Here is a 116,712-nt window from a genome sequence, read left to right on the forward strand (position 1 = left end):
TCCCTGTCCTTCTGGAACTGGGGAGCCCAGAACTGGACCCAGTGCTCCAGATGGGGCCTCCCCAGGGCAGAGCAGAGGGGCAGGATGACCTCCCTCCACCTGCAGCCACATTTTTTAAGGTACCTCAGGAGACCATTGGCCACAAGGACACATTGCTGGTCCATGGGCAACTTCTTGTCCACCAGGACTCCCAGGTCCCTCTCTGCAGAGCTGCTCTCCAGCAGGTCAGCCCCAACCTGTTCTGGTGCATAACCTGCACCAGATGCTGTTCCAGAGACATGGGAACCACATGACAGCAGGTTTTGGGGTGCGTCACATCTTTGTGTTCCAAGTAATCAATGGTTTAGCCCATCCTGCTCCCCAGGATGCTTGAAGTGGGAAGGTGCAAGCACAGAGACAAGAGAAACCGGTGCCACCGTGCCTCGTCCAGGCTCTGTGGGGCTGAATCGTCCGCAGCTGTAACGCACAAAGTGGTGAGAAGGTCCCGTAAGTTCCCACACTGAGCACCAACCCCCTCAAAGGGGGGCTCAGAGCTTCTCAGAAGAGAGGAGGGCTACCAGGAGAGCCCAACAGAAGTAAAGGAAAAGGAAATACAAGCGATGTGGTCAGGAGGAGGTAATAAATATGTCTATTCATGGAGAACAATGCAGCAGTGCAATGTTTTATTGAAAAAAAAATAATAATCATCTCACTTGATACCTCAGAAGACCGCATCGCAACGTTGGTGGGCCACAACATGGGAGAGCTGTATTGGGGAGCCCAGCACAGTGCCGGGTGCCCCCCCAGAGAGCCCTCCCCTCGCGCCCCTGGGGTCTCCTGGCTGCTAACGACTTCTGGTGAGGAGAGGAGAGTTTGCCCAGGTGGGCTTAATGCCCTGCTTCCTACCACAGCATGGCTGGCTCAGTCTGGCTTGTGTCTCCTGGTCACCTCCCAGCTCCCTGGGGACAGCGGTTTCCTCAAGCACAGGACTTGCTGTTAACCTGCTTTATTTTCCTTTTTTTTTTTTTTTAAAAGAACCCCACCCCACATTTTTGCCCTTTTGAAGAGTCCAACGTACGATTATAGTGCAAGAGGGCTTGGTACAAGTGAGCATTACCAGCATGCCGTGGGGGGACAGTCCTCCCCTACAAACACATCATCGTAGGATTAAAAGAACATCGTATCTCCAGAGAGAAGCGGCAGTGGGTCACTGAGAAACAGCTTTCAAACCAACCCACTTAAAAACAAGGTCAGGAAAGTTTCTAAACAATCAAATACATTCACTTTAAAAAAAAAAACAAAAAACAAACAAACAAACAAACAAAAAACCAAACAAAAAAACCAACAAAAAAATTAAGAACAGAAACTGTTGAGATGGCCCCTTCCCCCCCCCCGCCCTCCCTCACCCTGCAAACACTTACATATGCTGCAACTACAAGCTGCTCCGTGACCGGAGGCAGCGAGGAATGACCAAACACGGCAGGAGATGCAGAAGGAATCGAGTTCTGGTGACAGGCACTTAGTGGGGCTTAGGAGGGCAGCAACAGAAGTGTCTCGAGGCCTGGCTCCACCTGCAGCGGGCAGACCGGCTCCCCGGGGAGCGCCTGTGCCCCTTCACCCCCCTCCCAAGACACCAAACCATGGTTTCCTACAGCGGAGAGGGGAACGCCTGTACCAGAGACACCGGGCTTCTGGGGGCCACAGGCAGCGGAGGAGTTCAGAAAGAGAAGGGTGGAAGGCAGCCACGGTCCCCGTCTTTCCTCTGGCAGGAGGGGACAAGAGGGCGAAGGTCCCCTTCCTGCCCCGGCCCACAGCACAGCTCGAGGGAAGCGCTTTGCAGGAGGAGAAGGGGGGTGCATGCGTTTCCCAGTGGGCGTGCGAGCGAAGAGCTCCGTGCCTCCCAGCCGCACTTGTCGGGATAAGGCATGGAGAGAACGCAGTGGAGAATGGCCAAGAGCCGCCCTACGGGGATCCTGGTGAGGAGGCGAGGCTTCTCCGCGCTGGCACCACACCACTCTGCCTGCTCTGGGGACACACAAAGAACAAGCCCGGCAGCTCCCTGCCCAGGATGATCTCCTGCCTCCTCTGCCCAGCCAGGGGAACCGAACCCCTTGTGAGTGCTGCTCCACCAACTCCAAGCTACGCAGACCGTCATTAAAAGAATAAAAGACAACACGATCCAGTCTGTCCCTTTCCTCCCTTCATGGGGAACGTGGGGCAAGCCAGGCCCAAGTTTATGACAAGCAAAGTCCCTCAAGTGAACAGTCCCAGCCTGGTCGGGTGTCACACGTGGAAAGACAAAGTACAAGGAACCTATTCACAACCTCCCCAAAAGCTGATCGAGTTCTCCCAGAGCCCTGCCACGTCTGTGGTGACCCCCAGGCAGCCTCAGCCTCCTTTGAGTCTGGAAATGCTCCAGCAGGATGCAAGTTTTTTGTTGTGTTTTTTTTTTTTTATCTTTAACATATGTGCAAAGCGCCCCAAGCCCTTTGCTAGTTACTGGTTTGGCTCAAAAGCGGTGCGTGAGAACCGTGGCTTCTCCTGCAGCGTGTGAGGGCGTCCCACGTGTCCCAGACCCACACTCGCAGAGAGGAGGTGAAGGCTATTCCAGTCAAACCTATCTGACCTTCATCTGGAAATGAAATCAGTGTTAAGGCAGTGAAGTATCCTCTCCCCTGCTGGGGAAGGTTTGCTCCTGCTAACGCTTTCTTGCAGAAGGTTCACAACCACCCCACTGGAGGGATCGGAGAAGGCTGCCCAGTTGCCCACACCAAGAAACACCTACACTTTGGGAAACGGCTGCCTCCCTGTCGCCTTAATCCAGATCTACCTCTTCAACCAGCAGAACTCCTCCAGCTCCGCAAAGCTGACACCGCTCCCTCCTGCCAACGCTGGGCCACAGCCTCGCGTCTCCTGGCTGGCTGGGTCAGTCACGGTGTAGGAAACCATGGTAGGGACATTCACCGGCAGCAAGAAAGGGTGATTGGAAATTCAAGTATGCTTTCCTCAGCGCGTGGCCCAAGGCAGGCGTTGGGAACCCCAGACTGGCACGAGGGTGGTGGGGATGTCGTGGACATCCCCACTGGAGGGCATTCTCTGCACCCCACCGTCTTCCCAGCTGAATGTCTGTCCGCACTGGTGCCGCCTGGCCAGGCAGAGATCCACAGATACAATGTGCATCTGTAAATGCTAAAAAAAATAAAAAGTGCAACGACGTCAGCTTCTTTAAAACAATCCACATTGCTCTGTTACCATCAGAGGAGCGAGGTGTCAAGGGAGCCGGAAAAAAAAACCCTAACTGGAACAGTAGATTGCAAATTTCTCACAGCTTGCACATTACAGTGTAACTGTTCCCAAGGAGCCAAAAAGGGAACCTGTCTGGTACTGCTGCAGCAGCCAGGCCCTTCTCCCAGGCAACTCTCCTGCCCGCACCACATCCTCCTGCCCTCTCCACAGCCAATCCAGCCTACAGGTATTTCTTCACTTAATTAAGGAGGGAGGAGGACGGAGGAGCAGAGAGCACAGGGGAGGTGGGGGGGAAGAAAGTGAGCAGGAACTAAGCACAGTCCTCAGGTTTGCGTGAAGGATGCCTTCGCCGTAAACAAGGGGAAGGAGGGTCAGCCAGCCAGCCCCCCTCCCGGGGCGACCAAGACCTGAGCCAGCCACAGTCCTGGTCCCAAAAGGAGCTTCAGGCTTGGAGTGAACAAGGGAGACCATTCAGCAGATCCACCCCAGAGTGGTTTGTTTTGGAACGTTTTCTTCTCTTTTTGGTTTAAAATGTCACTTTTTGTTTTGTTTTGTTTTGTTTTTTTCTTTCTTTCTCTCTTCCTCCTATGCCTCCTCCTCCTCCCCCCTAAAGAGAAGCCCCTTCCAGTGAGACAGGGCAGGAGCTGCAGGCGAGGTGGTTCCTGCAAGGCCCAGGAGGCACCGGTCACTTGTGACGCTGAGCTGTCTTCTTCCGTTTCCTCTTAAAGAAGCAGCAGCACCTGGGGCACAAAGGACAAGGCAAGTTAGTCCCATGGCTGGCACCCTGGGAAGGTCCCCGGCCACCCTGGGCTCCCCTCTGCTCAGCTGCATGCAACAGCACCTCTGCGCGCCCGGCCCATGGCCGGACAGACCTGCCGTCCCGTGGGACAGTCAGCAAGGCCGGCGGATGCGGGTGGATGGCCAACACCACCAGTTGGGACTGGTAGACCAGCAAAGGCAAGTTAGGTCCACGACAGGGGGGGAACCCACCGCCCAAAGGCTGTGGGTGACAGTAGGGCATGGCCCCTGAGCACCGGGAGCTGGGCTGTCTCCCTTCCGAGGCTCGACTGGGGCAGGAACACAAGGAGCAATCTGGGAAAGCGGGAAAACAAGGATCCAGAAGCTCTGCTCCCTCTGTCCGAACCCCGGAGGGAGCGGATGGGGACGGCAAGCCCTGGCGGCAATTCCCAGCTACAGGACACATGGTTTTCACCACCATTCACTAAAAAGACAAGTTCCAAAGAGATCTCAGCTCAGGCACCAGGTTTCTTTACTGAACCTTTCACAGTAACCAGAGCTTCCACCCTGGATAAATCATTTAGTGCCGATGCCCCCTGCTTCTTCCCCCATCCGATGCGAGGGAGGTGCAGAGCGCCCGGGGATCAGGGGAAGCCAGAAGGATGGATAGTGGAGGCTGAGGTGGGGAGAAAAAAGCCCCTTGCAGCTGAACCGTGCAGAGCGGTGGTTTCACTTGTGGGATACACTGAAAGCAGTCGCCCAGGTTTTATAGTCCTGATGGCTCCCTACAGAACTGCTTGGCGTTTCAGGTGTATCTACCTTTCTATCCTCAGCCCACTGCCAGGAACCCTCTGCACAGAAGAAAGGTGTTTGTTCTGTGTGAGTTCTGCACCTGAGCTACGAGTCTTTCTCCTTCTGCCATTACAGCCATCTCCAGAGAAGCCCAGGTGATGCCAAAAGACGACTGTTTCAGGCTGGTGGAAGAGCTGCCTGGCTGAGCAGCCAGAGCTGATGTAAGCAAAGACCATTTTTTCCTAACAAGCATCTTTTACCAGCAGCCAGACAAAAAGCACTCAAAAACACTGAAACAACTTCTCGGAGTTATTTTCCGTGGGGTCCTTTGTGGCTGTGAAATCTCGGCATTACACTTCTGTCCTCTCAGAGCTGGTGGAACAGATTTGCTCTCACTTGCGCCCCAGAAGGTGCTTGCCCCCAGATGCACGAGCCTTACTACGGGGAGCAAAAGCAATGGGTGACCACCACCCCCCCGTGAGCCAAGCCTGCCAGCACAGATCATCTGCTGGGGAGACTGAAACCCCTGCCAACATGGAAAGCTCAAACAGCCACAGCAAGAGGAGGGCCACCTCCCACCACACGTTCCTCTGGCCTGTGTGGACTAACGGCCAGGGGAAGTTCAATGTCCATGATTTGTCTTTAAGTTCCTAAACAGGCCCCGTGTGGAGGTGAGCTGAGAGAAAACGCAAAGCACTTGTCCTTGCAGGAACACGGGCTTGGAGCGACCTGTGACAACTCCATCACTACCCACCTGCAGCATGCAGCCTGAAGCACCACCCAACCCCGGCTCCTCCGCACTATCAGCCCCCCTGACCCCACCACTGGTCTTGCCTTTCATTGTCCCGGGCCATCTGCCACCCTCTCCTGTTTTAACCTGTCACAGCATTTCTCTGCCACAGCAGCCACCTTCCTTCATGACTTGGGCAATGGTGAGTTGAGGGGGGGACGTTATGGGGAGAGAGGATGGAAAATGCAGGAGTTATGATTTCGCATGCGGTGGGTAAGGGAAGAAGGAGGCTGAGCAGCACTCGTTTCCTTGGGCACCAAATGAAGGGAGCTGACTGACTTCTGGCTGTTTTTCCTTGTGACTGTCTTTTTAGGCTGTTACTCAGGGAAGGGTTCAGGAAAGTCCTGGCAGTTCAGACAGGCAGAGGCAAAACACCAAAATAAAAGAATAAGGCAGGCTGACAGTTACAGAACGTGATCTCTCTGCATGCAGACAATGCCCAAGAGAACAGCCCCAGACTACGACATACAGAGAAGCCAGAGATGCCAGAGGTATTGGAGGCGATGCCTATGGAGAGCAGGGCAGAGGCGGTCAGTCTCCCATCCAACAAGGACATTCCTCGCAGCACACGGGCTTTGTCACCTCGCTCCATAGCGATTCCCACCCATCGGCCCTCCCTGGGACCTACAAACTCCTCATCCCAGACTCCTCATCCCAGACTCCTCATCTGCGACTCCGCTTGGTTCTCCGCTTACTGGGTATGTGGATTCCCCAAGGGGCAAGGGAGGAAGGGCACCCTCTATGGGACACCTTGAGACGGGGACACTACAGCTGAGGCTTCAAAACCCTGATAAGACCGTACATGTGCCTGAGCTGGGCTTGGAGCGATGCTCATCCCAACCCCTCTGCCCCTTGCCTCCTGCAGTTCACCTGCACCTTTGTCTGGCAGCCGCAGGGTTTTTGGAAAGGAGCCATCTCCCATCCACCCTTTCCAAGCAGGGGCTCTGCCACTAATGAGGATTCCATGGCCATGTCTTTCCATCCTCTCTAGCGATACAGGCCAGTGCTTCTTCAGAGGAAACTCTCCGAGGAAGCGACTGGCCCCCTCCCCTCGATACCCAGCGTGGAGTTTTCCCTTTGTAACCATCTGCGTGAGGAATTCCTGCAAGACGCTCGGCAAGCCTGGTCCCGACTCTGCCCAACTCCATCAGACATCATCTGCTCACGGACGTAACACTTTGGGGGAGATGGTAAGCCAAATAGGAAAGGATTAAAATCCATCTTTTGCATCCACCAGTTCAGAGATCAGCCAAATTGCTTGGCCTAATGTGGCCGCTGAGCCATATCCCACACCCTCCCCAATATTGCCTGCGGTCCTCAGCACGGTCCTAAAATTAAAACAGCTCTGGGTTGGCTTTGACTTTGTGCCTTTCTAGGGTTTGGTCGGTTTGATTTTGCCAACCCCAGTCTAGTCTGGTCCGCTCCCCCTTGCATGTGGACTGGAGAGAGGGACTCACCACAAGTTGAGCATTTTCAGGCAGCTACAGAGAGTGTAGAGAAAAAACACAGAAAGGAAGAAAGAGCAATTAGTTCACAGAGGTGGGATGAAAGCATGTCACTGCAGCCATGCAAACATGCAGTGCAGACTGGCAGACACACACCATGCCTGCCCGCCGCCCGCCCCCAGCCCTCATACCACCTCTGCCCTTGCCATGGCATCGCTGAGAACTACCACCTTCTCCAGGGTCTGGAGGCCTCTGACATACACTCCCTATTTTCCATGAAGGCCCCGTGAGGTTCTTATCTGTGGGTGGGTTCAGAAAGGGGCTCAGGGCCACCAGGAGAGGAATCTACTCTTGTTCCCTGCAGCTCCAGTGGCAGAAGGGCCACATCATGGAACTACACCCGGGACCTGCCCTTCAGTGAAACCCACAGCTGGGATCAGGAGGTTTATTATCTCCAGCGTACCCTGAAGCAGAAGCATTTTCACAGCTCCTCTGCCTGCCGGGAGTGCCAGGGAAAGACCTTTCTGCATCTCGTCTCGAAACACAGAGCCCCACCTCCAGCTCCTTCTAGCTCTTTCTGGCCCATTTTACTGCAGAGCAGAATCCAACAGTCCTTTGCCCTCCATGTGTATCTGAGGGGATTTATGATCGCAGATGCAAGGGAAGATGAAGCCAGCCCTCCCCATGGCAGGAGGAACCAAGCAGACTAAACTTGGGAATTACAAGATACCACTGTCAAGCAAAGCAGCCTGTGCTCTGCTTCCCAGCACCTCCAGAACCCATGTGGGGCCACACAAACAAGGGCTGGAGGGTGACAGAACAGTTCCACATGTCACGAGACATGGCTTGGGCAGGATGGCCCTTGCACGCTCCCTTTCACCTGTCCTGACACCTCTCCTGTACACGGGTCCAGGCTCTGGACCCTGGCCTCGCTGAACAAGGCACTGCACAAACAGGCTGAAGGTGCTCCCATCTTAAAAGCTGCCTCTTCCTTGCATTCGGCCGTTGTATTGAGGACTGTTAAGGGTGGCAATTTGCCCCGTCCCTCCTAGGAGCAACTCCAAGCCACATGCCCAGGCAGGGACCCACTTCAATCTGAACACAACAGAGCCTGTGACACCAAACTGGTGGCCTCTGCAGGCCACACTACCCATATCTAAGAGGAGCATTGCCCAATCCACAGGTTGCACTTCAAGATCTCCCCCACCTCACCGTACTTGATGAGGAGCCTGTACCAAACCCAAGGCTTGTTCCTTTGGCGGGGAGCAGAAAGTGTTGCTCGGGTACATGGCTGCCAGGATCACGCCCAGGCAGCCACCAGCAAACCAGACCACGCACAGGTGCTTCCCGAGGGACAGAGGAACAGACAGCAGAAGACCTTCATGACAACCAGCACTGGCTTCAGACTGACCTTTTCCATCAACACCCCCTTTCTCACACCTTCCAGTTTTTGTCTTCACCCTCCCACAAGCCATTCCTAACAGAGGTCTCGAGACAAACAACGTGGGACAAGCGACACCAGTGTCATCCAGTCAAATTATAACCAGACAGTTGGGCAACGTCACAGCATCAACCAGTTCCAAGGCAGCCCAGGGGTCATTTACCCCTTACACGAGGAGTGTCAGGGTTACACTGTGACCTGCTCGGGTCCTGCTCTAGTTCAGAGGCAGCGAGAAGGTCCCATGTTGAGGATCATGCAAAAGGTGACGTGATGGTGCCAGATGCAGCACGTGTGCAAAGAAGGCCAAAATAGTCAAAGCAGCAACTTTGTACATCAGTTCTCACTCGTGACCACAAACTGCAGAGGAGAGGTCAGCTCGGAGGGAGCATGCTCTTCCCCACAAGCAGGCGGGCTGCTTCTGGTTTCTCTCACTCAGCTTCTGTTGGGCTGGACCAAGAGAATTCACAGAGAGAACTACCTGCAAGAGGCCCTGCAAGGACCATTCTGGACACCTGGCATCCACTTCTTGCAGCCAGAGATAAAGTGTTAAGTTTCAGAGCAACGATCTCCTCACTGAGCTGTGCTCAAGCTACTCCTACTCTCTCAGCACGAGAGTACAGTGTGTTCTCCTTTTGGAACAGGGGACACTCACCGGGATTCCTGAAATCAATTCGCATTATTCCGGTACTTCTGCAACTTTCTGTCTTGCAATACATGCTCTGAGTAAGAGTTATGTTCTCCAGCCACGACAAGTGTAATAAAGAAGCAGCAGCAGCAGCAGCACTGAAGGCACCATGCACAAAAGCAGCAATATGCAAGGAAAAGGGCATGGGACACGAGCATGGAGTACTTCACCACGGGTAAACATCCCCACTTGTTTCCCAGGAGGAGGATTAATGACCACACCAGTGGAAAGCCTGTTTGTAAAGAAAACGTACTTTGCTTCCTCCACCACCTCCACCTCCGCCTGCGCTGTTATTGGCGCGTTGGAGTGTGCCCCCGTCGGGTCATCCACGTTCAGCTCTCCGTTGGTCGAGCTGACCACCTGGAACACAAATGAACGCCCTGTTAATGATCACCCCATTAATGACTGCCCTCCTGCACATGATGTGGCTCCACCTGCCTGGACAAGGGATGCCGTGGGAATGGGAAATCTACGGAATAACTTCTGTTTGCTCCTGTCTCTTTGCAGCACCTCAGCAGGCTGTCAGATTCCCTGGATGCCTTAGAATCATGTGCCTTGTTTGGAGAAACCAGCTGGCTCATCCCCAGGAGAACAGCAGGCAGGGGACTGCTCCTGTGTTCGCTAATTCACACTCCTGTGCCCAGCACAAATCCTGTGTCCTTAGGAGGATATGTCACTTTGGGAGGCGCAGCCTCTAGTGTGAAGATTAACTGACAACCCTATAAACACACACAAACTGAACTATGTTGATTGTTTTCTCCTGACACTTTTACAGGGGAGTGACTCAGAGCCTGCCGCTGCCGTGGGAAGAAGTCACTCCAGAGCCCCCAGAATCTCACACCTTACACAGCCAGCTTCTGGAATGACACCCAAAAGCTCTCATCTCTTTTTGCTTCAAAGCTGACATTATGGCTCACTTGAGCATCTCCATTATAAGGATGACCATCCAGATCCCTAGCTGCTCGGCATTTGCCAGGAGAGTGCATAATTTCCTGGATAATTCATCGTTGCTCTATTGCCTCAACAAACGCCAAAGCAGACGAAGTCCGGCCGGCCCCTCTGGGCTCTGTCTGGAAGGCAGGACAGGCTCCTGTGAGCGCCTGGAGCTGCTCCTGGCTCCTGAGCTGTACCCACACATGGCTCTCCTCCTGCTCCACCTCTTTGCCTTGCTACAAGGTAAAAGGAGGCATCTCCCAAAAGGGTCAGGGTGCTACCCAGTATTCCTGGTGGCTCTGGATGAGCTAATCACCAGAGGTGAAGGGAAGGAAGCCGTTGAAGCAGATGTCCCCTCACTATTAAATGCATCTATCCACGTTTGCTGTTCCTGCAGATCAAGTCCCATGGCTGGTATCTGCCAAGACAGGTCAGGACTCTGCTCACGTGGTTTTCAGGGCTCTCCTCGAGTGACAACCCCTTGGGTTCTCTTCACACCCACCTTCCCAGGCTCATCACCCTGTGGCCCACTCAGGTTCTCCAGACCCTCACACTTCCCACACAACTCTGCAAAATGCTAGCACTTAATCGTGCTATTCCCAGTGATCTTCCCACACTTTCTCCAGCTGCTTGTTAAATTTCATTTTACAAAAGGCTTTGATTTTCCTCCTCTTTTTTAACTTGCTGCCACTTCATTTTCATGCAGTAAATTCAACCGTTGCCTTAAAGGAAACGGCCACTCAAAGCTACTGACCTCCCAAGGGCCCAGCATGAGCTGAGGCATCTGCTGAGAGACACTTTAAGGAGCTGCAGCCCAGCAGCCGTGCAAAACACAACATTTCCTCTTTTTTGCTGCAGGTAAGCAGAATTTTAATGCTTATAGTGGCACATACAGGTCTGTAAACTGCTCAGGTAGGCAACCCTCCCAGGCAAATCCAGACCAGGACTGCTCTGGCAGAGCGTTGTTTGTGGGGAGACACAGCTCATGCTGGCTCTGCACAAGGGAACTATGCCCCTTACATAACAAAAAATATGAATAAAAGCACCTACTCTGTACTGAGAGCTGAATTCATAGAATGGTTTGGGTTGGACAGGACCTTTATAGATCATCTAAGTCCAACCCTCTGCCATGGGCAGGGACATCTTTCACTAGATCAGGGTGCTCAAAGCCCCATCCAACCTGGCCTTGAGCACGTCTCCAGTTTACTGTCTGCTTGTGTCTGAGATCAGAGCTAAAGAGACATTAGTTCCTCCTTATCTTTAATTTTCTCTGCTACTCAGTAAAATATCTTTAAATGAAAAAAGGAACGTGGCTAATCAAGCCAAAAAATCATTGTATCCAACTAAATATCAGGAATAAGTAAAAATTTCAACCTAATCTGCATTTCACCCAGGGGCACCCTGTGCCTCCCGTCTCAGCTCGGCTCTGTCCCACTCCAGGCACTAATCCCTGTTTCTCCAGAGCCAATTTCCAAAGTCTGACATCATTGCCCTCTCTCGCAGGGAAACCTCTGCCCAAGAGTTCACCTCACCAGCAGTATGGGACAGTTGTTTGCTTGAATGACTCTTCCATCTTCTCTCCAGCACATGCAGCCACCTCACTGCGGCAGGAACTCCCCTAGTGAGCTCGCGTGACAACCGGAGGCACCTCTATCCCAGAGAAGCGGCTGTGCCGCCCACTCGCACCACCCATCACCTGTGCGTTTCTCTGGCCTGACACCCCCAGATTTCCATGAAGCAGCAGGAATTTGACCAGAAACCCACCTATGAAGCTTGAACTGGAACAGCTCAACTATTTTCCTAATGTTTATGGGGTTTATATGCAACAGACCTTATTTGAGCTGCCTCTTACTACTTAAGAGCATCCCCAAGGTGGGGACAGAGGGGTGCTTTATAGTCCAGACCTGCTAATTTACACTCCTTTCTGTGTTCAGTTTGACAAATCTGAGTTCAAAATAGCTCTCAGAGGAAAAGCTTTGTTGAAGCGGTCACAGCCATGACATTGGCCATCACAGCTTGGGTCCCACAAAACTGTGACTTGAGCGTTATGGACAGGACAGGACCAAACCAGCCTGTGAAAATGCTCTCCTGACCGTGGTGTTACTGCAATCTGAGGAGAATTCAGGGGATTTAACACCGATTCTCGCATCAAGGCTGTATGCGTCATGAGGAGGAGGTACCTGTACGGATCCTCCGTGCCGATCGGCAGCCAGATGAGATGTCAGGTACGAGGTATTCGTCTGCCGGCTTGGCTGGATCTCCCAGTCCCCTCGGCGATCTGATGATGCCTGCTCAGGAGTTCAGAAGCATGAGAGAAACAGAAGAGAGGGCAAAAGGTGAATAAGGGGAGGAAATAAAAGGGTGTTTGTTAGTGAGTTAGTTTCTTTGCAAAAAGCAAGGCATTTAAACTTCTAGCTGGGCTAAAATGTCTCTTTACCAAGTGCACCTCACACTTTACTTCAGCGGTGTCTGTAGCAATCCACTGCGCGAGTGGATTTCTTCTCCTCCAGCTGCTAAATGGAGAGAAAGCTCATGTCTGTCCAGGAAGTTATTTCTTTACACAGCTTCATTTTCATGGGTTTCAGCATAGAAATAAACACACTGACAGCACGTTCAACAACGCCTGTCAGGTCACACACACCAGAGCACTTGGCATGGCAGCAAGATCGGATACACAAGCTCAACCTCTCTAAAATACTTATTTTTTAACTCAAATTTGCAACATAAAACAAAGCCACATTTTATTTCACCAAAAGCCAGTTCCACACACTGATTCACCTGTAGGGTGCAGAAGGTGAAACATCCACCACACCTGCTTGACTGGAGAGAGGCTTGGTGGCTTTTTGGTGTTCTGCAGAAAAGTAGATAAGAAACTTTTGCTAACAGCTTCTTCTTTATCCCCCACAGATGCAAACTTTTGGCAATTAAATTATTAGCATTTGATTTGTTTCATTAGAAGAACCACTTTGCACTTGCATATGAAGCTCTTTACAGGTCACCCACATCCAGCATTCACCCGAGACTCAGGCGGACCTCGGTGCCCCTAAACCCAACCCACCACCTGGAGGAACACTTCCTAAGGCTGGGAAGCGCAGGACAAACAGGTAGGTCTGTGTTGGCCTCAGGATGGAGTCAAGCCTGAAGTGACCGACATTTAAAAGGTGTCTCCCTGGACACCACATAAAAAAAAAAAGCAAATGTTTCAAAGCCAAAGCACATATTTTCAAGAAGAGGGGGCAGAGCAGCAGAGTCCCCCCCGTGCACATGCAGCTGGCAGGAGGGATGCTGAACAGACACACCATGGACCTGGCCAGGAAACAAGAGGCTCAAGCCAATAAACACCAGATTCTCAGCAGTGAAGCTGAAGGAGCTAATCAAAGGGCGGTGCCTGGGCCCGGCTCTTCCCCAGCACTACTTTGTGTTACTCCCTGCAGCCACCGATGATGAGTCCAAGCCCTGGTCTCAGCAAGAGAGAGGACACTGGGCTCAGTGTCACTGTAAAAAAATGAAAAAAGAAAAGAAAAAGACCGCAAGCAGCTCCACACAGGAGAAAGACTCAGAAACTTTTGAATAAACTTCAACACTAACTAGTAAATTGTCACTCAATTACAGCAGGAGCACGTGCAAAAAGCAGGAGAATAAAAAAAGGACTCCTGGCATTTCCTAAAACATTCGCTGTCGTTCCCTTTGCACGGGACCTCTGACTCCCTCCCGGAGTGACCCACGGTGCTGCCCCTCCTTCCAAGCAGGCACCAAATCCAGCTCACAGCCAGTATTTCCCTGGAGGTGGTCTTGTCCAGGCTTGTCCTAGTAAATCTTCTTATTACAAGTTCTTCCCATCAGCCTGAAACGCTGCTTACGCTTTCTGCAGTTGATGACATTCTAGGGAGAAGCACTTCCCTTGGAATATTTTTTTAATGGCTGCAAGTCACAAGATTATCAACGACCAGAGAATTTAATTGTAGGTTTTAAACGCTAGTAGAAGACAGATCTTGAGTGTGCTTCCTCCAAAGCACTATGCCATCAGGTGGCTTGGCCAGCCCAGGCGATGCAGCAGTACCAGGAGAAGGACCCTCCTGCCCAGGAGCCTGGAAGCAGTTTCTAGGAAAGGCTCTAGTAGCCACAAGAGCCAGATTTTTCTCTTTTAGCTCCACAGCCAGGTACGTGATAAACTGCTTTTGAAGTAGGCTTGAGCTGAGCCACCCAAAACGCAACCCAAGTGGTGACACCGAGGAAGTGATGCCTGAGAAATCTGAAAGCATCAAGTTCCCTTTAAGACTCATCACCTTCCCACCAACTACCACATTGCAAGGGAAGACAGAGGGGACAGGGCTCACCCATCTTTGATAGACAGTAAGTATCTTCACTTCTAGAGGAAAAGGCTGCAAAAAGATCGCTCTCATCAGTGTCTTTACCAGGAATCAAATATATATAAAAAAGAACCTACAGTTATTATACCCAGGAAACAAAAATAAGGCAATTAAATCTGGAGATCAAGGCAGTCACTTGACCCAAACCCATGCCTCCAATTCACTGCTCTAGACCTTTATTTTTTCTATTTTTTCCTTCAGAGAAATTATTTGCTCAGCACTTAAAAGGAACACCTCTTGGTAGAGATCTGTTTATGTTTTGGTGAGCAGAAACTGATTTTCCCTGCATATGGGGAATATTAAATAATTCAGCATCCTAAGTAATGGTTAGGTAAAAAAAAAAAAAAAAAGACAACAGCTGCCATGCAAGACAGCATCAGGACTACCTGAGAGGCTCAGAACAACAAGGACTGAAGGCCACCTGCACAATATTTTGGGAATAGGACAGATTTCTTTGGGCTTTGTGCTATAACTTGTGAACTAACATGCTCGAAAATGAAGCCAGGCACCATTGTCCATTAAAGGAAACAAGATGCCTCACACGCACACAGCGTGAAGGTCTGTTGTCAGAGTGGACAGCTAGAGACTGCCACCCCAAAAAGGGGGGTTAATGCATTAATCAGGCAATATATTAAAGCAGATTGTTTCAGTAGTGCTCACAAACCAGCCCACACTAATCAGCATGCATAAATACAGCTCTGCACGCGGGCTTCAAACCACACAGCTCCCTACAAGCAACGCTCTAACAAGGGAGTTTCATCCTGATTGCAGCCGGTGGCTTTGGATGGATTCTAGTCTACGTTAGTGGCTCCTCCCTTCAGAGCCCAGACGTGTGGAAGAAGGAAAGCTGAGCCCAGACAGGTTGTTACGTCTCACACTCGGTTCTGCGCCCAGGAACCCCAGGGGCAGAGCCGCAGACGAGGAGCTAGAATGGTACGTGGTGGTTAGAGGAGCAGAGTGAGCCCTGGGCCACTCACTGGTGAGTACAAGCACCAACAGCTCTAGCCAGGAGCCAGCAGGTGGAGATCTACTGAACTTCTCATCGTTCTGTTCATACAGAAAATCCAAACCCTCAACACCAACAAAATATTACAACCAGAAAAGAAAAAATGGGGAAATTCAGAAACTGGCAGTTCATCCAGACCGTAAGGCCCAGCCTCCCTGAGGGTCCCTGCCCTGGTGGTCCTTCATGCTCTGCAACCCCCCTGCTGTGACCTGGGCACCCTGAGAGGGATATATTGTGTGCCCATGGGACGTTCACATCCCTGCGGCAGCCACACGGTCCATCATGGGAAGAGGGCACCTGGAAGTGGCCTGCCATTGCTGGTCCACTCCACAGTCCATGTGCTACAAGTAAAAGCACCCAAAAGAACCCTGTTGACGAGGGTAGGTCAGGTACTCTGACCCCTGGGTCACAACAGTATTTCACCAATGTGTCCCTTTGTCAAAATTCTGTTCAAATCCTAATCTCTAGATGATGCAGGAATTGTGCTTGCCATGACCAAGGTGAGAATCAGCCCTGGCCACCTCTGACGGTGCAGCCTTTCTGCTTCTCCAGACCCAGAGGAATTCAGAGAGGAGCCAAACGCTGCTGAAGTGGCTGTGAGCAACCCACCTGATTGCGAAGGGCCTGCTGTGATGGTCGGTCCCTGTGGACGTGGCTGTCTCTTGTTATCGCTGACGTCCCGGAATCGACGTGAACAGATCCCACCGGAGTAGGCTGGAAAACAAGGTGCTCGTTAGGAGGGAGCCAATGGTGAAAATGCCTCTCTCTCTTAACACACACATGCACAAACCTAACGTGTCAGGCCGGCTCCTGTCAGGCAGAAGCAGGAAAACATCAACACACCGCCCAAAGGTACTGAAAATAACCAAGGAAAATTACAGCCAGGGCTATAAAATCCCTGTGATTTGATGCTGGACACCAGCACCAAACACCTTGTATAAAAAATAATTAAAAAGATATAGTTAGGTATCTGTCTCAGTGTCAGATCACACCTAATGTGTCTCACATAAGACTATTACAACTGAAAATACACAGACTTGTTTTCCTCATCTCATCGTCCTGCCACTTTCAGAAATCATGCTCGCATAGAAACAGGACGTGTTAAAATTAAAGCTTCATCTGCTCTCTTCTCACCAAAGTCATAATCCCTGCTCACAACATCAAAATCTCCATAGCAACCACTGCAGTTGTCAGCAATAGCACACTTGTCTTACAAGGGGCTTTTTATCAATTGCCTTTGTAATTAAACAAAAATGAGGAGAAAACTCATGATTCACAAAGGGAGTGATTTCTTATGAAGCTGAACTGTTTTGGGCACAGTAAACACTGGTAATGCTAAATATAGTTGGGATGGTAAATCACTGGCAACGGTACCAAGTTTAGCACTGAAGGCATTTGGTCTGGCACCGGTGACAGTTCATTTACAGGTGGCTTTGCCATAGCCGGTGAGTGGCCGTTAGCAAGAAGGCCACCAGCAGAAGGACACAAAGCCCATGCGACAGACTGTTCCACAGACACGAATCTGACAGGCAGCCAGTGGAAGAGCTTTAGACTTTTCTATCAGATTTCCCCATGACACATCTTTTGGCCAAGGTCTTCTTGAGTATAAATGGCTTTTGACAACAGAAACAACACAACGAGGTAATGATTATGGTCCATCTGGTGTCGTGAAACTGCTCAATGGAGCTTGGTTACTCCCACATTTCCTTGCCGTGTTCTATAAAGAGCTGGTTCAGCCACTGGAGTAGGGTAAGCCTCAACATCTTTTCAGCTCAGAACTGGTTTGCTGTTACCATCCACTGAGCATCCATCAGAGCCCTGCCTACATCTCCTGTACTTCTCAATGAGAACTTGACCATTATAGCGGTCTTCCACCACTCAGTACTGAGGTAGCAAGTATGTTCTCCTGCTTTAAGATTAATGTCTTTAGATATTGGTGTCAAATCCTGTGCTAACCTAGAAGAAATGAAGTCTAGTCATATCCACTACCCCAAGGGGGAAAATCAGGTTTCTCTGCCCCACTGGGACAAGCCCAAAGAAGTGGGAAGGGGCCTTCTGCCGCTTAGGGAAACCTCAAGGCACTGTAAGAACCCCCTGAATGCAATGTCAGGACATCTCACTACGTTGAGCCCATGTTAGCTAGAGAGCAGAAGTGAATTATTTGATCCTGAGCACACTGGCATTAATTTGGGTTATCAGGAATAAAGAGGCAGGTGGTGGGGAGCAGCCCCTGGAAGGCAAAGCACTGCATTTTGCAGGGACAGAATCACAGAATCACAGAATCACCTAGGTTGGAAGGGACCTTTTAAGATCATCTAGTCCAACCGATTAAACAAACAAAAAAACCCACCAAACCCAACAAAAAAACCAAACAAAAAAACACACACAAAACACCACCCAACACTAATCCATATCCCTGAGCACCATGTCAACTCCTCTCTTGAATACCTCCAGGGATGGTGCCTCAACCACTTTCCTGGGCAGCCCATTCCAATGTCTGGCAACCCTTTCAGTAAAGAAATATTTCCTAATATCTAACCTGAACCTCCCCTGGCGTAACTTGAAGCCATTACCCCTTGTCCTATCATCTGTAACTTGGGAGAAGAGACCGACCCCCGCCTCTCTACAGCCTCCTTTCAGGTACTTGTAGAGAGCGATAAGGTCTCCCCTCAGTCTCCTCTTCCCCAGACTGAACAACTCCAGCTCCCTCAGCCTCTCCTCGTATGACTTATTCTCCAGACCCCTCACCAGCTTCGTTGCCCTTCTCTGGACCTGCTCCAGCACCTCAATGTCCTTCTTGTGGTAGGGGGCCCAAAACTGGACACAGTACTCGAGGTGGGGTCTCACCAGTGCCGAGTACAGGGGGACAATCACTTCTCGGGTCCTACTCACCACGCTATTCCTGATACAGGCCAGGATGCTGTTGGCCTTTTTGGCCACCTGGGCACACTGCTGGCTCATGTTCAGCCGACAGTCGACCAACACCCCCAGGTCCTTTTCTGCCAGGCAGCTCTCCAGCCACTCTGCCCCAAGCCTGTAGCGCTGCCTGGGGTTGTTGTGACCCAAGTGCAGGACCCGGCACTTGGCCTTGTTGAACCTCATCCCGTTGGTCTCAGCCCATCCATCCAGCCTGCCCAGATCCCTCTGCAAAGCCTCTCTACCCTCCAGCAGATCAACACTGCCACCCAACTTAGTGTCATCTGCAAATTTGCTGAGGGTGCATTCAATCCCCTCGTCCAGATCATTGATAAAGATGTTGAAGAGAACCGGCCCCAGTACCGAGCCCTGTGGGACACCACTCGTGACTGGTCGCCAACTGGACTTCACTCCATTCACCACAACTCTCTGGGCCCGGCCCTCCAGCCAGTTTTTAACCCAGCGGAGAGTATACCCATCTAAGCCATGGGCAGCCAGTTTCTCCAGGAGGATACTGTGGGAGACTGTATCAAAGGCCTTGCTAAAGTCCAGGTAAACAACATCCACAGCCTTTCCTTCATCCAGCAAGTGAGTCACTTTGTCATAGAAGGAGATCAAGTTTGTCAAGCAGGACCTGCCCCTCATGAACCCGTGCTGGCTGGGCCTGATCACCTGGGCATCCTTCATGCGTTGCATAATGGCACTCAGGATAATCTGTTCCATCACCTTCCCAGGCACCGAGGTCAGACTGACAGGCCTGTAGTTCCCCGGATCATCCTTCCGACCCTTCTTGTGGATGGGCGTCACATTTGCTAGACGCCAGTCAGCTGGGACCTCCCCAGTTTGCCACGACTGTTGGTAGATGATGGAGAGTGGCTCTGCAAGCACTTCTGACAGCTCCCTCAGAACCCTCGGGTGAATCCTATCTGGGCCCATAGACTTGTTTATGTCGAGGTTTTGGAGCAAGTCCCTCACCATCTCCCTTAGAATTATGGGGGCTTCATCCCGTTCCCCGCCCCTGTCTGCTGGTTCAGGGGTCTGGGCACTTGGGGGACACCCTACTCCACTGCTAAAGACTGAGGCAAAGAAGGCATTCAGTACCTCAGCCTTCTCCTCATCCTTTGTCACTATGTTACCTTCCATATCGAGGAGAGAGTGGAGGTTCTCCCGAGTCCTCCTCTTGCTATTAATATATTTATAGAAATTCTTTTTATTGTTTTTAACATCCAGGGCCAGGTTAAGTTCTAGTTGAGCTTTGGCCTTTCTAATCTTTTCCCTGCATAACTTTACTACACCTTTGTAATCTTCCTGAGTCGCCTGTCCTTTTTTCCAAAGGACATAAACTTTCCTTTTTTCCCTGAGCTGTGACCTTATCTCTTTGACAACTCACAATGGGCCTGCCGACCCAGTCATAGGCGTAGTCAAAGGTGTAGCCTTTCTTTTCAAACAGCTCTGTGAAGATGGTTCGTAAATAATCGTAGTCTGGTCTCTCGAAGAAGTCCAGTCGCCGAACATAACGGAGGTACGTGGCCATCTCCTCTGTGGGAAAAGGGGAGAAAAGCAGCAGCGTCAGTTCTGCTCATGTGGGAGCTCCATCACTTAGAAACCTCTCAGATCCAACACACACACTGGAAATACGCTTTTCAATTAGCTCCAATGAGGCTTCCCCATGGCACAGGGCTCACAGCTGGTGCCAAAGTTGGAGGGAGGGCCAGACTCCCAGTGCCACGGGTTGTCCAAACTCTGCTCAGTTCAGCTGAGCCATGTGGACTGAGAGAAACTGACGATGTCCAACAAGTCTTCACCCTCGGTGACCTACCCAGTGGTCTTTTATTGCTAGGTGAATCTCACCCAGCTTTCCAGAGCCTTCCTGCCCCGACCAAAGTCTAATAATAGTCTGCTTTTATTCTGAATCTTCTGAATAAGTTGTTATAAACCAAGGTCTGTGTTTTAGCATTGAGCATCGGCCTGTGAGAGAATTGTCTGGGCTGCCGGTGCTACCTCTGGCTTTTCCTATCAAAGTAGTGTTTTTTAGTAATAGTCCACCTGGCAAATCAATTCAAACACTTCCCAAGCAAAGCTGGAAGTCCCACCTCTGCTCCAGAAAGCTGCTGCTCCACCTCAAATCTGAGCTCCACAGCTAGTTTGATTCTATACATTTGTATAAAACCAAACACTTAACCACATTGTACAATAACTGCCAACTCGCTGAACCTGCCAACAGGATGCCCACGTGTCTGTCTGCTGACACAGACCTTTAAACAGCCACAGCAATTTCAGCTGGGGAGGGAAAGCCAGAGATGCTGGTGGGCACCCCATGGCACCCTGGAGCTCCAGCAGCAGCCGGGGTCTGGCTGCCCAGAGCGCTCTGCTGCCAGTGTCACTGCATCAGTCACAGCCTTCAATATTCCAAACAAGGCTTCCGAGGGGAGGCTACAACATTAATTTACCTGCACACACAGAACACTGTTTGGCGTTAAGCTAATTAATCAATTAATTGTACAAATGATACACCAGCATGGTCAACCTTTAGATGACAAAAGTAAGAACAGCATCGCTTAGCAATACTTAACTCTGTGGCTTGCAGCTTGAACGTCACATTGAGGTAAAAGAGCAAAAAGAAGGAGAAGAAAGCAAATTCCCTCTTCCTGCCAGTACCTCTGGAAGGTGGAGGACAATACGTGCCAGGCGAGCAAGGAAGAGAAATAAGTTCTCTCATATCCCTCCAGCCTAGACCTGCAGGTCTGACCGAGCTCTGGGGAAGAAGCATTGAGGAAAGAGTTGAGAACACCCAATCTGAAGCTGTTCTGCTTGGAACTAGGTGCATTTTGGATGCAAAAATCTGGGGAACTAGCATGACCTGAGTGAACAATGATCCCCTTCCAGGCTTGCTGCCCCTTATGCTGGGACAGAGCCATGCGACACAACAGCTCCTACAGGAATGGGACTAATTGTGGGGACCTAGGTGCTCTCCCTGGTGTCAGGATCTCCACTTCCTAGAAAAAATACCAAAACCACTCTGTGAAGGCCACAGAATACCTGGGGAGGACTTTAACTTCGTACTCGGCTCTCTGAGCTCCGAGGTAGGCTTTTGTTTAACTGGAGAATAGGTGTTGGGCTTAGCTAGAAGCACACTTTGAATAACGCTCTCCTTAGAATGGTTGTCAGAAGGTGGAATTCAATGACAGACACATCATCTTCTAAGCCTCCCACCTAAAATCTTAACACCTTGTAAAACCTTCCATTTGGAAAAGAACTAACTTGGTAGATCCAACATGGTCACTTGGGAGAGGGAAAATAAGGAACTAACAAGGCTTTCTTTTGGAAGGAAGGCAAGAAGTAAAGCAGGAACACAAGGCACTTGAGCCCTGTGCAGCCTCCTTGATGAGAAGAGTTATGGTCATTTTAACCTACAGCCACAAGCTCTCAGGCCCCACTAATCTGTAGCGGCAGCTCCAGTTGTCTCCCAACTTGAGGAACAACATACTGGATAAACATTATCCAAACACTTTCTGCCAGAGGAGCTCAGAACCACCATATTTAACGAGGTATGTCCAATTGCACTCAAATGGTCCCATCGGGGCTTTACCTGGAAAGTTCTCACAGAGAACTTCAACTGGAGTGTTTCTCTTTGTGTCCCCAATCTTCTGATACCTCTCTTTTAAGGTGTCAGCCTGTAGCGCACAAAGACAAAACAGTTGTGGAGAGAGAGTTCAACCATGTGATAAACGACATGCTGTATGGGAAGAAAAACAAGGTATTTAACACCGATTCTGGGTGGTATCAGAAGACGTTACTTGTAACTGAACTGCATCCTAGACTACACTCATGGGAATCCTGTCTTACCCCGTTGGAATTCTCCCTACACATTTTACATGCTATTGGCAAAGAATATCCAAGGACATCAAAACACCTTCAGTACTCGTAAGGAAGGGCACTTGTTCGTGTCCGAGGCTAATTTCTTACCAGTCCTGAGGACCGTGCAGGGGAGCTTTCATGGGCAAGAAAATAAAGCTGCATAAACTATGACTGCACGTCAGTCCTCAGCTTAGAGCCATTGGCAACCCCAACACCTTCATAAAGAACTGTAAAAGCGGATAAATCGCAACGGCAATTTGGGCACGTCGGGTTTTTACCGTGTATAATAGAATGCCACCACACAGATAAGGAGTTTACATCAGTCACACTCCTCCCAAATTCCACACTACCTCTCCTTTCACCCCCAAAGTGTCTGCCACTCAGGCAGCACTGATTAAACAGCTGGTCATAAAAAGAAATGAAACGATTCTCAGTTAGATTTCCCACCTAAATACCTCTTGAGGCAGAGAACTCTGCTCCAGTCGGCACCCTAAGAAGGGGTTTTATTGCCTCCTTTTCAAAATACGCCAATTAGACCTGCCAGTAGCATAATTAGCACAGTAAGATGTTCTCTCAAGACAACAGAGACCGAAAGTGTACGCTGAGGAAATGCAGCAGAGTGAAGATGCCAAGTTCTAGATGAAGCTGAAGAGTCTGTGTTTGTTCTGGAGCTGAAAAAATATAGGACTTCAAGAAGCAGCCAACTATTTTTTATCAAGCCCAGCACTGAACTGAGGAAATTTTGTAGAGACTTGTCTAAACCTGGAATTGTTTTTGAACAATTTACAGGATTAATTTAAAGCAGATGAGTACAAATAAGCCAGAAACAAAATACATAGTGGAATAACACACACTTACAGAGGTGTGAACTTAAAGCTGGAGAGATTATGATTTCTTTCAGAATCACTTTCATGCCTGAAAAACCCTTTTTTTGCTTTTATGAGTCGTTGCCAACATTTTGGCACACGTCTGATAAGGCTAAGCTGAGACTAACTCTGGATAAATGGTGACAAAGCAGCTTAAGGAGGTCTATCACTCAATCCACTGCCCCTGCCCGCGGCAGCACTCTGCTCACGAGCCCAAAAGCTCCTCTCCTTTTCCCAACAGCACTAACAGCAGTTATTGTCTTCATTCATAAACCTTCTCCTAACCTGATCAAATTATATCCCTTCACTCACTGCAATTCCAAAGCTGAACACAGCAGCATCATCATCAGGAAATGGATGGAGGAAAGAAGATGCAGCTACTGACAGCTTCAGGGCCAGCAGGTAACTCACTGCAGTTAACCCAGCTGAGGGCTGCTGCCGCAGCTGCTGGAGCCCGGTTGCTCGCAGCCCTCCATTGTACAAGACATTTCATAAACTTCTAAGCACTGAGTGTCCGGAGTCTCTGGAGGGAAGCCAAGCTCAACACTTCTGCCAGAAAACCGTTCTTTCAAGCTGAAGTCCATCTGCACGTCTGAAACCATCAAACTGCTCCCGTTACAAACATGTTTCTCAGACGCAGCTGGGGGACCGTGTGCCGTAACGGGAACTTCATAAACAACCTCTGTGTTTCAGTCGTGCTCCAGCTCGGGGCTCTCTCCTCGCTGTCCCTGTCCCTGCCCCTCATCCGCCTCCGCTGCATCCTCTCTCCAGACTGGTACCAATTCAGCTAGGTTAATGGTAACTCGAAGTGACACGTAACATATTTCTATCTTAAACTGTTTCCTGTAGGTGAAGCTATGGCCTCGTCGTCAGACTTCAAGGACACAAAGGAGACAACAGCGTTTCTGGCTGGATTTTGCAAACGTTTCCCCACCAGATTCTTGTTTGGACAGAGACCAAAGTTTCAAAGGGCAAAACCTAAAACTCAAACCTACCTTCAATCCTTGCCAGGGCAGACTGCCTCGGAGGAAATACATAAACATATGGCCCAGGGCTTCCAAGTCATCTCGACGACTTTGCTCTAAAACAGAAGAGAGGACAAATTATTGCCGCAGCTGCAGGAACGGGTCTGAGATCTGATCAGCAGCTGCACCTATGTCTGAGATAAAGGTATCACAGGGAAGTTCACTTGCTGTCGGTAACTCGGACCTTGTGCAAAAATACCTAGAACCCGTTACAAAACCCCATAAAATACGTAAAGATCAGCTAGGAGGCATGAGGTAACACAGGAACTGTCAGACATACTGTCCAGCCTGAGGTAGAACAGATAAGAGGTGGAGGTGTTAATTTGAGAGGAATAAAGCCATTCCCTAGGATTACTCTGGGCTGCCAGTGCTGATGGTGCAACTGCCATGTGGTGCTATCCACATTATTTCCTCTGAATTATACAGGAAGAGGCGGGGGACGCTTGCGATCAGCTGCGGGGAACTACCACGTTGAGGAGTGTCAGCCCTTTCCCAATCTCTTCTGCAGATCATCACATCAGAGCAGACCAAAAATAGCTCCTTCCAGCACCGCTTTTGCTTGTGAAACACTTGCTGCTGTTGCCATGCAGATGTTATGATCATAACTGAGGCGGGGAGAAGTGGGGCCTGAAGCCAAAGGAAAAAGCATCCTTAAAATAATCAACCAAAACGTATCAAAAAATCCCAAGGGAGGATACAAGACGGAACAACAAATCCGGAGCGCACAGCATGGGACCGCCGCCGTGCCATCACACAGACGTGGGTTCCCCAGGCTCACAGACCGATTTGATGCCACCTCCCCTCCTCCAAACTCCCCCCTGCCCCGGCAGGCAGGTGACGTGCTCCGCAGCAGCGATCCCAAGCGGATGGAGTCACGGAGCCCACAGGCCCCGACAAATGGTGTGAGCTGTGCCTGGTGCTGCAGCATCTGCACGGGGAGACGGGGAGATAGCGGCAGCGCTTTGCACAGCACGACTTCTTCTTCACGAGCAGCAGCAAATTTAACCCTCGAAAGATGCTGGGGGTGAGAACGCTCAGCAGAAGGGAACTGAGATGACAGTTCCTGTAGGTTACCCTGATACAGCGGTAAAAAGGGGGAAAAAAAAGATGATGTCCTGGGTAATAAATACAATATAGATGAACTTCTCAGGAAGATGGTTGAGTGCACTCATCTTCCACAAAAACTGCAATCAGACTCCATTAGTTTGCTCGGTCCTGAAATGTGAAGGGACTGACTCCACCTGGGTTGGCCTCACCAGCAAAGCATCACCCCATGAAACACCCCTGGGCAGAGACAGAGACAGCCCCTTGCAGGGCTGGTAGCCAACCTTCTCCTCCTCAAACACACCCCCTAGAACTGATCCTTCCCCTGCTTGAGCCACGGCCTGAGCTGCAAAACCCGCAGGGAAAAGGGTCCTACAGAAGGCACATGGTGCACTTCAAACACAAGCGGATCTTACTTTCCGAATCCTGCCACAGAGCACATCCCTGGCACTGGCGGTTCCTGAGCCTGCTCCCACCGTGGCTTCCCGTTCCCCCATCCCCTCCTGACTCTTCACCAAGTTTTCCAAAATTAGAAGTTGGGCTCATCCCTCCTGATCCCCAAAGCCAGCAACCTCTCCAGTGATGCCCTGATCTCAGAGCTGGGACGCTACTCAAAGACCACCCAAACATTTAATAAGTTCTTTTGCCTTTCAGCCACAGAAATGTAATCTTCTGGTACGAAAGCAGGCAGTGAGGCGAGGAGATGAAAGCCAGGTTTAAAAGTAGTTAAATCATTCATTTTCTCCAGCCAATTATTAGGTTAGGGAACATCCAACTCTGCCACCTGAATCCGTAGCTGTGCTATAAAAATCTATTTGGTCATCATTTAGTGTGGCAATTACTACCTGCCTACTTGCCTTTTATCAGCACAGGGTTGCTACCAGCTATATAACTCCTAATAAACACTGTAATTACAAGGCTTCCAACATTTCTGTGACTTCAGCTGTCTCAATTCCTTAAAACAGGGTGGGAGGGGAAAGCCTCACAACTGTAAACGGCATCACAGCACTAAACGGCTCACAAATAGCTCAAAGGGCACAAAAGAGCCACCACTGGAGCTCTACAGGACATGGCACGGCGAGCTCCCACCAACCACACAGACCTTTGCCAAGATGAGTGTTGATGGACATGTATCTCGCCGTTCCAGTTAAGCTCTTGTGTTCCCTGTAAGGTATGTGTTTTTTGGTTTCGGGGTCAATGTACTCCTTCGCCAATCCAAAGTCTATGATGTGAATGACGTGCTCTTTCTTATTGCCTTGCCGGCCAATAAGGAAGTTTTCTGGCTTGACATCTCGGTAGATGAGGTTCTTCGAATGCACGTACTCCATCCGAGATATCTGCAAAAAGATGAGGCAGAAGTTAGGTGCAAGCAGACTGGCTACCGTGCTCCCAGCTAACGAGGCAGCGAGATTTCGTCGGCCCATCCCCGAGCGTCTCCTTGGAGCTACCTCAGCATTCAGCTACTCTACGAGAAACGCAACGACAGTCGGAGCGAACCGAGGCAGAAGTTACCAACAGAGCTGGGTTGTGTCCTCCGATGCAGAGCTGGAAGAGGAACTTGCCATCCCCTCCTTTCCCTGGCTCCCGCACTGTGCTCCCTGACTTTATTCCTATAGAAATCGCAAGGGCTGTTTCTGAAATGTTACCACCAGGACCCAGCTCTTGGAAGGATTCCCCTGGGAATTGCAGCAGCCTTTTTGTATTGATTTTAAACACACTAAACTGGTTACCAAGAGCTCCTCCCTTGGCCACAGCCTTTCCTTGTTGCTCTGTGTCTTACCGCCTTCCTCCCTCGACCCATATGGTGTCTTAGACACGCCAGATTCCTCATGGAGGAGGATTTTTGGGCAGGCAGAAGCCTCATGATCCTCAACACTGACTAAAAAGAATAATTAATCTCATTGGTTGTCAACTAGGAATAGCTGGAATGTTTTTCAGCTTTTGACTAACACTGTTCTGGCAGAGTGACTGGCAGGGAAGGTAAAAGGGCAGGAACCCCACTTCCAGGGCAATGGGGGGCCGTTTCCCCTCTAACAACACACCTTATTCAGATGTTTATCCTTATGGTGCTTTTGAAATGAAATATATTGCAGGTGAAGTTCCAATAGGCTGTCGAGCAGTTCTCCTTTGTGTTCCTAACTTATTAAGTGATTCCAATTGGAAATCATTCCCAATTTCATTTCATTTATTAACTTTTCATTTTTTAAGGTTTTAAATGAAAACATGTGAATTCCCACTTGTGGCTGTATTGGTCCATGACTGCACAGCAGCTTTTTAAAGGGGGATGTTTCTTTGGAAAGGCCACCTACCCATCTGCATTCCGACCCGTGACACCATCACAAAGCTCTCGCAAACTCCAAATTTTGCACTAATGAGCGTCAGTCCACAGAGGTCACTGCCGCACCGCTGCGGTGGACCTCACGGCGTGATGCTGTCTGAACTGGGGAACATCTAAGGCGAGAGCCACCAGCCGCTCACCCCCAGGGAGCTCCCTGAGGGGAGTCACTGGTTCCCAAGCGGTTCTGGTTTGTTACTGGGAGGGTGGCTCCTCACCTCCGGCATGCGGCAGGCTGGAGCGTAGGCTGCTGCAGATCACCAAAACCAGCTTGGTGACCAAACCCCATGTCAGCCCTTCCAACCATTCCCCTTGCCTCAACCACGAGGGCCAATAGACCCCAACTGCTCTGTGGTTTCTCGCTCTGAATCCAGACACATCCTCACTGGCAAACCCAGATCTCTCTTTTCTTTACAGATCTTGGATCCACACCTTGCTGAAAGCTCCACGCGCGTGGGAGCTCCATCCTGCTCCCAGAGGTCTATCAGAGATCTTATTGTAAGGAAAATCTGCTGTGTTTCCACCTCTCGGAAAGAAGTAACAGGCAGGAGGGGGCAGCGCTCCTTATAAAATAAAAAATGCTGTACGGGGAGGGCAGGGGACAGGAAAAAATCGACTGCAGGTGGATCAGTCTTAAAAAATAGGACTTTCTCAAAGGCTCTTCAAAGAAGGTAACAGCACGTGCTGCTGGTCCCCCCCTCTCTAAGTAGCAATTTACTTCGATGTGCTGAGAAAATGGGTTTCACGGCTACCAGCCATTATTTCTAATCAATTATAGGGTGATGCAGAACAGAGCAGATGCTCGGGACTTCAGCCATTCTTCACGCTTTGAATCATTGACAGGACACAGCAGCAGGCTGGGAGACAAAAAGGTAAGTCGGGAGGCAATTCAAATTAAGATGCAACCCTTAAAAGTGGAACAAAGCCTTTCCTCGCCTCTCCATACATAACAAGCTTTCAAACAGAGCCCGACTGGCTCAGTTGATTTGTCCCTGCCACCAGAGAAGCTCAGTTGTTGAAATGGCCAACAGCAATTGCACTGCCCAAAAAAAGCGTTTTTTTTTTGTTCCTTAAAACCCCATAGCAAGTCGCATAGGCCAGATGAACAGATGCGCTCCAGCAGCACTTGGAGATACCCATTTACCTGCTTTTTTGCTTCCACTACACACACAGAGAGACCTTTGGTTCTGTCATATTCCTTCTTCTTTACTTCCACCTGCCTGGATGCTTCGTGACGTGCTGCTGGAGAGCTGTGCGCAGCCAACAATGGCTAAAAGATGCTCTCTCCAAGTCAGAAAGACGTTTCCCAGAATAGCCTCCATGCTTTATTGACCCTGACAAGACCCTCACCCTGCTTGTGGCTGCTACTGATGGGGAGCTGGTGATTATCTGCCCTGCATCACCCTTCCAGGCTTGCTGCCTGCGGAGAAACGAGTGGTGCCAGTGTGACCTCGGCCTGGCTCAGGCCCACAGCAGAGCTGAACAAGAGGAGACGCAGAGTTCCCTCTGCAGAAACGTGCTGGATGCAGAGATACGATGCCCACTCCTTTGTGTTTGAACTCCAGGCTCTAATCCCTGTGCATTAATTCTTCTATGGACAGAGAAACCAATGCAAAGAGCTGGGACTAACTATTGGAATTGCTTTGACACTGGAAAAACTGACTGAAGCAGCGTTAACATCTACTCTGTTATTTTAATGGTAATAAGAACAGACTATGGCATTTTATCACAGGGCACAGGAACACCAGGGGTGGATGGGAGACTCTGCTTGTGAATCAAAGCAGGATTTCCACAGCCACGGCCGGCCGAGTCCATCTCCTGAGCCATAAATCTCCATTTCAGATGTGGGAGAAGCCCCAAGGGGGGCAGAGCATCTCCTGGCACACAGCAGGACCCCTGCGCTGCAGCTGAGAAACGAGAGGATATTTGTGACATTTAATCAGATGCCAAAGAAACCCATGCTTTTATTTTCCTTTCTCCTGCCAAGGAAGTAAGCGCAATGAACCCTCTTTCCCTCAAAACGTAACTCTTGAGGATCTGATCTCACCGGTAATCTCATCTCTGGACCCTCCTGATAAATTTGTGCCCTTCTTACACAAACTGAACATAAATCAGATCAGCAGAGATAAACATTTCTTCCTTTTTAAAGGCTGTTTTGGTATCTGTGCTGGTTTTAGCTGGGGTAAAGTTAGTTTTCTTCACAGCAGCTGGTATGGGGCTGTGTTTTGGATTTGTGCTGGAAACACTGTTGATAACAGGGATGTTTGAGTTATTGCTGAGCGGCGCTTACACAGAGTCAAGGTCTTTTCTGCTCCTCACCCCACACCGACAGTGAGGGCTGGGGGGGCGCAAGGAGCTGGGAGGGGACACAGTGGGGACAGCTGACCCCAGTGACCAAAGGGATATTCTCTGCCATACGACGTCGTGCTCAGTGTATAAAGCTGGGGAAGAAGAAGGAAGCGGGGGATGTTCAGAGTGATGGTGTTTTTCTTCCCAAGTCACCGTTACATGTGATGGAGCCCGGCTTTCCTGGGGATGTTGAACACCTGCCTGTGATGGAAAGCAGGGAATGAATTCCTTATTTTGCTTTGCTTGTGTGCGCGGCCTTTACTCATTAAACTGTCTTTATCTAACCCATGAGTTCACTCATTTTTATTCTTCCAGTTGTCTCCCCCATCCCACCAGGGTGAAGTGAGCGAGCGGCTGCTTGATCCTACTTGCTGGCTGGGGTTGAACCCCGACAGTGCCTCTTACACAGGATGATTTTGATGGTCATCAGTCAAAAACCTTTTCACCATGACTTGGTCCACATCTCAGCCAGAAGAACTTGCACAGTGCCTGGCTCAACAGACCTTGTCTCTGACAGCAAGCACTTAAAGCAAGGGTGAAAATAACCTTTACTCCCAACAAAACTGAGCTGCCAGAGAGCATCGCACATGTGGGACCTGGCTAAGAGGGAAAAATTGAAGAAAAAGCCTTCTCCCCCAACCCAAACACCGAGTCAGTTCTGCAAAGCCCTGAGATGACGTCCAGTTTATGGGCTTTAGGGACTGACATTACTGAACACGTTTTTAATTGCCGAGCTTTGCTTCGTTCGGGAACGTTGGACACTCTATCTATTGAGCTGCACATGGAGGATGGAGGAAGCAGTTCCAGTTCGATGCTCTGAGCACAGCAGCATGAAGCATCGGAGATGCACAAGGAATATCAGAGCTGGAAAACCTCCACTGGGGAAGGAAAACAGAGGACTCCTTCAACGCAGGTTTTCCCTGAGAGGTACCAAACAGCGCATTAGACTAAGAGCGTTTCTGATTTAACCCAAGCTCTGAACAGAACACACGCTGACCAGAAGTACATGCAAGCCTGGTGACAAACCTGAGGGCTGTGTGGGTCACCCCCTGCCAAGGCAGACCTTCCTACTGGGTCATCTCATCTAAAAAGACTCCAAAACAGGGTTCTCCTTCTTCTTGAAGACTCATTATTGCCCAGCCTCTCTCTCCCTCAGCCAGGACAGTCTTCTTGATGTAAAACCGTACTTAGATTCTCCCATAAACACAAGCAACACTCCTTAAAACAATGACGATATATTTGTTTCTCCTTCCTAGAGGGCTTTTCTTTCTTCTAACATCGATAGAGTTAAAGGATCCACCCCAGTCCTGGGATGCTGCTACCTGTCAAGCTAAGTAAGACCAGCCAATCTTACCAGCACGTAAGGTTAAAAAACATCTTTCAGGGATGCCTCTGGTTAAAAATTGACCACTGGACACAAAAAAAGGAGACCAGGTGCCACCACACCACATTTGAAGTTCCTGCCTAGTTTTAGCATGCGGCACAGGTGTAGGTGTGCTGGAGATCTGCTGCAGCGACGCTCAGGCTCAAGGAGGGAGAGAGGGGAGAAGGGAGCTAAATGGGACCTTGAAAGAAAAGGGACCACACAAACAGCAGAGGAGGGACTGGATGCTCCTAAAGACATGGGGATCATCACAGGAAGGGAGAAAGATCTACAGAACAAAAGGGGGGACACTTGACATCCCCCTGCTGCCAGTGTTGCTGCTCCAATGCAAAACCATGCACAGCAGCGCTCTCCTTCCTCCCTCTCCAGAGGGGATGGAGCCCAAGGCTGCAGAGGCAACGCAAAGGTGACTCCCATCATTGGGGTCACCTCCTGGGAGCTCCCCAAGCCCCACGCTGCAGAGGGGCCTCCCAGAAGACTAGCACTGCTTTACCTTTGGGTGGTCTTCCTGGGCTAAAAAACTCAATAATTTTACATTTTGGTGAGAACCAAATCGGAGCAGTAGTTTTCTGCAATGTGCTGAGTTGTCCCTCACTCCCTACATCAGGGCAGGGTGCTCCTCCACTGTCTGGGTGGCACCGGGCCATTCACAGTTTTTTGGAAGACTCCCTGGATATTGGGCTTCATTCCCAGGCGTGTCAAGCATCAGAGGAGAGAAACGCTGCTCGTGCAATGCACTGGCTTCTGGCAGTGAAGTCTTATGTCTCCTCAGGCCTGGGGTGAGAATCACAGCAGCTTAAGCAGGCCTGGCGGCTCAAAAGCAGGAGCAAAACATAACTTATGGAGGTGAATCCACTGAATTTGACAGTTCAACTTTCCCATGTCTCTCACATTGGAGTGTGACACAGTGACTACAATGATTTAGTGTAGGAACTAAGATAAATCCAAGACCATTTCCCCCAAAGCCCTGTGACTGGAGTGAACAGTCTTCACTGCAGTCCAGCTGTAAAACACGTCTCCGAGGGCCAGGTGAGCCCTTCTCCCAGGAAACCTGCCTGGGAAGGGGATGGGGCACACCAGAAGATGCTAAATCTGTCTCCTTAAACGCATAAGCTCCAAGCTGGTAACTCATGTAATCTTCCTGAGAAGACTGGAAAGGTCTTAAAACATCTCCCCATGGCAAAAGGAGCAGCACTGCCTGCTCCTTTTGGGGAACATCAACTCCTCCATTTGCAATTGCTTTTGGTGTCCCCCTACATCACCCAAAGCATCTGTTTTTCAAACTGGTACCAGCGTCTAGATGAGCTGGCAGGCCAGCTGAGGTCACAACATCAGCAGATGATGCCAGTGAAGACCATTCAAGTATGGAGCTAATCTGCAGCCCTCGGGCTTGGCAAAAGCAGAGGGAACCTGTTGTGACAATCTTGATTTCCCCAGCAGTCTCACCGGAATAAATTCCCATCTTTACATTTTACATCTTTACAACCAAAAGGTCACATAAGCTATACCCAAGGCTTTGCCATCTGTTGCCACTTGATTTAATTAAAAACTACTATAAATTGGTTTTCCACCAACGAAGGAACACTCAAAGCCAACAAAACTAGACTGCTCAGTGGTAGGAGGACAACTTCATGAACCCAACGCCAGGTAGGTGCTGTCCAAACTTCTGCACCTGGGACCTCAGTTTTCCATTTGCGATTCCGCTGGGGCAAAGCAGTTTATTGAGAAAGGATTGTGTTCCCTACTCCCTTACCACCTTCTCTTTATTTCAACTCTGCTATCCACAGATCCATTAACGTGAACAGACAGTCCCACCTCTGCTGAGTCACTTAGGCACCTGCAGACCATGGGCTGAAAAACAGCAAGCCGAATGGAAAGGGTAACTGACTGGCCCTACCCACTCGTGGAAGCTCACTCATCGCATTTAGTATGTTCAGTTTTCACATCGTCCACTTTTAATCCGAACACAAATCCAAGCTACCACTCTCAGCTTAGTTTCCTCTTGTTTTCAGGCAAATAAGGGGCTCTGTGATGCTGCTCATACATCTACCAGTTTCCAGCTGTTAGTCATTTAAACCCATTGGCCAGTTTTGACCAAATTTGACCAAGGAAGAGACCCTGAGTGCTGGTACTTTGGCTACGGAGAGCTCAGCTCCCATCACTCTGAGAGGTTTCAGTCTATGAACAGCCTGGTAGCACCAAACCAGTCAAACTGGTAGGAGCGTGGGAGGGTGTTGTGCTCCCTGTGTCCTGGGGAGTGGGTAAGAAATGAGATGTTCTGGGGATGTCCAAGCAGAGGGAGGGAGCCGGGGTAGATACTGGGGCAGGAGCGTGTAGGGGACATAGGACACAAGTCCATAGGAATCCAGCTTCACTGGTTCTGCTATGCAAGGAGCAAGTTTGCTCATAAGCATAATTTGACCTCCCCTTCATAAGCAACAGTTTTTCTCAAACCCAAGAAGTTTTCTTTATAAGAAAGATGGAGAGAGACTTTTTACCCAGGCCTGTAGGGACAGGACATGGGGCAACGTTCTTAAACTGAAAGAGGGCAGGTTTCGATTGGACATAAGGAAAAGTTCTTTACGATGAGGGTGGTGAGACACTGGAACAGGTTGCCCAGAGAAGAAGAGGATCATTGGAAGTGTTTAAGGCCAAGGCCTTTGAGCAACCTGGTCTAGTGAAAGATGTCCCTGCCCATGGCAGGGGGGTTGGTCTAGATCTTTGAAGGTCCCTTCTAACCCAAACCGTTCTGTGATTCTATGATGGAAGGAGATTCCCTCCAACCAACAGACATTCCCAAACCTTGCACCAACCCTTCCTTCAGCTATCCCAGTGCTGACAGAAACACGAGTTGGCATCGTGGGGGCTGCGGACAGAGCCCTGCCCGCCGTTACTCACCAGCTGGATGGCTATCATTAATACCGTCTTCAAAGTGAACGTCCTATCACAGAGGTCAAATAAATCTTCCAAGCTAGGACCAAGCAGCTCTAGTACCATGGCGTTGTACTTTCCACATGGTCCGAAGTAATACACCTGGGGAAGCCCTTCCGCTGGAAAAATATGAAAAGAATTGAAATCAGTCAGCGGGACGTTAATATTCTTCTTTCTGAGTGTAAATCTTTCACTGGGCAGAGGCTTTATTTTTACCTCTCGAGTGTCCCGTCTGTTTGATGGTGCCCAGCAAGCAAATAAGTTTCAGCACACACCGTGCATGAACCCAAGGCCAAATCAGTGAAGGCTTTGCTCAGCTACACCCTCGGATAGACAAATGGATTTCAAAGCCATCACACGACCACATGAAAGCATCGAGCTTTGGCAGCATAAATGCTTGGACTTCATGTAAGGAGATGCAGAGTCCCCTCCATTGCACTACACACCAGGCAGAGCACAACCCCAGCTGCGGGCTGGCACCCGGCTGAGCAGCTTGGAAGATGTGACAGCCCTTGCAGAAAATGAGGCATGTCCGAAAAAGGGCTGCTTTTTCAACCAAGATAATATGTAGTCATCGTTTTCCAGCACACCCTTACACAAAGTTTACTGTTATTACGCTTACAAGAAAAGGGGAAAAAAATAAGTTTTCCTATAAAATAGAGCAAAGATTTAAGTTTTGACCCATCACCACATAAAAATAAGGATTCGCAGTCATTAAGCATACGTGCAGAGCGTTTTGTGAAGTCATACGCAAATCTCTTGACACCCGACTGGCAGGAGTCAGAGCATCCCCTTCCCACCCAACAGCTCAGCAATGGGTTTCTCAACGAGAGCAGGCAATATTTATACTCAGCCGACAGTGGCTTTTTGCGTGGATCAGCTTTCTGAAAGGCACCAGAAAAGGCAAAAAACAGCCTTGGTGTCTGAAGCTGTGCAGCGCTCCTTGAACTACCTTTTAGTCTGAAAGAACAGTCAGACCAGCCCATTCAGGGAGGAATTCAGTGCAGGGCTAACTGCAAATTTTTCTAATCAGCATCTAGCACAGGCGCTCAGTGTCCCAGCGTCACTATCAAGCTGCATAACACTCTTTTTATTATAATATATTTCCAGTCTACATGCCATAAGCAGTTCCAAAACAGAATGGAAGGGTTTTTTTTTTTTGTTTGTTTTGAAATACAGGGTTTTGTCCTATGTCAAAACAACATCTTTGCTTCAACACACAAAGACAGGACACCCTGCCATTCAGTGTAAAGGCTCAGCACGGGGAGCCTGCTACCTACCCAGCCTTTTTTACAAAGTCATACAGAGCACCATGAATTATACTGCATGGGACCTCAAAGGATAGGGATTGTAAATTTTACAGCATGTTTTAAGTAAACACACACACGCACCTATATTTACATAAGAGATCCGTATTAAAAACAGCAAAGCCCCTCACTGATTATCAGCCACCAGAATTAAACTGCTTGTGTAAGTGGCCAGTGCTGTGCCTGCTCCACGGCGTGCTCAGGTAGCTCAGCCCAGCACGAGTCAAGGTGGTAAAATAGAGAAACACAAAGGCTGGAGTGTGTCAGTCACACAATAACTTGGGAGTCCTACTACAGATCTAGGGAAGCATCGTTAATCTGCCCAATGGCACCCATCAATTTGCCAGCACTAAAGTAAACGCAGTGCTGAGACTACTACAGCTTAAATATTACAGAACTTATGCTCCCATGTATTACTCAAAAAGAACAAAATGCAGCTTGACAAAGATTACCATAGGATGGTTTTAATCTCATTAACTCACATGCTTGGGGAATCGTATTAGGTATCAGTCATCGGGACGCATTAATGAGATATTACAGAGTATTGCAGGAATTCCCAGTTGAACCGGAGTTTTACGTTTACCCAACCTGGTCTTGGGAGGCTGCTGCTCCAAACAGGGCTTCATGTCTTACGAAGCATTAACAGCAATTAAGTCCTCTCAGAAAACAGGACGCTTCAAAGCTTCGACTTCAGAAAGTCGAACAATGATGGGATGTGACCCAGGAAGCTCTAAAACATTTCCAAATGTCCCCAAAGCCAACATGAATGATAATTCAACGCTATCAGCTTAGTGCTGAAGGCTGGAATAACTGCAATAACTCGTGAAGTAACTCATGGTGAGCCACTGAGTTTTCAGTAAAATCTGATGAGGACTTACCCACGTTACCTCTAATACCAAGATCATCATCTCTACTTTTTAAAGAATAATAGAGAATAATGGAACAGAGTAACAGAATATTCCATGGAAAGTTTAAAACTGAGACCATTATAAATTCAAGACACATATACACAGTCGAGTACTTCTACCACAATTTCTACATCAGGAAAACAGTCTTGAAAAGGGCAAATCAGGAAGGAAACCACTTGGATTAGGAGTGTGCTAATTAAGGAATACAGGAGAGTACAATTGCAGAAAGGCTCTTAAGGAAGGTGAAGAATCCCATTCCCAGAGCAAGGGGAAAGGAGTACATTTACAGCCTTACTTGGTAAAGAGAGCGCATTGCAATTAAAATTAAATTCCTACTGGACATAAGAATCAGGAAGATAAATCGCCGCAAGACTCAAACGACGGGAATTTCATGTAGGAAAGGAAGAAAGCCAACTATTCAGTGCTCTCTGGGGTCCCAACCCCTTGGGTTGGCTTTACCCGCTCAAAGCCTCGCCAGCCCAGAGCACCCCGTGACCTGCAGTGCCATTCCCAGCTTTACACCTCTGGAAGGCTCTGCGCTGGCTGGGAGCTCCGCAAGGTGAAGCTGTAGCAAAGAACATTAAAAAAAGGCACCCTAAGTGCCAGCCTACAGAAGCCATTCTTAGTCTCAGGCATATTTTTAGGATTCGATTTTTCTCTGAGGGTTTTCAGCAGCAATGCTCCCAGCTCTGCAGTCAAGAGCCTTACCTCTTGGCTTTGCTAGAATAAAAGCGCTGCAACGGATATCTCATTTTCAGACCCAGGCTGCATCACTCACCCATCCTAGACCCAAAGAATCATCACTGACAAGCCCTTCAGAACCTCCCAGCCCAAGCCTGGTTACTGAAACAAAGTTATGAGGGATGCAGGGTAACGCACCCTCAGCTCGCTCAAACACAACTCAACATTCAGCGTCATTTTAGGAAGGGGCGAAGCTGGAAAGAGAACCTGTAGGCTTGATGCAAATATTAAGGCTTGATGCCTGCAGGATCTGGATGATTTCAGGGTGCTTCTCTGCAAACTTGAGCTACAGGCACCTCTGGACCCATTCTTCTTATGAACAGGAAAAAGGGGCAGCCTAAGAAAATCTGCATAAAATTTTATTTAATCACAGCCCATCCACATAATTCAGGATGCAGCTTGGCTCTATTTCAGCAACAAGCAACGTCTCCTGGTCCTACTGAGTGAGTCCATTGCCACAGTGAACCACAGGAGCTTCACAAATATCCCCAGCAGATCTGTAAATGCTTAAGAAGGACATTGCCAACAAAAGAGATTGATTGAGGAAAAATTATCTTTTGTTCAGGCAGTTGAATTTGAGGTTTTTAATGGTGAGCGATTGTGTCAGCAGAGGACTGGAAAGGTCAAACGAAGCCACGGTGCTGTGAAGCGTCTGTCCTAGATGAGCAGTTCTGGATTCAGAGAGTGCAGGATGAAGAGCCATGGTCAGTGCAGAGGTCTCCTCGTGAGGATCCAAAGCTACAACTCACCACTTGAAATCAAACCATGATCAGTTTAACGAAGTAACATCTAAACAAGGAATTTCTCCACGGCATTAAACACAACCAACGTATTAAGGCATGAAAATCCGGGCATGGCACTGGCAGGTTCTCCTTGGGAGAAAAAGCAGCCTGTTATAGTGGAGGCTGCTGCAAGCAGAAATCATCTGAATTTGCTTAACGGCTTCAGTCCCGCTGCTGGGCGATTTGGCTCGGCTGCACGTAAAAGGCCCCCACGCCACCCTTGCTCTCCTGGAAAGTTTATCACCCTAATAAACACAGACTGATCACTGCACTGGAATCCACAGGCAAATTCTGCTTTTTCAGCAGTGCGATGTCTTGGAAAAAAATTCAAGCTGAGCACAGCGAAAACCCAGTGCAGCGTTTCGGAGATGAAAGCATCGCGGCTGGAACAAGAGCAAATGCAGACATCAAAGCTGGAAACTCAGACGCTGCTTCCACTGCACTCCTCTGCAGCCACACGGCTCTGGCCTCGGCTCTCCTGAGACGTTGAAACTCTCACTGCTCCTGTGGGATGCCACCAACAAGGACTGTCCCATCCTCACTCCACCCTCACCCATCCCACCACCTCCCTGTGCTCACACGGCTGAGCAATAAGTTGGATCAACCCAAAAAAAGCTTGGTGTTTGCTTGAGCTTGAAAGCAAGAATGGGAACAGTAACAAAGAGCAGGACCACGGCTCCCGGGGAGAGCTTCATCTGAGGTGGATTAACACCAGGGAACTACACCTCTCAGCAAATTTCCATCTCGAGGTCAGGCATTCTGGCTGATCCAAGCAGTGCTGTCTTGCTGCCACATGCTTCATGGCACGACTAGCCGCCCTAATAACCCATCAGACTCCCAGCACACCCCAACAAGCCACGTTAGTCCAGGCATCAGATGTACAAGTTGTACAGACAGTCCAAAGCCATTTCCAGGACTGGTTCTGAGCTGGCGACTGGCAGAGAGATGCTCATCAAAAGTTATGCCCAAGAGAAATCTGATTTTGCAACACCTGCCTCACGTGAAAGGTGCGGAAAGCAGAAACCTTCTGCTGCAGCAGAGAATATCTACTGATGCTCCATGTATGAGCATCATGAGAGGTTATGAATAAACCTCGTGCAACAGCAAGTGACCCAAAATACACCCAAGGAGAGATGAGGCAGCAAGTGCAGGAAGCTACATCAGGGAAGGCGCAAAAGTCGAGTTCCTGTACATCAAATCGCCTGGAGACAACCACGACTTGTGAAAACCAAACGATACTGGTAGCTTCTGAATCACCAGTATTTTTTGCTCCCATGGGAAATTGGTTTCCGCTGCCCTTAGATGTGGTGGGGCCAAACGAAGAGGAGCTGACATCTTCAATGTCAAGAAGAATCACAGAAGAATTTCATAACCTCTCTTCATGCAGGCATCAAAGCTCAGCTTGGCCGCAGAGGGGAGACACTCCTGAGGAACCCCAAATTAGATACCTGCAGGCAGAGGTCGGGGGCAGCGATCCAGTGTCAAGCAAAGGGCTGAAGGCGGACGCGGGAATGATCTCTGTGGGAGCAGCAAGGACTACTCTTCACAGAAATGGATGCAGAGACACGACAGCAGCATTCGTGCATACAAAGTTCTGCACGATTTTAAAGCAGCACTGATGAATGGGACGTAGATTGTCACCAAATTCTCATTCACAGCAGAAAGTTTATTTTTACAAATCACAGAACACAAAATTACACGATAAACAGCATAAATAGCAACTGCGGGAGAGCTGAACATCTATAGCTAAAATTAAACATGTTCCAAACAAATTAAACAAATTGCTTTAGAGTAGTCAACCCATTTAAGCTGATTACACTAATGAGGATCTACCCTTCTCTTAATTTTCAAATCGGAATAACATCCTGGCTGAAACAGAAGCTTTGCCATCAGCATTGACTGGGCCAAGATCTCATCTTTTAACCTCTTAAAACACGCCCCGTGAGAGTGGGTTTAAATCCACCCAAACACCTCGGTTAACGGGTTATGTTTATGAGCTGGAATTACAAAGTCTCGTTCTGACCTTCAGGTTTCTGAATAATCTGCTTCAAAAATAGAAAGACGGGAGAAAAGTTAAGATAGGCTTGTTACTTGGAATGAAGTTAGCCGGAAGGTCTTTCAAATATTTGATTTGTTTCAGAGACGTCTTATTTCAAAGCAGGACTGCAAAAGCTTGTCTGTACAGCCCTTCACCTTCAACTGTAACCAGAGGAGTTCGGGGAAGGATAGAGATTTTTGGTGATTGAGAATATTTTCTCCTGTTTGTTTTAAGAGAACACCCCGCAGTTGAGATGCAAAGGAAAAAGAGCAGAAAATGCAATTTCTGGCTCCAGCACCAACTGGCAGGTAGAAAAGTGGGTGATGACACAGGGTCTGCCACAATCTTCCCATCACTCCAAGACTTTATAAACCTCAGACTCTGGCATCAGATGAGGGAAACAACCTAAAAATAGTAAGCTGATCCAACACATGTGCAAAAACATCAATGTACAGAAGTGGGACTTGAGCACCATTGTGACTTGGTGGTGACTGCAGTCAGCGGGTGGGCAGGCACTGCAGCAGCTCCCTTCCCACCGCGCTGGTGGAGATCAGAGATGACCAACCTGCTTGGGAATCACAAGTGTTTTCAGCCCACCTTGAGGCTGTAAAGCTCCTGGATATTTTCCTTCTCTCCTGAGCTTTGATACTGTGGTTTCAGAGCCCACGATTTACCCTTAGGTCTCTCTCATTCAACTGAATAGGGTGAAGAGCAACTGGACCTGTCCAGAGCATCTTGGCAGCTTCCAACCCTCTCCTGCCGCCTTCCCCACAGTGCTGCTGGGAGGCATCTGGATCATCCTTGGCTTTGGCTCCTCTGGGAGAAGGGGCCCTCAGCAGAGCATGGCTTAGCACAAACCAGTCTCAGCTGCTCCTCTCCTTGCCCAAAGGCCAGCAAGGAAGGTGGCAGAGTCAGCAAGGTGCCCAGCAGCCACCTCCTCAAACCTCAGCTGGCTGTTGTGCTGTCTCTCTCTGCGCCCAGCCCCATTTATTCCACATCTCTCGTCTGTAACTGCTCACCCTATTCCAGATGGCATCTCAGCAGCCCTTTCACAGCGTCATTATGAGCTCCGCCTACTCACGCTCCCCCTGAACATCCTCCTGCTCCGTTTGCTCCAACTGCTGCCAGACACTCGGCTCTCCGCTGCCAGCCCTTCACATCTTTTTCCTGCTTCGGCTGGTCAGTGAATCATCTCCCTTCTAGCAAATGCTGAGTGCTCCAGCACGGCTGCTGAGCTTAAGGGCTTTCCGTTTAGGCTGGTCAGCGGGCGAGAAGGGTGCAGATCTGCTGCTGAGAGAGAGGAGAGGCAGGACAAGGCGCTTCTCCTGCCCTTGGACGTGCAAGAGACAGAGCTCAAACACTCTCTGAACCCAAGAGGTACTTGGAAACAAAGCAAGGGAGAAGGTCACAAGCTGGATCAATACTTTATCCCCTGATGGCCGCAGAGCAAGCCCAGCTTTAATGGAAAGAGCTGACACTCGGCACAATAGCTGTGTACAAGCCACGAGCAGACAGAGCTACTCTCATCTCCAACGCGTTCGCTGCCAGACAGACTCCAAGACTCCAGCTTCACTCTAGAAACCCCACATAATTTAAGCATCTTCTCAGGATACGCAGGATGCACTGAATCCCTGCTGTGTTTTGAGTAGCTTGTTAGTATTTGAAACCACAAAAAAAAAGGTACGGGAAAAGGAACAGAAGAAAAACAGACATGGGAAGGACAGAAGGAAGAACATATTTGTTCTTGCTGCTGGTAAAAATCCAAACGATTTGATTTTTACGTCAGTTGCAGAAAAACAATTTTCACAATCATTGTGTTATTAATTGTGGGGTAGCATTTCATTTTGCTTGAGTTGTACAAGCTGGTTCCCTGATAGCGTGGCTTGACTCTATTAAACACTCCTCACAGACACAGAGAAAGAAGCAGTTCTAGAGAGGGTACCGAGAGAATGTTCACATTTGTATTCATAAAAATAAAGGAAGATTGGGAGGAGAATCAGCTCTCGCTGGAAAGGCTGAGCTGCAAGAAGGCTTCCATAATCTAGGAAATTTACCCAGAAACATCCATTTGCAGGCAGGTTTTTAGCTGTAGGAAGTAAACTACAGTCAAGTGAAATTGTTTCAATTCTTGACAAATACAAAAGAATAAAGTTCAACACAATAAATTGCTCTTTTGGCAAGTTTCAGGAGATGGAATTCAAATTTCTAGGGCTCAGGGGAAATGACTGCACTCAAATCTCCGTATTACCTCTGGGTTTGTATCGATATGCCCTTTCCAACAATTTCTTGTTCCAGTGAGGATGGCAGCTGGCACATACAACAACGCCTTAAGAGAAGGTTTTAGAAGAGTTACTTTAAACTCCCCCAAAAAGTTCTAGCTTAACTTCTAGCTTAATTATCTACCTTTTCCCACACACCTGTGATAGAAGGACAAGGGTGGAAGAAAATACCAAAAGGTTTTATTTCACGTAATTATTCCTGCTTTGCTTCCCGGGTTTCTCTGGGCACTCAGCAGAGGCCGTGTTTTTGCTGAACAGCGTGAGAAGATGCGGTGCTGCAGCTTTTGAACTTCTTGCGGGTGAGGTGAGGGGTTACAGCAGCCTACTGAAGGCAACGGGATCTGCCCACAAAGCTCTTGTGTAACTAAAATACAGTCATGGCATCAAACAGCTCCCCAGGCTGCTTTTCTACCTCCAAGCTCAGCTCAGGGTGTGAAGGCACACATCGCTCCATGCATCAGCTCCAGGCTGTTCAACCAGCCAGGCCGTTATCGTTTGAGAAACCCGTAACAATTTATTGTCGCCCTGTCCATGACCCCTCCCCACCCTAGAGGGGGAATCAGGGAAAACAAAGAAACACAAGGGCTGAAACGCAAATAGATCCAATAAGACAAGACCAAACAATTAACAATAACACTAAAGGACCAGTACTGATCCCGACAGCAATATAAAATGTACAAGGACTATCCCCATCCCATCCCATCCCATCCCATCCCGCCATGCACTCCCTGCAGGGACAGCCAATGTGGGACCCTGCGAGCGCTGCGGCTTTGGGAGGAAGGGAAGGGCTCAGGGCTCCAGCACCGGGGCAAGGAGTTCTCAGGATCCCAGCCATCAAGGGAGAGAGAGAGAAAAAGAGAGAACTCCTCAGCAAACTTTCTAATTTATGTTGAATGGGCCGTTCATGGTATGAAATAACCCTGTTGGCAGCTTGGGGCAAGTGCCTGGGTCTCGCTCCTCCTCGTCCCCGCACCTGGGGAGCTCAAAAACACCCAAGACCTTGAAATCCACACACCAGAGCTGGCTGTAAAGTAAATATTTTCATGAATTCAGACACTAGAGTCTTCTAAAAGTGCAGTTTTCCCAGGCATTAGAAGTTAGTCCTGTGTCACTCAATCCAGGATGCTATCGGCAGCCTCCACAGCTGGGATGGTGGCTCCTGCGGGATGCATCCAGCAAGAAAGTCAGGTGAGCTTTGCCACTTGGTGCAAAGCCGAATCCCACCTGTGATGGCTAACTCAGTTCTGTGAGTTAATACTGAAGAGAAATTGTTTCCCGCTCAGTTTTCCTTGGCTGTGCAGTTTTTGCACTGGGTCAGCTGTCCCCGCTGAAAGGGAACCAAGGAGCAGGTTTTGGCTGCTTCATCCTAACCAGGTAACAGAGAAGTAGAGATGATTATGGGTACGATGCTCTGCAATTGCATCTTTTTTTCTTTGAGTACAAGTTATGCACATTAATTACATTACAGGTACCATCGACAGGAAGCTTAAGAAAAATCAACAAGTTAACTTCTCAGGTGCACGGGAGCGCTTGGCAGCGCACACATATCACTCCAGAAGCACTGCCAAGGAAGAGGCTACTTCTTGGCAGATGAGAAACGCTAAGAAAGCAGCAATAATTATGAAGACTTCTGCTGAATCACTCCTCTGCTGTCCAGAGAAACATTTGGATCTGATCACACCACGTCCCAGGTGGCCCCTGCCCTTCATCAGCTCATCTCCACTGGAGACGTAAGGCAAAATGGGCACGTACAGGAGGGATTTGTCATTGCCCAACGGCATTTGGGTCCTGGGTGACAATTCTAACTGGTCCCATTTAGCTGGTGAAGCAGACAACGGTATCAGCATCTGCTTTGGGTGCTCAGGAGTAAGGTGATGCTCAGCCACGCTCAGGCAGCTGAAGCTGGCCAGCCTGTGGTGGGACAATGCAGCTGGCATTTCTGCCAACACAACCAGATGTGCCATCCCCCAGCTGTGCCGAGACCTCCTTGCAAAGCCATGGGCACAGCTTGTCCCCAAACCACTCAGGCTGGTCCTACTGGGAGGGCAGCTGGAGAGCAGGAACGCCTCGTGCTGCCATCAAAGCTGCTTTGGCATCAGTGCGGGACCCAACAGAGGAAGATTGAAATGCCATGAGATGGCCATTTGCTCCTGCAACAGCATCAAACTAGTAAGTGATGGATGCTGAGAATCAAACACATGTAAACCCTCCACAAGTCAAGAAATTGGCATTCATCGGTCCCCTAACTATTGTAATTTTTGAGGGAAAAAGGGATTTTTGCCCAGAGAAGCTGTGACTATCCCATCCCTGGAGGGGTTCAAGGGCAGGCTGGATGGGGCTTTGAGCAACCTGGTCTGGTGGGAGGTGTCCCTGCCCAGGGCAGGGGGGGTTGGAACTCGATGATCATTAAGTTCCCTTCCAACCCAAACCATTCTATGATTCTATGATTTTTCAGATGAGTAGGAAAGTGTTACCCACACGGTCCTTCCAGCCTGATGGAAAACCTCCCACTCTGATCACAGGAGAACCTCCTGGGAGGTTCAGAAACAAAACAGAAGTTCAGAGGTGCTGAATAAGATACGACCTCCAGATACCATCTCTTCCTTTTACCTTAAGATGGCCAAGTACGAGCAGGTAGGAACGGAGTTTTGAAGGAAAAACTGCCACTTTCAGACTGAAAAATTATTACATAACTCCAAGTCTCCACCCAGGGCAGAGCTTGCTGAAAGTTCTTCTGGCACAGCTGGATCCATGACAGATTCAGGGGCAGAGTCTATGGCTTATCTTTCAGAGATGGGAGGAGGTTTTTGAATAGCAGGCAGGGCAGGGCTCGGGAATGCAAACTCCACATAACAGCCGGTGCGGGGGGCGGGCAGCCCTGCGCCCCAGAACTTCAGCTGCATCAAACCTCCCTGGCACAGCTCAAACGCCTCCCTCTTTAAGGTGAAGAGCACCTTAAAAACCTTCAGCACACACAGGGTGCTTCGGGAGCACGAACACATGAAAGGCATCCCACTAAACCAGGCACCTGCCTTCCAAAAGTGAACCGGCTTTGTGTGAATCGAGGCCATACTCAACACCTGACACATCAGCCCTCCAGAAAATTAATCGGCTCTAGAAATAGCTCTAGATCTCAACTAGTTTCTAAGAGCAGCGTCCCGACAGCTTGAAAAATGTTCATAGAAGGGCTAGGAAAGGGGGACAGGCAGAACAGCAAGGCCAACCAGCTGCTACATCCTTATTGTGGTCCTAATTGCCAAACTGGGTTTTCCATTCAACATCAATATAAATTCCAATGTTTATCTTCAAAACATCGAGTATCTTCATCTCCTCACTCAAACGGCGGAGGCACAAAAAGACCCAAGCACAACCCGGACTGCTGGCGAGGCATGAGGTGTCTCAGCTCGGGGTTTGCTGGAAACCACCAGAAGGAGCACGGAGACCTTCATGATTAAATGGCCTGTCCCTGCTCCATACAGCAGCTGGGTCACGGGCACGTCACGCAGCAGACATTGCCATCTATAAGCAGAGCCCATCGAGGCACCTGGGGTGACTCCGATGAGTCTGACGGCTACAGATTTACCACCAGCATTGCGAGGCATGTTGGGCTTCAAGGAACAGCGTCTGCAGGAAAGGCATTTTTCAGCTTCCCAGCATCCTGCCGTCCCTCTCCGTGTGCTGCCCAGCGTCACTGGGTTTTGATTTGTGATGACTGCAATGAACACCGGGAGAGCGAGAGAAGCAAGAGGACTTTTCAAAATATGAAAAGGAAACTGCCCTAATCTCATATTCAAATATTAATGGCCTCGCTTTAAAAGCGTCTGATACCTTCCAATTGACAAAGCCTAAATTTAGCCCAAGGAAGTAAAAACTTCTGATGTTAAAAGAGATGCTGAAATGTGCATATTCAGGAAGCTCTTCCTAACAGGGAACTGCCACATTAAAAAAAAAAAAAAGAAAAGGTATTTTTAGATAGTAAAATATTACTCCCCAGAGATCATCAGCAAAGGCAGCTTTGAAAGCAGGCAGGCTTTAACGGGGTGTGTTACAGTAATACACTACATTTTATTTTGCAATTCAAAAGCTCCGGAGTTCAGAGATCCCTCAAGTTCAAAAGTTCGTGGGACTACCCTGACTTTATAACGAAGCTGCTGACTCCCCCCTCTTTAAGGGTACAGCTGAGTGTGAGGCACCTCCATGTGTTGTACTTTCTGTTTAAAAAGGCCATTTTCAGACGAATGAGAACACATCTCCTCTCTGAGGCATTGCAAACCTATCGCCAATAGCACGTTGCTTGGCAAGACTTGAGAACGAAGGGAGAAGAGTTTTTCCTCACGGTTAGAAAATTAACCCAACAGCTTAAAATGAGCGCTGGGGTCTGTTGCAGGGATCTGAAGTAGGGAAATGATTAAACGTGAGATGTGACTCAAAGGCAAAAAGCTGCTTTCCATGCTAATAGATGTCAAGTTTTTATCATCTTGCAGAGATAAGTCACTTATTAAATACTTAGAGTAACCGAACACTTACATTCTAAAATATTTCCAAGTATTTCAAAGGAGGCTGCAGTGCTCCTCCGGATTGTTGTAGTGTGACAGCTATGAATGAGCCTTTCCCTGCAGTGAAGGAGGACACAAATGTTCTTCTGGCGGTGGCCACGTGTCGCTCCACGCCAGCACCAGCCCACGTTGGGGTGCAGAGGGGCAGTCCCCACCCCACGGCTCTCTCCTGCCCCAGACCAGCACCCGAGCGCGGGGTGATCTTTTTCTGCCGGCTCCGCTCCCGGCCACAGCAGCGTCTGCATCGAGGTGGCAAATACGAGTGGGAATTGTGAAGATTAAAGCGACCGCAGCAACAGCTAATGCGTATGTTCACGCTCCTTAATTAAACAGGGGTGTAGACGTCTTGCATTAACCCTCACTTATGTGGCCTCGAGTCACTCCAGCTCCCCTGGGGAAAAGTGTTGGGCGCAGGGAGTTCCCCGTGAAATACCTGGTACTGGCACCATGCTCCACCATGGGGACTTGTTTACACCTATCCGTACAACGAGTCTTACCGAAATGACCCCTACCTAATTGCTACATGAATGACAGCGTTGTGCAACCAGCACGGAAAGAATTTCTTTATAAAGGACACCGGTATGTACAAAGTGTTCAGCAGGTCATGAGTAAAGCAGGAGCAACACGGGATGGGAACAACGTGCTCGACGCAGGCAATCCCGAAAAGCCAACTTAATAGGCAATATGGAGTAGCAGACAGCTCAGCTACATTGAAAAATACATATGCAAATATTGACTACACTATGTAAAAGGCTCAGTTATTTATACCACCTTCATTTTCCTTGGTCCTACTTCCTGACAAGTAAACAGACTGCTCCGCTCCAGCGCGTTGTGCAACAGAAAGAGGTCCAAAAGTAAACACAGACTCCATACTTCATTGGAGGTGAGCTTGTTTACAGAGCAAGAATTAGAACAAAACCACAGAATCTGTCGATATTCTATATGTAAGGACATATCCCTCCCTGACTCAGTATATTCTGCTCGAACGCTGTGACTCATCCATTGCGTGGGCTGGGGAGAGCAGAGAACTTCGCAGTTTCCTGGGATTCTCTGGCATATCCGTCTCCTCTCCTGCTTTCCACCGCGGCACCATAGAGGCTCATTACGTTTGACACCCAGTTGCCAATGTCACCTGCCCATCCCGGGGACGCGCGCTGGCTCCAGAGCGATTGCACGAAACTCAGGGCATGTTGACACTGGACGGCTATGAATCACATGTGCCAAGGTGGGACCGCGGAGGAGCAGGGGACGTGTGACTCATCTGCCAGCTGACATAAAAATAAGCTACTACTGAATCAAAAATGCATGACTTCTTCACACTCTGCACACAGGCAGAAGCTGTCACTATGCGGGAACTCGATCATCAGCTCGGCACAGCCAAGAGAAACCTGGAAATAAGCAATACTCCATTTTAGCTTCCAAAGGCAGAGCCTTCGTGGAAGGCACCACGTATGGCGTTAAGGACCACAGGGGAGAGATGGCAGAGATGCTTTGAAATCTAGTAACAAAAAAACTGGTCACTGCTGGAAAGTCAATACTTCCCAGGACCATGGTGAATTATTTATTTGCGCGGAAGCACAAGATTAAAGAGCAGTTTCCTGATTGTGTGGAGATGTTTTTCAGCCACGGTCATGTCCTGAGAGAGAGGAACTGGGCTCAGAGTGACACAGTAATGGTCACGCAGCAGTGGGCTCCCTGTCCTCCAGAAAAGGCTTAGAGTTTGAGGGACAAACGTACTTTGGGGAAAAAAAAATTAGTTAAAGCTTTGCAAGTATACGTCAATGCAGAAGACGTTTGCCTCTAATTCTCAGCCAAGCAAGGCTTGCAGAAAGAGAGAAGCATTTTTTCCCCCTCCAACCAGCACAGCTGGAGAGAAGAAAGCTTTCGGACAAAGCTCATCTTAAAGCCGCAGCATTTGGCTTCCATTTCTTTCATGGATCTGTGAGCTCCACTGGATGTGACAGCAGCTGGATGAAGAGAGGCAACACCTCTATGGCTGATGCACCAGGCAGGTGCCCGCAGCATCCACACGTCCTCCTGCAGCACATCAAGTGATTTGGAGTGGCTCCATGGGCTCTGCTGCCACATCCGGGAGACAGGGCAGCCCAGCGACCTGGCTGCAGATGGCTTTGCCCCCCTCCTCTTCCCTGGAACCCAACAGCTTTCTGGAAGTGTTCATGAACAGCATCTTCAGCATCCCTTTGGCAAAGGGATGTTAAACGCTCCAAGACGAGAGACATGCTGATGGTGCTGAGTAAGGATATAGAGGCTCCTACAGCAGGAAACAGAGTGGTGTCTTAAGTTTAAAAGGCTTTGCCAATAGAAACCACATTTGAATTGTTTTCTACTAGAGCTGAGAGCAGTAGGATCCACCTTTCACACCTGCACTCAACCCCCATTGCCACCCCGCAGCCCCACCAGAGCAGTCACTCAAGAGGAGAGGCCAGAATCTCCATGTCCAACTCAAACCAGCTGGGAGGAAACACCAGAGTTTGCAAAAGGACCTGTAGCAGCCGCGGCAGCCAAAAATCCAAACGATGGGACGGGTGGAGATAAAAGCATGGCCACGTATTCCTGTATGTCCACGTTACGCACAGGAAAAGAGCAGCTCAGGCCAAAGAGCAAGAAACAGAGACGGGGAAATAATGGCTCTGCTCACAGATAAAAAGACAATTTTCCAATAAAAACTTTGGAAGAGATGTTTCCCTGTGCAGTCTGTAGGAGAGTTTAACTGGAAGGAAAGGTGAGAATGTGGAATCAGCCTTAAAACAAAAAGGCCATTCCTGCCAGAAGTCCTCAAAGCAGGTCAATAAGCAAAAAGAGCCCACCAGACAAAGCCAAGGCTAAGACCTTAGTGGTGGCCCAACGTGCCTGGCAGGGCTCCTGCAAGCTGTGCGATGGGCTTTATTCACCCCAAACCAAGCAGGAGAGTCCTGGGATGCTGCTGGTTGGTCCTGGTATGCTACCCAGGAAACACAACCATCCCAAGAGCTTGGAGCTGGGTCTGTTTGACTGTGGTCAAACTCAGTTTTACTCTGCCCACACCAGCTTCCCCACCCCAAAATTTAGGGGGAATACTCAAACATCAGCCAGTGGTGGGAATGGAGCTCCTCCATGCATCATCCTGCAAGCTGTAGGGCCTGATTATTCAACATTTTTTATGAATGACAAGAAGCCAAGCCTTTACTCCACAAACTTCAGGTACAGGGGACAAATGACATGCTTAAGTGACTGATCCAACACTGGAAACATGCTGGAGACTTGAACTTGGCAGCCCTAGAAGATGTAAAACATCCAGTCAAGTTGGATGGGGGAGCTCCTCCTGTCCCCAGGGCATGGAAGCACAGATTTTAGTAGCTGTAGGAGGCCTCAGAGCAAGGGGAAGCACAGGAGTCAAGGAACCAGTCTTGAGGAGGAAGGGAACACTTGGAACAGCCAGTCCTCAAAGAGGGTCATAGAGCAAGAGCCTAATTTTGGGGAATACTCAAATTCCACCTGGACTTCTTCTGGATAGCTGTTCTGCTCATGTTCATACACAGGTAGCTACTATCTAGCAAGAAGAAAATTTAGGACTGATGTACACAGATCGTGCCACCACCAGAAAAGTGAGATCCTGGGAACAGCCCAGGCCAGGATGAATCTTCTCGGACAGGACAGCCATGCCTGCTCACGTGGACTTCACAACAAAGAGCAACCATGAAACAGGTCAGTACGACACCAGCACCTTACAGGTTTGATGACAGAGTAACACAACTAGTTTGCAAAGAGATTGTTAAAACCACTCCAATTATCTTGGTCAGCAAATGGAGCATAGCCCAGACCACCTAAAACCTGAAGGAATTCTCGTCCTTCCCTGAGACACCCTGTGGTCTGACCATCAGGTCTTTGACTCTGTGCCTGCGCTTCGCTTTTTTTGGTTTGGCTGGCTACATTAAGGTAAAGCAGTCATACGCTATTTTAGGTTATTAAATATTTAATTCCACAGTGAGGCAGAAGAACCCAGCAGATGGTCACTGTGCAGCAGGCCCTTCCCTCTTCTTTTGAGGGGGTAAAAAAGTTCAAGGAAGAAACAGGAAAACCCATTTCTATGAGGAAATGCCCCCATTTAGAGGGGCAAGGTAGGAAATTACAGGGGAGCTATTAGTTTCTCACATGACAGGGAGGCATTGGAACATCAGAGGTTGCATCAATTCCTGCAGAAGCGCATCAGAGACGCTTGTTTGTTGGTTCAATCTCAATTAGCTCCTTTTGAATCCATTTGATATATCCACCGGTATTGAGCTACTCTGAGAAGCACCAAAGAGCTACGTTCATATTAAGATATACCAGAGCAAAAGTTTGATAAAGGTATCTAATCTAGTGTGAAATATGTCTTTAGATGTACAAGACACAAGAAATCCAGTTTTCTCCTCAGCTAATCCAAGCTGACGAGTGATCTTCAGCCAAATCATGTGGCAGACAAAGAAGCTGGTGCTGATGGGAGGTAACATGCGACTTCGGTGCCTCGTCAGAAAGTCTTTCACCATGGGTGCCAATGGAGCACGTGGCACAGGATGCCACAGCGGAGCTGCAAAAGGAAGAGGCAGCCATTGCACAACTGTGCTGCTTCCTCCATTCATGCGGAAACATCTCACACAGAAGCTCATCCCAGGAATTAACTTCTGAGAGAGCCCCAGAGTATCCTGCTATTTGCTACTCCGTTTAACTATATCAAGGAAAGCACAAAAACTAGACTGAATACCTTAAAAAAAAAAAAAAAAAAAAGACTAATTTCACTAGTTTTTGATGATAGCAGCAAGTGAAGCAGGTAACCAATACTGACATACCTCCTTCAGGCACTCAACTGTAGAATTGTTCGAAAATTCTGGGGCAAAAGCCCCCCAAAAATATTTTGTGCAATATACTGCAGGACCAGGCTCCAGAGCCAGCGTTACAGAGCAAGTTGCAAGTTTCTCTCCAAAAGCAGCACTTGTCCTACCAGCGTGATTGAGCACTTCATACCTCCTAAACACCACTGGTTGGGCTTCTGCAGGGGTTTTGAGGCACAAAACCTTTATGCTCCTTAGTTTGGAGGCTGCACTTCTCGATTTGGTATGTTGCAAGTCATGACCAAGTCTTCTGCGGTCTTTAGCATCTAAGACCATCCCCTTGGAAAGTTGATGGCCACAAAACACTTCCCTCCAGGCTAGTCCCAACTTCATGTGGACACATCCAGTCATGCACTAGAGATGAATTACCTTTTTTGACACACACAAAGCCATCCTGCAAGATGGTTCCTACTTGATCCATGGCCAAGGAGGTTGGCCCCTTCCAACCTAAGTTTTTCCTATGACTAGTATCCAAGAGTAATACACTTTAAAAATGTTTATTCTGAATATCCAGAAAAAAGGAAATTACCATCAAAATTATTCTCATTAGGAAAAAAACCTGTTTTTCTCCAAATGCTGCAGGTGATGATAATTTTGACATCTCCGAGATGCTGCTCACCGAGACCATCTGGTTGTACACGCAGCTGAATGCAGCAGTTGCACTAACAAGAGGACCATGCTGCTACTGCGGCGTTACAGCAATGCTTTTACTAGTCTCACTTTTTAGGCGAACGGTGGGAGGTTCGCAGTCAGCCACGTTATTTGGCAAGATTAATTGGCTAATTTATTGAACAGTATGTCACATGTAACACTACTGTTGTTCTCCTCTGAGTCATATGCACCATGGGTTTGGACACTCCCAGTCTTCATTTGGCAAGTCTACGATAATTTCAAGTATCCAGTCCTGCTTACTGGAAGTTCACGGCTGTCTGTTGGAGCAGCTGAAGTTTTTAAGCAAGGACCATTAAGGGGAGCCTGGAATTATCAACAGCACTGAGAACAGACCCATCTATTTCCCCAAAGCAGCCACATATTTAGCACCAATCTGTTTGTACAGACAGACGGTCTTCCCCTAAGTCTCAGCGTGGCACGCACACACCAAGTTAAGGCTCCCTGGTCCTGGCAGTCTGACTCCACCAAAATTTATTTCGTTCAGCTTCCAAGTTTTGTGGTGAGACCAGAGATGTGGGTCACATCCTCCACCTGGGCTCCTGGCCTATTTCCAGTTGTTTTAGCGAAACTCTAGCACAAGAGCTTCTAATGGCATTCAACAGATTAGCAGGGCTGGGTTTGCAATGCCTGTGGGACCACACAGAAGGAGAAATAAAAGTCGTGTTGTTCATGAGGCTTCTCAACAGTCTCTTGACAAATACCAGCAGAAAGGCTTGGGATGACAGTCAGTGTCACTCCCCCCATGATGGAAGAAAGAGAGATCTTGAAGGCAAGATCTCCACGTCTGACAGCAGCACACTCAGAAATACTTCGTTAGCATGCACAGCATCAGACAGGGCAGAAATGCCCTGCGGGGGTGAGTAAGTGTTGAAGGGTGAAAAGTTTAGAGTCATTAGGAACAGGAGAAAACCCATTAAAAATACTTAATCTAAGCAAAATAAAGCCAGGCTTCCAACATTTGATCGGTTTTAAAGTTCCTCAATCACACCTTTAAAGAGTGGTAGGAAGCCAAATGGAGTTGAAGAGCAGATTGGGATTCATTCATGTGTCATGAGACACATGTGCAATCATCAACAGGACTCAAGTAGGGAGAAGCGTATCACGTATTCTGTGATCCTACATTGGATTTATTTACTACACGGGCTTCAGCAGAAATGCCCAAAGTCTCAAAAGCACAAGTAACTGGAGTTAAGTGACAACATTAACCTATCAGGAGCTTTGCACGTGGTACTAGATGCTACCGCTAGAATACAAAACACATAGAAAAGAGCACTTTATTTCAGCAGACTGTTAAAAAGTACTGTTAAAAAAAAATAACAACAATATTTTAGTTTTTCCAATAGTGAGAACTTACCTGGTTCCCACATCCCAGGTTTTGCATCCTATAAGGAGCAAAGAAGCCACAAAATGCAGAGTGCAACCGCACCCAATCTCCAGAGGATGTGCTACACAAAATTATGGAAGCCAATTCGAAAAATTAACTGGAACAAGCAGAAAGGAAAAACACAAGACTGCTCAGGCACTGTATATTATGAGCTCAGAGCAAACATATATTTCATTCTGTTCAGCTTAGTATTTTGGTAATATGAGAGCGCATCCTCTGCCAGTGGAAGCTAGGTCCATCCAGGGAAAACAGAAAAAGTAAAAACAGAAGGAAGTGTAAAAAAAATTTACAGTAATGTAGGAAACTTGCCAAAGCCCATGGTTGATGTATGACCAAGGCACAGTAGGAACAGAGAAGGTTTTGCTTCAGAGAGATTTTCTTGTGCAGTGGGCAGTCAAGGCTGTGGAAATCCTTGGCATGGGGAACAGCACACGCTAAAAGTCTATGTAAGTTCTAAAAGCAGCCATAAATTCAGGGAAGAAAAGTCCAAACACTATTGAACACAAGTTCAAGCTCTATATTAGGGAAATCAGAGAGCTTGCCAAAAAAAATACAAAAAATTTAAAACCCCCACCTTTGGCTTATCCTGTTATATTCTTCTCATATTTGCTGTAGACTGTGGTCACACAGAGCACACTGAGCCCATGGGCTTTCGGACACTCTTATGAATTAGCAAATATCAATGAAAACAGTATCTCAGGCTTTTATTACAAAAGCTCTACGCTTTTTTTCACAATTTCCTAGATTTTAAGATGTTACATCACCTTTTTGAAGTCTGCCATTCTACACACAAATAACATTCCATCCATTGACGGTTCCTGTGTTGTATAAACACACTTACACGGGTATTTCCCATAGCAGCCAATCCTCACTTATGCAATACCAGCTTACTAATGAGAGTTTCTAGCTCCAAATAATTATCCTGTATCATTATGATGTTATTCTGACCAAATCCCTTCCAAAAACTCACGTGGGACTAAGAGTTTGTCCAGATCAGTAAGTTCAAGTCAGAGTTACACAACAAATATGGCGGCAACATTTGATTTAACAAAGAAATCACACACTTTCCATGAGCTTAGGGTAGGCTTACTTACCCACACTTCCAAGTTGTTTATAAAACCTGTATTCTAAATGAAGCTGTGGTGCACGGGATTTTATTGGTTCCTGAAACAGAATAATAATAATAAAAAAAAGTTGGTTAAAATCTGCTTTACTGGAAAAAAAGTTATATCCTATACTTGAAGTTTTGTGAACGTACATAATACTTCAAGTTTCAAGATAAGACACCCTGGGCTGGAGGTCTAACACCAGACTTCACTATCAGCCATCATTTAAATCAGCAGAGAACAAAAAGCAGTAAGACTTGCAACGTGCACTCTAGAGGAGAAATAACTTCCTCCTTTAAACACAGATGGCAGTGAAATTCAAGGTTCATTCAACAAAGCTCCTGGTCCTTGAAGAACGACCCTGGACATCGGCAGGAGGAAAGCCAAAGCTGCAAAAGATCAAGTCCCAAGTTCACTTTGCGGACTGTGGTTGCCCACAGTATTTTTGCTGGTTGCCAGTCTATGTTTTTGGAAAACGTTGAGTCATATATCTGCGTTTTAAGTCAGACCACAGTTGTATAAACCTACAATCTTGCTTGCAGCAAGCACTTCAGTGCAGCCAGAGATCTGGGAGAAGCACAGGAAGAAGTCTCCCTTCTTCAGTAGCAGGTGTCAGTCAAACATCTCAAAGCACTCAAGAATATTCTATTTTTATACACAAAATAAAAAAGAAAAATGGATGTCTGCAATGCACCCAAAATATTACGTTTCTCAACTGTTACTCATCTGCACTTTATGCACAAAACTTAATGCCTATGATCCACAAAAGCATTAACAGGGCAAGATTACAAAGCTTCTAAAAACAGAAAGTTAACATGGAGAGGAATAAGAGACGAGAATTACATTTTCAATAAACTGTGCGCTTGGGGTAGGCAGGAACATGGATGCACCAACTGCCCAGACATCTTTGAAATGGAAGTTAATATTGGCCTCAGTTTTTGTTTGGATGTTGCTTATTTCCCTGCTTTTGAGAAAAGAAATGTGCTATGCTCAAAACTATGTATAATCCATAGCATGGTACCAAAATTAGTCTGAATTTCAAAGACCTGCTAAATAATTCTCTATTTGGAAGATAACTCATCGTCTAGAAGTTTGCCTATAAAGGAGCTCCCTAAGAGCAACACAAAAAAAAAAGTCGCTGCGTGTTTCACATCAGGTCCTTTGAGTTACAGCAAGAGCATCCAAAGGAGGTTGAACACAGCCAAGATTTGAGCCAACGTCCTCCATCCGGTGGAGTGACTCCTGTGCCTGCACAGGAGGACACGAAGGCTTTTGCTGATCCACTCATCTTGTTTCACCTCTGGTCTGTACGGTGACCAATGTCCACACTTGGCATGAACTCCCCGTTAAAGACTTCTTTTTAAGTCAGAAGAATGATTTTTGTACAGGAATTCTGGGAATTCAACTTCCAGCCAAGCTGGTCATCACCAGCCCACATCATCCCCTCCGTTTGCCAGCAAGGGGAAAAAATACTCCTGGTTCCTTCTCCATCTTCTGGTATTTAAAAGCTTCAGAAGTCAAATATGACCAACTACTTAGAAAACTATGGGGAAAAATATTCGGAAGGCAAAACTGAATCTGGATAAAAATAGAAGGACTAATGTATCAGGATGTGAGGCTGCTCATGACAAAACTGCTGGAGCCAGAGCTCTGGACACTTGCCAGAGTTGTGGCAGCTTCCGAGAAGATCATACCAGAACAGATGGTTGTTCTGTAGGCCAAGGGCTTAAGGATAGTGAGATGTTGCGTTTGTAGCAAAAATAACTGAATTGCTACTGCCTGACGCACAAAATCCCCAGCTCAAACCAACAGGTATCACCATCAGACGAGAGGGTACCTGTGTGTGACATGGGCTGGTTTCACGCAGGGAAGAAACTCCTACAATGTGCAACTGCACATTAAAAACCCTTAGAAGATTAAACCAGTAAATATGGCTGAGGCATTTCAGAAGACAAACTCCCCCGTGAACTAGATGTCCTTAACCAAATAACGTCCAGCTGAAGAGCAGGACAAAGAGCCGTACAGTGACAACACACAAGTCAGAAGACAGGCAGTATTTTTCACTGCCAGCAACTTTCCAAGATGCTGCACAATCCTCACCCCCAAAGAGAAACCATGAGACATTAGCACTGAATTTCACAGCACTTTCTGATCAGCTCTTTGGCATCCATCACACAACTCTCTAATTTTCCAGCTTTAACATCGTGCATGAATAGCTGAGACAGCAGGGTTGCAGTTGCAGAAGATGATCTCACACAGCCAGAAGGACTTGGAGCAGAGTTTCCACTTGGTCCAATGATGCAGATAAAAGAAAATGTTGCCTTCAAGTACATTGAATGCAGCCACCCTATCACTAGTTCACAAATTATTGGAAGGATGAAGAAAATTAGAGTTAAGTACACATATAAGAGAAACATACTTGCTGCTGAGGTGGTTGAGTAATTCTTACTCCTGGGGAATATGGTCTGAGATCAGGAGATCAAGAAAACCCCATCTCTTCTACTGTTCCCTCATTAATTTCTCAGAAACAGAGCAGGTACGTGAATGCCTGGATGGCCACCACATGGGAAGGAGCAGAGATTTTTAAGCATGAATCACAACAGAGCAAATAAAACTGGAGTCTGCTGCAGAGTAAGTGCTTTAACACTCAGATATTTTTTTGGGGGGGGGAGGGGAGAAAGAAAGCACGCTATTAGAAAAAGTAGGTAAGATTAAGGTAGCAATACAGGTCGCACCATTCAGCTCTGCCCTATGGCTGTTGAAAGGTCTCAGGTTACTGGGAGGTGTCACTGCAAGCACTGTTTTGAGAGAAACAAGCATCCTTTGGACTAACACAGCTGTGTTTTTCCTGTATTATTACTTCCTTGTGTCTTCCAATGCTATAACTTTGTGGGATTATCTTTGAAAGCAAATTAGAAGCATTATTAATTCAATAAAGCACCTTGTCAGTGTACACAGCACATTTTACACTGTCAAATCTGCCTAGCAAGCACCAGTCCTCCTTCCCAATGGGGATCCATATCAAGGACATCCTAAGCTCCACTGCAGGCATTTATTTATTTATTTTAGGGAATATCTTCTGGCAAATGCCAGCAGGCTTGTAAACAAGTCCCTCCTGCAAAGCCCTAATTATTTTTCATCTACGATGCATCGTTTAAGGAGAACACTAGAGATATAAGATCTGTGGCACTTGAACATGATCAGAATTAACGCACCAAGTCCGTCGTGATCTTCTGCAATCTGAGCGACTCCTGCCATTTCACCAGACATCGGTTGGACAAACAGGCGCGTTTGCTGCTAATATCAAATTTGCGTTACAACTTTAACTTCAGATTCTGGGGTTTGGCTCTGTGATTAAAGAGCTTAGGGATGAGAAAAGAGCACATCAGCTGGAGACATCCAATTTGAAAACCCCAAGAGACTAATGAAAGCCTTAGTTCACAGATGAGAAAAGTTAAGGCATTAACACAAACTCCTGGGATATGACTTTGGAGATTTGGCAGAGCCATGAGTTAGAGAGCTTCTCAGTCCCTAGACTCCTACTTCAAACCACTGCTGACCACAGCATCTTCATGCCCTGAAGAAGTCTTCAGAAGAAGGCTTTTTACCTGGACCACTCGCGGGGGCAGGTATAAGAAACATGGAATCTGTCTCTGCATGTACCTGGGGAGGGCTACACTGACTGCTGGGCAGAAAATAACCCGACAACTGGTACTGAGGCTTCTAATGCTGGGAGAGAAGAGAGCTGGGAACAAAACCGCTCACGCAAATTCTGAGGTTTGCTACTGTTGGGCTTGGGATTTTTAAGGCAGCTCCTGCAATGCTTTGGTGAGCCAGTTTGATTCATTTTTACCATCCTATGAACATAAAAGGAGAAAATAATTCTGAAGATGCTGTGGCGATATATCCTCGGCCACCCAAGACTGACCTTCGCTGAATTGGATCTTGTTTTGCCTGTTGCATCTGCAGTCTCCCAGCATCGTACCAGTCTGAATTGTGCTATTTTCTCCCAAGGGAATTTTAACCATTGAAACACCCCCGTTCCTGCCTCTCTCTCCAACAGCATGGAGGAGCAGGCTGCACAGTGCCAAACCCTCTGACGACAGCCCAGCCAGAGGGAGGTGAGGGGCTGGAGAATCGATGGAGTGTGGAACAGAAAGGCTTGACCCAGGGATAGCGAAGAGGTGGCAAACCCGCAATCAGTGCTGCTCACTGGGACCTAGCAGCCAGCATGGAAAGAGGAACAAGGCTCTCACCGGTAAAAGACAGCTACAGACCATTTAGGCACCAAAAATGTTCAGCGGGTGGAAGCATGTATTCTTTCCTCATTTTTAGCGTTCTCAATTATTTATCTTAGTTTAAGTAAGTGATTCCGGCTGAGGGTGAGAGCAGCATTAAGCCCAAAGTGAGAAAGTTGCTTTTTATCTGAGTTTTTAAGGTTAAATACAAGCCATTTAAGAACACTTGAAGCTTTTACTTACCAGTTTAATCGCTACATATTCATTGGTGTAGAGATTTTTACCTGTAAGGGAAAAAGAAAAGTCTTTCAGTTCTACATTCAACACTTGCAGATAGAGACAATGCAGAAGACCATCGCTGATGGCAAAGAGCTGTTTCTTCTCAATTCCCTGCTCAAGGTCATACCTTTAACAAAGTGTAAGCCTCAAAATAATAAGCTGCAGCAGTTCACCAGGGCAGGCAAATGCTATCTTCCATTCAGCATAAGGTAACCACGTTTTACGGTAGCACATAATGTTCCATGCAAGTGTCTGAAAAGGTATCCCAGACACGTTAGGGTTTATTATCCACATTGTGCCAAAAAAGTCCGGGGAACAAAAAAACGAGGAGTCAGAGCATCATTTCTTTCAGACATGTCTTGGATCTGCTGGACACTGAACATTTTATCCTATAATCTACAGGGAACTTCACGGGCTTCATCATGCTACATATCAAAATGACTGCTGCAAGGAGGCATATTAAAATAACCTTTGTACCAACACAGCGCTTTTATTTCTTCCTCTCTGACCAGGCAGGCAGTGTGTATAAAATGCCTTCCACATGCCAGCCACACAAAGGCAATCCTTGAAATCTAATAAGGCTAATAACTCTCAGTTGCAGTGTGGTATCAGTGATGTTAAAAAAATACACTGCAAGAACAAAACCCATTCTTGGGACCCCAAAACATGGAGCAGAGCCTGGTCTGATACTAGCCCTGGCAAGTGCAAAGAGCAAGAGCCCAGTGCGAGTAGGACCAGGCGAGCATGCAGGCAGCTGCCAGCATAGTGCAGATTGATGACTTTGAGCCAGAGCTGGCACCTGCATGTGCTACAGCTGGAGGTGAATTTTTCCTCCAGGAACCTGTGTTTGAATTGAGCCCTTGGCCTCCCTAGCCACGCGTGGCGGAGACGCACAGCTACATGTGTCACAAAGCATCTCTCTGTGTGTTCTGAAGCCGCCAGTTACCGTATCACTCAATGTCCTCCAGTTCCTCTGCCAGGTAATTTGAGCAATCGCTCCCTGTTCAGCTTCTCCAGGCTGCTCACAACTGACAGCAAACTCTCCTGGCAGAGATATCACCGGGGAAGGGGCTCAGGCACTCCTTGTACCTCATCTGTGCCATCAGCCTGATATCTCCGCTACCTTTCTGACCTCCTCTATTTCCACCGCATCCTTTGAGGAGGGCGGGCTCCACCGCACAAAGCTCCCCAGGGTTTAACACAGGGGAGTGCTGACCTCCTGTGCTCACCATCGCTTGCACCGTTACAGTACAAGTCGTGTTTTCATACAGTGACTGTGCAGGTCCAAAATTCAATAGCAACCTGTGCTGGAAGTTATCTGGGCTTGTTTGTAGCACCAGCTTTGCCCAGCTCTATTACACGCTTGCTTTCCAATTCCCGCAACAGATACCGATGCTTTGAACAGACCAGCTAGCGAGAATGTCCAGGTGGGAGTTTAGGCATATCTACGTGGCACCATTAAAAACATGCCATGGCCTCCCTCGCATGCAGATACTCTCCGCATTCAGCAACAGCCTTGGAAGACTCAATAAAATTAATGCCATTATGAACATGAGAGAAGACAAACAGTCATCTTTAAATCCTGAAATATTTATCAGGGGAAAATCCCCATTTCTTTCTTTTACTTTGTAACAGCTTCATATTTTCTGCATTCCATGTCTTTAGATTGCATGCCTGCTATATTGCCTGGTGTAGTTCCGGCCTCCGAATTTCGGATGGGGGACCCCCAGCGCAGGTCTGCAGCCAGCAGATTGCTGTAACAGTCAGTGGGAAGCCAAAACAATTTATGGAAAGCTTCAACCTGTTACAGTAACCGTCGATGCTGTTTAACACAGGGCAGGCATTTAAATGGGAGGTTAAATATCCTTAGAGGAAGCATTTTATGCAAGCAGATGTGTACGCTGAGCTCCAGCATTAACTCTTGCAACACAGGGTGGTTTGAATCTATTCCTTTAGATCTTTCAATAAAAGTTATTCTGCCCAGGCTGGAAACGAAGGGTAGGAAGTAGGTTTTGCAGCCGCATCAGGAATGCTCAAACATTGGAAAGTGGCTTCAAAGCACTGAAAGAGCTGGAAGGTGACATCAGTGGGAAAGAGGCGGCAGGATGAACTGCTTCACCCTTTGAGACAGGGAAGGGTTCCAGGCTGATGCTACGGGGAGAACCTGCATGGACATTAAGGGAAGGCAGCCTAAATACACTTAAATTATGTGCTCCGTAGTAGCTACCAGCAGATGAGTCACATCAGCAGCTCTAGCTGTAGGTCACCCACCAGCATGACCTCCTCTTCCTCTCCACAGGGACCAACTCCTATCAAGATGCTCAGTTTCAGGACATGGACCCAGACCAAGAGAAGCTCCAGCATGAATATGTGAGGAAGTCAGATGGCTTTAAACAGCAAAAAAAAACAAGGAGGGAGGTGTGGGAATGCCATCCCCGACAGATCCCACATCCCTCCATCCCAGTGTTGGAGATGCACCATTTCATGGTAGCTTTGGCACTCAGCGTGCAGGGGTGGAAGTGCATCCAGGGAGTGATGGCCCACAGACCTTCCAGCAGCACTTGTGCTCTTCCACCCATGTAGGATAACGATATTGGGCAAACAGTGCTCTTCCAAGCTCGTTTCAAGGCAGAGGAGGACACTGCCAACACCCTCCATGTGTGTGGAGCCATAATCCAGCCTATTATGGTCTGGTTCATAAGGCTGAGGATTAGACAAAAAGATAATTCTGGTAATGAAATTCCTCAGTTAAAAAACTGGAATTAGCAAAACGCTGGCCTGGGATGTCAGGCCAGGTAAATGAACTAATCATTTCCCCTTCAGAGCACACACTATGGAGAGACCCTGAACATGAGGGGGTCCAGCTTCTGAACTCCAAACCCTCCCTAAAGCTGCAGCACGAGATGCTCATTTCGCCAGCTATGATGGGAAAGCAAATCCCCACAATCTCTTCGCTGGCTTGCTCCAGACTGAGATCTGCCCCTCGGAGTTGCCGTCACACTGTCCAAGGCACAATGGCTTCTTCTTTCTCCTTCTACAAGGCAGCAGTGGCATTAAAATGGAAGAGGAGAGGCAGCACTGCTCGCGGGAGAAGGTGAATCTGCACAGTAAAATAAGCCGTGAAGAGAAGCTGCATCTTATCTTAGTAAGACAAAAGATTTGTAATACAGGGGAGATGATAGAACTGTGCTAACAAAAGCCTTTCAAGTTCAGGCAAAGCTTTTGACAGAGTAGCGATTAAGTTCATGCCTCAGTTTTGGGTAGTTCCACTGACAATTATGAACTGCATATTCTAAATGAGAAGGGCTGCATGAAGTCACTGGCATTCACGTGGGAAACCTCGCAGAGAGCATTTCTCAAGCCCTGGCAGTAAGATGTGCCCAATTTACAGATTGCGGAGCAGCAGAGGAGTCCAAACTGATCGATCCCTTGTGTGCACTGTTCCCACAGGTCAAAGTTAAGAGCCACAAGTACAAACCTCTCACGAACGACACAAATCAAAAAATGCTTTGACCCCTCCTTCTAGCTTGTTGCTCTGTGCATGATAGATTTTGATGAGAGATCAGGGCTGGGTAAGGGAGCAAACACCCAACTATTTGTCCTGAAGACTGGGCAGAGCTCACCCCCGACAGCACGGCACCTGCAGTGAGACCAGAGCCCATGGACAGCTGGAACGTAAGCTCACATCCACTTTGTGGTGCCGGTTTTGCTGTCCCTTCCAGAGCATGTGTCTCCCAATAAAGGCTCCTGATGTGGATCCTACACAGGATCTACTCTTACCCACACCCTCCACATCGAGCGCTATTCTAGTCCCATATTCACGTGATGATTTTGTTACTTGGGAAGCAGAGACAAAGCCAGCCCCAGTATCACATGCTATTATCACTTAAAAAAAAAAAAAATTATTATTTTTTAACTTGTTTTAAAGCAGAGCTCCTGGCTTCACACTGCAGCTTGGGTTCAGCTGGGTGGTTCTCACTTCTGGGGGGCGCCTTTGCAGATCTGATCAATCTGCTCTGACTTGGCAACCTATAAATAAGCAGCTTTTCTTCTAGTTTGGGGCTTGCTGCTCACTCCTGAGATGCACTGAATCTTCGTGAGACCTCTGGGTGAATCGTGCTGACACTTGACTGTGGACACTATGCAATTTCTTTGGGCAGCACACAAAAACACAGACTTCTCCAAAAATCCCTTCGGTGCAGTAGCCTACCAAGGGAGGACACAAGCAACAGGATCTATAGCCCTCCTAATGTTTTGTGATTTATTTTCCCCATCCAAGCAGGGAGAAAAGTTGCATTAATTGTCATTTTTAAATGATAATTTAACACACTGTTTTGAAAATGCTGGATGATGTGTGGATTAGAGCAAAAAGATTTGGGCAAAAACAGTCTAGGGCTCTGCATTAAAATAAGTCCCTGGTCTATCCAGAACTTAATGCTTATTTTAGAAAACCCTCCAACTTACCGAAACTGGAATGATTTTACATTAGTACCTATTTAATTGCTTTACTAAATAGAGGTGCCAAACACTGGGGAAAATGAGACATTTGAAGGGGCTTATTTATCCCTAACACAGCTCATGGTTCAGGATTTCGAGTAAGTACAGGAAATACCCACTGGGTGAGCCTGGGACTTGACAGAAGGAGGTGGTTCGCAGGCTCACCTCCAATATCTTTTCTACGTTGAAGTTTACAGCCACGGCTTATCAAGTACTAGATTTACTGGGTTAAATCCCATTTTTCCTGAGCAGCGAGCACCTCCTGACATCACACGATTTTACAGCCCGCGGAGCTTGTTCTCAGGCTGTTTTACGTAAAGCTGCTGCTCGTATCAGCTCGGGGTGGAGAGGCAGGACCTCGTAATGGCAGAAAACGCGCTGGAAAGCTTCAGGTGCACTCCAGCTCCCAAGTTAACACAGGAATTAACTTGAGGGACAATCGGGAGCTGCTCAACAGGGCTCGGCACTGCACGAAAGGCGATGAGACCTCACAAGCACAGAGTCCAGCCCAGGGATGGTGAGCAAGATGCCCTGCTCTTTGCCTGGAGGTCGAGCCACTTTGGAAACGAAAGCTCTTAGAGACCACATAACCTGCAGCCTGTCCAAAGAAACAATGGGTTAACCCCATTTCATCTTATTACTTGGGGCTAAAAACTGCGTTCATCTTCCCATTTCAGCTCCTCTGGAATCCAACCGTGCTGCTCCCACGTGCTGCAAAGAAGTAACAACCCCGGGGCTATCTGTATTTTCAGGGAGATCAACCCTCAGCAGCGAGCTGGATACTCGCAGAAAACAGCTTCTGTAGGTACGTGCCATCTCCCCCCTGCACAACCAGCCCTCTGTCGGGTGCTGGGGCACAACACAAGAGCAGCTTAGAGTGAAAACACAACACCTGAAAAAAGAGAAATTCTTTGGGGAATCAGAAAAATAAGATTTTTCCCTTGTTTATCAGCGCACCACTTTGTTCTTCCTCTGTTTCTAAAAGCATTCACCAGTGTTCAACTTCTCTGAAACCACATCAAAAAAGCCAAAAAGCAGAGGGCAACGTCATTCGTCTTCGCAGGACAAAACTGTTATCAGAGACTTGTTTGCTCGTGTTTCAGCTGTGCTGCTTCTCCTTCCCCCCAGCACAATTCAGGGATAATTAGCATCACGTCTGTGCAACAGAAATATCTGATATTTGAGCAAACAGGAGTTCTTAAATCTATAGTGGCTGGCAAAAAGCAACAGTGATACAGCTTCTGTAAGGACCTTACACCTAATTGCTGTTATCAGCACTTATGGCCCATTGGCCAAATACAGTGGGCTTAGTTAACCAGCATCAGAAAAACATTTACCAGCGTACCAATAAAACAACAAACAGAGCCACTCAATTAACAGGGGCTGGTTTTTTCCTTAATTAAAACTGAATATTCTTTGTAAACTGTCTTTTTCAGAAGTGAAATCTCTTGTGTAGCATCCATGCTTTGAAACAATGCATTAGTCAGGAATCCAAGACCACGAAAATTTTGAGAAACATGAAAACCAGGAACCACGGAAGCAGGATGAGCAGTTGGGCACCAGCGGAATGAATGCCGGAGCTGTTTGCCTGGGGGGATCCGCTACAGCTGTGGAGCCTTTGAAGCGGAGTTTGGATTACAAAGCAATTCAACATCTCCACGGGAATCCTGCGATCCTGACATTTGCTGGGGGGGGGGGAGTGGCTTTTAAAAATGCAATACAGTTTCTGATGTTATTGTAAGGATCCAAACTTATCTTTAGCTGCCAATTATGCTCATGTTCATAAAGGTGGGAGCTTTTGTCCCTGCCCTTGGTTTCTCTCCACCTTTGGAGCATCACCTCTGCTTCTGCAAATCAATACAACTTCTCTGATGTGATGCTGACACCAAAACCACGCATTTAGCAAGACAGGTCATAAGCCAGCTGGTGAAGCTTCACTCTAAGGAGAAGTGGCACATCATATAGATGCAATAACCAAACCTTAAAATCAAAGATCACATAAATTAATCTAAGATCACATAGATCCTGCACAGGAATCTACAAAGATACTATCAGTAGTTACGTGTTATAACCTCTTCGGTTACCTGAAGCAGTTTCCCAATTGGTTTATTTATCATCCCTTGTGCCCTGATGCACAAATTATTGTAATTTCAGTTCTAAATCCATACCAAGTTTTAGGCAAATGTTATTTATGTCAACCAATCTGTCTTCAGCACCCTCAAGTTCACTACCACAGCAATCCAACTCACAGAATCACAGAATGATAAGGGGTTGGAAGGGACCTCTGGAGATCATCTAGTCCAACCCCCTGCCAAAGCAGGTCCACCTAGAGCAGGTTGCACAGGAACATGTCCAGGCAGGGTTTGAACGTCTCCAGAGACGGAGACTCCACCACCTCCCTGGGCAGCCTCTTCCAGGGCTCTGCCACACTCAAAGTAGAGAAGTTCCTCCTCATGTTTAGATGGAACTTCTAATGTTCAAGTTTGTGCCCATTTCCTCTTGTCCTGTCCCTGGGCACCACTGAAAAAGACTGGCCCCATCCTCTTGACACCCTCCCTTTAAGTATTTATAGGTGTTGATCAGATCCTCCCTCAGCCTTCTTTTCTCCACACTGAAAAGACCCAAGTCCCTCAGCCTTTCCTCATCAGAGAGATGCTCCAGGCCCCTCATCGTCTTTGTAGCCCGCTGCTGTACTGTCTCCAGCAGTTCCCTGTCCTCCTTGAACTGGGGAGCCCAGAACTGGACCCAGTGCTCCAGATGGGGCCTCCCCAGGGCAGAGCAGAGAGGGAGGATGACCTCCCTCCACCTGCTGGTCACACTCTTCTTGATGCCCCCCAGGATGCCATTGGCCTTCTTGGCCACAAGGGCATATTGTTGGCTCATGGTCATCCTGTTGACCACCAGGACTCCCAGGTCTTTTTCCCCAGAGCTGCTCTCCAGCAGGTCAGCCCCCAACCTGTAGTGGTGCATGGGGTTATTCCTCCCCAGGTGCAGCACCCTACACTTGCCTTTGTTGAATTTCATCGGGTTCCTCTCATCTCATTCAGCATAAGAGGAGAAATGCCAAGACCAAGCTGCTGCTTCTGATCCACAGCAACTACCCCAAAACCACATACCAGGCGCTTAGGGGTATGTAATTAAAAACACCGGCTGCTTCCCCCAGCTCATTTAAAAAACAACCATTGTTTGTTTAGGATGACTTAAGAGCCCAACGCACTGCACTGCAGTATGTTGGGCTCTTAAGTCATCCTAAACAAATGAGGCATTAGTGTAGCCATCTGTCTGGGTGACCAGCTGCAAGACGTGTGGTTAGAAGACCAACAGACCACGAAAAAAATCACGGACCACCGAGCGGGTTCGGCAGCTGAGAGGCAGCAGCCAGATGGCCAGTCGGCACAGCCCAGTCTTCGCTAGGGAGTCACACACATGGGACAGATCAGGGAGTGGGTGATGGGGCTGAAACTGGGGCACCGAGGTTGGTGAAGGATGTGGAATAGAGAAGACATGGCCGAGTGCTGGGAGAGTCTCACCCATCACTTTAATAGGGCGCTCTAGATTATGAACAAAAAATTGAGAGCAAGAGTTAGCAATCCAGGCAGTTAAAAAGATTTTTTTTTTTCACCTTAGGCAAGACATTCAGCGCTGAGAACAGTCTTCAGTGTTGGGATTGTTCAAAATTTGCATCTTTGGCCTCTCCAGTGTATTCACTTTGACTTTATGCAAATACAAATAATGCTAACAGTTACATCTTCTGTGTCAGAAGCTTCAGGTAAAGCAGCTCGACACTTGGGGAACAAGACAAAGCACACTCATTTCTCAAGTTTTTATGTATTTATATTCCAGTGGTGAAATGCTAATCTGGATAATGGAGGCCACTAAAACAGTTACTTCTTACCTAGTCTGAGCTCTCCAAAGTTCCCACACCCAATCTTCTTGCCCACTCTGAAGTTGGGTCCAACCATAAGCACGCCAGAAGATGCCGATGAGCTCGGTCGAGACCCGTGCCCGCTCCTTCCCGGCATCCCTTTCGTCGTCCGCTGCCTTTCATCTTTTTCCCTACTAGGATGGTCCATGATCTTAGTGAAACCTCTCTGCCAGCAAGCCAGCAGAAAGGAATTGGAGTACGCGCTCTTCTCAGAACAGAAATATATATCCAAAAGTATCTGAGTCAGGGTCCCAAAGAGTCATGGAAACACATGGAGTTCTTTTGGCACTGTATCCAGTTTCCTAATGCATCTTAATAATGTAGCAAAGGGTCGATTATGTTCTTGAGAACTCAATAAAGGCAGGTTGCTTTTGGTTTCTTACCTGGGGAAAAGAAAAAAGACATGAAATAAAAATCATTACTTTAAAATACTGAGCAAGAAATGTACAACAGGGCCAACGTCCAGAGCTCTCCTCAAGGAAATTGAACAGCTGTATGCGAATTGTACCATTTTCTTAACAATTTTCTAATTAAAAGCCCTGATGTCATGAAGAGATATGAGGGCTGTCCACCCCCTGCTTGCTGTTGGAGTTACCAGGACTCACACCACACATTCTAACAAAAGCAATTTCAATTACACCAGAATGTCAGGTGGAAACTGCCAGGAGATCACATCCCATCTTTAAAGCAACTGTGAAGTGTAAAGTTTGTTTTCTTCTCACTTCATATATTTATAAAGTATTACACAAAAGCCAGACAAAAAATAAAAAGTGGCAAATGAAAGGTGCCAAGAGAAGAAAATACTGAGGCACGCTGAAGTCAAATTCTCCATTTTCCATCTTTTAAAGTTGACCCACATATATTTGCTAATTGAAACTGTTGTCTTATGGAGATGATGAAAATTAGTAGCCAAAGCAAGATTTGTTATTTAAAAAAGCTAGAAATTTCCTGAAAGCTGTACCGACATACAGTTCGCATTACTAACGTGATTTTGTTGCCAAAAAAATGAGGTTTTGGAAAAGCAGATGTTCTAATGGAATTGGGCGCGGGACTCAAGGGCCCTCAAAGGGCCGAGATCTTCTCCAGCAGCCTGCATTCATGACTGGCAAATGAAAGTTCTGCCAGAGAAGTGCACCTTCCTCCCGCACATCCAAACTTGTCACCACTATAACCCCAAGGGCAGACAACTCTGGACTACTCCAGACAGCACACTGGTGCATCTCATGAGCATCAGTCCACCAACGCTGTCAAAAGAAGATAAGAAATAAATAGACATAAATAGATGCTTCTCAAGCATCCTCATGGAGGTCAAGTGATTCCTCTGTGCCCATTGACCGCCTAAAAAAGACAGGCGGAAGCTGTACAGACCCAGGGGGTCCTGCTCCACAAGCGCAGCCCAGGGAGCGCAGAGAAGGTTGACATCTCAGCATGAGACCTTTCCTAGGACATGAACTCACGCTGGATCATTAGCGCAGCCAAATGGTTCGGCTCGGCCCCACTGCAGTCAGAAGAACTTTCTACCACTTAGACATGAAACTCTGAAGACTCTATAGCAACAGATCATTGCGGCCTGATGGGACAGTCCAGAGGTACCAGTGGTGGAGGATGAGCCTCCCCTCATTTCCCAAGTGATCAGCAGGATGAAGGGAAAGGTTGCTGTGTCAGGAGCGTGGTGGTGCTAGGCAGAAGATGTGGACACTCTGGAGATGTCTGGGGTGCAGTTCTTGCTTAAGAACTAGAATAAACGTACCTGGAGGTACCCCCCCCATCCCAGGACCTACACGTACTGGACTTTAGTCCAGTACTGCTTTAGGGGACACTGTTGCATTCATGATTTCCCAGATATGAACAGAAAAGTGCCTGAATAGTTTTAGAAGCAAGGTTTGCGCCCTGCTTCTGCGCGGATGCCTACAGCTGGAGCGTCAATGTTTGCATGGAAGCCAGCAAATACCTCCACAGTCAGCAGAGAAGTGCTAAATGAAACCACCTAAGCAAGAGTCGTTGTGGAAGGACATCAGCAATCACGCACCATCAGGTACGCCCAGAAACACAACCTTATTTACAAGGGCTCAAAAGTTCCTCAGGCAGTTGGCTCAGTCCTCCTGTAGCAAGACATCTGTAGAGGATTTAGCAAGGGTTTCTTCCACGCATTTCATGAGACGATGAAGCAAACCTACCTACTAACCAAAAACACAAGGCAAGAATTATCATCCATCCACTAGCCAGTGGCATGGAACAAAAGCATTAGCCCTCGTGAAACACAAGTATGCTCTCCCTTGCCTCTAACTGTGGTACGCTTTTATTTCTGGAAACTTTTTGTTTTGATCTAAGGCACCTGTAGACAAGGCAGAAGCCATTCACATGAGATCCAGGAAATGCAGGTAGCTCCATTTGGAAATTCCAGTTTCTGAATATTGGAAAACTCTGTTGTTTCTGAATATTTAGCACAACTCCAATCTTTTCTATCCATTTCCATGGGCAGTTGTGTGTTTGCACAAGAGGGCACAGTTCTCCCCAGCCTGAGCTTCCTCCCTAGATTATTTTTTTTAAAAAAAATACTTCCGCAAAAAGGCAAAGATTAAATACAGCGAACGCACAACTATAACATCACTTTCCAATTACTTTCCACCGCTTTTGTTCAGATGTTGTTCTATCAGGCAGAGAGTTTGCAGGAGTCTAAACAGACTCCATCTTCTTAGGAAGGATGCCGTGTCCCTCCACAGTGTCAAGGAACTAATAATAGCATAAAGAAACATACATACACTCAAATGGACGCTTCACGCAACATAACAATCCCACAACCCCCCCACCTTTAACAGTCTGCTTGGATCCTAGCACGGGTTGCACAGGTTACAGGTTACTCAGCAGCCCTCTTCTCTTTGACATAGGGCTTAGTGACATGGTTTAGTGATTGCTGGTGGTGTTTTTTGGTTTTTGTTCTGGTTTTTTTTAATCAGAGTTAGGTCGATGGTTGGACTAGATGATCTTAAAGGTCCCTTCCAACCTAGACAATTTATGATTCTATGATTCTCTAGACGGAAAAGCAGATGAATTCTCCGATTCTCACTCTGCACAAAGGTGGGTCTCTGCCTAAAAGGGTCACACTGCATGTTTGCAGCAAATCCAGAAGGTCTGGAAATCATCAGGTCAGCTGAGAACCACCAGATCGCGTCCATACTCCCAGTTTGGCCACACCAACCCAGCCACTGCAGCATCAAGCTCCCAAGGCGGCACTAAGTAAGGTATGAAACTCCATTCGTGATTAAGCACCACTGGCCTGGGGGGAGACGGAGGAGATAGAGATGTTCACATACAAGAAATGCAGTATTTAGTATTACCAAGCTCTACTGGTACCTCAAATTAATTCAAGATTTAATACTTAAAACTGAATATGGATGAGCAGGAAGCATCCGTTACAGGCAAACAGGATGAACTGGTTTTTCATCACAGACATCCCAACATACTTTCAGCCGCCACGTTCATTTTGAGGGGGTGAGTTCACGCTGTTTTTCTCAAAGCTGTTTGCGTAGACACAAGCCCAGTTGTATTTGCTGTGTGAAACCAGCCTGCAGAGCAGGGATGATGCTCTATCAGATATCAGAAAAGCCCTTTAGTTGGACCCCACCCCAGCCCGTCCTGGGAGGAGAGACTGGCTTCAAAACAAACAAAATAAAAGAGGGCAGTCATTGAAACTACGGAACTTTATCGCCAAAAAGAAGTCAAATGTGAAGATGATGATGGAGTGCTTCTAGGGCTGGACCACTAAGAAAGATGAGCAGAACAGAGGAATTCTATGAATTAAAAAGGCAGCACTTCAGAAAATACACCTGACCCTATCAAAGCCAGGGAGGACGACTTTTTACTCCACTGGAGACTGAAGTCATCGTTTTCACTAAGGTTGGATAATCCATGGGAAACAAGTACAGACCTTACAGAAGGGTAACAGAAAGAAATCTCTAGCAAGAGCACAACCCCTGCCCAATTCACTCTTGGAAAAAACAACGCACAGCATTTTGTGAGACATGAAAGACTCTATAGATTGACGAGATACTACTAGGAAGGACTACCCTGAAAGAAAGAGGCAAAATCTGCATGATGGGGACCTGTTACAGCACAGGAAGGAGGAACGATGCAATTTTTATAAAGTTGTAAACAGATTTATTTTTCCCCTTGCTCATTCAGTTAACACTTACATGGCCAGCAGAGAGCCTAATAACAGTGTGGCCAGCAGGACTGGGGCAGTGACCGTCCCCCTGTGCTCGGTGCTGGTGAGGCCCCACCTGAAGCTCTGGGTCCAGTTCTGGGCCCCTCACAACAGGAAAGACATTGAGGGGCTGGAATGTGTCCAGAGAAGGGCAACGGAGCTGGTGAGGGGGCTGGAGCACAAGTCTTGTGAGGAGTGGCTGAAGGAGCTGGGGGTGTTCAGCCTGGAGAAAAGGAGGCTGAGGGGAGACCTTCTCACTCTCTACAACTCCCTGAAAGGAGGGTGTAGCCAGGGGGGGGCGGTCTCTTCTCCCAAGGAACAGGCGATGGGACAAGAGGAAATGGCCTCAAGTTGCACCAGGGAGGTTTAGGATGGATATTAGGAAAAATTTCTTCCCCGAAAGGGCTGTCAAGCCTTGGAAGAGGCTGCCCAGGGCAGTGGTGGAGCCGCCATCCCTGAAGGTATTTAAAAGCCGGGCAGACATGATGCTGAGGGACATGGGTCAGTGGTGGCTTTGGCAGTATTAGGCTGATGGTTGGACTCCATCATCTTAAAGGTCCGTTCCAACTGAAGCAACTCTACAATTCAGCAGCTGCAGGGCAGATGATGCTCCATCAGTGCTCGATGACACAAGCACATCATCATTCCTCTAAGAGCTACTCAAGCCTCTCATGAGCAGAAGCCCCCCTGCGCTGCAATGCGGCTTCCCCCTCCTCTGGACTAAAGTCTGAACTCGGCTCAAGCCCCATGGGCCAAGTTGAGAAATACACTGCTTGGTTTGACCCTTACACCACCTTGCTCAGATGGGACAAGCAACTGCAGTCTTCTCAGGCAGACTCAGCAGAGAGCTCCCCCACACTTTTCCTGGCTAGTGAAATAAGATGTTAATGGTTACAAGCCCCCATCCTTCCCCTGTTCTCTGTGTAAGGTCTCCCCAGGGAGAAGGATGGAAAGGTCACACCTCACAGTCTGCAAACACTAATCCTCTCTCAGCTGAAAGCCTCCTGCAAACAGGAGCTCAGACCAGCAATGAATGAGCAGACCAGGCGTTTGATAACCTTTTTATCATGGCCAACCCCAGGAGCAGATCCCAGCCGTTGGTACACAGAACTGCACAAAGGTCTTTCACTGCTGCTACTACATACTGAAAGCGACTGTAGTAAACATGGCATCAAATACGGCTTTTGAGGACTAACAAAGCACTTGGCTTTGGAAGAGGAGTGGCAGAAGAATGAAGACTAGACTTCAAATTAAAGTCAGTCGCATTAATATTTAAAGACTACTCAACGCCAGAACTATTTCCTGCCACGATTCGAACTTTTTCATAACGATTTTCCTTCCTACCTATCCACCCACTCAGCAAGATCGCTCCTGAAAGTTACTTGCATTTTAACAAAGCTGCATGAAGATATTTCCCTAATGGTGACTCAGTCCAATTCCAGCATTCATTTCACCACCATATAGCTGGAGACATGGGAACAGTTATTTAATGAGAGATACAGGCTTGAAAGGAAATCACTTAAAGCACAGTTAGCTAAGTAAAAAAAAAAAAAAAAAAACAAACACCCAAAAAACCCCCACACCAACAAAACCCAACAACTTTGTATCCTACACACTTCAAAACACTTAAGACCTAAATCACAGCCTCTCCTCCATCAATAAAACCAGCTTCCAGGTGGTGTTGAAGGCAGCAGCTGTTGGCACTGTGATCCCTAGCAGAGGGTGAAGGAAGGTTTATCACTTCCCAAGTGCTCCTCAGGGCATCGAGACATTGCTCACAGCCATCCAGTTTTCTCAATGAAGGCCTTCAGTTTGCAAGCAGCAGTAGTAAAGGACAACGCAAACAGGAGACTGGCGTGAAGAAGCCAGAGCAAACCTTACTCCTCCCCTTCAAAGGAAAAGCTCCCTTCCCTTGTGCTGAAAATTTCTTTGACCTACTTGAGATACTCTGGAGACCTTTCCAAGATATGAACAAGGGCTGTCAAAGGCTTGTTTTGTGGCACAATTTCAGAAAATCTGTCCAAACTGAAATTGCAAATGAAGCCCCTTTTCTTTAAATCAAAATCAAGCCTGATCCAGGTCCCTGTATGTTTTGATTCATGAAGGAGTCAAAAGATGCTAGAAATCAAACTGCAAATGCTCGGTCCATGGATAGCAACAAGCAGAAGGAATTCACCCCTATAGTTCCTTTTCCATCCTTTTAAGAAGATACTGTCAAGAAAGCCCCAATTTCTTTTGAGATGGGTGATCTCATCCCACTCTCTACAGAAACAGGACCTCAATTTCTCAAAGCAGCTCGAAGATCAGTGCTTTAGGGGCAAGGCATGTGCCATCTCACTGCCGTTTCCAATGTCCACCCCACACACTTGTGTAATACTTCTGGTAAATCTCTCAATCTGGAGAGTGCTTCCCAGGCAAGATCTGTTACTTCCCACATGACTTCAAAAACTATACAATCCTCCAGGGCTCTCGACTGACACGTTATAAACACATGGATGTGAGATCACCAGCTTCTACGCTCATTCAATGCGAGTAGGGCCTTCAGCAGCAGCAAACTTTGCTCCCTCTGCCACAGATTGGGATAAATGGTTCATCCTCTGGAAAAGGTAATAGCAGCCAGGATGCAGAGAATGAGGAATATTTTGAAATCAGGACATATATGATGTGTTCACTCACGTTCTCAGCGTCTGCCAACTTATTTATTCATTTCCACCCTTAGGTTCATAAGAACAAGCTGGTTCTGTGTACTCTGCTTCACCGCATACATTAACAGCTTCCTAGGTGTCAACCCTCTTCCTATATTAAAACGCGATTAGTAAACCTTTCACTTACAGCTTTGTTCTCTTCTACGTGGACACACATCTCTGTTGGCTTCAGGTCCCTTTATGCCTTCTCATCCCACTGCCCCATCTCTTCCCTTCCATGATGTTCCACCTCTTGTCCTGTTTCTGACTGATGCTACCTTCCAACTGGTCCCAATAAGAATTTCATTTTCCAAAGCTATCCCATTACTCGCTTCTGGCAAAGTCACTCCTCTACTAACAAGAAAATAAAAAGAGAGTTATGAGATCTGCCCTGTTCCTAAGGAGAAAAATCAACAGATAACCAAATATCCTATCTCGGCCTGACTCTTGGACTTCTTGGAAGAGGATCCCGCCCTGGTGCTTGGCTGTCTACAGAAGCTGGTAGGGAGGATGCAGAGGCTGAATGCTTTCTCCACTCAGCCATGAGAAACACTTTCTTTTACCTTTTTCTCTCCCACTCAAGAGCTTTCTGGTTACCTAGAGGGTCTTCTGCTAGGAGATACACTGCCATAATAGGAGGCTTATTGGGCGAGTATTTCAACCACCTGCCTGTACCCCAGCCGTAGGGAGGAGATCAGTATTTCTCTGTGCTTTCCCAAACAGCACTAGACTGACCTGGTTTCAGTGTCCTCAATGTTGTGCAGAACAACAGAAAAACTGAAAAAGTAGGTCAAAATTCTCTGTTGCAGTTGAAAGCTGGTAGCAGCACTGAGAAAGCTGGCTGCAGACTATGGCAAGCAGGCGCACGTCACATCAGGTACCCCACACTTGGGAGATTCCTCCCAGCCTTGATGCCTACAGATAGATGCCTTTTAGACATTATGAGTTGCTTCACTTGAATCCTTCCACCCAACAATTTAATCTTCAGCTTCTGCAGTTAGTTTTGTTCAGCGCTTCACAGGCAGAAAAAACATCTTAGAAAATGAGGCAAACAGTATTTAAGTCAAAATTGCTGGGAAGAGAGAGGGATGGACAACTGCAGATCATGACACTCATTCATTACTCATGAATGCACAGGACCGTCAAGTTGACAACCTACAATTGCAGTTTTTGCAGAAAATGAAGTCACACCATTTTCCATCTTAGGAAAGTGAACTTCCATTAAGTTTTTTCCTCGAAGACCTTGTGAATGTGCTAACACACATTATTTGTACAATTCTCAACCAAATGTGTTGGCAAGTTCCTTTTCCAAATGAGTCTTGGTTGATTGTTTCACCAGGAGTGATCCATTCCTGAACTTTGTTCTCAGGATCCTCTACACAAGCTCAGCATGAAAGCCAAGAATGCTAGCGAGGGAAAAAGTAATTTATTTAGAAATTTAGTTCTTCCACACAAAGAGAGTCAAAACAAAGACTAGACCATTTTCCAGGGAAGTGGTTTGTGTGATGCAAACTAAATTCATTGACTTCTCTTCCCCACCAGAGTTCAAGCCAAACACGTGCCAACAGCTGTGAACACATATTCCTATACATTTAACAAAGCATTAACTACAGATCATAATCTGCCAGAAAAAGAGGGTTAGTGCCCTTTATGAAGGGTTGCATTATGCTGGAACACTTAAATAAAATGAGAAAAAAAAATCCCCTAATGAAACCTGAGCTCTGCATATTTTATTTTTATTTTTTTTAGGCTGGGAAGAGGCTGAAGAGTAACTGCCAGATGAGCTCCTCTCAATCTTCTGAGGCTTGCTGCACGAGTCAGAGGCACATCCCTCTGCATAAAAGCCTGACAGAATGCTAAACCCCCATTTGTCAGCAGCAAGCACCTCTGAAGGATGCAGGTGTTGAGCCCACACGCAGCTGAGCACCACCAGCCCTAACAGCACATCCTCAGCAGCCCTCCCTGCCCCCCCCACCCCGAGTCCCTCAGCCCCTGCCCTGGGAAGGAACCATCACATCAACAACATTTTTGAGATCTACCCTCCTGATATCACAGTAACCGACCCCAGCTTTAAAAACCAGTGTTTGAAAGGCTTCTCAAAGACTCCAAAAGCCTAATGTTTTGGACACCATCTCTGCTTGCAGAACAGGCTGTGTAAGGCCATGTAAGATCAGGTTCCAGCAGAGATAGATATTTATGAGGATGCTACACAGGAAATGAGGAAAAAAAACCCACCCTGGCAGTCAGTACCAAAGGCTCTACAACAGACCTGGGGTAAGATGAAAACCCCACAGATGTTCTCTGATATGCAGGCATCACATGTACCTGTGGTTTTTTCATCTTAAAATACCAGGTTGCCTAAAAGCAAAAACAGAGTCTCAGATATACCTACACCACCCGTTCCTTTCAGGCAATGGATCTGAAGAAGTAAAGGGCAATGTCTACCAAAGGAGAGATGATATCTAGATAGCCACATGCATCTTCAGGGAATAACCCACATCAGGCAGATCCAGGTGCATCCATGGTGGTTGTTGCCGTTGCATGGTGGTAGTTTGCAGTTACTGGTATCAAAGACAAGCAAAGTCCTCAACAAGACCACCACTGCGGCTTGAGCTCCGGAGCAGGCTGGAATGACTGGCAGCAACATCACTTTTGTGGATTTATAGCATAATTTAACACAGATGCACCTCAATAGTCTATGACTTTTATCTGTGTACTGCCTGGCAAGGAAAAGCAGCCTGGAGGATGAATTGCAGACAGGCCCAGAGAGCTTGAAAAGGCTGGTAAATCTGGCAGTTAAACACAAAAAAAACCCAACCAAAACCCTTTTGCACTATTCAAACCATGTAGTGCTTTTTTCTGCTTTCAGAAAGGAATGCAACTATCAAGTTCAGAGCCAGCACAGCTTTCACAGTGTGCACGTGTGTGGCGGGGGAAAAGCCTTTTACCAGAAGAAAAGTCCTCATGAAGTTGAGGAGACGGGATCAAAGAAAACCCAAAACCCCTTGATCGCAAGGGGTAGGTAGAAGCTGCCTTAGTGAAACCCAGCTGGAGATGACAGGCAGTCCTGGCTAATGCAAAGAGGTGTGAGAAGCATTTGGCCATGTATCAAGATGAACACAAGCACTTATCAGGTACATGTTTCTCCTGTGGAAGAACACGTTCGTGTCAAGTGCCACCTCTCCTCTGTCCCACCAACACCCACAGTGCCCCTGAGGACAAACAAAAACAATGGTTTCTTGGTTGCCTCAAAACAAAAGGACAAACCAAACCTCTGCCAAGGCTCATACCAGTTCCTAAAAATGCTTCTGAAACCGCTGGTCAGATTCAGGATCTTGGCCTCTGAAATCAGGTTAAGTAGAGACCTGGGATGATGCTTGTTAGTGGTGCGCGTAGATAATACAGTGTCCAGTACACAGCTGCAAAGATCAAGAGACTGCTAGACAGGGAAAAAGAATATTCTGTGTCTTGTCCATGTAAAACATCACATTGATGCTGCTGAGGAAAGCTGCTCTGAGCCCCAACACAGGTGTAATGGCACTCTCAGCATCCAAGTGTCCAGTATACCAAGCAGCAAAGCCTTAGAGAAAATGCCACTTCCCCACAAAAGCAATGAAGGTGCATCAAAAATAGGTGCCTTCAGAAAGGGAGCTTCATGCAAGCAGGGATTTAGGCACTGAGCACCTACACACACCTTTCATCAGGCAGGATTCATCCCAGCTCAGGTGTGTCCTCCAGGGATGAATACCAGCAATCAGCCAAAGCAAATGTGGCTGTAAGAGAGACTCTGTACTTTCCCATCCTGCTGTGGGGCAATGTTCAGCATCACAGGAACCGAGGAAGTTGTTCTTCACCACCACACAGCTTCATATGGAGAGAGGGCAAAAAGAGAAAACCTGGAAGGGTACACGACTCAAAACAACAGTTGAGGTGGGTAGAAGTCACAGCTCTACTCTGTGCAGCTGGTGGAACTAAACTTTAAGACCTGGACTGGCAAGCAAAGCCCATATGCCCCACAGAAAACAGGGAAGGAGACAACCCTGCCAAGTCCATGTGACTCCATCCCACAGACTCCTGCCGTTGCCCAACAGACCGGACTTCACCCCTGTCTCCAGGTTGCTCATCACCAGAAACTCCTCATAAGAGCCGGTTAATGAATTGGAAACAGAGTGATGCAAGAGACAGGGAGCTGTAGTATAGTATCAGCATCTCTTAAAAAAATAAACAGCAATAGTGATGCCAAAAGGAGAGACAAGCAGCATATTAAGAGGAAACACAAGAAAACTTGATACTTACATTTATATGTCTTTTTGTTTTAATGCCTGAACTTCACCTTCTCCTTACTTGAAGATACTGCCTTTTCCAGCAGTCACAGGACAGAGGATGAGACCATGCTGTCACTTCATATAATTAGATGTTTGGCAGGAATTCAACTGACATTACCTACATATTTTGCTTGCAACTAAGCTATGTCTCAAAGAGGAAACTATGTACCCAAGACCTCGATACACAGAGAGGAATCTCCCCCAGCCTTTAATGTGCTGTTTATTTGGGAGCACATGGCTGTCAAACAGGGGTGACAAACCTTGCAACCACGTGCAGAGGTTAAAGAGCTCAAGGTACCTGAGAAAGTAAGACTTCTGGTTAGTAATTCCTGCTCATTTGGGTTTAATAAATACGTTGCTTCAGCATAAGCAAGAACATCTCAAAGCTGCTACCAAGAAGGAGCAGCAACTGCCAGCATCCCAAATCCCTGCCATCGCTGCACTCTCTCCCACCCCTCTATCATTTGTAGGGTAAGGTTTTTACTGGTATGGCTCCCTTCTGTTAAAATTGACAGAGCTTAATACTACAAATACACTCAAAGCCTGAAATATGCCACAGCGACTTGTCTTCCCTTCCCATTACAGGATTGTAAAACCTCCATGCAGCCAGCACTGCAGCTCTGCTCCAGCCCCGGAACATACCCCACCGTCCTTATGGCATGTAAAGAACAACTTTTTCCTTTCTCTCGAGATTGAAGATTCCCCTTTCTCAGAGCTCTCAGAGCAGCTCAGCTGTCAGCAGAGCCAGATCCGGATGGCCGACGCGAGTGAAAGATGCCAAGAATTACACGCAGACCAAGAAAAATACCTGCCGGAAAAGTACAGGCAGGAGAACCAAAAGATGGTCGGTGCTAGTTTTGTGAAATACTCCTGCCTCTTGCCATTTTTATTTCTAAACAAAGCAAAGGTTGCTCCTTCTGCTGGCAGCTATGAGCCGCCTCCTCCCCAGTGCAAGGTACAGTCTTGGTTACTGGTTTCGTTCTGCGCCCGCGAGTTGCATGAGAGGCTACACCCACACAAACAGCATAAGCTCCATAAAACCTGCACTTCCTCAGCAGAGCAATTAGCCATAATAATCTCAAGATACACAGTTAGACAGTTGCCTTTGCTCACAGAAAGTCAATGCTTGTGCCTATTATTTCCTTGATATGGCAAGGAAGAAGCCCCTATCACCAGCCCACAGTGGAAAGCCATCAACACTCCAGAGAACAAGCCACATGGCTTTAAAAAAATAGTAATGCTTCTGTTGTTGGTTGGTTTTGTGGGTTTTTTTCCTTCCTCAAATCTGAAGGTACTAAGCTGACACTGGCTTAAAAGTCTTCACATGCTGGATGGATGTTTCAGCTTCTTCCAGATTTATTAGCAAGCACGAACCCACCTCCATCATTTTTCTACCCGTGCTTTGCATGATGCAGTTATTTGTAAAAATCAGCCTCATCACTTCCTGAGATGAGGCTCTTGCGCTACGTCAGGTAGAGCAGCATCAGGAGAGGTAGCCGCTCCATGCTGGCATCCCATGTAACTGACATCCTATGTAACACCCAGCACACTAGTACACCTCTGGATGGCATGAGCAGCTTAAGATATGGCAACAAATACTCTCCAGTTTCCCTCAGTGACAGTCTTGAGCTAAGCTCTGGAGGTTTCTTTTGACTGTACCCATCCAGCTGACAGCATTTGCCTTCATGCACCATCAAGCTCATCAAATTTCCCCCCTTAAGTACACAATAATCGGACAAATTTAAGTTTGCAAAGGATCAGCCTGGTTATGACACAGAATCACAGAATGGTTTGGGTTGGAAGGGACCTTAAAGCCCATCCAGTGCCACCCCCTGCCCTGGGCAGGGACACCTCCCACCAGACCAGGTTGCTCCAAGCCCCATCCAACCTGGCCTTGAACCCCTCCAGGGATGGGGCAGCCACAGCTTCTCTGGGCAACCTGGGCCAGGTTCTCACCACCCTCAGAGAGAAAAACTTCTTCACCGCCCCTTTGTCATTCCCACTCTTATCCTGAACACAGGTCCAAAATACAGGTGGCCAGGCATCACCCTGCCTTTGTGCCATGTGATGGAGGATGTGCCCAAGATGCAAGAGGGTGTTAACACGAGCAAGGACATCTGGGAATCCACAAAATCCCTCCATACCATGAAAAAACAGGCAGTCCTCTGCCTCCACAAAAAGGCAGCCTGAAGGAGGGCAGCAACAGCGTCCCCCGCACCAAGAGCCCAGACCCAGTCCCACAGGGCAGGGGCCCTGGGTGACCCTGCACACACAGAGCAGCCCCAACTGCAAATAACAGCTCCAAAGCCATATCCAGCTTCCACAGCACAATGACTTTCATTGTCAAAGCCAGATATATTCAGTGATGGTGCTGTGCTAAGGTCACAACGGTGGATTTCATTGATGCCAACCTCCGCTGCTGCTACTGATAACCCTTCCTCTGCATCTTGGCCCTGTCCCACCACCTGATGCTTATTCCTCATGTCAAGAAACAGTACTTGGGTAGCAAGCAAACACCTCAGCTACCTTTTTGCCAGGTCATCTCTGATTGGTTACTTCCACTCAGATTTGAACTCCCCCAGTATCAGAAGAGGATCACCACTGGAGTTAATCAACACCCCAACCAAGGATGCTGGATCCCAACCCACAGCATGCTCAGGTTCAAGCAACGACTGTGAGCAGCAGGAACAAACAGCACTGACACAAGCCTTCAAGCTCACGTTGGGTTTGATGGAGCAATGCCAGTTCAGGAAGCGGCAGCAAGCCAGTAGGGGTAATCAGCCAAAGAGATGTTTCAGTTTCAGAGAGGTAGTTTTACACGACAACTTTTCCTGCTTCTCTCCTTTCCCTCATGTTAAGGACTTTGCACAGTTCACAGTCTGGCTCCTCTGTTTGCTGTAAGCTTGAGACATGCCTATGTAAAGCGAATATTGTGCCTAAACAAACAAATCTTCCACCCACTTGCGGTCCGGCAATCTATTAGGAAGGAAAGGCAAGGCACATACCGTTAAAACTATAAATACCACCTAGTGTGAGCAAGAGTAAAGTCTTGCAGTTAAAAAAAGAAATATTTTGCTCCATTCCTCAAGGAATTAGACTTGTGTTGGCATCCCTGTTTTGCAAGCTTCTAAACCATTCATGTGTTTCAATCCCATTTGACAAAGGATTCAAAGACCTTGACTTTCTCCAGCTGTTACGATAAAGCCAGAGGAGAGCAATGCACATGTGTTCCCTCACCAAGGAAAATAATGAAGCATGAGCTCAGTTACGCAGCGTAACGCAAAGGAATGCACACAGAAGAGGAGTCACTCATCCCTGCCCACGAGAAAAGCTTCACAACTTGGGTCTTATTAGATACTGGATTATCCAAACACTGAAACCATATTTCCTAAGCTGTTCTTGAAGTCATTTACTCCCTCTGTTATAGGCTCAGAATTCAAAAGACCTTGTGGCAAAGCACGAGTATTTTTTGTCTCAGGTAAGGTGTCCTGATGGGCACAACCTTCCTCCCAAAGCACACAGTACCAGCTACCTTTGCTGGTGTTCACCATATATAAAACACACCAGTAACCATAGAAGTTTGCTTGCTGTTCAACAAGTGAGAGTGAGCATTTGGCAGACACTTGAAACTGAAGCTGGCCACCAAGTTCATCAGTGGAAGGTTTAAGGAAGCACGGGAAGAGGAGCTATAGTGCGTGCAGCTCCATGCTACTGCATTTCCCAGCCTATAACGACTTCAAAACTAGTGACACCACAGAGAGAAACCTAAAGATTTCTCATGAACCAAGACAAGTCCCTGTGATAAGATTAAGGCAACTCAGATGACTTCAATGCAAAGAGATTAGAAGACACCTTACGGCTTCCCTTGGATTAGCAATGGGAGAAACTGAAGCCAACACCCAAAGAAACAAACAGTAATTAAGGAGCAATGGTCAGAGGAAGTTCTTGGTTCCTGAAGTTGGAGGAGAAAGCTATTTGTTCTACCCTCTCACACTCATCTAGACTCAAGAGTTGAGTTTCTCTTTTAAAATGAAGCAGGGATGCACCACAGGAACTCACAGAGGTTTGTAGCCAAGGAAAGCGCACCCTGATAATAACACTCCTTTGCCCTACAACACATGGCCTTGGACTAGTCACAGCTGGCAGATTCCTTCACATTGGGCTTTAGCATTCATTTCACAAGCACCAATCCCGTTGAGTGGGGAGACAACACCTTATTCCACCCTATTAGTTTTAATATCATGATCTAAAACAAGAAATGGGGGGTTTGTCCGATGCAGAGACTTCCTTTCCAACCACGAGAGAAGTCAGAGTATTTATGTTACTAAAGGTCTTTCTGTCCTCTGAAAGGCACCAACCTCCTTGTCCAAATCCTTTCCTAGCACCAAATCCTCACTTCAATAAAGACTGAGCCTCCAAGAACACATTGCTGAAGCCCTGCCTCCCTCAGCTACAGATCACCTGTAGGTCCTATCTTAAAACCTATCCTATAATAATATCCTATATTCCAATATAGGATATAATATAATATCCTATATTTCCAAGATGAATTACTTCCTTACAGTGAGTGCCTGTTCCCCTTTCATGCAAACAACATAACCTTGAGAAAGCTGAGAAAACAAGCCCAATTCTTTAGCCTACAGGGCAGTTCTTCCACAAGGGAGGACAGCACCTCTATACCATGCCCAGTACTGGCCTGGACATCAGGCACTTCTCAAAAGTCATCTTTTGTGACTTGAAACCTGAAAGTGGCTCTGTATTCAGCTACAAAATACCACTGCACGGGAAAGAAAATTCCTGCCGTTTCCAGCACAGTCTTCTCAGTCAGGTCGTGAAAATCAGCAGGTGGCACAAGGACATTTCAGATTTTTCCAAAGAAATTCATGTCATGAAAGTGCAGGTGCAGTCAGAGCATGAGCAAGCACACCAAGATGCACACAGGCCGCGTTTGGCACAATACCCCCATCTTCGGTGGCTGGTAGCAACATCTAGCCAAGACCACAAGAAACCACAGTGATGCTCCATATCGGAGCTACAGACTTGAAGACCATTTCACCACCTGCAGTGATATCAATGCAATGACACTGGACTGACTTCCCCGACTTGAACGAACTTGTCCTGCTTCTTTCTGAACCTGTGTAGCCTGCTGGTACCCACAGATCGCAGAGCAGTGCTCCACAGCTTGCATCAAGTGAGGTTTCTCATCATCTTTTTGAACCTGTAGCCTTCAGAGCTCATTTGAGGTTGACCAGTCTCCTTGTTCACAGGACCACCACTATGTCCTCCCAGACAGCATCCCACAAAAAGTGAAACTCTATTGAGTTTCAGCGTGGCCAACTTGGACATCTACATCGGAAAGGTCTTTCCTTTTTTTAAGTGACATTGCCTCCAATACACAAGAGACCAAGAAGCAGAAGAATATATTTTGTCACAGAAACTGTACAGTTTTGGTTCTCATTCAGCTGGAGGAGAAGAAAGTTTAGGAGAGAAGGACACTGAGGACAATATGACATCTGCTGCCTTTTAAAGGAAATGCTAAAAATTGGACTTCCCAGCATCTGAAGACTCAACATTAAAACGGAAAATAAACTCTCAACCACAGTGGTCTGGCCATCATCCCTCTGCAGGATGCGTCTCTGGACAAAGTGAAGCTGGCAGATGGAAGAGGGGACAGCCCACTTAAATATAGCCAAATGCTTGTTTGCGATGGATCACTGCTTGACCACATCTACAAGCACCAGCCAGATGTCCAACAGCTGCCACAACCTCCCCAGGGGACCTCACTTCATTACCTGTGCTCTCTGAAGTGATTTACTACAACACTGCAAACCCCTGCTGGTGCTTGAGGAGGAGAAGACGACAGGGATCGCGTATTTGCCTTTAGAAACCGCCTACCACTACCTGTCAGCTGGGGAGCAAGTAGGATAACCCCTGTCTGACGCTTATCTGCTCCTCTTCCACAGGGCACACATGCAGGTGCAGCACATGTGCAGATCTGGGACCTCTCACACTATAGCATTTTGAAAGTAAATAGAAGATGCCATCTCCAGGAGCAGTTTCTCTCAGCAGAGCGAAGTTAGAGCAGCCAGCAGACCAGTGGTCATTAGCGGGGCTGTTCATCACCCATCCAAATGCACAGGAGTTTGCTTAATTACTGCTCAGGCTCTTTTGGTTTCCCCTGAAATGGTACCAAATACAGTTGACAACGCCCACATGTCCTCTGACCTCTCTTAAACACCTGCATATTGAGAAAGTAAAAGGATTAAGATTTTACAGCCTTTTACAGGAATTACTTCCTGGATTACCATGGTAGGTACATGTTACAGTGGGGTGTTGGGTGTTTGAGGGACAGGTCAGTTACACTGTAGGACAATTTTTCCAATTCATATAAGTAGCTTATACCTGATCTATGTGGTGATCAATTAATAAGCTTTAGTTTTCTGGGTGGTGGGGTTTATTTTCCTGGAAAACAACCGGTGAGACTCAGCATCCATGAACTGCTCAAAACCAGCTTCCACAGGTCTATTTACGACAGCACAAGCACAGAGTTTGGGTGCGAGTCACAGCTCCATGTGTACTCTGCTGCTGGCTTGGATCTTATAGTAGCTCAGATCCATGGTGACATGTTTAATAACCAATTGCAAGTGCTGAAGCACATTAAGGCGGTTCAACGTGATGAGAAAAACTTCCAAAATTTTAGAAGTGAAACAAATAAGCATTTACCTCCAGATTTCTCATGACCTGAAGGAAGTAAAGAGCAGGTAAACCTCTCTCAGACAGCCATTGGTTTATCCCAGTCATATTTATAATCTGCTTCCCGTGCTCTTCCTAGTGGCTGCCTTCAGGTGAATCCCCGAATGGCTCCACAAGTGCCCCACAGCACCCCACGAGTCTGAAATGCTGCTTCCACATCACAGAGTGGCTCAGACTCCTCCATCCCATCCCTGGGGCTGTAACAGACCAGGATTAGTCCAGACTATAGCAGCCTTAGTAGCTCAGCAGCCAGGTGAGACAGGCCAAAAACTGAAATTAAGGAAAGACGAGGCAACTCCAGCCCAAAGGAGCCTCCCAGAGTCAGCAGCTGTAGGTCCAGGTCATGGCTCTTCAACTAGAGGGCAACACCCTGCCCATAAGGTCCAGATCAGCTTCACAAATGGTACCAACAGCACCAGCATCCTACAACCAGGGAGCACAGGACAGACAAGCAACGGGAAGCACAGAGTCCAAGTACTCCCAAGCCTGGTGCTGGGTTAGAGGGAGAGATTTACCCTGATGGTATTCCCAGCGATGGGTCAGGCAGACCAGAGCAGCGCCCGAGCATACCATCACCTCCCTCATCCTGACCTTGCCTGGTCCCAGGTTCCTACCTCTGCCCATGTTCAAGGTACAAGGAAGGACAGAGCAGGAGTCACAGCCAGGCTTTAAGTGTCTCCCGCAAGCTGAAGGAGAGAGATGAGCTGGTCAGAAGAGCCAAGTAGTCCCTGAGTTACCAGAACAGCCATACACATCAGATGGCTCATCCCGTTTAACATTGAGCTAAATGGCATCTTCCTGCTCCACCTTCCTTCTAACACCTTCAAGTCTCTCCAGCTCCAGCACTCTCAGCAAGCCAGCTCCAGACCTTCACAGATTTCCATCAGGTTCCCGAGCTGAATCCCTGCCGAGAGGTTATAAAAAGCCTCAGAGACAGCCCAAGGAAAGGTAGGTTGGCAGCAGGTTGTCACACACCATTGTTCCATTGAATTGACAGCTGAGGAACTTGTGGACAATTGGACATTTATGATTCTTCTAACACCTCAGAATAAATGCATGTACTCAAGAAGTAGTGCTTCCCCTGTTGTTTGGTAATTTTTAGTAGCTCTTTTCCTACCCCGTGTAACAGCAGAATGCCAAGAACGAAATCTTTCATTTGTGTTAACTGCAGTAGCAACAGCTTTCACTGAAACTGCAGCCACATCTTCCACCCTCACGTGTTTCTGAGACACTGCGATGTCGCACAGCCTCCCTCCCCCATCCCACCAGGGGAGAGCAGGAGAAGAAACACTGGGTTTCAAACCTGGCAGATATTTAGTGAGCAAAATAAGTTGGCAGTATTTTTAAAAAGGAGTTATCTAGCATGTACTTAAAGGAGAAACAAATGCAACCTGCTGTGCAAGGATGACAACAGCCAGTGAACACAGTAAAACCCAGCTAGTAGCCAGCGAGCACGTGGCCCTCGAGCTCATTTTAGCAAGGTCTTGCTGTAAGTATCCCCACTCAGTTTTCAAAATTACTGAAAACACAAACCTGATGTAAGCAGCATGAGGGAAAGGAGATGGAGGTGCTACTTCAAGTACCGGTCTCACATCTTACCAGAAGAAAAGGACATTCAAGTTAACTCCTGCTTAAGCGATGTCAAAATGTTGTGGTAGGCATCTAGAACTTCTGACAAAGCACCGAAACCAAGGCTAATATACCAAATCCATTACTGCAAAGACTGGAGCACCCGCACTGTGTCCCAAAGCATTTCCAGCACTAGGTAAGTATTATTTCCAGCAGAAATACCTTTAACCTAAACCAGATACTTTGACATCTGAAACCTTGAAGCCATTTGCAGAGCTGCCCTTCTCTACCCAATCCATACTTCTCTGGTATGGACCTGTCACCAGTTCCCTCAGTTAAAGACCAATAAATTTTTTCTTGGGGATTATCCGTGCAGCTTTTCATGCATTCAGATTCTTAAAAGCTGCATCATACCTGCACCAATGATGCTGCTCAGACACCGACTGAAGGTCCAGCCAGGAGACCGCTGTTACAGCCACCTTGGCTGTCCAGTACACATACCTTCTGTCCAAATTACTCAAGGGGAAGGACAATGCGATCTGGAGCAAGATATCCTTGTGGGGAAGGGAAATGGCACAGCTCTGCTTTGATTTACCTAGTCTTTGCAGACCCAGAAGAGGAAAAGCCCAAAATCCAAGTACCAGATCATTCACCTCCAGCAGAAGAGTCTCTGTACAGTCTTCTCCCATGCAGAGTGGCCTTGGAAGGACAGTGGTACTTGAAGCCCTAGAATAGGGATGTTTCACAGACGGGAACTGCTTGGACGTCCTTGGAGTCACCATCAGGACTTCTCACCCCATGTCCTCCAGTAAAACACTGGGACACTCCCTTCACCCAGCTGAAAAACCCAGACAGGAGTTCGTTTCCCATGGAAATATGCAATAGAGTCAGTCTAGCAAAGCAGAGGAGTTGATCACAGGAGACCTACAGGTGGGTAAGAAGCCTATCTGACAACAGAATCCACAGCAAGACCCACATGGTGGCACATCCGCCAGACAGCCTTAGCCCATACAGTGCTAATTGCCCAGCTAACACTAATTCTCATAAAACAGCTTGATCCCATCCCCCCTCCCAACAGTACATTTATGGAAGTGTTAAAAACCATGGAAAAGGACTCATAGCATACCACAAAAAATAAGGATCCATCGTTGCTCAAATGAAACTGCAAGGCTTGCACTGGATTTTTAGCAAGGAAATGGAAATCATGCTGATACACAATTGTTCCGCCCCCATGTTCGCCTTCACACATTTCTTACAGGTCAATTTTAAAGAATTAAGTCTTGTTCAGCTAAACATCTGGTGGCTGTTGCTAGAGGAAACAGACTTTCTGTAACATTTGAGCAAAAATAATGAGTTACATAAAAGCCAGACTGCATAAGTAAAGAACAAGTGTTTTGCCAGTCTATGAATCTCAAACATTACATGAAACCCCGCATTTAATTCTTGGGTGAGAATACAATGAAGAGAACCCATACGCACTACAAAAGCCATGAAGATTCGAGTTTTCTCTAAGTGAATATAATCATGCTGTATTGTAATTAACCTTCTAGCTAGCAGCTGCCCTAAAGATTTTCCATAAACAGCAGAGATAGATGAATTACAGCTTAAAAATGGACCAGTTCAGCACCAGGTGTTTTCGGACTTAGATCAAGTCAGTACAAGTTGAAGAGTTGTAGAAGATGGTTTTGGTCAGTGACTATTTGAGTTGGGGGCCCCTCCGTGCCGAGTAGAAGATTCTTCCTTAGCGCTACAGAGCATCTCTTCGGTCGCTGTCCCCTTTTCCTCAGGGTTTATTAGCATTTGGAGATCAACATCCAACAGCTGAAGGAGTGATTTTGTGGAAAAAGTTGAGAAGGAGCCCTAATGGCACCACCATCCGAGTCCCTAAAACGAATTATAAGATTAGAGATCTCTGATAGTGGCTTTACAGACCATGAAGTCCCACAACAGGAGAGGCAGCATTCCCAAAAACAACTCAAGCAGCGTCGCTCTAAAATACTGGAATTGCACTTCACATTATGTACCTTTCTACAAATAGATATTGCTGTTCTTTGAGGAGAGCTTCAGCACTTAAATAATCCAGAAGCTTGATGGATGACTAATACAACTAGAAAGCTTTGCGTACAGAAGGATATTTTAGCTACCACACATCATCAGGACTACTCCAAATACGCAGCCAAACAACAGCGGAGGCACCGCCAGCTTGCACTGCTGTCTCTCTTTTTTTGCCATAGGCTTCCAAGACTTTGGTTCCAGCTGGTTTCCTCCAGCAACGCCTGGAGAAGTCCGCTCTGCAGCCAACCCCAATTGCTTAGACAGCACGGCATTCTCCTGTGCAAACATCCATTGGTTCAGGTGTATCCCATACAACCATGTACTGGATCTACTACTATCATAGAATTGCCTTGCTTGGAAGGGACCTCTCAGATCATCCAGTCCAACCATCAACCTCACACTGACAAAACCCACCACTAACCCATGTCCCTCAGCATCATGTCTGTCCGGCTTTTAAATACCTTCAGGGATGGCAACTCCACCACTGCCCTGGGCAGCCTCTTCCAAGGCTTGACAACACTTCCAGTGTAAAAATTTTTCCTAATATCCATCCTAAACCTCCCCTGGCGCAACTTGAGGCCGTTTCCTCTTGTCCCATCGCCTGTTCCTTGGGAGAAGAGACCGCCCCCCCCTGGCTACACCCTCCTTTCAGGGAGTTGTAGAGAGTGAGAAGGTCTCCCCTCAGCCTCCTTTTCTCCAGGCTGAACACCCCCAGCTCCCTCAGCCTCTCCTCACAAGACTTGTGCTCCAGCCCCCTCACCAGCTCCGTTGCCCTTCTCTGGACACGCTCCAGCCCCTCAATGTCTTTCCTGTTGTGAGGGGCCCAGAACTGGACACAGCACTTGAGGTGGGGCCTCACCAGTGCTGAGAACAGGGGGATGGTAATACTATGTAGAAAGCCACTTCAACATACCATGTAACAAGCACAGCAGAGATGCACCATGTGAGCAACTGTTTAAGCCAGGAATTTAACCACTTAACCAGCATCTTGTTCATTTATGCCATCCAGGGAAAAAAAAAAAAATTGCTCCTAAAGCCAGGCTCCTGAAGTTGGACATGGTTCACCAAGCACACTGGAGGACAACTCGGCGGAGTTAAGAGCTAATTCCTCACTCCCATGGTCAATGCCTATTCCCGCAGCACAAATGCAGGAGTGGAAGTCTCTGGCCCTGATTTGACCGGAGCTGGGAAGAAGTCAGGGCAGTGTAGCTCTGCTCGGGGATCCTGAGGCAGGGAACACGCAGATGAAGACAGAAATGCTCCTTGAACGAGTAACAACACGAGTCAGGGTTCTAGCTTACAGCCTGGTGCTAGTATGGACAAGTGGAAGTCATGAAATGGGAAAACCAGAGCCTCTTTAAACATTAAATTTAAATATACAGAAAGATAAAAGCAGGCAGGAACAGGATACAAGTGCAGGCAGCATGGGAGCAGGATGCATGGCCGAGACAGCACCACTTTCCAGTGCCTCAGAATTGATAAAAAATTTCAGTAATGCATTATCAACTTCTACCATACTAAAAAAGACAAGATGGTTCTCCTTGTTGTATCATTTAGGCTTCACGCTGCCTAGCACTCTGTGCTAAGAACCCACATCCTCGTGTGTAAGTGCCTGAACAGAAAGCAAGGGGGGAATAAATGAGAGATTGTGAGCTGGATAGAGGCTTTGCCCAAGTGAAAAAGCACACTGCGATCCCAAACCCCATGGAAACAGGTTGCTCTGATTAAAAAAAAAGTTCCCAAGATCCCAGATATTGTACAGGCAGGATGAAGAAAAACAAGCCAAAGGCTTCAGTCACAAAAGAAACCCTCCACAACAACACATCGACAAAGCTTTAGACTTCAGGGGCTTATCTTTAAGACAAAGCAATGTAAAGTGAAGCAGAGTCAGATGACTACAGTCTCCATTGCACTCGTACAAAGATATTAAAAGCACTGTACTGCACCAGTCTGAACTGCTCAAACTAAAGACTGTTCAAACAATTAATGGCACTCCTACTACTGGCACCAAAAAAAGATAAAATTGGTTTTAGGGGATGAAGCTGCAAACTAATTTGAGATACAATATCAAGCAAAATTGAAAACAGATTTCTCCTCCAGGCTGGAAGCTACTGAAAGCATGAAACCATTGTCCATCCATCTACCCCCCCCAGCTGAAATTACTAAAAGGCAAGAGCTCATTAAGCTTTCTACACAGAAAATGCAAAATGGAAATTACAATTTAGAAAGAATTTGTTTTGTCATGTCATTTTGTCCAAAAGTAGACAGAGTATTCCTGAAGGATGATACACAATTATGGCCCTAAACAAAATGCCTCAACTACTTAATCAGTATCACTTAGTCTGCACTGGCTTCTGCTTCAACAGAAAAAGAGTTTGTTGCTATAAATGTTTTTTGTATTTTTTTTTTCTGAAGTCCAGAAAGTGAAATTTAGTGCCAGTTTCACTCCTGCAGTACTCATTATGTATACCCAAAACCCCCTCCTGCCCAGCAGAGGCTCACACTGCTCTCAAAGTCATCACTTCCATCAAATCAAAACACTGGCTTGTTTTGTTTACCTTCATCACCACTGCCCGTTTCATGAAATCAAGGGATCTATCCACACTGGAGTCAAATACCCTCACCTATGAACAATATTCCCTTTGATTTCTTCGTTCCAGAGAGAAAAATTTTCCCAACATCTTCAGTTTTGAGTTTTCTGCTCATTTACTAGGTCCAATGTTATAGAACGGGCAACCTAGCCCATATTTTATTTGTTACACTGGAACAAACATATACAGAGCACATCAACTCTCCTCCCAGTTACAAAGTTAAAGCACTTTTAGAGAAACTCCAGTTCACCACAAAAGACTTTGGACTCTCCCTGACTTTAATTCTACCCGATTTCCTTGTTGGAGATATTCATCACTGACAAGCAGCATTGCAGCTACCTACTTCTCAGCTCAACACGTATGCTTCTAAAAATAAAGCCAGGGAGAGTAGAGCAGGGATGCAAGTTCCCAGAGAACTTACTGCTGGTGAAAAATGCTGACAAAATCAAGAGAAAAAAAGATGTTAAAATGGAATTAAGGAATAAGAATTGAACAACTTGCATTCGGGTCTCAAAGCAACCTGCTACAGGCTTGACAGATATTTCATGTACTCTGGTTATAAGTTACGGGATTTTATAGTGTCTTCCTTTATACATGGTTGGGTTTGGGTTTTTTAGGAAGGAATATTGGAGTTGCATGCTAAGATGCTCCAGAATATCGGTACTCACCACAAGTATTGTAACTCTTCTATTGTTATCTGAAATCACAGGGTAGCAAGTGCTGGGGCACAGGAGGAACAGAGTAACCAGCCAATCATATCTGTAGCGAATCTGGGAAAGAAAAAAGGATAGTTTAGAAAGTCTCCATGCAACAGTTCATACAAGCATAAATAAAGCATACCTTGCTTTAAAAAAAAAAAAAAAAAAAGCACGGTTTGCAGTTTTCAGTTTAATACGCCAGCTGCCAAGTACACTGTGGATGAAACGGAGCCAAATACCACTTCTTACAGGAAAATCTAGTATTTCCCTTAGCCCATGTCAAGGCAAACTAATAGCTTTCTGTGCAATAACATGAATTTTAGTTCTGAAGATGACAGTGTTTTCTTAAAAATATACATGTTTCTGACTCTTCAGTCATTTTAGGGTTTGTTTTCAGCAAACTGCATTTCCCCACCTTGGGAAACAGGTTCCCAAACCTGAACTCCCATGACACAGCATCCCTGGGCTGCCTCCAGCTCCTGCCACGCTCCAGGCACTTTGGTCAAAAGGAAGCACAAGCGTTTGGATGTTTTATTTTGTTTGTGCCTTCTTCCCCTTAAATAACACCCTCCAGAGCCTGCAGTTCATAGGGAAGACCAGGGCCCAAACACTGGTTTCCGAAGGGGAGTGTGCTGTAACAGGGATGGGAAGGTTGAACCAAAATTAAGCTATTTCTGGAAAACTTCACCCACGATGACCGGAGACACACTGTTCTGTTTTGCATTCAAAACTTAGGCATTTAACTTCCTTTGGAAGAAAACGCATGGATTGTTCTAACAAAAAATACAATACTAAAAAGCAACTTTAAGTTCTGAGAAGCTCTGACCATCATCATCTAGAAGACAGGTTCTTCTGGCACACTGAAGTACCATGTCAAACTCTTATTCGTGATGCTCTGACACAGGCTATAAGCAGCCAGGCCGCCCAGTGCCATGGGCACTCACACCTGCACCTAAGCTAGCACCTTTATCTGTATTTTTCTAACCATTTCAGCAAGGGTAGATGTTCAAGACTTCATACTAACCTCTCAAACTGCTTGTTTTGTAAACGCACAGGGGAAAAATGGTTGCTCTTTACCCTGATCGTAGAAGGAAGCCCTGTACCAGAGAGTATTTTTGCTCTCTCCCACATCAAGTGCCAGACAGACTGAAGTCACCATCACCGCGCTGCCAGGAGACACTGCTTTTACCGAAGGGCACAGGAATTTGGTCTGCCTCTGCCCTGTGCTCTCACAAACCTGCTGGCAGGCCAGCCCGAGTCCCATACATGCTCTTACAGTGTCCTTCATGATTCCTGTCCTCAAGAAGCTACAAGAATTGCTCAGTGGCTTTGTATGAGACTTCAAAAATCACCATGAGCTCACAACAGCTGTCATTAATTAATCCTCATCTACAATTACCCAGCACCAACTCCTAAACGAAGCCAACCACAGGGGTGAGGAACACACACCACCATGCCACAGCTGCAGCATACAAGCGGTGAGTGACACCCATTCCACTAAACTGAAAAGGTAGTTGAATATATCCCCCAATATTAAGTTTATTACAAAGCATTCAAGGCAAGCTTTTGTTCTACTTGACTATAAAGTTGTTCTGAGTTATTTGACCAGGGTCAAAGGCTGCAGCAAGGAAGAACCAGCCAAACTCGTACCAAACTAAGCCCTAGAAGAAAGGGAGAATGCCAGCACCAATACTCACAGTGAAAGAGGGATTGCAGCTTTATTTAGTTACTCGATCTTGCAATCCTAAAAGCACTCTTGGGCAAAGAACAGGAGCATCCCATTAACATGACAGTCCACATATTTAAATGCTGAACACCCTTGAACCCAATGAAGCTGGCTCTTCTGCCACCTTGAACACACCCCAGTTAAACTTAGAAGGAAAAACCGAAGTTGTGCATAACAATTCCAAATGGGGTTGACTGGCCAGAAACTGCCTCAGTTTCTTTACATAAATACCAACCTCTATGATGAAGTGGCATCTGCAAACCAGGAAGCTAAAGGGAAGACTATTTATAACTCGCTCTATGGTACAATGATATACTTTAGGACAGTGTGAGGTGATTTATTTACTTTTATTCCTAAAGTGTAGTTTGAACCAGAGGTTAGATATTATTCATGTTCTGCTGGAAGAACAAAACTATGGGCAGGCTACGGAGGAGTCAAAGTGTAACGTGAGAAAATCCCCTGCGCCTGTCAGCCTCTGCCACTTCCTACTGGCAAGGCCAGGCAACAAAAACCCATCCCCACCCCACAGAAAACATTCACTAAAAGATCTCTTGACCCGTGGTACAGCAAACACGACTCCTCCCACGTGCACGCAGACAGGACTCCGGCATCTCGAGAGCACCTGAGGTTCAAAAGGCAGAGCTCGGTGTCCATCCTTCCCCGGCCGTACGCTGATGACGCTGGGCTCACCCAAAAATGATGGCTCAAACGAAGCACGAAGGAACCCAGAGTAACATGAGGATTCAGCTCACGACTGCAGCACACCTTAAACCTGGTGGAGAAGCCAGGAACCTCAGCACAATACAGAAAGCCGCCTCTTGCAGCAAGAAAAAGCAGTGGTGAACAAGCGATAATATGTGGACAGCCCAGTTGGAGCACTAGTTTATCAAGGTAACGAGCTCCAATCTCTCCTTTCCCAGCACGCCTGGCTGCCCAAAGCCTACCATTATGCAGAACCCAGGGGACCAGGGCCCTTCTTGAAGAGAAGACTAAGGCGCCTGGAAGAGCTCCTATGGAAGGAAAAATGACAACGAAAGAGGCAGTCTGAAACCACCAACAGCAAGAGGGACCCTTTCTAGCTTTTGACAGATAATTAAACTTGTTTTGTGTTTAATTAGTACCTCCAGACTCTGAGCCCATTTCCTGTGACAGCTCCTTGATGGCACTAGCTAGGCCTTAGGCTTGGAGACACGTATCTCAGCTTGAACTCGATAGACCTTGGCTTCCTACAGCCACACAGAAGTAACACAGAATCCTTCAATGAGGATTCTCTACTTCCCACCAGGCAACTCGCTTCAGGACAAAGTTATTTATTTTACAGAGTGCCAAAACCAGAAGGACAAGAAGCACCCGGAAGGATGGAGATGGGCATGGACAGGTCCCACACACCTGTATTCTGGACATCCTCTGCATCACCCAACATAACCACAGCAAAGCTGTCTCTTCCCAGCACACTGTCAACAAGCAGCATTTCTGATCAGCCCTCAAAGGCCACGATATTCAGATAAACCCCATCACACTGGCTGTAAACGCCCAAACAGACCCCCAAACCTCTCCCAGCTGTCAGTGAGCAAGAACAAAGCCACACTAGAATCTTTAAGCCTCACTAGATGTTTCTCCCCCCATTACTTTTCAAAGCAAGGACCGGATGAGAAGCTTGTTTCAGTTTCAGAGTAAAAACTAACGTTGCTGAGGGCAGCTTGCGAAGAGACGATATTTGCTACCTTAGAGTACACAACCAGGCCTTTCATCTCCTCCGGGGCCAGGGAAATCTGTGCCAGCCTGAGCCAAGACACAAGATTTCCAAGGCTTGGAAGTTGGGGATATACCACAGAGGCTTTTCAGCTCCTGGAGGAGGGCATCGCTTCTGCCGCAGCAAGGAAGGGGACTCTCCAAACCCCGTCCTTATTAGCTATCTTGGGAAGCTGCTACACACACAGTTTTTGGATCTTTTGTACTTCAGCTCATTATTATTTTATTACCAGTTAGCAGCACAAAACTCTGGGTAATACTTAAAAAAAAAAAAGCCCGTCATCTTGAGGCACTTATAGCATTACCAAATTAAAGCACGGGAACAATATTAAAATTCCAACCAAGTGGACACTGCCCCATTCCAAAGTCTTCACGCCATCCAGAGCGGCAAAAAAAGGTTAAGATGGCTCCCAACAGCGTTAGATGATGGAACAAAACTTCGGTGCTGCCAGACACGATACTCCCGCACTCACGTTGAGCTGGAACAATGAGAACTTTGCTCAGCAGTGCACAGAACGGGTAGTTCTCCAGAAACACGCAAACTACCTCAGGGTAAACCATGTTTTTCAGTTCTTCCATGTTCTTCAGTTTCATTTCACAGCTCAGTATTTTGTTCTCCTCTTGTACAGACCTTTAGCCAGAGCTATGAAAAGAAAACCTGGAAGACTTGAAACAGCTAAAAACAAACCCCAAAATATTAAGACAGTTTCAAAATTTCAAGAGGTACAAACATTTTTAGAGACTCCACAGTTAATACCTTCAGTGGCTGGGACAACTAGAATGCAAGAGCATCTTTATGTATTAAAGCCTCACCTCAAACAAGTGAGCTCCCAGAGAAAATTCTGACTAATGGTTAAAACCATTAAAGAGATGAGTTTGTAGCATGAAACATCCCTTTCCTACTCAGCCAATGCATAAGGAACAGCTCTTCAGGAATAATAAAGATACAAGTATGACAAGTCAGGAAGCCCAACAAATTTAAGCTGCACATTGCATGAAAGTAAGAGGAAGGACTGAGTTCCATTTTTAAGTTCTACCAGACAGGAGCAGCTAGAACGTATCACCTGCACCTCCATCCGTGTACTGCTCTGGCTGCCCAACAGTCACAGAAGTAATGAACGGATGCAGCTCAGGGGACAGCAGCAAAACACCTAAAGCCACGTCCTCCGAGAGCCAAAGGAGTGAAACAAAGAACATGGCCCATCCAGCTTGGTCTGCAGCCTGAAGCAGCAGCCATAAGAAGATGGCTGGGAGACGGAAGGAAGAGGGTAAGTGTACATGATTTCTCTGTGCACTTTTACACCTCCGGTGGGGTTTTTATTTCTGGGCCTTCTCAAGTCAGTTTGGGCTTCTAGGTGTTCAGGAACATTCACAGAATCATAGAATTGTCTAGGTTGGAAGGGACCTTTCAGATCATCGAGTCCAACCATCAAAGTTACAGCTTCTTCAGGAGTACGTCCAGTTCCTCTTTGAACTCATCCAGATGTTTTGTAGCCACAATAACCCTTCACTAGTTCAACAATTCTACTATTCGCTGCCTGAAAACCAACGTCCTCCTGCTTCTTCTGAACCTGCTCCATCTGATCCTCCTTGAATCTCATGCCAGAAGAAGGGGACTGTCCTCCCACATCCACCACTGAGCTTTTATCAACCTGACCTAACCCACTGCTGGCCCAATAATGTTAGCTAGAAATAAATAACCACTTCTTGTCAGAAGGGAAGAAGTAAGGGACTGACTTTGATTGCACAGACTAAACAAGCAGCATTACGTGCCAAGTGGCTGTGAATAGATCAGTTATCAGGAGATGATGGCATGACAGGTTGGATAGACGAGGGGAGGGCAGTGGATGTTGTCTAACAACTTCAGCAAGGCTTTCGACAGTCTCCCACAGCATCCTCATAGGTAAGCTTAGGAAGTGTAGATTAGAGGAATGGACAGTGAAGTGGATTAAAAAAGAGCTCGGAAGGTCATGATTAGGGGCACAGAATCTAGTTGGAGGTCCGTAACAAGTGGTGCTCCCCAGGGGTCAGTACTGGGTACTGTACTCCCCACGGGGCAGTACAGTCCTCTTCAATTCTTCAATGACCTGGATGAAGGGATGGAGTGTATCCTCAGCAAGTTTGCCAACAATACAAAACCGGGAGGGGTGGCTGACACACCGGAAGGCTGTGCCGCCATACAGCGAGACCTGGACAGGCTGGAGAGTTGGGCAGAGAGGAACCTGATGAAATTCAACAAAGGCAAGTGTAGGGTGCTGCACCTGGGGAGGAATAACCCCATGCACCACTAACAGGTTGGGGGCTGACCTGCTGGAGAGCAGCTCTGGGGAAAAAGACCTGGGAGTCCTGGTGGTCAACAGGATGACCATGAGCCAACAATGTGTCCCTGTGGCCAAGAAGGCCAATGGCATCCTGGGGGGCATCAGGAAGAGTGTGACCAGCAGGTCGAGGGAGGTCATCCTCCCTCTCTGCTCTGCCCTGGGGAGGCCCCATCTGGAGCACTGGGTCCAGTTCTGGGCTCCCCAGTTCAAGGAGGACAGGGAACTGCTGGAGACAGTACAGCAGCAGACTACAAAGATGATGAGGGGACTGGAGCATCTCTCTTACGAGGAGAGGCTGAGGGAATTTTAGTCTGGAGAAGAGAAGGCTGAGGGGGGATCTGATCAACACCTATAAATACTTAAAGGGAGGGTGTCAGGAGGATGGGGCCAGTCTTTTTCCAGTGGTGCCCAGGGACAGGACAAGAGGAAATGGGCACAAACTTGAACATTAGAAGTTCCACCTAAACATGAGGAGGAACTTCTTTACTTTGAGTGTGGCAGAGCCCTGGAACGGGCTGCCCAGGGAGGTGGTGGAGTCTCCTTCTCTGGAGACATTCAAACCCCGCCTGGACATGTTCCTGTGCAACCTGCTCTGGGTGGACCTGCTTTGGCAGCGGGGTTGGACTAGATGATCTCCAGAGGTCCCTTCCAACCCCATGTGATTCTGTGAGGAGATATGAAAACCTAGGTCTAGTGGAGAGCAGAGCAGCAGTGAAGCAGAAAGGACCCAAACTCCACATTAAGGCATTCTCCCCTCAAACTATGGAAAATAGCAGTGTCAAAGGGGTGAAGTCATACCTTGTTGGGTAGGTTTTGCTGCCTTTTTGCCAAAACGAAACACATCCAACACCTGGAAAAGAGCTGGACAGAAAGCTGAATGCCTTAACAACTGCGCTTGAAGAAAAGCTCCTGCTTGAACTCAGTAATTTGCAAATTCCTCCCTGAATACACCCCAAAGCTGACATCTATGTTCATTCTGCTCAACTGGAGAAAAAGACAGCTTTTATTCTGGCAGTGTATTTGGGCACTGCTCAGAGCAGTATTTATTGTCTGACACCTAGGTAAAAAAATACCAAAAGAAAATACTGCTGCTTGCAAAAAACACTTGACATCTCTCTCTCTCTCAATTCCCTTAACTCATGAGTAGCCCACACATTTCAGACGTAGCAAGGGAATGCTCCAAGTAGGTCTAGATCTCAATTTGCCTTTACAAAAGGAAAGCAGCAAACAGTTTGGGGGTTTCTTTGGAGTTATCTGGTGGCATGCTTCACTGCCATCTCTGCCTGTGTGAAGGTTCCACCTTCCCAGAAAGCTGCTGAAACCCGCATGTACTCCTAATGCATAACAGAAAGCCTACATTTTGTTAACAGCAAAATATGGAAGACTTCAAAACTGATGCCAACGGTCTTTGCGATGAAAGGGAACAGAATGGTGCCTCAAATAAGACAAGGAGACTACAAAATTCAGAGAAAACATGTGGGCAGGTTCAGATAGAGTCTACTCACAGCACAGGAATATTGTGAAATTAAATTCTTTAAGTCTTTTGACTCATCCAGAACAGAGTCCTGCTTACTCTAAACAAAATTTCATTATATACAGTTTGGACTGCCTGTACTTACTTGAGATATTCCCAACACTGAGTGAGACTACGTGTTTCCAGCAGCAAGCAACCATTTGATATTACGCAGTTCAACGACACCTCAGCCCAAGTGCACTGAGATGTCACGGCCCCACCAAGGATGCTCACCAACACAACCCTACTTTATCCTTTCGACATTCGCCTCCGCTCCTGAAACCCTGACCTGTTTGACACAGCTCCAAAGCTTGAAACTCAAACAGGAAAAGCCCACACAAGGAGTATTTCACTTTTCACTTCCAGATGATTTAACCTTTCCCCCCCCCTCAACAGCTGCAGATACTGCGCAAGAAACAGTAGCCTGGAAAAAAAGCTATCTGTGGTTCTGGGAAAAACAAGAACACATTTTAATGTAAAACATCTGCTTTTTACTCTCTCTTACCACAGAGCAAAGAAAGTTTCCCCTGAACTGAGGATACCCAATGAAACAGCACCAATAACCGTCTGGGTCATGAGTTCAGAGAGGAGGATCAAAACACAGCGTCCACCTTGATTAAACATTGAGTTATGATAAATGCTTAAAAGTGTGATTTTGAACTCTCACTGTCTTACTGAAAGAGGCTTTAAGGAACACTATGGTTGTAATCTGTCTTAAGTGCCTCTACACAGCACTCGCTCACCTTACACCTTCCTCAGAAACACACGGTACCTGGATCACACGCTGCATATTAGTATTATTATGGTGCACTTTGCTTATATTTTGGATTTTTTTTTTTTTAAGTTTCTTTTCCAAGGATCCCTTTATGGGCTACATGAGTCACACAACTGATACTCTTCTAGCGTTTCCATGGGGAATGTTTCCACTCCCAGTCCCTTTGGTAAGAGTGGTAAACCCCTCCTAAGTCAAGGCTACAAGAAGTTGTCCCAAATGTCATCTTAGACACAGTTCAGTTCACACTCACAGGTGTCGATCTCCACCTCGATCATCACACAATAATACCAAAAATAAATCTAGTCCAAGGAGTTTTCTTGCAAGATCCCTTTGATTTGCATCTGCAGATGAGTTTCTTCAGTTCTTCTTACGCTTTTGAAGAAAAGGATAACCAAGCTCTGTTAGAGCACTCGCCTCTCCCAGCCTTCACAGCAAAGATGATTTGCTCAACATTCCCCCACCTGCTATGCTGGTTTGCTAAATCATTAACAGACTCTTAATTTAATGCTCTTTAGAACAGACTGCTCAGCTGATACTCCTCCTCAAGCCTAAGCACAAGCCAGTAACCCAAATACAGATATTTGAGATCCTTTTTCCCTACCTGACAGATTCAGAAAGCTTGCCACATACTCAGGGGACACCACTGGCTTTCTAAAGAGAGGAGGTGGCACTTTCCAAGAAGAGTCCACTAGTCTCCATTCATCCAACCCTCTGTTGCTCCTCGAGAGTTTTTGTAGACTTTGGGTTCTTTGCATGTTCTGGTTCTCCTCCTCCACATGCAAACTCCATTTAGGAGAGGCCAAGAATCCACAAGCCCTAAAAGTTAGGAAGCTGCTTGCAGTCTAGAACTCACACCAGGATGAAACAGTATCTTTGAAGGAAAACCCAAGCATGTTCTCCATACGATGGAGCAACCAAAGAGCTGCAGCAACCCCTAGCAGGAACTCCTCTGCCTGTGCTTATCAGACCCATTCCCAAACAAGTCTAACTCATTATAGCAACAGGAGAAAACCAACCCAACAAACCTGGAGAGCTTTATGCCAGGTTAGAGAGTGAGGGCAGTGCAGGAACAGGTTTGACGAGACCAGCAGCAGCACATGGGAAAGCCAAGACCAAAACCTCCCCTTTTGGGCATAGGAGTCACCACTGCAACCTCTCAAGCTTTTAACGCGCCACAACAGGACATTTCAATACCAAGCAAGTTATTGAAACACCAAGTTTCATGTTTAGGTACAAAACTACATTAACAGCTCCTCAACCACACTAAGACTACTGGCTTAGTAGTTCAATTGCTGATTAAAACTAGATTTTTAGCAGGCACGGATCAGCAAGCTAAGAAACTGGAAAGCAATCAGCAGCTGGTCAGCCATGACACAAACACGAGCAAAACAGCACTGGGAAAGCATTGCGATGATCACTATACACACTTCATGTAATTAGTATGACACAGGGCAGGACATTAATATGTGCATGCTTCACTAGCTGTTGTGCCTGCCTGGCTCTGGGCTATCAGCCCATCGCTGCCTGCAAGGAACGCCCAGCTGCCTGCTGGTCACCAGCCCACACTGGGAAAGCTGAAGAGAAGCATTGTGAACACCTCCACCCACTTTCTGCATAGAAAGGTGGAATTTCAAGGTTTTTTTCCCTTTTAAAGGGACCAAGAACTTCACATTTAATTCCTTTCTTCATCCATTATTTACAATTTTTATTTGCCTGCTTTCAGTTTCTACCTATCCCACCTTGAAACGCTTTTACACATAAACCACTATGTTGTATGGTAAATCTCCTTTGAATATGTACAGCACAGGAGACCTGTAAATATATACAGAATGCTGAGAAACAGCTCAAGATCTCCCCTCCTGTAAGTATCCACAATCCATCTTCCAGAGCTCTTCAGAAACATTGCCTCCCCACGCTGCCCCAAGATTCTGGAAAGGCCAGGGATTCATAAAGTTAGAATAATTGAAACAAGAAGTATTCTCCTGCTGTTCCATCCACGATGATGGCAGATGCTACAGGGAGCAGTAAGCTTCTGCAGTCTGCTCCAGCATCCACCACCACTGGACTACAGATGTTAGGATGGACATGTCTGCCCAGTCCTACCAGCATTCGTTTTACGGATCTGCCAACCCTGGGTTTGTCTAACCACTTTTTGAATGCATCTAAACAGTCAGCTTCCACAAACTCTTAGAACAACGAGATCCAGAAGTCTGTCATCTGCTTTTTTAAAGAAATCCTTCCAATCTTAAGGGTCTCAGGCATTTCAGGCTCCCCAGGACAGGCAGCTGCTCCTCTGCCTTCAGCTCAACCACCCTTCTCTGTATGTTTTACAGCTCTGCTGAAGATGCAATGACCAGAAAACCCACAACACAGTATGTGTAGTCACACAGTCATCTATTAAAATTCACTCAGCGTGTTACCCAACGACCCTAGTCCTTAATCAGGTTAATATTACAGCCCTCCAAAAAAATAAAACAACAATGCGTAGTACCTGTAGCAAGCAAGAGCCCAGCGTGCCAACAATAACCGAGTCAACGCCAAGGAGATAAATCCCGATGGTCCCAAGCCATGCCTGTGCCAAACAAGAAGGGGTTTGCCCACTCGCCTGCAAAAGAGTTGCTTTCATGAGCCAAAAAAACCACACCACTCACTGCACTCCCAAACACAAGAAGCACGGCAGACACTTGAAAATCCTGTTTGTCTTCCGAGCAACAACTCTTCCCATTCAGCTGGCAGCATGCTACCAACATCAGAGAAGGTTGGCATTTTTCAAGGGTGGCAGAAGAGCTCCAGAAGCCTGATTACACATTGAAGGCATCTTCTTCATTACGCTTGTAGGATGAATTATGTATTTAATTAGAAGCAGCCTTTACTAAAAGCTGCTAAATTTGAACACAGAGGATGTCTCACTTCACATGAGGAGGCAAACCCATGAAATACAGCAGATGCCAGAACCATCCACCTCTGTGCACCGTCTCACACACACTAAAAAATTCTCCCAAAAGCTGGAGTAAAGCACTATTTTGTACAGATAAATTTAACCTTACCTGAAAGGTAAACATTACCATTCACCCAGTTAGGAAATTGCATCTGTACGAAGCCACTTTGATTCAATTTCTGCTTTCAATCCCTATCTTCAGCATAGCCGCCAATTAGAAAAGTTCATTACCAAGTAATCAGCTCTACGCACCAAGTGGCATTTGCCTTCTTTGAAGCCTTAACACCCACCGGTGAGGATTGCTCTGTACCAGTGGGTCACTTGTAGACCCTTTGAACTGTATGGAATTAATCCCTGCCAACAGCAGCACTGGAAGTGTCAGCCGACGATCCAACATGAAAAGCTTTTCAGTGTCACCAAGTCTCAAAGCTCCATCCACCATAGAAAAGCAGCCTTTATGTTTTGATATAGGCAGAAGCAGGAAAAGTCCTTGCAGCACAAGGTCATACCAAGCTTGGTAGAAGACTAAATTTAGCCACCTGTGCCTCAGGCAAGTCTGTTGCTTAGGGGAAGCTCGGATACTGGTGTTGAGCACTGGTCCAAGGGTAAATCCCTTGGTAGACTTGACTTCATTTAATTGCAAATGATCTCAAAGCTATTAACAGGAAATCTGATCTCAATTCGTCAAAGAGGAAATGTATTTCAACACCATACAAAACTAGCACCGGGACACGCGACACTGTTTTAAGGTTGGTTTGCTCAAGTGGTGTAAACTATTACTATGTTCATTGTCAGAGTCAGTAAAGAGGAGCTCAAGGAGATTTAACAGATGGGGTTTCAGCACAAGCGTATTTTAGAACACCTCCTTAGCAAGCACATTTCCTACTCTAACATGCCTGTGCTACGCTTATACCATGCTCCAGAAGAACAGATCAATGAGAACAAAGGGATTATTCCAAGCTTTTGTAAACGTTAGCAGAGACTGATTGAACAGTTTCTGAAGACAAGCCCTGGTTTACCAAAAGCTGTTTGCTGTGACACCTCTCTCAAACATTTAATAGTTTTCCAAGCCAAAAAAGATGGTGATGACTCAGATTCTTCAGCTGTGTTGGGTCTTAAGATCAGTATCAGCCACGAGCCCACACAAGGACCACAGCCCTCAATCGAGGTTTGACACACAGGATCGCTCCAAGCATTCAACAGAATCTACCCATGGGGAAAAAAAAAAAGTTAAAGAATTTGATTTCGAGACACCACTAAGGAATATCTACATCATCTGCCTCAGCCCCGCAGGCCTTCAGAGACCCTGAAGAACCTATTTTGGTGCAAGAAACCCAAATAGGAGTATTAGCTCAGTCACACAAGCAAAACCAGGATTACCAAGACGACTGCACCAAGTGCACAAGGTTTCTCATGTAGATGTTGAGTACATTCAGTTCAACCAGACACACTCCATCCCCTCTGGTCTCTGCAGACAGACAGAAGGCAGCCTGAACATCCGACGGTCACCTTGCACATTCCTGCTCCAACATCCGAACCCGTCCCTGCAACATCCCCAACCAGGAGGATGCTGAGAGCCCAAAGTCCCCCATCTGATACGCTGCGAGCCAAACCCCTGAGCTATCGCCACAACAGCCAAAAGGTACCCCCAAAACCCCGTCTTTGATCACATTGTCTCCTTAATGTTGAAACTCTCAGTTTTCTGCTAAGACCAGAAAGAACAGAACAAGTGGTTCCAAAACACCATGGTCCCAATCATAGATCTTGACAAGTGAAGGCACTCTGGCATGCACAATAACTACTAACATTTAGAAATGATAAAAAGAAACACCAAGTACCAGTGCTGGATCGAGTAAATCCAGACAAAAACAAAGGACTGCGTATTGGTTTGGAGCCCAATACCAGTTTTTGATCTTCACTACCGAATAACGTAAATTTCAGCAGAGATGTTCTTCCTGCAGAAGCGGAGCACAGCCTAAGGGTGATTTACCCTCACTGGTGTTGCATCTATCACCAGTAAAACTGAAGCCTCAGCGCTGCCAACGCCGCACAGAGCTTTTTCAGCATTAGAAACCTGTCAAAACCTTTCCAAACAGAGGACAGCTGGGAAGCAAGATCAGATGCCGAAGCGGCTGCAGGCCTGATCTCAGCTGCAGGATGATCATCCAGAGAAGCCAAGGGCCTCCAAGCCATCTAACCTGGCACTGATGCTAAGCCAGCTGAGGTAGCACATGGCTAGCAAAATGGGACCGCAACCATGGAGCATGGGGAAGAACCTCGCTACCTGGTGGTTGCACACGTAGCACACATTTTTGAAATGTTTATTTCCACCTAAGAAGTTACTCCATGCCTGTGTTGCCACAAGCCCTCCCTCCCACTGCAAACCAGTGTGTTGTGACCTGCTCCTGCAGCCCTGCCAAAAAGCAACAGCAAGAACGAGTCTTCATGAACCTCCTAAAGGTGAGACCTTTGAAGTCTACCTTAGACTTGAAAAGAGAAAACTACAAAGTATGCGGTCTCTGCTTCATTAAAATAAGATGTTACGGGTTCTTAAGTTTCATTTGTTCATTGAAACTTATTCTTTTAAGATCTAGGAAATAAAAACAAGCCATGGAAACTTGCCTTGCACGTTACCAAGGAAGACAGTTACAAGGTACCTAAGGACAGCCAGACTAGCCCAAACCGGGTTGCTACAGGACTTACAATTAAGCAACTTGTACCAAACTTCAGAAAAAAAGTTAAATTGTTTTGTTACACTTGCCAGAACTGGCAATGGAACAATATTATAAGCCGTATTTTAGAGAACTTCCTCTCATTTGTTTTTAATCAACCTAAGTAAGCAGAAATCAGATGGACAAGGAATTCCGAGTCACAAGGAATGAAAACGTGAAGATTTACTAGTCTGAGAAGCCTGAAATTGCTACTCTTCAGAAACGCACCTAAAGAATTATACCCAAGAATAGCAATATCTCAATTCACATGTCCCTCCTCGCTACAAGGAAGACTGGTCAGATGCAGACAGATTTCCTTTAAGGTAGTTTTTCCCCATAGTGTGCTCTCCATTAACGCAACAGAAGAAAAACAACCGCATCTGAGTCTCTCTCCTGACTTCTAACTCAGGAAAGGATGCGCAGCAGCTAGCAAAGGAACAGCTTGGTTTGTTATCTCTACAAACAAGATGTTACCCTAATTACAGGTGCAACAAAGATAAGAAAAAAACCACGCAGATCTCAACCTCCGAAGCACCCAGGATTTTCTGCTACATTAGATGAGTTAAATTACAGAGTTCCACAGCAAATCACTAAGATGGAACTAATCATATTTTGCAACATAAAATAAATACCTTCAAGAAACACATACTTCAGACTGATTTTATTCAGAGTTCAAGTAGGTTTCTCCTGGCTTCAGCACTGATGTACAGCTTGTGGGTTGAAGAAAAGGAGTCGCTCTACAGAAAGCAGGTATTCCAGAGTTTTCTCAGTATCACCACGAACTACCTGAACTCACCAAGCTTTATCAATAGACATTAAAACACACATATAGGACAGCAACAACTTAGAGTATTTAATAAATGATGCGGTCTCCTCTAATGTACCATGTGCAATATGGCCAGCTCATCTTAGAAGACTACAGAAACGCAACAGCTTCAGAAAAAACAACAGCAGACTCAAGGCTGCGAAGAAACCTTCATTTCTTTGTAAACAGCCACAATTTTCCCAGCCTAAAGGAATGTCATAATATAATCATAAGTAGTAAAAAAAAAAAAGGAGCGGGATAGCAGAGGCAGACAGAAAAAGAGTTTTCTCATCTCATCACTGAATATCCCCAATTCCCACATTAAATGCCAGGAGAAGCAAATCCAAGCTATTCAATTGTCTTGCACAAAGCAGAAACTGTCAGGCTAATCTGCAGGGTAGAATTGCTGTCAACTCTTCAGGCTATTAAGTTATTATCCGGAAGAGATTTGCTCACAGATGAGCAAACCAAAACAGGAGATTCAGACAGGTAAGAGACACCCATCCATCTCAGAAGATGAGCTGCTCTAAATAGACCTTACAGGAAGGAATAATATATGAAGAGCCAGGAGAAGATGCTGGTGATCTCACGCTGATCGTGTTTCATTGTTGGCTTTCCCAGCTTCTAGAAATAAGTGGTCTCATAAAACGTAGGTAGTATCTGATGACCCGGAAATCCAACAGGTATTTTAACAAGATTAGATTTTACCTTTCCATAGAGCCACAGAATGGTTTGGGTTGGAAGGGACCTGTAAAGATCACCCAGTCCCACCCCCTGCCCTGGGCAGGGACACCTCCCACCAGACCAGGCTGCTCAAAGCTCCATTCAACCTGGCCTTGAACCCCTCCAGGGATGGGGCAGCCACAGCTTCTCTGGGCAACCTGAGCCAGGGTCTCACCATTCTCTTTATAAAAGGTTTCTCACGTCCAATCTAAGCCTACCCCCTTTCAGTTTAAAACCACTGCCCCTTGTCCTGTCACTGCAGGCCCTGATAAAAAGTCTCTCTGTCTTTCTTTATAAGCCCCCTTTATATATTGAAACCCTGCTATAAGGTCTCCCCAGAGCCTTGTCTTCTCCAGACTGCGCAGCCCCAACTCTCTCAGCTTTTCTCCACAGCAGAGGTGCTCCAGCCCTGTGACCATTTTCATGGCCTCCTCTGGACTGGCTCCATGTCCTTCTTGCCCTGGGGAGCCCAGAGCTGGACACAGTGCTCCAGAGGGGTCTCATAAGAGCAGAGCAGAGGTGGAGAATCACCTCCGTCAAGGCATTTCCTTTACATCCTGCAGACCGTGCTCTCCACGCTGGCATTTCAGGCACTGTAGATTGAAGCCTTCAGTCATCTCATCTCTCTGCAGATTAAGGTGACCACTGCCATAATTTCATCAAAACCAGGAACTTTACAGGACTCCAAAGGATGTATCTTCAGTGACTACCTGTTGGTGCAGGAACACACACTATTAAATGTCAGGAAGCAGCTGCTGCGCATGGTCCAAAGGTAGAGCCAGCATATGATGGGGTGGTTGTGTGACGGCATCTCAAAGAACTGCTCCTACACTCAGGCTTGGATTCATTGGGAACTGAAAATGTGTTTGGACAACTGGAAGCCTGTACAAGAATGAGGACTGAATTAATCAAAATAGCACCCAGACACTGGCACTTGCAAACAAGATGGAAGGCTCCTCTGACACTTCAGAAGAGAGGAGAAAGCCAGCAGACACAGAGGAGAATATATTTGAGGACGATGCAGCTTTTGGGAGAAAGAAGCTGATTCATACTTCAAGAACTTCATCTCCTCAAAAGCCCCTAGAGATGGGACAAGAACTAGCCATGTAAAAATCAGAAGCTAGAAAAACCAATACAGTACAAGTAAAGTAAGATGGAAAGGCAAAACCAAGGCACAAGTGTGTTTCTTCACAAATGCTGGAAGTCTAGAATTAAATGGAAAAATTCAAATGTCTGTTTGTGAAGTGGATGGATGTAGCAGGTTCATTCAAAACCGAGTAGAGGGCAGACAAGTCAACGGGACACTCAAAGTACGTGAGGATTAAACAAGCTCTTAGAGGACCTAAGCTTTCTTTAGCATACACCACCGTTCGAGCAATCTAAGTTTACTATGTCAGCAAGAAATACCCTGTAAATCAGAATTCCAAGCTTAAACAAAAAAAAAAGAAATAAAATAGTCTTATCCAACCAAGCAGTGACAGCAGCTGTCACACTATCACCAGAAGGTTGTACAAGCAGAAAACACAGCATTAAATAGAGACTTCAAATGCCTCTGCGTAAACTGCGCAAGCGTCAGGTCAATACGCGACGCCAAGAACAAGTTCTGAAATAGCATAAAGGAATTCCTCCTCAGCAGCGAGTGAGAGAAGCGGCAATTCCTGCCTTCACCTCCATCGGCAGCTGGAACACTGGTGTGAGCCCCTGTGTGAAATCCCATGATTTATTACTGGGTTAAATAATTACTGGACAACGTCTCCCAAAAGTTAAAATTATGTTTTACGCCCAAAGTGCTGAGCTTGGCCATCTCTGCTCTCCCTGCTTGCCCCACTAAAGCAGGGCAAGCAAAGAGGGTTCCAGTTGGCAAAAGACCACTGAGAAGACAAGGCGGTTCCAACAACCTCACTTTACACACAAAGTCACCCAGGAGGAGGACAGGGAAGTTTCCCCGTGTAGTTTCTTGGTTAAAGCTGCACCGAGGCACCTGAAAGACACTTGCACCAGCTTTCACAAAGCAATTCAGAGGCATCTGAGCAACCACGCCAGGCAAGTCAGAGTTGTCCTAAAGAATGGACTAAATGGACACGGGGCCAATTATATTTTATAAAATGAAGTCATGTGTCAGGAGTCAGTTGGAGGTTGTTGCCTTCCTTTTTTTCTTTTGCAGGAGGCAGAGCACATGAAGAGGGAAGAGGCAGCCGATAGACTTCATTGAAAAAACCAAGCATACTACATGACAAGATCCTTCAAAGGTCTTTGGAGAGCAAAACCCTGCGAGATAAAAGGAAAAATCATTCACATACGTATATAACCGGTTAAAAAAAAAAAAAAAAGATAAGGAAGGTGGAAGAAAGGTCAGTTTTGTAGCAGAGGGGACTCACCAAAGGCTTCTGCTCTGCTCAGCTATACTGAGCTGTGCAAGAGAAGGCAGGACTAAGATGATAACATTTGCTACTCTGAATAATTCAACACGATCAGTAAATAAGTAATAATGACTCTAAGGAATTGCAGTAAAATCTTGTGATACGAGTGGGTGATACAATTCAAAGTGCAGAGCATCAGGAAAAACCACCCTAACTTCAACTTACAAGAACCCGACAGACTGAACTCAAGCCAACACTGGGGAACAGGACACAGGGGCTACAGCAAAGTGTTCCACAAAAACATGTCCTTTTGATCACTAACGAACAAGCAGAATGTCTGTAATTAACAGACAATAATACAGAACAAAATACAAAACCACAGCACACCATGTTTTCTAAAGAGGCACCCGCACCATAAATATCACCCGTGGATCTGATCAGCACCTCTGCCAACCTCCCTGTCCACTCGAGTCGCCCCTCAGGCCATCCCTGCCTCAAGGAGGCCGGAGCAGAGCTGGCAGTGACATGAAGAGCCCGGAGAAGAGACGTGGAAAGGGAAGTCTCCACAGATGAGGACAATTCATCCCAGCCAAGAGACCACCAGGAATGCAAAAAAGTAGTTTTCTAAAACGATGGAAGTGAAGAAGTAATTTGTTCTGAATTTGTTTCTTGCTAGTTTTTTTTGGACACCCCCAGTTCTCGTTTTCTGTCTCTCCCTCATGTGCAGACCACGGAACAAGTGCCCGACACACTCAGTGTCCAGCTTTGTGTCTCTATGCGAGGCAGTGATTATCAAGATGGTTCAAAGTGAGAGGACAAATCCGTGGAAGAGAAGTGTGAAGGTTACTGAATTCCAACACCTGGCTCAGAGAGGTCATAAACTGCTGGAGAGAGAAAAATACAGCAATATTTCCCCAGATTAGATCTGCTGTATTTGTGTACTCCCCTCCCCAGGCATCTGCTACTGGTTACCAGTGAGCAGGATACTAGGCCAGAGGGATTCCTGGTCTCATCTGGTAGCACTTTTTAAGGCATTATACAGGATTTCATCTGTTAACCTGAAAATACGCAGCAGCTGATTGCTTCAGAAGAGCTGGAAATTAGTTTAAAAACCACAAAAAAAGAGGGAGCAATCTCAGTGTAAGGAAGGCAGCAAGTGGCTGTGGACCAGGTTGCCCTCAGGATCTCACCCAGCTCACAACTCCCCTCACAGTGGAGCTCCATGAACCTACCTGCTTGATCGCTCCCACCACAACATTCCCCACCAGCGACTTTGACAGTTGTTGTCAATACAGGGAACCAGAACAACATAAATACTCCTATAGAAGAGCAAGATGGATGGAGTGGAACGGGGCAAGGTCATACACTTCAAACTTCGCAAGAAACGGTACTGTAACTGGAAAGCTCTTTAATCCAAGGAAAATGAGAGGGACACAGGTTGTTGCTGTGAGCCACCAGCCTGACTCGGTCATGAAGGATACCGGCAGAAAGTTGTTGCCTGCAACACCACCCACCATCCCAAAGAGACCTCCCCCACCACTCCATTCCCTGCTCCGGGTGTTCAGGGATTAGCTTTAAGCAAACACACGCACAGAAGAGATTGACAGAGAATCTGGAAAAGAGCAACTGCAAGGCTGGGTGGTGATCGTGGTTGGAAAGCAAGAAGCCAAGAGTTGAGAGCCTTCTGAAAGCACCAAAGGAGAAAAGAGCTGCTTTTATAAGAGGCAACACTGACACAAACACAGACAGGTACAGACCAGCCACAAATAAATCCGTTGTGAGAATCTCTGGCCCAACCATCGTGGCCAGAGAATAACAGAAGAGCTTTCTACATAAAAAACACAGCAAGGAGCCCGGATTGGCCTAAACCAGCAAGGACTTTTGGCCAGCAGTCAAAAATACACTGCTATAGACTTGCAGAGCGAAGCGGAGAGCTGCGCCTCGTCTTCCTCACAGCCCAACAGCTCTTAAAAAATAAAGAAGGCACCAGCTGGACATTTTGCTGAGTCCGGAAAAAGCAATTTCAGGGCAGGCAACATTTGAAGAAATACTTTTTTTTAAGTTTAGGTACTTATGGAAGGTGTAAGTGTAAAGCACTGATTGTATCAAGTGGATAGTCTAATATTTCAACTGAGTCAGCAATATTTTTGCCAAAAGGTTGCGATATCAGCTGTACCAGGGTACCGCTACACCAGCGGTGAGAAACTCAATATGCAGAACGGAGATTTGCTCGGCCATTTCTCACCATGATCCTCCACGCTTTCCAAGTACATCAGATTTTTGTTTTTTTAATAAGAATTATATTTTTTTTTCTACACACCATGGTATTTAAATTCTTTTCGTATCTGGTGGCATCTTTCTGGCGGTCATCTTCCTCTGCAAAAACTCTTGCTGATATTTATCATTGGCAGCATCTCCAGCTCCTCCCTGACTCAAAGAGCTCTAGCGTCAGCCAGCTTCACGTGGAGAAGACCACTTTGTGCATCTCTCTCTACAACAGCAACGTAATAAAACCCAAATTCTCCCATCCGTGACATTTCACCGCCCAGGCAACAATCCCAGAACTACAGCGACTGGCAAGCAGCGAGGAATCCTTCATGGCTTTTGCAGCCTGAAGAAAGCAATCTCCCCAAACTCCTAACTCAAAGGCGCTCTTTGTATTTTTTGGAATGCATCTGTGGGAAAGCGCTACTAATATTTGATAAGAGTTTCTCAACAGGAACAAAGCTCACACTTCTCAGTTCACCCATCGTCCTCTCCCAGCAGGCTGGCAGAGACCAAGGTACCAACACAGTATTAAACCTGGGGTGTCGAGAAGATGGCTTATTTAGGTAAATCGCAGCCAGGAGCTGGGGAGCTGAGAGAAGGAAAAGACAAGTCCTGAAGAACCTGGTTACACACATGCATTAGGTCACTGATAAAAAAAAAGAATGCATTAGGTCACTGATAAAAAAAAAAAAAAAAAAAAATCAAGTCCGAGATCACACCCACGACAGTGTGACTTCAACCAGGCCACTGGGAGCCCAATAACAAGAAAGGGGGAAGGTGGAAAACCTCACATGAAGTCAGGATGCAGCAGACATTAACAACTGACCATAAGCTTGGACTCGGTACACGACACCTCCTACAAACTGAAAAGTCACTGTTGAGAAAGCCTGAAGAGGACAGTTGCCAGCAGTAAAGGGAAGATAACAATCCCATCGGCAAAATGGACAAGACAAGCCTTAAACCCTTAAAGTTTCACACCGTGCCAAACAGCACATATATATATATATATATATGTTTCCCAGATCAGGGGGAAATACATAACTTCACACAAATAAGGTAAAAATTCACTTACACATTATGATTTGTTTCCCTCAGACCTGGGAGCACGACCAGGCTGAGGAGGAGTTCCCAAGCCACCTCCAACTCCTCCTTCGGCCGGTGCCCTGCCCCAGGCTGCCAGCTACGGCCAGGACCAGGGGTGTCAGCCCGCGCCCCCTGGGGTGACCCCACCTTTCACGGCCAACCCGTGAGGGCGGCGGTGCGGTCACCGGGCCCCCCACCGGCTCGGTTCCCCTCGCCCACGCCCGGGGGGAAGCTGGACCCTCCCCCGGCGCCACCCGGAGCTCAGCTCGGCCAACAGCCCGACTCCCTCCAGGCTCTCCTCAGCCGGTTTAAGGAAGCCCCGCCGCCGCCGCCCCCCGGCGCCGGCCTCTGCCCTCCCTCGTCGCCGGGCACGGCCGGTCCGTGCCCCAGCCCCGCGATTCTCCTCCGCCGGGCTGGAGCCCTTCACGCCGGGAGAACCGCGGCCCAGCACCGGGGAGAGCTGAAGCGGCGAGCCCCGCGGAGCCTCCGCCGCCACGGCGGGAGGCGCGGCCCCGGGAAGGCGGCCGGGCCGCGGAGCGAACCCACTGCCCCCCCCCGCCGCTACTCAGGGCCCCGCAGCGACGGCGGCCCCACCGCCCCCCCTACCTAGCTGCTGCGGCGACGCCGGACTCCCCGGGCGGGCTGGGCAGGGCCCCGCCGCTGCTCGCCCCGCCGCGGCTCCTCCCTCCGCCGCGCTCGACGGGGAGGTCCCCCGACCCGGAAGCGCTCAGCCCTTAACCCCGCCCCGCGGCGAGCACCGCCCTATGGCAGCAGCGCACCCGCGCCGTCCGCAATAACTTCCGGGGCGGCGCGGCGGCGGGTTCGCCTTAGCAACCGCGTTGCGTTGCTAGGCGGAAGTGGCGCCCGGCGGGGCGGCGGGCAGGCCGAGGCCGGGGGACGGCGACCGACGGCCCCGCCGTAGGACCGGGCCCCGCCGGGGCTGGGGAGGGGTCGGACAGCGAGCAGGGCCTCGGCTAGGGCTCAGCAGCCAGCCTCCCCGGAGCCCCAGCGCCTTCCGCCCTGCAAAACCCACCGCCTCTCTGAGGGAGGGGGGGAAACCCGTCCATAAAACGGGAAAAAACACCCACGGAAAGGTGGGCGGTAAAATGGAGATCTTAAACTCAGCCATGCGTTCAGCCTGGCCTCGAATCGCCTCTGCCTGCAGCAGCTCCAAGGGCTGTTTGGAACAAGGGCAGCAAAGCGCAGCGGGAAGGAAAAGGCGGCTCTGGGAACACCTGGTGACCCCCTAAACGGCCCTCACTGCCCAGCTTTTCATGGCCACCAAGGAAACGTCAGGCTAAATGGTCATCACTGCCCAGCTTTTAGTAGTCACCGAGGAACCATGACAGGACAGGAGCAGGAACCCGCTGGGGGTCATCACCTGAATGCTCCCAGGCCGCTCTGGAGGAAGAGCTTGGCATTTCCCACAGGAATGTTTCAATAGCAAGACGCCTTGAGAATGGTGACAAAACACCATCAGGACGCACGCTTCATCCCCGACGCACCAGCCCCTGAGTCCATGGGCAACCTCCTTATCCAGCCATGCAGTCACAGCTCGGCACCGCACGGCCCCCACCAAGAATGAGCCACGGGTTAATTTTGAAAAATCACCTGGAAAATTTGTTTCGATCCAGAATTTAGGCATTATAATGATATATTTACCCCACTACCTCATATTCCTGGGGCTGGGCGTGTGAATTTTCCGCTGGTGCCATGATTAAGCAGAAAATATAGCCCAGTTTTAGTAAAAGCTGCTAATATTTCACTTTAGCTTTCTTACTTACTCTTTCTTTTCTTATACATGGGCACACTGCTGACTCGGTTACACCTTTTAAGTCGTCGATATTAGTATCAAAAAACGTCTTCAGCCAGCCAGCGACCCAAACAGCCCATCCTGGCATCACCACGTCTAACGCTGTCCTGCAATGAGCTTTTTTATGCACTTTTTGTCTCTTTGTGATATTACTAATAAAAAAAATTAAAAAATTCGCGTCACCCCATCATTGCTAAAAGGAAGAGGCACTGGGAATTAAGCACTTTTGAAAGGTTAAGATTCAGCACTCCCATTTTTCAGGTGCTGTAAGGAGAAAACTGATTCAAGGCACATCCCTGTTTGCATTTTGAAATATTCTTCATCGCTCAAACAGACATTGTACCACCATCTGATTTCTCCCCATTTCTGTTCTGAAGAATCCGGGAGCTCCCAAGGAGGATCATAATTCTGAAAAATTGTTTGTCATCAAACAGTTTTAGTCCGAGTGATTATTTTGGTCAGTTCACATTAGCCCTGTGATGACCCCCAGGGAGTTCAGCAGACCAGTGTGTTGCAAGACATATCGGGGTGATGGGCTCTCCTCGTTTGAGCCACACAGGACTAATTTCTCTTCTAATGCCTGGGAAAACTGCACTTTTAGAAGACTCTAGTGTCTGAATTCATGAAAATATTTACTTTACAGCCAGCTCTGGTGTGTGGATTTCAAGGTCTTGGGTGTTTTCGAGCACCCCAGGTGCAGGGACGAGGAGGAGCGAGACCCAGGCGCTTGCCCCAAGCTGCCAACAGGGTTATTCACACCATGAACAGCCCATTCAACATAAATTAGAAAGTTTGCTGAGGAGTTCTCTCTTTTTCTCTCTCTCTCTCCCTTGATGGCTGGGATCCTGAGAACTCCTTGCCCCGGTGCTGGAGCCCTGAGCCCTTCCCTTCCTCCTGAAGCCGCAGCGCTCGCAGGGTCCCACATTGGCTGTCCCTGCGGGGAGTGCACGGCTTGATGGGATGGGATGGGATGGGATGGGGACACTCCTTGTACATTTTATATTGGTGTCAGGATCAATATTGGTTCTTTAGTGTTATTAATATTAATTATCTGGTCCTATTCTATTAAACCTGTTTATATTTCCACCCTTGTTCTTCCCTGATTCCACCTCCCAGGTGGGGAGGGTGATAGAATAATTGTCCAAATGACAATAAATTGTTGTGAGTTTCTCAAACCATAACAAGGGGGCTTGCAGCTGACCCAGAAATGTCTCGGGTAGGTCAGGACCACCCCACCGGAGGTTCTACCGGTGAGCACTCGGCTCCGCATACCCCACCAAGAGAGGTGAGAAGCCAGACCGATTCCCGAGAAAGGAAACATCCTGCTTTTAT

General features: G+C 47.3%; 1 protein-coding gene across 5 annotated transcripts; it reads right to left on the reverse strand.

Moving 5' to 3' along the window:
• Positions 1 to 1,009: 1,009 nt before the first annotated feature.
• Positions 1,010 to 67,861, reverse strand: CSNK1G1 (casein kinase 1 gamma 1). 5 transcript variants are annotated; one of them, XM_074156500.1, is made up of 13 exons: positions 67,684 to 67,861; positions 59,256 to 59,296; positions 54,763 to 54,832; positions 34,101 to 34,252; positions 26,237 to 26,471; positions 24,061 to 24,146; positions 21,931 to 22,015; positions 19,732 to 19,880; positions 16,035 to 16,139; positions 12,230 to 12,337; positions 9,370 to 9,476; positions 7,003 to 7,026; positions 3,911 to 3,965 (listed from the first exon to the last, which is right to left on the reverse strand). In XM_074156500.1, the coding sequence occupies exons 1-13, from the start codon at positions 67,859 to 67,861 to the stop codon at positions 3,911 to 3,913; spliced, it is 1,395 nt and encodes a 464-aa protein (XP_074012601.1). The 5 variants fall into 5 exon arrangements, with proteins under 5 accessions (XP_074012603.1, XP_074012602.1, XP_074012605.1 ...); XM_074156502.1 differs by lacking the exon at positions 7,003 to 7,026 and having other exon boundaries at positions 1,010 to 3,965; XM_074156501.1 differs by lacking the exon at positions 7,003 to 7,026 and having other exon boundaries at positions 2,441 to 3,965; positions 12,230 to 12,340.
• Positions 67,862 to 116,712: the final 48,851 nt, after the last annotated feature.

Source organism: Numenius arquata, chromosome 11 (assembly GCF_964106895.1).
Source record: "Numenius arquata chromosome 11, bNumArq3.hap1.1, whole genome shotgun sequence".
Classification (NCBI taxonomy): Eukaryota; Metazoa; Chordata; class Aves; order Charadriiformes; family Scolopacidae; genus Numenius; species Numenius arquata.

Bases quoted from the DNA above. Each gene is read 5' to 3' on its own strand.
- CSNK1G1 (XM_074156500.1), bottom strand. From the start codon at position 67,861: ATGGACCATCCTAGTAGGGAAAAAGATGAAAGGCAGCGGACGACGAAA. The intron at 22,016-24,060 runs GTAGGTTTGAGT...TGTGCGCTACAG, and splicing joins TGCCCTGGCAAGGATTGAAG to GCTGACACCTTAAAAGAGAG. The intron at 3,966-7,002 runs GTGAGTCCCTCT...TTTGTGCCCCAG, and splicing joins CTGAAAATGCTCAACTTGTG to GTGCTGCTGCTTCTTTAAGA.